The sequence below is a fragment of the Nannobrachium achirus genome, assembly GCF_963921795.1.
Source record: "Nannobrachium achirus genome assembly, chromosome: 20".
Taxonomy (NCBI): Eukaryota; Metazoa; Chordata; class Actinopteri; order Myctophiformes; family Myctophidae; genus Nannobrachium; species Nannobrachium achirus.
This window is the reverse complement of record NC_137827.1, coordinates 26,522,219-26,666,397: the sequence shown is the minus strand read 5'-3', so window position 1 is coordinate 26,666,397 and position 144,179 is coordinate 26,522,219. Positions and strand designations below refer to the sequence as shown.

General features: G+C 41.1%; 10 protein-coding genes, 1 long non-coding RNA gene and 1 pseudogene across 14 annotated transcripts; 5 read left to right on the top strand and 7 right to left on the bottom strand.

Moving 5' to 3' along the window:
* Positions 1 to 32,349: 32,349 nt before the first annotated feature.
* On the bottom strand, positions 32,350 to 36,109 carry rpl13a (ribosomal protein L13a). The gene is made up of 7 exons (XM_080750493.1): positions 36,043 to 36,109; positions 35,278 to 35,350; positions 34,936 to 35,001; positions 34,606 to 34,707; positions 33,608 to 33,693; positions 33,356 to 33,415; positions 32,350 to 32,715 (listed from the first exon to the last, which is right to left on the bottom strand). Exons 1-7 carry the CDS (start codon positions 36,061 to 36,063, stop codon positions 32,506 to 32,508), a joined length of 618 nt encoding a protein of 205 aa, XP_080606619.1. The 5' UTR covers positions 36,064 to 36,109; the 3' UTR covers positions 32,350 to 32,505.
* Positions 36,110 to 37,668: 1,559 nt separating this feature from the next.
* On the bottom strand, positions 37,669 to 38,673 carry LOC308305427. The gene is made up of 3 exons (XR_013963115.1): positions 38,624 to 38,673; positions 38,369 to 38,428; positions 37,669 to 37,902 (listed from the first exon to the last, which is right to left on the bottom strand). It is a non-coding gene; the product is annotated as an uncharacterized lncRNA (long non-coding RNA).
* Positions 38,674 to 45,860: 7,187 nt separating this feature from the next.
* Positions 45,861 to 49,791, bottom strand: LOC308305320 (ATPase inhibitor, mitochondrial-like; the record flags this gene model as incomplete). Its single annotated transcript, XM_080750096.1, has 3 exons — positions 45,861 to 46,002; positions 48,686 to 48,798; positions 49,720 to 49,791. The coding sequence occupies 3 exons, from the start codon at positions 49,789 to 49,791 to the stop codon at positions 45,861 to 45,863; spliced, it is 327 nt and encodes a 108-aa protein (XP_080606222.1).
* Positions 49,792 to 52,614: 2,823 nt separating this feature from the next.
* Positions 52,615 to 54,260, bottom strand: LOC308306412 (ATPase inhibitor B, mitochondrial-like). Its single transcript, XM_080751391.1, has 3 exons — positions 54,123 to 54,260; positions 53,407 to 53,498; positions 52,615 to 53,304 (listed from the first exon to the last, which is right to left on the bottom strand). The coding sequence occupies exons 1-3, from the start codon at positions 54,192 to 54,194 to the stop codon at positions 53,163 to 53,165; spliced, it is 306 nt and encodes a 101-aa protein (XP_080607517.1). The 5' UTR covers positions 54,195 to 54,260; the 3' UTR covers positions 52,615 to 53,162.
* Positions 54,261 to 55,811: 1,551 nt separating this feature from the next.
* On the bottom strand, positions 55,812 to 64,616 carry zmpste24 (zinc metallopeptidase, STE24 homolog). Of its 2 annotated transcripts, XM_080750567.1 has the most exons (9): positions 64,239 to 64,616; positions 63,497 to 63,643; positions 62,781 to 62,984; positions 60,307 to 60,459; positions 59,679 to 59,820; positions 59,144 to 59,319; positions 58,561 to 58,665; positions 58,196 to 58,339; positions 55,812 to 57,439 (listed from the first exon to the last, which is right to left on the bottom strand). In XM_080750567.1, exons 1-9 carry the CDS (start codon positions 64,344 to 64,346, stop codon positions 57,215 to 57,217), a joined length of 1,404 nt encoding a protein of 467 aa, XP_080606693.1. In that variant the 5' UTR covers positions 64,347 to 64,616; the 3' UTR covers positions 55,812 to 57,214. The 2 variants fall into 2 exon arrangements, with proteins under 2 accessions (XP_080606693.1, XP_080606694.1); XM_080750568.1 differs by lacking the exon at positions 60,307 to 60,459.
* A 2,379-nt stretch (positions 64,617 to 66,995) lies between these two features.
* On the top strand, positions 66,996 to 68,336 carry LOC308306041 (tryptophan--tRNA ligase, cytoplasmic-like; the record flags this gene model as incomplete). Its single annotated transcript, XM_080750942.1, has 1 exon — positions 66,996 to 68,336. The coding sequence occupies one exon, from the start codon at positions 66,996 to 66,998 to the stop codon at positions 68,334 to 68,336; it is 1,341 nt and encodes a 446-aa protein (XP_080607068.1).
* Positions 68,337 to 71,361: 3,025 nt separating this feature from the next.
* On the bottom strand, positions 71,362 to 88,125 carry rlf (RLF zinc finger; the record flags this gene model as incomplete). Its single annotated transcript, XM_080750116.1, has 8 exons — positions 71,362 to 76,645; positions 77,035 to 77,176; positions 77,595 to 77,731; positions 80,941 to 81,143; positions 81,756 to 81,891; positions 83,134 to 83,215; positions 83,599 to 83,753; positions 87,940 to 88,125. The coding sequence occupies 8 exons, from the start codon at positions 88,123 to 88,125 to the stop codon at positions 71,768 to 71,770; spliced, it is 5,919 nt and encodes a 1,972-aa protein (XP_080606242.1). The 3' UTR covers positions 71,362 to 71,767.
* A 1,550-nt stretch (positions 88,126 to 89,675) lies between these two features.
* On the top strand, positions 89,676 to 90,521 carry LOC308306040 (general transcription factor IIE subunit 2-like; annotated as a pseudogene). The gene has a single exon. The product of its transcript is annotated as a general transcription factor IIE subunit 2-like (transcript).
* A 290-nt stretch (positions 90,522 to 90,811) lies between these two features.
* znf593 (zinc finger protein 593) lies at positions 90,812 to 94,113 on the top strand. Of its 2 annotated transcripts, none has more exons than XM_080750219.1 (4): positions 90,812 to 90,846; positions 91,810 to 92,004; positions 93,002 to 93,064; positions 93,419 to 94,113. In XM_080750219.1, exons 2-4 carry the CDS (start codon positions 91,814 to 91,816, stop codon positions 93,546 to 93,548), a joined length of 384 nt encoding a protein of 127 aa, XP_080606345.1. In that variant the 5' UTR covers positions 90,812 to 90,846; positions 91,810 to 91,813; the 3' UTR covers positions 93,549 to 94,113. The 2 variants fall into 2 exon arrangements, with proteins under 2 accessions (XP_080606345.1, XP_080606346.1); XM_080750220.1 differs by having other exon boundaries at positions 90,842 to 90,913.
* A 494-nt stretch (positions 94,114 to 94,607) lies between these two features.
* On the top strand, positions 94,608 to 100,186 carry selenon (selenoprotein N). Its single transcript, XM_080750778.1, has 12 exons — positions 94,608 to 94,953; positions 95,995 to 96,112; positions 96,266 to 96,396; positions 96,728 to 96,940; positions 97,056 to 97,180; positions 97,622 to 97,759; positions 97,930 to 98,011; positions 98,575 to 98,763; positions 98,915 to 99,020; positions 99,252 to 99,364; positions 99,722 to 99,823; positions 100,018 to 100,186. Exons 1-12 carry the CDS (start codon positions 94,744 to 94,746, stop codon positions 100,183 to 100,185), a joined length of 1,695 nt encoding a protein of 564 aa, XP_080606904.1. The 5' UTR covers positions 94,608 to 94,743; the 3' UTR covers position 100,186.
* Positions 100,187 to 103,035: 2,849 nt separating this feature from the next.
* On the bottom strand, positions 103,036 to 114,984 carry LOC308306038 (nuclear receptor coactivator 7; the record flags this gene model as incomplete). The annotated part of the gene is made up of 16 exons (XM_080750938.1): positions 103,036 to 103,171; positions 103,392 to 103,465; positions 103,839 to 103,934; positions 104,057 to 104,209; positions 104,961 to 105,077; positions 106,453 to 106,633; positions 107,327 to 107,486; positions 107,993 to 108,130; positions 108,603 to 108,829; positions 109,140 to 109,324; positions 109,774 to 109,905; positions 111,529 to 111,696; positions 112,165 to 112,305; positions 113,444 to 113,523; positions 114,220 to 114,419; positions 114,884 to 114,984. The coding sequence occupies 16 exons, from the start codon at positions 114,982 to 114,984 to the stop codon at positions 103,036 to 103,038; spliced, it is 2,289 nt and encodes a 762-aa protein (XP_080607064.1).
* Positions 114,985 to 116,587: 1,603 nt separating this feature from the next.
* On the top strand, positions 116,588 to 126,179 carry mtfr1l (mitochondrial fission regulator 1-like). The gene is made up of 7 exons (XM_080750211.1): positions 116,588 to 116,713; positions 118,771 to 118,910; positions 119,071 to 119,178; positions 119,330 to 119,439; positions 119,575 to 119,786; positions 123,460 to 123,823; positions 124,046 to 126,179. The coding sequence occupies exons 2-7, from the start codon at positions 118,896 to 118,898 to the stop codon at positions 124,158 to 124,160; spliced, it is 924 nt and encodes a 307-aa protein (XP_080606337.1). The 5' UTR covers positions 116,588 to 116,713; positions 118,771 to 118,895; the 3' UTR covers positions 124,161 to 126,179.
* The last annotated feature ends 18,000 nt before the right edge of the window (positions 126,180 to 144,179 follow it).

Below are 144,179 nucleotides of genomic sequence, written 5' to 3'. Positions count from 1 at the left end.
AAAGGTGTGACTTGTGACGTGTGACCGACGGACGGACGGACGGACGGACGGACGGCCGGTGGAGGTTTTGATACCAGTAAGACTCCCTAATCGGGAGACCAGTAAGACTCCCTAATCGGGAGATAAGCGACCGTTGGTCGCTTATCTCCCGACCGTTGGTCGCTTATCTCCTGTCACACTGCTGACATCAGTATGACATCACACCGTACACAAATGACCCTTATATAAGACCGGCATTATCTACCGACAGATTAGTAACAAGATGTCAAAATCGTTGAAGGTTGAATCTCCAGATATGGAGATAACCAACACATCCCTCCATATATGGAGATAACCGACGAATCTCACTAAGTCTGACCTCACAAGCCCCATATTTGGACACGAACAACATATAACTCCATATATAGAGACATAGCTGCTGACATCAGTATGACATCACACTGCTGACATCAGTATGACATCACACTGTACACAAATGACCCTTATATAAGACCGGCATTATCTACCGACAGATTAGATGCAAGCAGGATCTCGACTCTGACACAACTCATCGGCTCATAAGCTGGTTCTCCCTCCATATATGGAGATAACCGACGAATCTCACTAAGTCTGACCTCACAAGCCCCATATTTGGACACGAACAACATATAACTCCATATATAGAGACATAGCTGCTGACATCAGTATGACATCACACTGCTGACATCAGTATGACATCACACCGTACACAAATGACCCTGACGGCACACACCAAGCAGTGTGATGTCATACTGATGCGGAGATATGAGCAGGGCAAAGGTGTGACTTGTGACGTGTGACCGACGGACGGACGGACGGACGGACGGCCGGTGGAGGTTTTGATACCAGTAAGACTCCCTAATCGGGAGACCAGTAAGACTCCCTAATCGGGAGATAAGCGACCGTTGGTCGCTTATCTCCCGACCGTTGGTCGCTTATCTCCTGTCACACTGCTGACATCAGTATGACATCACACCGTACACAAATGACCCTTATATAAGACCGGCATTATCTACCGACAGATTAGTAACAAGATGTCAAAATCGTTGAAGGTTGAATCTCCAGATATGGAGATAACCAACACATCCCTCCATATATGGAGATAACCGACAAATCTCACTAAGTCTGACCTCACAAGCCCCATATTTGGACACGAACAACATATAACTCCATATATAGAGACATAGCTGCTGTGCTGACATCAGTATGACATCACACTGCTGACATCAGTATGACATCACACCGTACACAAATGATCCTTATATAAGACCGGCATTATCTACCGACAGATTAGATGCAAGCAGGATCTCGACTCTGACACAACTCATCGGCTCATAAGCTGGTTCTCCCTCCATATATGGAGATAACCGACGAATCTCACTAAGTCTGACCTCACAAGCCCCATATTTGGACACGAACAACATATAACTCCATATATAGAGACATAGCTGCTGACATCAGTATGACATCACACTGCTGACATCAGTATGACATCACACCGTACACAAATGACCCTGACGGCACACACCAAGCAGTGTGATGTCATACTGATGCGGAGATATGAGCAGGGCAAAGGTGTGACGTGTGACGTGTGACCGACGGACGGACGGCCGGTGGAGGTTTTGATACTAAACTGCGACCTGACGGTCGCAATAATTGAAGTGAGCACTAGTGGTGTTTTTTAGCTATTTTTGAACCATGCAGCCGGTAAAGGACAGTTTTTTGATGAGTGCTCTCGTTTACTTTGCAGCCCATAATTATTTTTCGTCCAACTAAATACATTTAGTTTTATGTGAATTGCACTAGTTGTGTTTAGGTTGCCACCTTTTCGTTTAGCAAAAGCCTGAATGCCAAGAATGGCCTCTCAGGCATTGTTGATAGGCAATGATTACATATTACCATATATTTATGTTTGTCTGTTTGACATGGAGTTATAACCAATTTTGTTTTAGGATTATTCAGGCACTACACCTGTTTATTCAGAGCCAGGAGACAGATACATGACAGAAACAGAATGTTTAACACCTTATCCAAATGGAAAATGAAACCTGTACAGATGTACTGTACTGTAGGTGTCAGTGCTTTAAATTGTATTTCTCCGTCTACATGTAAGTTCCTGTAAATGCTACCTCCTGGGAGCAATTTCTTCTTTTCTTTTTTCTCATCAGGCCAGAATGGCCTCCGTCTGTCTGACAGACATGCAGACTTTGCACGCACACTCCAGTAGACCAAGGAAGAACCACCAGCCAAAACATTTAATTGGCCTTATGGTGGCGCTATAACAGGCCATTCATGTTTTGGCCTATAACCAGGCCTGCAAGCTTTCAATCATGAAAACGAAGCCAATGCGAAAGTAATGAAAATGCTGCAGTTCTCACTAACGGCCCAACAGCTGGCAGTGATTCCCCTCTCAATGTTCACACTTGGTTTTATTACCATAGTAAACCTTTTCATAAAGACTTTTATGTTTTCAATCGCTAGTTTCACACAGCATAATATGCGTTTTTGTAAATTATAGTCCTGTATATATATATCTTTTTTGATGATAAAGCAGGGTATATGCTTTCGGGGCTTGTGATTGGTTCTACTGAATGAAGACCCACCCCTCGCTCCCCTTCACACCAATAGTAGGCCTACATTGGTTACAGTTGCACTCACAGCCATTTTTCGTTGAATTAAAAAATGCTTCAAAACAGGTTTGTAAATAATGGGTCTTTAGAGTCTATGCCAATATTGTAGGTCTAGTATATGTACAGTTATAGGCCTACTGTAGGCCTAGCATATTTCTGCCTGACATTTTCCACCATAGCCGGTTTCTTCAAAACACAGTTTTTGCTACTAATCCTACATATTTTGTCCAAAAGATTCCGATTTTTCATATTTCCATTCTGATTGAATTGGCTTTCAAAGTTTGCAGGAGGTGCCCATTTTGCTCAAAATGTATCATAAACGTCCCAGGGGCTTCTAAACAAGACAAAGCCAAAAGCGATTGCAATTGCACCCATGGGGGCTGGGAATGACACTGGCTACATGATTTGTTTCCCACCAAATTAGGAACAAATGGTCTCGTGAAAGATGTGACAATATCCATCAAACAGGGTTTTGATACTCCATATACCCTTTTCCTGCATTTTCTGTCAGAGTGTATTTCTTTTTTGCAATATATCACACACTTCAATCATACCCAATTTTGAATCACATGGAGGGGCCTCTATAGAGCCCACCTCAAAAACAGCTTTCAATTCTGCCCATAGGGCCACCACAAATATGGTCATAAAAACTCTATTTCCTCTGCAGTTTATCTTCATGTCCTGACGGCTGCACCCCATGACTGAGATAGCCCTGGGTAGGCAACCCAGCCTGGCTGGGATCTGCACTCAGGGGAGCGCACTTTTCTAGCTTACTTTTATGTATGTATTTATTTTGTGTGAGTGGTGAGATGGCATTTTTGATTCCATATAATAGACTGGTATTATTTTCAGCCCTTCCTTGTTGCTTTATTATAATACAAATATAAATATACATATAAACATACTTAAGATATATATAAGGTATGCAAGAGTGGAAGCAAAATCATTCAAAGTGGTGGTCATAAATCTCAGGCTTGCTGAGTGCAAAATGTACCATACTGTAGGTCATTTGTATCATTACAAAATATGCCATAGTGGAAAGAATTCCCTGATGACATTTCATATACTTGATAGCTCTTCTTCCTAACGACTACATTTCCATTTCACAAGACTCTAGCTTTTTGATGTGTTTTTAGTTGTTTTTTTTTTACTAGACAACCGTGGCTTGTATGAACTGCCATTCAATTCACATGTCCATTTTCTACAATATAAAAAATGTCAGTTTTCCTGATTTTGCATGCTGTTTCACACATTAACATTCTTTGCCCAAGCATGCTTTTTTTGGCTGTGGTCATGACAATGTGGTAGGCATTTATCTCAATGCTTATGACAGGTGCCATTGCTGAGAGTATGTGATTACAGTGAACTGCTGCTGCTTAATGACACTAATTATTAGTATTCTGGGCGAGTAGTTTCTCTCTACTGGAAGAAACAGATATGTAGCTCATTTGTCACCCCCAATTTGCCAAACAAGTCACATACTGTTTGGCTTCATTTATACTGGCACGCAACACCGTCATATGATGGAGTATACATTATGCATAAGGGAAATATGGAAAGGAAGAATTTGGGAAGCATACAGACAAACAGCGACAATGAGAGAATGAGAAAATCTAAAATCAGTTAATTAATGGTTTGAATGTATTTCTATTGCATCATCTCTTTCTACAAGTATATTCTCTGTCTCTCTCTGTCAAAACAAGAACACCGGTCTATGGTAGAGTAGACAGAGTACTTGCTGCTCTGTTCGTTTTGGGCTGTGAAGTCCTATTCTGTTGGCAGTCTACTCTGCTGACAGTCAAGTGTCACTGGACACATTGTTTTGAATTTATCATTAAGTTTATCAGTAAGTGCTCAGCGCTTTTCAGATCAACACTTGATATACAAGTCAGAATATGTACCGCAAAAACCCTGTAGTCATGAATAACAAATAATTTAATTCTGCAAACAATTTGGCCATCATAGATTTGCTTGCGTTAATCCCAGTGCGACCCAGTGATAAATATTTAGATAGATATTTTCCATGAATCTCATTTGGTCGCCCTTTATTCCCCCACTTTCTCAATCAGACTCATGAAACTCTTATCGATTTTACTCCTCCAGATAAATAGCAAATTATTTCCCTTGAAATACGTTTTCACACAAGGGGCTAAGATATCTGTGATGGTGCATGATTACATACAAAGTCAATGCAAAGACAGGAATTGTGTGACGCTGCATCAGGCAATGAATGTTAATGGGGCAAACAGGGCGACGCAAATTGGTGAACTTCCTCGTCTTCACTCAAGATCGCAACTTAACTTGAGCGAAGTTCACTTCATGAATTGACTGGAAATATTCCTCAAACCAGTTTTCAAACTTGGCAGATAGGTTGGAAAATAGTTTAGTAAACATCAACCTCACTGAGCTATAGCCTAAAAACACCCTAAATGTGACATAATATAGAATGCCCTAATCCACCCATCACATTCTGACCCTTAGTTTACACAGACAGCCCCCTCAGAGTCAAAAGGGATTATATGGAATGCCTCTTGTGAAGGAGACATTTGGATATAATCTCCTGAGGCACAAGGTGAATACTAATTATACTTAGGTTAGGTAACCTTGATGCAACCTAAAGGTTGATCTCATCACTGTCTCAGGTCTATGTTGTTGGTCCATTGCTACAATGTCTCTTTGTAAGGAGGGAATGATGGAGGCTGGGAGATTTTCTTCCCTCTTGTCTAAGCATTATGGCTTTGAATGAAGTTGGTTCTCAAAATGAGCCATGTACTCAAGTGCCAATATTGGTTGCCTTTCTTTCTTATGGAGTGAGATAATACAAAAGCCAAAGAGCAAAGAAAATACATTTTTGATTGTGTCAATCTTTCAATTGAGGACCGCTTTTAACCATTTTCACCTCGGCATTCACAAGAGCTTGTAAATAAATCAGTCAACTTCTTCAGTGCTGTGAAGGAAAACATAATTAAAACTCCCCTATAGTAAGGCTCATTTAAGAAGATTCAAAACTCCCTATTGTAAACATGGTCAAGTAGTCGGCCTGTCTATTTATACAGAAGAGGTGAGGGGACAGGAAGAGAGAAAATAAGATGAAAGGCTGCATGAGTAGCTGCACCTGTCGTCGTCATCGTCATCACCAGGTTTGTTTATACCCACGCACATCACAGGAGAGCAATACACCTATTCACAGTGGCGCTCTTTGCATTCCTCCTCATGTAGCTGATGATGAAAGTCTCTCCATGAGCCCAGAGCACTTTCTCTGCCTGCCCTCTCTCTATCACATGACATTAATCTACCCAGTCTTTCACCCCAACTGCCAGCTGCATACAACAGAAAAGAGAAAGGTGAACATCAATAATGCCGGCAGACAGTAGCGGGTGGGTGGGTGAGTGGGTGAGTAAGCGGGCAATGGGTCTTGAGTCTGACGTTAACATCCACAGAACAGACAGGCAGTCGATAGTCCTCCAGAGCTTCATCATGACTGACTGACATGACAATGTTTGGGATGAGGAGATTATGCTGCAACAAGTGTCACTACAGGTGATTCATGGAAAGTTTTCTCAAGTTGCTGGGCATTGCTGGGCACAGTATTTTATGCAACTCATATCAAAGGACCCACAGTGGTCGATTCTGGGCCTTGGTTTGCGCTGGTCAGCGGTTTCTTGCCTTGTAGAGAGCAGTCAGTGCTTGAGAAATGAATGGAAATGTAGTTGCTGTAAAGTTCCCACCCATCTGGCAAAAATGTTATCCATCCATTTACATGCTCACTTTGACTTGAGTTTGTATAAAGTGTACATAAAAAGTGTTAGAGATAAATTAACATTCAGAATTTTACTGTGTGAGGTTAAGACTGTTGGCCAGCTTGGACATTGTATCTCAGATATATTATTCAGTGACTCAGCCGGCTGTCTTTTCAAGCCTGCACTCCCCATTGTTTCCCTCGTTTCTGACCTCAGGCACGTCTGTTGGGAGCTTCATGCTGGCTTACAGTTCCTGCCTTTGTGCTTGTTAGGGTAGAACATGGGAGTCTCCAAGGACATATACCGTATAACAGATAGGCAGCACAGGAGAATCTCACTGATGTAAGACATAATTCTTGTGCAATGAGAGACAGAGAGAGGGTCATTTAAGAATGGTCATAAAAATGCTAATTAGTGCATGTATGTGCATGTGTGCGTGTGCGTGCGTGCGTGCGTGCGTGTGTGTGTGTGTGTGTGTGTGCGTGCGTGCGTGCGTGCTTGCATGCATGCGTGTCAGAGATGGGATGTGTTCAAATGTGGAACACAATGTGCATGTGGACCGATGAATACGTTACACCCATTCTCTTCCACAGTCCATCTTTCTGTCTAGTCTAACACTCTCTCTCTCTCTCTCTCTCTCTCTCTCTCTCTCTCTCTCTCTCTCTCTCTCTCTCTCTCTCTCTCCCTCTCCCTCTCCCTCTCTCTCTCTCTCTCTCTCTCTCTCTCCCTCCCTCCCATGGGTGTTACCAGATTAAATAAATACCAGACGAAAAGAAAGAAATACCATGTCATGTCTCATCGGAGTCTCTCAGACTCTCCCTTCTAGACGTAGCTGACATTCAAACTAGACTAAGTGCATGGAGTGGAGAGCCGGCATGCAAGCAGCCAACACACAGCATGTGATAAAAGAGGAATGGGGAAGCCCCAGGATATTTTAAATATCAAACAAGATGGCAAGTCACAGAAACAGTTTAACAACTGTTAGAGAGTTGCAGACTGAAGAACTGATGAATGCATGTGCTGCTGTGTTAACCCCTAACACCTAGTGTGGCACACCCACACTTTGCCCACAAGGATTTTTTTCTTGCACATTGCATGCGTGCTCCGATTGACATGCCTAGCGACCCTTCAACACTGGATGTGTGGACTTGGTTGTGCCACACAAGTCGCCTTGGTCAGCTAAACAGATGTTATATGCTGTTATAGGTTTTGCCCAGTCCCGGAAAAGATGTGCTGTGATTGGCCAGTACAGTCACTTTGATTGGCAGTTTTGCCGAACGATCAACCCAAAACATGAATTACGAGACCGTGGCGGCTCAGGTGGGACAACCAAGGCATGGATGCGTGTGTAATGACAACTAATAACAGATTCATAAAAAAAAAAAAAAAATAGCAATGATAATCAATCATCAATCGTTGATTCAATGATGATTATGAGCTCCACTCTATGCTATGAGGGCTGCTGGGGTCTGCTGGGGAAACTGGACGGCAGCGGCAATTCTGCAAAATATTTGGGATCAATATAAGTAGGAAAATGAGCCTATAATATGTTATTTAGTCTAGAGTTGTCTTTTAAGTGCAAATACACATACAAATGAACATAAGATCATGCAACAAAATGTAATTTGCACATGGAAGCACAGCAATGGAAATAAGCTGCTGGCTTTTTTGCATTTTATCCTTTTGATAATGGTGTGACAATGTATGTATTTTACATAATGTTATCATCAATAAAGAGGTAAAATTCAAATTGTATATGGTTTTCATGCGGTTGAATACATGTGAGTGCTTGGTTCATTCTTTCGTCTGTCTATATTTTCCTAGTCTTTCTACCATGCTGTCTATCTACCTGCCTGCTTGTATATGATTAAATACCCTTCTGTTCCCCAGTTCCTCAATAGGCCTTGAGTAATCTGATTCAGTTCAGTAAAAGACAAGATAAGTCACAGTCAGGGGGTCAGACAAACACGTTTTCAATTACTTAATAATGTTTCTGTTTCTTCTTAATTGGCTTCTATGTGTGCACTTACTGTGTAGGACACTGAAACCGCAGACCACCATCCCTATCCCTCAACCTCTTTAGTAGCATGGTTTACTGGGGGTCTGCTCATAATCCCCACGTCCCAGTAGTCTGACAAACCTTAGTGTGAGTTTAGGGTTAGGCTTAGGGTTAGAGGTAGGGATAGGTATTGTTATAATGGGGTCTGTCAGATCAACACGATGGCGGAATAATGGGCCGTTGGGCTGGTTTACTGTGACACAAAGCTCCAAAGGGTCCCGAGGTTCCCTATGGCCTTGAAGAGCTGAACCTCATAGATTCTAATGACAAGGATCTGTCACAGTCGCCAAGTGCACTAGTACCAAAGTAGTCCAGCCTGAAGACCAGAAGCCTATCTCCCTTAGACAAGGGGGTATTCCCCTTTGCCTGAGATCTAGATTTGTGATTTAAATCCTAGTGGTTCTTCAGGAATGGCTGCCTTTCTTGGATTCCAAATGCAGCTGTATCTGCTCTAATCTACCCCATCACTCTGTCTCCTTCTCTGAGTCTCATCCTTAATCCCTTTGTTTCTTTCCATCTTTCGTTCTATCTGTCTCTCAGTACAAGGCAAGCCCCCTTTTCTCTACTTCTCTATCTCTAGAGGGCTCCCCAAGTGGATTAATATATTATATGCTGTGCAGTTACCTGGCATCCAACTTATATGTGTCAGTGAGTTCCCACTGTCCAATTCTACCTCTGAGGTCTCTCTCTCTCTCTCTCTCTCTCTCTCTCTCTCTCTCTCTCTCTCTCTCTCTCTCTCTCTCTCTCTCTCTCTCTCTCTCTCTCTCTCTCTCTCTCTCTCTCTCTCTCTCTCTCTCTCTCTCTCAACTGAGGGAAGACCTCTAGAGGAAGAAGATAGCTAGGGGCCAAAGGAGAAAGTTGGGGTCATTCCAAAGATTCTTCAGCAAAGATCATGAATAAAATCCATTGCTAAGTAGACATCTATATATGTAGTATATACGGCTCTCCTCTACAATTTACTATGGTCCCTGTGGACGGGAGGGAAGGAGTAAAGGGTGAGCAGTGTTCATGCCAAAGCTACTCAAAATATCTTGCATGGTTGCAGATACAGTTTTCAAATATGCAATAGTATATACTATACTACCATAGCACAAAGAAAACAATGTCAGTAAAAATAATCATAATGGAAATTACTAAAATATTTGAAAAGAAGTATAAATGTTCTTTACTCTATGATTTATGTTGAACTGTTGATCTTTGATGAGGTGATGTCACAACAATGTGATGTCACAATGTCAACAAACAGGTCAGCAGCTATTATGGACTTAATATCGATGGGCATAAAGGGGATTCTATTAGTGTGGTTGCCCTAACAGGGCATCATCTGGGAATCAGTTGTAGAGGTCAGCTCCATATACGGAGATCTAGGTGATGATCAAGTCGTTTCCATGTATGGATAGTAGGGCTGTGAAAATGTGCCAAAAATAGCATTCGAATATTCGGCCGAAAATCCACCGTTGATTCGAATAAATTCGAATATTCGAAAATATCGAATAATTCGAAGCATTCGCAATTCGAAGCTGTTTATTCTAATCTTTTTTTTTTCTTTTTTTTTTAAGAAACCTTTTTCTTTAATTATTTATTTTATTTGCATTGTTATATTGCTGTTGGTGTACTGACATATTAACGTGTTTATTATTGTGATGTGTTATCTGCTTATTGTAAATTGCTTTGGATTAAAAGCATCTGCTAAAATGCCTAAACTGTAAACTGTAGAGACAGTCGCGGTTGTGCAGCCAGGTCCGCGTTGGTCAGGGACGTGCCGTGCAAACAATGTTAAGAGAGGCAGGGGCTGACATTTCTAAAAGGGCATTTTGGCGGACAATTCTCTCTTAAAAGGGCAGGGGCTCAAGCCCCGTTTGATGTCTGTGTGCACGCAGCTGCCAGCATAGCATCGTCGTTCCGAAGCGTCACACTCACAGCAGCAGCCTGTGATGGAGTTGGAACAGCCACGACATGAAACGAGCAATTATAATCACACCAATGGAGTATGTTTTGGTTTGAACCAAATTAGGTAGTCTACAACTTCTACAAGAGTGTGACGGAGGGAGTTTTACCGTGGCTGCGTGCGGGGAGAATAACTCGTGAGAGAAGAAATCCATGCTTTGTGTTTTTCGGTGGAGAAGTCTCGTTGTCCGGCTTCCCGTCACTACCAAATGCGTCGCCCGTTTCAGATAGACTCGTTAATCATTCTGAATCAAGTTTAAAAGCACTGCAAGGCGAGTGCATCTCTCCACCGTCGGAATGGAGAGAGCTCCCCTCCCCTGCGCGGAGCGGACGACGGCCATGCAGTGACAGTGTGAATGGAAAGTTAAGCAGCTGGAGGTTTATTCTTCGCCGTATGACGGTGTTGCTAAATAGGCACCCTTAATGTACAAGCCCACAGCGTATTGGATCAGCGACGCATTGTGGACTTGTAGATCAGCCCACTTTTGCAGCAGCTAATGGAGACTTCTGCCTTGCGAGACCAGGGACCTTTTAACGTTCCATGCGCCCAGAATCTCGCGAGAAGTGCGGTAGATTTTTTTTTATTAAATATAAATTAATTCGAAGCTCAAGATTTTACTTTCGAATATTCTTTTATTGTTAACATTCGAACGAATATTCGAATAAAGAATATTCTTTCACACCCCTAATGGATAGGGTCCAGGGTTTGAACTTTGATGAGGTGATGTCACAACAATGTGATGTCACAATGTCAACAAACAGGTCAGCAGCTATAGACATTGAGGTGTTACAAGATACAGACAAGATGTGCCAGTTTTCAGAGTTAACTGCGACCTACGGTTGCAAATATGGCCTCACAAATCAGAACACAAATTTACTGCTGTTCCTCCTCTCTTCCCTACAAAAATATGTGGTGCTGTAAGACAAATGTATACCTCAAATGACTTTGTTGTGGGAAAAGAAATGTCGACAATTAGCCTAAACACTACATTAGCCTTCAAGTTCAAATATACTCGCCTCACTAGGCCATGACTGTTGTACAATGTTGTCATTATATCAGTGTATTTCAATCGGGCTCCACATGTACTCTGACCTTTATGTGCACCCCAAAGATTTTTAAGGTGCTTGATTCAATATTTAGATATTTGATCAGACACGTCCCCTCCTACATAAGCCCTTTCAACTTCAAACTCCAAGTTATACTCATTGAAACCCCCCTGGTTCTGGTGATATTGTCCTTCATTTTTCAATTAATTATTTCATGCTTGGACTTCATGGATTTCATGCACGGTCAATCCTAGAGTCTGTGGGGGCCTTTTCATGGGAGGCCTCCTTGGCAAGATGTATCCATGTCTGTGGATGTCCAAGTATTTATAATATTTTTATTTTGTTCAAATGTAATTTTTACACACACACACACACACACACACACACACACACACACACACACACACACACACACACACACACACACACACACACACACACACACACACACACACACACACACACATTTTTATATTGTTTGTCATGCATGATTGTTGATTTGAACATGTTTCTATGCAGCGTGCTAATGTGTGGAGTGTGCTGCGTGGTAGATAGAATGAACACCCTTCAGTTACTGTTATAGTTAACTTCATCTTCATTACAGTATGCACAATCCCCGGGGTCATTAAACATAGTTAAATAACTAATTGAAAAATTAAGGTCATCCAATTTATTTGAAGGACAATATCAGTCGATTACATCGCTGAGAGACTAAGCATTGAGGCTTTAAAAAATAATTTATGAGCTGGGACAGTTTGTGTTCACATTTTCTGAAACGGATAGTCTCAATCCTTGATTCTGATTGGCTGATTGCTGTGATAAACTACTAGCCATATACTGTATTGCAATTGGAAGCAACAGTAGTTGTCACAAAATCCTTAGGTGTGTTATTCCTACCGGAGTAGGGGGAAGGAACTAGACAAACGCTCTTGCCTAAACATTATTAACTATACTGTAGATGCTGGAGGTTCTTTTTTCACCACCAAATGGTCCCCTAAAGCCTAGTTTATACTTTGTCGCATGACTGTATCATTCAGTCATGCGGCAAAGTATACAATAGTGATTTGGAGAGGAATAGACAGTGCTCATTTTCCTGTAAAGAGGACACAATCTTCACAGCTTTGCCCACTGATGAGGAAAGGGCTTGGCTCTGCTTTGAATGTCGATGGCTTTCCCCTGGGCCTGAACTCCCTCTGGCCCTATCCCAGGTTCACGGTTTAGAGTAGACCTAATTGATTGGATGGCTTCTCTGAAGTTTCACTATCTGTTTTATGGACCTGACTGTAAAAAAGAAAGTCTATGGCATATAGATAAATATACCATATCAGAGAACTCACGGCTGACTCGACTTGACAAAATAAGCAAGTATCATTTACAGTATGTTCAATATCTACAGCTTTGATTTAGCCTAATCATAATGCTGACTACACCAGATATCCGATAATGTAGTCCAGTCAACTATGCTCATGTTGTTTTGCTTCCAGTCAGTATCAGATCTACAGTATGCACCTACAGTACAGTACAGTACATACATACATACCGGTACACCTCCAGTTGGAGTTGCTGAGTCTAAATGCTGATGGCATGGAAAATGTGAAATGCACACATCTGTTTTTAAAGCTACAACCCAGGACTTATTTGAAAAAATACAAATGTATTTGAACCAATCTATAGAGTAGTTTATGTTAATACAATATTATATAACTAGCGCATCTGTAGTGATTGGAGATAGTATCCCTATACTCTTCCATGGAGAAACTTAGACCCTGGTGTTGGTATAGGAAACCTACTTGAATTATATTTTGTATAGTTTACTATACTTTATTGTGGTCAGTGGTCACCAAACTATTCCTGGCTATGTGACAACCAGGAATAGTTTGGTGACCACCGGAGACTCGGTTGACGGCCGGAATTTAGACGGCACCCGGGAGCAGGTTGGGTTAGCGCCCCAGCCTGTGTCTTCCGTGAGGAAGAAGCCCAACAAATCCACGGTGAGGCCTTTAGGAGGGCCATTCAACTGCAGCAGCTGAATGGAATGTTTGGATTGGGGTCTGGTGCAACGCACAGGTTCTGAACCTGGTGAGAGCAGGAGAGGACCTGGTGAGACGTAGGAGGAGCCCGGCCAGGAGTCAACCCATAGAGCCTAGTTCTTCCACGCGCCAGAATGGTACCCCCAATCCCGGCAGAGTAGTTCCGGTGCAGCACATTGAGTGACCCTGTCTTTCCCTAATAGGACTGATCGTGGATAGCTACTGGGACGTAAGTCGGGACTTGATCAACCCCGGCTGGGTCACCTGGGCGAGGGTGTATGATGTTGCGAGACCCGAAACACCCGTCGACCCCAGGCTACATCACTGATGATACGTCCCAGTTGCATCCTTGTGATGTTTTTTTTACACTATTATAATACATATATCATTCAATTACCTCTCTTTAAAACAGCTTGATAGAACATCAGCCAAAGGTTCTGCAACACGCCTATATATACTCTACTGGCCACCAAATGTCATTTTCAGTTATGTAATTAACAGTAATAAATATCTTCACTAATGGATTCATCTTTCTTTTACATAAAAAAAAAATTAGGGAGAGGACAAAATAAAGGGAAATGGTTGTGGTCCAGGACTGGAAAATGTAATAATGCAGCCGCAACATACTGTAACAGAGGATCCCCATGTGACTGCACCACAGGAGACAATGCGTCCACATTGCAATTAATGTGCTCTCTGTGGACCCAGTGTAACAGGACATAAATATAAGGAATCTATGTATGTACTACTGCAGGGCTCTTCAACGTTTTCACGCCAAGGAGAGAGATGAAGCACAGACCCCCACTACATATTGTATCAAATTATGTTGCAGATTAAAAATGTACATGGATTATTTCTTAATTAGTTTAGACCTGACAGCACTATCATCTGTGTATAGGTTGGATTATTGTGTATTCACTATTTTCATGTATTTAACCACTTGAACTGTCAATACCTACTAGTCTGGTCTTCTTTTCCCTCTACACCAAACCTCTGAGGCGTTGTGAGCTTGTAGATCGGCTATTTTTTGGCTATATAATGTTCCACTAAGAATAGGGATGCTAGGGTTCAAGATTTGGCGGACCACCTGTAGTAACTCTGTTGAAGACCTCTGTACTACTGTAGGCCTATATGTTCATCTGATTGACACTTGGTGGGTGCATTGTTGATGACCCAATGGAGTGCAGTGTCGAGTGTGAAGTCAATTGGGTGAGAAGTTCTCGAGAACTCTGCAAGCAGCCATGCCACGCCCCAAGCACTCTGTACAACCAGAACAAGTCACCATTTGTTGCAACTGAAAAACTTCAAAATACAGACAGAAATAGCAAGGCCTTTAGTTATTTAAGTTATGTTATCTTTAGGCAAAATCCTTTGAAAAAACATTTGAAGGAAATAAAGAAATCAAATGTGCATGGAATATCCACTTTAATGTGATCTCTCGATTAAATACTCTGGAAAACCCTTCCGGTGAAGAGAATACAGAATTATAGGTTGATTTGGAAACTCAAAATAAAGAAATATATTACCATATGTGTCTCTTTTCATGCAGTATAAGACTAAACCATGCTGCAGTGTAGCTCTGGTCCATAGCGTTAGTGGAGTTCTCCCTAACGCTATGTTCCTCTACCTCTGTATTCCTTGGCAAAACCGGAAAACCCCGCCGTCTAGTCCGAAAATAACAAAAACTCACCCAAAAAACTGATTCAACCCCCCTATAAATGTGACACATATAAATTATGTTTGCTTTATTTAATTACTTCACTTCAAGGCATAAGCATATACATTTAATTGATATAACTCAAATATTATTAATAGTGCCAGATGTGATACATTTACATTATGTTGGCTTTATTTAAATGTATTTAATTATAATATATGCAAATGTATTGAATTGATGTAACTGAACAAATATTAATCGTGCTTACCTTAAATATATACATTTACAATATATGCATTTTTATTAAATTGTTCCAACTCAAATGTAATTAATAGTGCTTATACAAAATCTATTCATTTAACATTATGCATTTATATTACATTCATGTAACTCAAATCTTAGTAATGGAATTTAAAAACACATTGAAAATGAGTTCCAATGAAAACTCCCAGAGTCCCATAAACCACGCCTCTCACCAATTTTATTGAGTAGTTTTTAAGGCTGAAATCATTCTGAGAATATTGTTTGAATCCAACTCAATTTTATTAAGTACATTTTACAGATCTGAGAAGTGACTCCAGCCCTTTCCCTTGATTGGTCAAATAAGTTGGTCACATGTTATGCAAAGCATGCTGGGAACAGCATTTTTCTAGGTTTTCAGGGAAATGTTTAAGCTTTCGGGAGCTAAAAATGCTAAATGTATCATATCAATGTGTCTGCCTTGGCAAGATGACTGTCATATGTCAGAATTTGATTTGTCAGTATTTGAGCCTAAACCCTAACCCTAACTGCTAGGCTGCTAGTTTAAGCTTGAGCTCCCTCCCCATGCTAGGCTAAAAGAGAAGAACTCATGGTAACTTTGAGGTTATTGCGTTGGTTTTCTCTTAAATGTTCTGATTATTCAATAATCACTGCTATTGCATATATCCATTATGCATCTGTATGTTGATATTGTAAAACTTGAAACAAATCATCCAGAAGAAAACCTGAAACCGAACTCTTCTTATGTAAATGTAAAAGTATTTTATTTATCTTAGCTTAATTCCATAAAAATGAGTTGAACCAACACATTTACGTTAACATTTGTTTGAGTTGGACAAACGTAAATTAATTAAGTTCATATAATTAACTTGGCTTAAGTTAATGAAAATGAGTTGGACTAATTGAACAACATGCATTGCATTGAATGTAGATTTGACTTGGGACTACATATATCCCATATATAAATTTACTCATATAAAATGGGTGGAAAAGTTTCACACATTTAAAATGTGTTCAACTGAGAGATTATTTTTTTGGGTGCTGTTTCGCCCCTCATCAAACCAAAGGTATCAGTGGACAGTTGAAAGCTTACTCTACTTAGTGGACGCGGTCTGAGCCCCCCACCACACGATTAAAATACATTTCTAGGGCAAAATGAAAAATATTCTACCGGATGGAGACTCCATTTCTTCTCGTTTTTCACTATTTGTCGTCGCCATCAAGGTGCCAACTCACTACTGCCGCGCAGGTCAGAGGACCGAATTACACTGAGCATTAGTCTCACTGGGTGTTATTCAACTCTGCGACGTTGGAAGCGCTGTTTCGTAAAAACCTGGAAGAGCGTCTCCATCCGGTGGAATATTTTTCATTTTGCCCTAGAAATGTATTTTAATCGTGTGGTGGGGGGCTCAGACCTCGTCCACTAAGTAGAGTAAGCTTTCAACTGTCCACTGATACCTTTGGTTTGATGAGGGGCGAAACAGTTTTTGTTATTTTTGGACCAGACGGCGGGGTGTTCCGGTTTTGCTAAGGAATACGGAGGTAGAGGAACATAGCGTTAGGGAGAACTCCACTAACGCTATGGACCAGAGCTAGCTGCAGTGCAAACCGTTTTGGATGCAAAAACACTCAAAGCTTAATAAAAGGTAGGTAGGCTCATAGACATGAGGATAGAACTGATTGCAATGCAGTGATTCCCCACCAGTGGTACAAGTCATGTGCACTAAAGGTCGGTCTATAATGCATTCAAATCACATGTATAATGTATTATAAGGCATTATAACACTCATTATAAATGTTTAAAGTAATGTATGACATTTATAACGTATTAGAAGTGCTGGTCATTATGCATTATAAGCTCAGTGGAACAGCACATTATAACTACCTTAATTTAGCTAGCTATAAAGTGTCTTTGTTATAAGTTTTCATGCATAATTGATTTATAATTACTGTAATGATGCATTATAATGCGTTATAAATGTGATTAAAATGCAGTATAGACCCGGCATTTAAATAGAGTATTACCTAGTTGGTGTTATACTGTGCTGTTCCACTGAATTTATAATGCATTATGACCATCACTTATTAATTATATTATTATAAGTTATAATACTTAATAAGCCTTGCTGTTGTTATGCATTAATTAAAAACATTATAACAATTGTTATATTGCCTTATACGTGCATTATAAATGTGAATAACACATTATAGACCCCACCGTATTATAAAGTCTTACCATAGGATTTTACATTTACAGAGACTAGAAGCTCAGCCGCCCTTCAAGAGTGATAATACGAGTTATAATGTCTTTCGCATGGATAAGAATGATGTTGTCTTGCCCTTATGCCTTGGGCACAAAAGGTTGCCCTAATGAATATGGAGCTTGTATCACTAAGTGACTTGAGAAAATGTAGGGTTAGGGTGTGTGTGTGTGTGTGTGTGTGTGTGTGTGTGTGTGTGTGTGTGTGTGTGTGTGTGTGTGTGTGTGTGTGTGTGTGTGTGTGTGTGCTCAGTCTCTGGAAGATATTTTATTTGAAACAGCAGATAACATCACTAATACATTCTCCTGTCTAACAAAACAACGTATGCCTATACTTTTACAAATTATAGAGGGGACTCAGGTGGTGCTGGTTCAGGGTTGGAGAAAACTCCATGTGAAATAAATTTTTTCACACCTCCATCCAGGGGGAAATGTATTTTCCTATTAAGTTCAACCCTTTTAAAGCAGAAACAATGGTAGCAATTTGATAGAAGCTAAAATAGGGCCACAAGCACAAAAAACGTTATTCAAAAAAGTTATTCAGTGCCATTCTTGTGCCTTTATTCCTATGCAAGTTTTTGTAACTCTTTGAATATTTTTTTATTTATTTAACATAGTAACTTCAGTCATAGTAAGCGTCCAGACATAAATGTCACCCTCTCCTTTATACTTGGACTTAAGATGTGACAAGTAAGCTGGGACTAAAGATCAAGGAGATTGAGGAGGCACTTGCTAGCCAGAGCTGAAAGCTCATCAATGACATATCCGGCAAAAACCTTTCTCTGTCTGCCCAGATCTGGAGATTTAAGTGCAGTGGAATGTGTCGAAACCTGGTACTCTCATTTCAAAAAGCTCCCGGAAAATCCTCCTGAAAACGAGGGGAGGATGACTCTAGCTACAGTACCTGATGGACCCTTCACGATGGATGAGAACCCGTAGAGCCATGTCTACCATCAAGTGTGGCAAGAGCTGTGGGGAGGATGGGGTGACACCCATGCGGTTCTAATGTAGCATGTAGCAATGTAGCAGGTGCCCATAGATGAGGAAGCATACACATTGGCGAGCTACCCGAGTTGTGCCGTACGATGATCATTGTTCTGGAAGAAAAGTAAGGTGACCTCACCAAGACGGACAACTACCGGGGCATCAGCTTAAGGCAACTGGTTGCCAAGACACCTACTATAAGATCTGTCTTAGAGAGATCAAAGACGGTATGTCAGTGCTTGGACTGCCTCTGCGGTTACAGGATATGAAGGTTCAGAAGGCACTTCCTGGAATGCATTTTATGGGATGAGGGGAGTGTGGAAATCTGAGATGGGAGATGACCTCAAGGGATGGCTGTTCGTGAAGGTAGAATCAGTGCTGCTGTATGGGCAGAGACATTACAGCAGGGACGCTCACAGTACAGCAGGAAAAGGTCCTGGATGGTGCGATTGGCGTCTAAACAAGAATGCTACGAATGGCATTTGATGTCACATGGGAGGACCAGATCAGAAACTTAGACAACACTGCAGAACCTGATGCTGGATAGGAAGGAGTGGAAGGCGGCGGTCCAGGAGTTATTTGTTGGTGTCGGCTAGTTCACACCCTCGCATTTCATTGAGTTGAATTTGAATGAACGTAGCTCTAAGCGTAAATTCAATAAGGAAGAGCTCTCTCTCACACTTTATCTTTATTGCTGGGAATGCTTCTCAAACATCCTGTCATTCACAGCTTAGCCAATCTGCAGTCAGCCAATTAGGCAATTGGACACCGTCTTTAAATATTGTAATTAACCTGCATATTGGAAATGACATTGACAATGACAATCACAGACTGATGGGACACACCTGACTTGAATGAGAGACGGAAGGCTGATCAGTCACAGCTGGACATGATTGCATTGGGTGAAGGAACAATACAAAATTGTTTGCTCAATACGATTGAGGTGTCTGGAGAGCAGAGCTCAGTCCACGTTAAAGGCTGTTAGCCTGCTGAGCTTTCTAAAGATTTGTTTTTTTGGGCTTTTTATGCCTTTATTTGATAGGATAGTAGACTGACAGGAAATGGGGAGAGAGTTGGGGAATGACGTGGCAAAGGTTGTCCGGACAGGGAATCGAACCGGCGACGCCAGCAGGCATCATAGCCTAGTATGTGGTATGCGCCTTGACCACCAGGCCAGCGGGCGCCCCCCTGCTGAGCTTTCTACCAAGTGAACGTGCACTCACTACTGGGGGTTGGTGCCACTCGCACGTTGTTTAAGGCTGACGGCGGTGAAGATAGCCAGGGGAGATAGGGCCAGGTTCCTACATTAGGAAGGGAGATATAGCGGGGACTCGATAGGAGTGCTTTATCCGCTCTGCAGTTTGTGCGAGCGGCCTCCTACGGACAGCGCAGATGGCTCACGACGTTGGACGGCACAGACGCTGACTCCCACAAACTGACTGTCTCAAAGTGTTTATCAATTGTTTAGACTCGTTAATTAAAGCTATACTGTGTAAGTTGCTCAACTAGTGGTCAGTAGCGTTATAGCAAACCGCGGTCGCGTCTGCTTTTTTCGGCCGTTTTTCGCCGCGGACCGGGCCTTCAGACCACCGCGTCCGCCTCGCCTCGCCGATACCTATCCATAGAGGTCTTTCGTGTCCCTCTACGAGCCTCGGTTGGGGAGATACATGCTAGACTCCTAGCCCATTGTAAACACTGCAGTGTATTTCCTGAAGAGCTCAGCAGTGTATGATCTGGGCTTTGATTGGCCGGTAGGGAGACACATGTACAGAATGATGCATATGACGTAATTTTGCCGGGGAAAAACAGCCCCGGTCACGGCCACCAGGGCTCAGTAGAACACATATAAAGAAAAGGCTTTGGGAGCTGAAATGAACAGAGTGGGTGTTCTAAAACTTTAGAGATTTAATAATTAGGACAATTTTAAGATTTGTTTTATTAAAAAAGTTACATAGTATAGCTTTAATTATGCTAGACTTTAATGGGATTCTATGTTTTTAGAATAGGACTATCTCCAGGCAGCTCTGGTAATGGGGCAGGAATGAACTGGGTTATTAAATGAAATTATGTATGTTGCTCTCTGGTCACCTTTAGTAGTTTTATTATTGTATTTTGCTTTGCACTCTGACTTAGATGTAATAAAGTATCCTGTTAATTGTGACACATGAAGTTCTGCCTCCACCATGTTCACAGTAGAAAATATTCTGTGGGTGGGCTCTTTACATCTCTTTACATATCACTGCCAATGACCCTGTAATTCTCTTTTCAGAAAGCTATAAGCAACCCACCTCCATCCCCAACTCCACCTGCTCTCAATCATCTAGAGCAGGGGTCTTCAACGTTTTCAGGCCAAGGACCCCTTTGTTGAGAAAGAGATGAAGCAGGTACACCCACAACCTTTTCATAGATTCCATAAATGTTTCATGGTTTGACAGCAACGATCATCAGTGTGTTTTGGATTCATGTCTATTTGTTTTCAGATATTTAACCACTTGAACCGATGTTAATAAACTTGACCTTTCACTCTGTATTTAGTCTGCTCTTTTTCCCCTCTACACCAAAGCTTTTTGCCGAGAATAGCCGATCTACAAGCTCACTCTGATATTTTCGGCTACAGTTCCCAGAATATGGATGCTAGGGTTCAAGTGGTTATTATAAAAAAGGAGAAAAAAAGTTTCTATCACACAAAGATTTGGAGGACCCCCTGTAGTAACTCTGGGGACCCCCTAGGGATCCCGGACCACCTGTTGTAGACCCCTGGTCTAGAGTTGAGAATGAAGGAGGTTCATGTGCACTACCGCCACCAGCGTCTAGACTCTGGTGGAGCCTGCACAGAAACGTATATATCACTTTTCACCCCATTGAGTACAGTCAGGTTGAATAATCAGTAGAGTTGCAGACTAAATTGGAAACATCAAGAAATCAATGAGGCCACTCTAATTAAACTAATGAAGAGTTATTTCAGACCTCTTCCTATCACAGGGTCTCTTTTTTAAAGTGATCCCTGACTAATACGACAAATATGCCTTAATACATTATAATTGTCCTCTATAACTACAATGTAAAATTAAAAACACCTCAATTATTTTATTTCTTCTAGAAATAGCTAATCTTTCACTCAATAGGGGAAATGCCCGTCGCAAGTTGATGATGTCATAAATGTCAAGTGTGATCTATCCCTATGGAATTTATGGCATGCATGTGAAAATAAAAACAAACTTAATACTTCCTATGGTTAATATGAGCATCAAATCAATATTTCAAATGTGTTTGTGTTTTTTTTTTTTTGCACATGCATGCCATAAAAATGACACATGACATTTATGACATCATCAACTTGCGACAGGCATTTCCCCTACTGAGTGAAAGATTAGCTATTTCTAGGAGAAAAGAATATTTAAGGTGTTTTTAATTTTACATTGTAGTTATAGAGGACAATTATAATGTATTAAGACATATTTGTCGTATTAGTCAGGGATCACTTTAACCACTTTCAACATAATAGAGATTGGGAATTGTGATGACGCAGTTAAGATTCTGGGGGTCCGCCCACTTTCGGCGTCATCTTGAAGCATCAAGATCAGAGCAGAAGCCAGCTACTGGCTAAACTAGCACTTTGCATGGGAAGTTTGCGTTAGTAGATACATCTGTCTAGTCTAATACAAGCTTGTAGATTGTCTATTTTCACATTTTCTGTTGCCTAAGATGTTCACCTATATTAAAAGCCAGTCTTGGGAGTTGATCCTACTACCTGTCTTGTTGTCCTGCATTTGTGTTCTCTTCTCACTACACATAATAAGCGACACGCATTTAACTCATCCTAACAACTAGGAGCAGTGGGCAGCTCTTGAACAGTGCCCGCCGGCTAGCAGTTCAGTATCTTGGTCAAATGTACTTTGACGAGCTGCAGGGAAGAGCCGAGATAAAACGAAAAAAAGTTTTATTAATAAGAAATAAGAAATAATCACGTCAATCTATGAAGCAGTTCTTAGATTATGATATTTCTAATTCTGACTGCTAGTAATGCTTTTTTTTCCAGTGACAGTGTTAAAGTATAAATAAAGATAGGCTTTCTAAATGGTGAGGGATTGTCTATTTCTTTCATCCCCTCTCTATATGACCTTGATTTGCCATAATGATGATTTGCCAAGGAATTAGTGGAAAAAAACATTTGGCAAAGGTTTTTCTTTCAAAAATGCTCTAAGCAATAGGCTCTTTGCTGAAAAGTGGAAAGTATTTGTTTTTTTAGATGCGAGTCATTATTTGGTTCACACGAGTGAGCATTTGATCCTCTTTGATGTGTTGACTTGAATGTTTCATATCGTTTGGAATATATTTACTTGATTTTGGGTTTAGCACTCCACTGAGAATCCCACTTTTGAAGCGCCAATTATTTTTTCTACTGTCCATATTAATCCTTAAAGCAGATTCCTAATAAAAGTAAGTTATACAGTGTGTGTGTGTGTGTGTGTGTGTGTGCGTGCGTGTGCGTGTGTGCGTGCGTGCGTGCGTGTGTGTGCATGCATGCGTGCTGGAGGGTCTATATATGATATACACACACCATATGGGGGTCCTTCTCCATTCCTAAACCTGCCATTCCTAACCACTGCCATTCCTACTGAGGTTAGGGTTAGGGTTAGGGTTTGGGTTAGGTGGTCACTGCCTCCGTAGGAATGGCAATGTGTAGGAATATAATATTAATATATATTAACCAACCAAAACCTCCAATTTTGTGACAGAGGGTAAGAGCAGTGTAACAGCCTGGAACAGGACCACAGAAGAGTGATAGAACACTATTATAGCAGAATAGCGTTGAGATGTTGCGCAACACAGTGACATAAGCTGTTACTGAATGAGTCATGAGCATGGCTGCTGCAGTCCCGTTACATTTCTTACACACCTCGTACGGCACATCAAGTAGCCTACACTTATAGTGCATTAGCACACCAAGTAACAGTTTAAAACAAGCATGGTTATTTATAGGATAAATATGTTGCGGGCACTGAACCACAGCACTAATAGTATTTAACTGTTGCACAGCTTTGACTTTTGACCTCAAAAGGGTCTTTGGCACAGTATGTGCACATTCTATTATCAGACTTATTTGGCAAATTACATTGTGCTATGCTATAGTGTACAGAAAATGTCTATTGGAGCAGCTGGAAATTATTGTTAAGTACAGAGGTAAAGGATAATTTGGCTACATTTTCACAGCTGTTCCAAGAAGATTAACAGCTGCAACCTTCAGACGTTCTTGCTCAAGCAACACCTTTTTGATTCACAATATTGTGGAGGGTTCTCAATTATATCTGACAGACAGAGAGTCAGTGTAAAGATCAGAGAAATTGAGTGATATCCACTTCCATGGTACTAACGACTCCAGCAGCAGTGTTCTGAATCAACTGCAGCTGTCTAGTGATGGGACAATATGAAAATGTCATATCACGATTGTGACAAAAGAAATCGCGATTTACGATATTATCACGATAATCACAGTCACAATATCTTTTGGCTAAGACATTTAATAGAGAGTGAAAAAAAGACTGTATCAAGTACGTATATTATAAGTACCTTTTACCAGGGGGTTAAAGTGGTACCGGATATGCAGCTCCACAAATAAAAGCTGAATTGATCCCAGTGAATGACAGAAGACGTCATCTCGATAAATTGAATCTCCACAATACGATTATCGTGTTTTTTATAGCTGAATGGTTAGTGTCCATGCCTAGGACTCCGGAGGTCCCAGAGGTCCCAGGTACGATTCCAGCTCCAGCTATGTGTCGAAGTGTCCATGAGCAAGACACCTAACCCCTAACTGCTCCCCTCCCCTGCGCTCCTTGTGGGCAGCACTCAGCTGGGTTAAGCTGAAACTGAATTTCTCCCATGGGATAATATAGATAGGTACTAATTATTATTATTATTATTATCACGATAAACGATAATATCGCTTATCCCATCCCTGCAGCTGTCTAAAGCCCCATGTACAGTATGCTTCGAGTTTGGAGCGGAGAGAATGAAGGGGGGGGGGTGAACTACTAGCTTTATTTTATGCGTTCACACACTTAATTTCACCATCCAGTGAGTTGCAAGCTGAGGTTATACACTCACAATCCAGTGTGTGATGCTCCAATGCATTATTTTTCAATCTTGTAGCGTGTGCGTGTTAAAGAGAATCTTATAAAAGAATCATATAGATGATCATGTAATCATGTGTAATGCTACCAGATTTCCAAATCGTTCTGTCATCTGAGCTGAGCTTTTTTATTGTAATTAATGATTTATGGTTCACCAGAGAGCGCTATAATAACACAGGTTCAGTCATTTGTACTGTATGTGTCCTCAAAGTTTACTTGTCTTGCTCAAGGACACTGTGATATGGATCTCTACATGTGATGTCAGATGGAAGCAACCTGTCATGTCACCTTCAACCAAGCAAGGTCAATGCATGTGTTGTGCTTTTGTACATGTGTGTACGTACGTGCATGGGTGCGTTCATGAGTGTGTGCTTATGTGTGTGTGTGTGAGTGTGAGTGTGAGTGTGAGTGTGTGAGAGAGAGAGAGAGAGAGAGAGAGAGAGAGAGAGAGAGAGAGAGAGAGAGAGAGAGAGAGAAAGAGAGAGATAGAGAGAGAGAGTACTATGTCCAAGGTATTTCATTACAGTCTGGTTGATAAGGGTTTCTGTGATTGCTTTTGCTCTTCTCTGGGAGCTCATTTTCAGAACACAATTTGTGGCCCTGCTTGCCAAATGGCAATCTATTACGAATCCTTTCTCCCCTCTAAATCCTACTGGTCCATTAATGAACGTACATGATGGCATCAGGATTGAATAAGCTGAGATATATTTCTGTCATTCCAGTTAATTCAAGTGTTGTGTGCACTGTGCAGCATATACACACGGTAGGGACATGGTGGCCACTTAATCTATCACATTCACCACACGTTCACAAGAACTCACAGCCACAGCCACACATGCCTCAGCGGTATACATACATACATCATTGAATCAGATTTTATTAAAGGCACCTATGCTGTGAGTGGGGTGTGTGTGTGTGTGTGTGTGTGTGTGTGCGTGCGTGCGTGCGTGCGTGCGTGTGTGTACGAGCATGGGATTGAGGTTTGCTGTGGAGGTAGACCTGTTACAAACATTATTAATTCTGATCACTTGAGCACAATTATTTTTGCACAATCGTCACAATCATTGCATCATTCATCCATTGAAAACAGATGGATGAAATGAACAGAAATGTCATATTCTTATGTCCATGCTCTTTTAACCAGTTTCAACCTGCTGTCCATAGGCATTTATGGCAACAACTAAAAGGTTTGTACTGTACATTATCTGTTTAATTTATGTTCCAATGTTCAAAGCCAAAAACTAAATAAAATCATTGGTCACTATTACTTGCATGTTAATCAATTGTCAGCAAAAATGTCATGAGAGACCTAGATCGAGGAGCGTGGGTCTTTGAGCTGCGGACATATTATCTGTATGTTTGAACATGACTGTGTGCATGTCTGTGTGGGTGTGAGTCCAAGACACAGGATTTTAATGAGGAATGGAAGTCAGTGGAATATATACAGTACATAGCTTATAAGTAAATGCAAGAAATACACCCACTCAGTATTGTATGCTTGTAGGTCAGCAACATCTTAGTCAAGCGATAACAGGCTCTCTATCTATAGCCCGTGAGGACAAGTCAAGATAACAAAAAGATTTGTTCTGGATGTCCTGCATTTCCACAGAAGATATCTTTCCTCTTTGGTCCTCCAAAAAACACAAAACCTTTTAAAAAGGTTTGCCCTTTGGGGCTTCTGGGCTCTATTTTGATTGTCTTAAGTACCAGCTATAATGCCTTAACTTAAAGGCCTTTCCATACTTTCTCCGACCACCAAACCTTTCGTCGGAAAGGTCCGGTTCAACTACAAAATGACATCACTTGCATCTTCTGAAGAGCATTAACCCGAATTAGAGTTCAGAAAGTTGCACGTCGTAAAATTGGAACTCTCCGACGAAAGGTTTGGTGGTCGGAGACAGTATGGACAGGCCTTTAACTTAAGGCATAAGAGCTGGTACTTAAGACAATCAAAATACAGCCCTCTGACTAACACCAGTCCTGGCTACTCTTCACTGACTGCAGTTGTTTTTTAGAATTGATTTTTTTTAAATGTATTTTATTAACTTTTAAGGCTTGAATATTGTGGTACAAGATACCCCAATATCTTGTTGAGCTCCTTTCCCCCTACAACCCTTCCTGTGCTTATCTTAAAAACCAACCATTTTGTATTGCTAGGAGGAGTAGCTTATATAATTTAAGGAATCTTTCAATGGGTAAACAAAAAGTAACAAAAAGTAACTTTCGATCCTGGAAAGTGTGAGTAAGGCCAACTTATCGATTTATGGATGCTATTTTGTTCAGTGCATCCTTCTCAGTCTTGCTCCATATGGCCTCAAGATTGTATACACTCCACCAAAAAAATACAAGCAGCCTCAAACTATTGAGTTTTCTCTTGTACAAGGATAACACATCACAGGGAGGAAAAAAGTTCACCATACAAACTTGGTATCTCCCCGGTCATTTCAACTACAGAACTTGAACATATCAAAATTTCAGAACTTTTTTGTTGAGAATGATTTATCATCACTGAGTGGGGATTGAAGACGTCTGCTGTTATTGGCAACTATAACTGTCTGGGTGTTAAGGAGACGTTTCACATCGTGATGTATTGGCCTTCTTCCTGTTCACTAAATAGTGCCCACTCTTAGAGCCGGATTTATTCTTAAATGCACTCCAGTGTGGTACAATGAAAACAGCAGATCTACAAGCTCTGCTATTTTCAGAGCATGACATGGCACGCAATCAAGAATAAATCATTAAGTAGATAATCCTCCACACACGCGCATATGCCTTAATTAAGCAGATAAGCAATGCATCGCCTTCTAATACTTTCTTTTCTTTTCAAATCTTTTTTATTCGTTTTTAAAGAGAAATGAGCCCAGAGGCGGGTAGTGTGAAAGAGCGGTGCAGGCTACGGTAACTGTAGTATATGGTTGCTTTCTCTGACATCCACCTGCAAGCAAATGCCCATTGCCATAATAAAGAACTAATTGTCCAGGTGATTAGAATGTAATCGTGCCCCCTAAGGTCCACTGAGGCCACCATTGGGATCCCAAGGACTGCTAGTTGACACTGCCAATGCCTAGTAATACCCCTTTCTCGCACGCGCACACACACACACACACACACACACACACACACACACACACACACACACACACACACACACACACACACACACACACACACACACACACACACACACACACACACACACACACACACACACACACACACACACACACACACAAGGTGAAAATTGACAAACCACAAGAAATTAAGTACAATACTACCCTCTTCTGGTAAAATGGAGAAACTGTATTTGAGTAATAATCTTTAGAAAATAAATAATCTGTTCTGTTAGCTTGTACTTGAATTTATACAGTGTTTTCTACTAATACATATAGTCGTTTTATTACAAACGACAATGAATATGAAATCACATTAACTACTCTAAGATACATACAATTGATTAAAAAAAATGCCAACATACATTTCTGAACTTGTGCAAGATCATGAACCATCCATTTGGGACAGGTCTGCTGTCCTTTTAAATCACAGGAAAAGACAATTCTGTGCTGCCTTAATTAAATTGCCTTAACCTCGCCAAAAACCCCAGGACAATGATCCACGATGGTGAATGCTAACCTGGTGAAATGCTAACCTGCTGACGATGGTGAATGTTGAAACAAGGGGAGGTCGAACCAGTCCCCCGGCAGACTCACTCCCTAGCATCCGCAGTGGTCTGAAGACTCACCTCTTCATGACTCCACCTTGGCCCATAGCACTTACCATAGCACATGCCTACCCTCAATGACCATTATGTAATTTAGATACCTTTTGTTAACGTTTTCTTTTACTGAATATAGGTGCGTGGTCTACCTAGGTTTTTTCTTAGATTACTATTTCTATGCATTCAATGTATTCGTGTTGATGTATTTATTGCCTTGCTTATTGTAAATCGCTCTGGATTAAGAACATCTGCCAAATGCTTAAATTGTAAACTGTCTCTTTAAGTCTACTACCCAAATAAGAGCAATCTGCATGAAACAGAAAGAAAGAAGGAAAGAAGGAAAGAAAGAAAGAAAGAAAGAAAGAAAGAAAGAAAGAAAGATGGCCATGAGGGAATGGCTACATAGACATAGGTTTTGCCACCAAGCCAGTCATAAACCAATAACAACCTTTATTTCAACACAACAGCCACAAAAAAACACAACACGCACATATGCACACACTGTACATCCACATACATCTTCAATCAGGTTGTTTTGTCAAAGCCTAAAAACCTCTTGCTTGAACTTTTAATGAAATAGGATAATTGAAGTGACCAAGAGCCCACTGCACCCTGTCACAACTCAACGCCTTCAACATCAGAAACAACACAACGTACACTTTGTAGATTCACATCAGCATCCAATTCCAGAGCCATAAACAGTCACTGAACAATTAACTTGTTCCATTGCCACCCAGTCATTGGGTCCCAAAATGACAGCAAATAGTACAACAGCTTGAATCACATATGGGCTGTAGCCGCTAAAACACACAGCAAACAACACAAGCAGCAGCAGCAGCAAAGAAAAATAAAATATTCCTACCTTGTGCAGTATTCTACTTGACTCCATCAGGTGAGTAGGCTAAGTGATGGCCTGGGTCAAACTTTAAACTTTAGAACTCCTTATAGAGAGATGGAGCCCCCCTCTCTCTAGCTCGTCCTCAGACAGGTCCTCCGGCGGCGTCTCCAGTCATCTCCTTTCATCTGACTAGCTAGCTTTGCCAGTACTTTCCTCCTCTGCTGGGAGCTCCCAGGGTCAGTGGCATCCCAGTGTCAATGCCATCTTCTCACACAACCTATATGGGCACCGGGGCACCCATCCCATCCCATACAGATGCAAGTTAGTAACATGTTCATGGTGGTTGAAGTTTAGTATTGCTCATAACATTCTGATGCAGTACAGTGGCCAGGGTAGGGCAGGCTTAAGGGTCCAGCACTCACAAGCCTAAAACAATACTCTATAGTTGCTGAGAATTAAGCTGAACTTGATATGGTGGCTGAACTTGATATGGTGTGTAGTGTACTGTGTAGCCTACTTACACAGTAGTGCAAGTTGTTCTTGCAGATATTTTATAGCCTGGATGCAGACCATAGACCCTGCCCACTCTCACGCTTCAGTCTGATAATCAGGCCTGGCTAGTTTCTTTCCACTTTGTACTTAAAAGCACCCAACACATAGCCTATTTATGAGTGCTTATAACAATAATTTAACTAATAGGAGAGTATAATGCATTATAAGTAGGCATATGTTTATGATGCATTATAGACATGCCATGGGATTTAGTGTTACCAAAAATCCATTGTTCATCAGACAGGCACTTTATCCAACAATGAGCTAAACCAGTATGTTGACTTTGACTCTTGACTGTTGAGATGGATGCTGGCTGCTATGCCATGTTCTTCTCTGTCGCTCTATCTTTGAATGGTGTGCTCCTTCTATATAGAAAAGTAAACAATTTCTTACCTCTCTTTCTCTTTGCCAATTTCAGCTGCTAGACAAGGTCTGAAGCCTATTATGTGAAGTTGGTAGCTTGAACTGATCTTTTTGGCAAGGTAGTAACCTAAGCCTATTATAGCCTAAATTAACCAGCAGGTTTAGGCATTTTTGCGGCATCCATTTATCCATCCAGTGGCTTTTGAAGAGGAAAAAAAATTGTATGAAAGGAACTTTTTTCGTTACAAATGTGTTTAAATCACCTCCATGTTGCTTTCTTGAAAGCACCTATAGCAAACTATAGGTCCAAATTGTCTCTATGTGCGGTAACTCTCGATGGTCAACTAGAACATGACCGAAAAACTGACAGCTGTTGAGCATTAATTAATTTGAAAGTTCCCGCTACAAATGTAGTGTTATGGTGTTTTGAGTGTGACTGATGAGTGATGAATGCAGCACCGCCGCCTACTGGGCTGAATGTTAATACCACCTGGCTGATATACTGATTGATTGATTGAAGACTTTATTAGAAGTTTGCATAGGAAAAGGTACAGTTTCATGACGGTACAGTTCACTGGTACAAGGTCTACTAAAAGGAGATCCATGAAAAGACTAAGCTTATTTCCACTGGAAACCATTGAAGTATCTCATATAACATTGAATGACAGACAAATAGAACACAGTACTATGCAGTAGATAAAGAAAAACAGAAAAGAAAACAGTAAGTCTAAACAAACAGTATAAGGGGCAGGGGAGGGTAGGGTTGGGCTAGGTTCATTCTTTTTACCAGTTGCGAACGGCTGCTGCCTGTAAGTGGTTTTTCAGGGCAATTTTAAAGGATGCTTAGTGATCCACACTCCTTTATGGCCTTCGGTAAGACTTTCCACATTTTGGTGGTATAGCAGAAAAACGAGTTTGACCCTTTGTTGGTTTTTACTCTGGGTTGGAAGTGATCCGATACCTGACTGTATCAGTGAGTTGAAATGTGAAAAGCAGTTTATTGTTATTGTATGCACGTCGTAGTCCAGACACTTTTTTTTAAATATATATATAAAGCCAGTACAGACTAGTACAACAAAACACCTGCCACCCTGATTGTAACCTTGAAGACAGCAGTCCTCAGACAGATTTCAGCTGGCCTATGACCATGTAACTGATTATAAACATTTTGGGATCTGATCTCAACATTTTTAATTTAAATAAAGCTGACGTTTTGATCTTGCCAAATTCCTCAGTCATAGAAAAAAGGCAATAACTCCAGTATCTTGTGTGTTCTGCAACTAGCCCCAATCAATGGCCAGGTCCACTCACGTTTCAATGATAAAAGTTCAATAGTTTTTTTTTTTTCCTGAAAGGTCACTGAAGTTCAATACTGCATGTGTATGCGGTCTGTTCTTCACTCTCAAGCCCGTGCTTTAGCGGTTCAATGAAAATTCCTGTTGCACATGCATTCTGGAATTTAGCATCACAGATTCACATTATATTAACACAATGTGGGGAAAGTAAAGCCAATACCTGCACAATAGACAAATTTGACCTCATACCAAGGTGCAATTAAAGACAGAAGCTGTAAGATAAGATGCAATATCACATATTAGGTGAGATCACTTCTTATTTGAACTCTGGATAAGACTCGTATAAAGTTAAAGGTTTAGTCATAGGTTTTAAAAAGACTTCATTTAGGTTAGTTTAGGCCAGCTATTGACCACTGTACTGCAGGTGTGTAATGCATTCAATTACATTTACTTCAATGTTTCAATACATTTTCAATACATACCCTTCATGTGCAGGGACTTACGAGTTACGGTTTTACTTTAAAACAGGAGACCAACAAGTGCAATCAAGTTGTATATCTTAATTACATATCTGATATCCACAGCTTGGTCTTAAAACTAGCTCTCATCAAACCTAATGATGCTGAGAAATGATTCTTTCACCATATATACAATCTTTAGTCAAAACGTAATGTTACTCATGGTGAACCATCCTCAAGCCTACCTTCCTCAAGCCTACAGTACCGTATCCACCCGTTTAGACATGTGACGAGCAGTGCACATTGCACAGAATTCCCTTTTATTCCACAATGAAGTTTAACTCAGGAATGAATCAAAACATGCTCTATAAACATCTTTTATTGGCCAACTGACAGAACTCAAAATTCAGAGAACCGCTGTGTGTGGTGCAAGCTTGCGCTCTCTGTGATCTTCTCCACCAAGGAATAAGTCAAAAACATGTTCTATAAACCTTTAGAACCTTTATTGGCCACCAAATCAGACAAGGACTCCAAATTCTTTGAGAACAGCGGTGTAGGGTGCAAGCTTGGCCTCGCAGATCTTCTCCGCTTTCTTTCTCATGGTGATCACAGCCTTTTTCTTTTTGTAGGTGATCTTAGACTTCGCTTTTCTCTTCGCCTCCAGGGTTTCTGTGATCTCCTGGTACTTCCAGCCAACCTCATGGGCCAGGCGCCCAAGAAGGGCATACTATGAGGGCAAGAAAGGTAAAATCAGAATGTATAGAAAACACATCTACCGGTAAAATCCACATTTTAAATCAGAGCAGGTTTTTCTGGGAGGATTTGGAAGTACCATCAATACTATAATATTCACTTCATCTACTCCTTAAAGATCACATTATTGAATAGTCATTAGCCCCACATGCACATGATCATCGGCCAAGGTCTTTCCAGTGAACCAACACTAAAACTTCCATTCACTGGATTTGTGTCACTCAAGCAGAAATGTAGCACCATAGTACCTTTCAATAGCTTTTGCCATGATTTGATCAAGTGCACTGTAGACAATTTTTCACAAAAGTTGTGACAAAAAAAAAAAACATACCACCAGTTGTAATGCCACCAGTACAGACACCGTTAGGCTTTATACAGATAATTTAATTAGTACAGTACAAAACTATTTGTAAAACTGACACCAGCTCTATAATATGGCTTTGGAATCAGACAGACAGATCTGTAAATTTTGTGTCATCAAGTGATCAGCAATGGGATAAACAGCTCAGTCAACAAGAACATTGTGGCACAATAAGTAAAGCTAGATCTAGGCATCATTAGTGTGCATTCAGGTATTCAATATCAACTTGAACTCAAAGGTTATAGTATCTCACCTTGCGAGTGGGCTTCAGGCGCACAATCTTAAGGGCAGCTGGGACGACCATACGCTTCCTCTGTGAAAGACATGAACATTAGATACAGTATCCAACAACAGATACGCTTATGAGAAAATGGCATGTCTCAGAAAAGTGTATTGTTTCAGAGTCAAGACTCAAACAAGGCATGGTAAGGATAAAAGTTACATCACAGACAGCACAGGTTTAATAGAACACCCTTGGTTTTTCTTGTGAGGAAGACTAAGTCACCTTGTCGTATGGAGGGGGGACACCATCAAACACCTTCAGTCTGTCCAGTGCAGCCTGTCCTCGCTTTGTTTTGTGAGGAAGCATACCTGGTTTCAAGACAAAATAGGTTAACATTAGAATTTAGAACATAGTCAGAAATTAATGCTGTCAAACTTCACACAGATCCAATAACATGTTGCCAATTTCCAATGGTCAAGATTGTATCTGTGCCTCAACTCAGTAGTCAGATCCGTTAGTTTTTCTCATCAATAGATGATCAGTTTCGGGATAAAGACTCATCAATGTCAAGCAAAGTACAATCACCATGACACCCTTATGTCTGCTAATGTTGGGCATATGAGCACAGTCTTATTTTAAACAGAAAGAATTGCCTAAGGTTGTCCAACAAAGGCTAATCATGACACCTTGTGTTATGGAACACATTTTGCCATAATATCCAAAATAATCTGAAACAGCACAGGTAACCTTGACTACGCCATTCTCGGCAGCCAATAAAATCAAATCTACAACAAGCTCAGTCACAACATAATGCATTTATGCTTATACTTCATCCATTTCTGACAGGAAAAAAGTAGGTGGCTGAGCATAATCCTTTTAGCCTGGCTCTCTTACTTTGTCGTTTACATTTCTGACTTAAGTATTCAATAAATAAAAACTAGGCGGTTTGAAGTTGTGTTTGTAATAGCACATTTGTGTTATACAGTCAACTAAGCCTATAGGGTTAAGTGGTTAATATCAACCAAGAAACTACAACCATTTAAATAATTCCAAGCTAATGGAAGGGGTAATAATTCAAACATTTTTCCACCACCAAAAAGACAAGCAGTCAAGGTACCACATGCAAGCAAAAAGATGTTTCATATTCATTCTGGGTCCAGTGTGATATGCAGTCATGGGCCCGGTCACCCTGCTTTGAGCAGGTAATTGGTATCATTTCAGTAAAAAAAAAAAAAAAGTGATGAGAAAAATCCAGGTTGCCGCATCATCTACAGTCTCACCTCTGACAGTCCTCCAGAAGATCTTGCTGGGAGCTCTGAAGTGGTATGGTCCACGGGAGGGATTGGTGTTCATCCTCTTACGCAGGAAAGACAGGTACTTCACTGTTCATAAAAAGCACATGAACACAAATACCATTTGTTATCCTTACACATTAATGATAGCGGATCAAGACAACCACATTGACATTGGTTAAGAATGCAACGCTTATGCCTCAGATGGTAGTGCATGTAAGTATTCTCATGGTTAATTCAAATTAGTAAAACATCATTGACAGTAAGCAGCTTAGACAGGATTCATCCTACAGTATTTTAATGTCTAATAATACTTACGTTTATTGCGGTAGAAGTTTCCAGAGATGTTGATGCCCTCACATCTCACCACTACCACCTTGTGACCTGTAGGGAGGGAAGAATAAAACATCTTACAATTTCGATAGACAAAAACAACATTGACACTTATTGATGACAGTCAGTCTCAGATGGTAGTGCATGTGAGTTTTTTCATGGTCGTTAAACTCAACCAAGGCGAGTAGTGTAATCATTGACAGACAATACAGTGCAAAATACTTATTTTAGAAATGGGCAAGAGTGTTTATAGGAAATAGTCATGACCATAGTAAAAATTGTATTAGCATGGCTAATATCATTTTCCAAAATAACCTCTTTACATACCCAGCAGGACCTGTTTAGCCACAATGGCTGCAAGACGTCCAAGTAGATGGCCTCTGCCATCAAGCAGCAGAACCTACAGGAATTAAGGACACCGGTTAGTTAGTCGAGGCAATCATGTGTTCCCAGATAGACAACAACTGATAGACATGATAGCCAGCAAATCAGTTGAATAAACAGGCACTACTACTGGCAGCAGCATGTACACAAGAACAGTGTGATAATTAAAACTACAACAATACGCGCACATGTCAAGCTGTGTGGTCCACCTTGCATTGTTGGCATTTTAAAAGAGCTGAGCTTTATGACAGGCGGCACATGGACACAACTGACAAGTATCCCGGCACAATAATGATGCGAGAACGAAGCATTCAGACACCGTGTAACACGTCTGTTCTGAAATAAACACCCAAACGTAGTCAATTGAAACCAATACGAGGTCTCTGGTTGTGTCTTGTACACAATTTAACGTAAATTAAAGTCACTGTACAGACTTAAAATCCACACGGGGCCTTAAGCTAACGTTAGCCAGCTAACAACGTTGGCTTGCTAGGGGGCTGCCATGATACAGGCAGTACTCGGTTAACGCAACGCTGTCCAACACAGAACATCCTCGGCTTGAAAATGCTCGAAAGGAACCACGTTGAGCAAAACTGCGCCTACAGTGAGACGTATTATAGTACTCGTTTTGAGTTTAGCCATAAAGGAGAGATGTATGTCCAGCTGCGGCACAAATATATGAATTATAGTTGCTCCGCAGTCACACACCTTATTGAACCGGTCCGCCATGATGTCCGAAAAGAAAGATGCACGGGGTCGCCCGCAGTATAATGCAGGGGTTCGGCGGACATGACGACATCGAGTACTTCTTCGAGTATGTCGATAGAGCATACATTGATCGTACAACGCCTCCCTCTGGATAGACAGAGAGGGTTTTTATTATTAGTTGTATTTTGGATCCATCTCTTTTTAAAGCTTTTTATATGAAATGTGCTGTATGGGCATGTGTGCTATGAGTAGATTTTTCTTTTTCGTGCAGTGTGTGAATAAGCAAATGGTGTGTCTTTGTAAATTAACTATAGTCAGTCAGATGTGATTTATGTTTAAATGAATCATTTATCGTCAAATCCTGGCCAGTCTGCACTGCAGTGTGCCAAGTTCTAATAAATGATACTTTAAAAAAAAATACACATTTACTTTTGTGATTGAGCCAAAATGTTGTCATGTATGTGCATTTACATATATTGTATTTGTGATTTGTCTTTACAAAAATGTGTCTGCCTCGTGTATTTAGTCAGGATCAAGAGGGTGGGCGGGTGAGAGATGCAAAGGTCAAAGGAAGGAATTTTTGAACATGCATATAGTACTAGTACAGAAAATAAACATGGAATTAACAGCTAAAGCATGTAATAAAATTAAAGTTTGACCAAATTACAGTACGCCTACAGTTACAGAACAGCAATCTAAGAGGGAAACAAGTTCCTCAGTTTCTTCCCCATATTTCTAATAGTGGGTCAACTGGATTCCAGGATTATAACATGACAGTTTATTTATATTGCTGCAAGACTCAGTCAGCAAGAGTACGAAATGGGCCCTTATCAAACTAAAATATTTATTGTCAACTTGGGCTCAAACCAGGTTCCAAAATAAATTAATCCGTCTGCGGCATGCCATTTATGAAAATGACAGGTCAGCTTGATGGGCTTGAATAAAGTTAAACTCAGTGCAAGGACTCCATTATTAAGACTATGCAGAAGCATTCCTCAGCCCAGGAAAGCCACTTATAGAAATGTAGTCACTCCAAAAGTCATTGTACATCATAAGCAATTGTCCATCTGCAAGATGTATTTTTGATTAAGCTGCAACTGGAACCCAGTTTAATTTTAAACGAGAGCACAGTTCAAATCAATTAACCAGTCAGATTTCATCGGTTATTTTGTGCAAAGTAGACTGTAGGATGCTGATGCTTGATAGTTGGAAATCACATCTATATAATTACAATAACAGGGGAACACATAAAACATAAACTCTGGTGAAGTTAAAGCTTTTATTATTAGATATATTATATAAATGCACAACAGCACATGGTAAAAGGGATACAACCCACGTGTCAGCCCTAGGCCTTTATCAGGTGTTTACTTATTCATCCCCAAAACATCATAAGGCGTTGTAGACTTCTGTATCTGCCATTCAATCAGAATATTCAGTCATTTTCACTTTATGTTTGCCCATTTGAAGTCGTGTTGCAAGTTAATACATTCCCAAGTAAAATAAACCATAATTATGGAAGGCTCATCACAGGGCAGCCCTTGCGGGGAGGCTAGTGTCAGTGAAGGAGGAATGGAAGGCCTGGAAGCTGTGACACAGGATGTAGTCCACAGTCATGCAGGCCAAACGACTGCTCAGATGCTTTCCATCACCGTAGGTGATGTCATAACTGCTGATAGGAGTTGGCCACCGTGAGCGGCACAATATCCGGGCTGGACACTCTCCCTCTACAGCGATATGCACCAGTTGCAGGAGAGGAGAAGGGATTAGTGCCAGATGGTGAAACCAATAGACAGCTCAGATGTTGTTCAGGCAGCAGGCAAACAAATCTTGAAGGCAGCTGGGATGGCCATGTGTTTCCTATGTGGAAGACAAACATTAGATACATGGCAAATATTAAACTCTACTCAAATAAATATTGCCTTCAAACCTCTATACAAAAATATCAAATGTGTCCATGACTCAACTCGGTAGTCAGATCCGTAAGTTTTTATCATCAATAGATTTATCAGTTCCGGGATAAAGGACTCATCACTGTTAAGCAAGGACAATCGTCATGACCATAGGTCCACACACCCATTTTAGGCGTATCGTTAGAACAAAAGGTCTCGGCAGCAACAACATTTACACCAATGAAAAGTATCCAAATCGAAACATTTTTAGTTACCACACGAAAGGAGTCGTTTCTAAACTTTTCTGGCAGAGTGATATGCAGTAAAGCGCTCACTCATGTGATACATGAAGTTGTATTTTGTTATCAGTACCTAGCCTGGTAAACCATCCCAGAATTATCATACGGCTAATCAATACGCACCCTTAAACTCACCTTGCAAGTGGGCTTCAGGTGCACAATCGGCAGTAGGGATATCCACACAGCACGTTTTCTCTGTGAAAGAGGAAAATATTAGATACAGTGGCCAACAGCAGATACTCTTGACAGCAAATAGCATGTCTCAGATAAGTGTATCGTTTCAGAGTCAAAACTCAAACAAGGCATGGTAAGGATAAAAAGTTGCATCACAGACAGCACAGGTTTAAATAGAACACCCTTGGTCCTTCCTGGTTGGAAAATTTAAGTCACCTGTCATATGGAGGGTGGCCTGCAGACCTTCAGTCTGTCCAGTGCAGCCTGTGGATTGAATGTGAAGATGGTAAATATCAAAAACTCGGGTCACAAATAAATATTACCTTCAAACGCAATAGGATAAGTGCTGAAAAGAATATGAAAATATCATATTTGTCCATGACTCAACTCAGTAGTCAGATCCGTAATTTTTTTTCATCAATAGATTTATCAGTTTTGGGATAAAGGACTCATCACTGTTAAGCAAGGACAATAGTCACAATGACCTTTCGGCAATAACCATGGGGGTACACTGCAAAGAAGCATTGCTTCATTACCAAATTAACATTCCATACATCACAGCCATGCATGCAACCAATTTTATTTTATTTCTATTTCTTAGGTCAAATAGTCTCAGCTTTAACAAAACATTTACACTACTTAAAAGTATCCCAAACTAATGAGATCTAAATGTAAAAAAAAAAAACTCACAAAAAACAAGTGAAAGGATTTGTTTAAACCTTTCTGGCTACAGAAGTGATATGCTGTGACAAGAGCTCACTCATCTGACATGAATTGGAAGTTGCATTTTGTTTTGGCTCACCTTGCAAGTGAGGCTTGAAGAGCACAATTTGCAGCTGGGATGACCATACCTCTGTGAAAGAGGAAAACATTAGATACAGTGGCCAACAGCAGATACTCTTGAGAGCAAATCGCATGTCTCAGAGTAGTGTATCGTTTCAGAGTCAAGACTCAAACAAGGCATGGTAAGGATAAGAAAATTTACATCACAGACAGCACAGGTTTAAATAAAGCACTCTTGGTTGATTAAAATTACCTTGTATGGAGGGGCGACACCATCAACACCGTCAGTCTGTCCAGTGCAGCCTGTCAGCATACCTGGATTTAAGGCGAAGAAATGAAACATTAAAATATTTCCTTAAACATCATAGATGCAATAGGTTAAGTGTTGCAAAGATTATGAAAATATCTATTGGCCAAGATTGTGTCCATGACTCAACTCAGTAGTCAGATCCGTAAGTTTTTCTCATCAATGGGTTCAGTTTCGGGATAAAGGACTCATCACTGTTAAGCAAAGGAACAATCGTCGTGGCCATAATACCCATAATGGTCAAGTCTTAAAAAATAATATAAAGGGTAGTCTACTAAAAGAGGTTCATACCTCCTTATGTTATTTAACACATTCAACCTTATGCCTCAGATGGTAGCGCATGCAAGTATTCTCATGGTTAACTTAAGTAAGCAGGTCACACAAGATTCATCCTATAGTATTTGAATGCAATAATACTGACATTTATTGCAGTAGAAGTTTCCAGAGATGTTAATTCCCTCACAGCTCACCACTACCACCTTGTGGCCTGTAGGGAGGGAACAAAAATGCCTTAAAATCATGATAAGAAAAACATTTGACACTTATTGATGACAGTCAGTCTCAGATGGTAGTGCATGAGAGTTTTTTCATGGTCGTTAAACTCAACCAAGGCGAGTAGTGTAATCATTGACAAACGATACAGCAGACAATTTGAAGATAAAGTCACCTTGTCATACAGAGGAGGAACACCATAGAGGACATTCATTCTGTCCAGTCCAGCCTACCCTCACTTCCTTTTGTGAGGGAGCATACAGTACCTGGTTTGAAGGCAAGAAAGGAAACATTAGCTTAGTCAAAACTTCACAAGGAAAGAAAACCAAAAGGATAAATGTTGTGATGATTATTATTAAAATGTATGGCCAAGATTGTGTCTGACTCAACTCAGTAGTCAGATCCGATAGTAATTTTTCATCAATAGATGATCAGTTTCGGGATAAACTCATCATTGTCAAGCAAGCGACAATCCCCATGATTGCGATACCCATTTGAGTATAAGATAAATTATAAGGGTTAAGACCAGAATATTGGCATTTGTTAAGAATGCAACGCTTATGGCTTAGATTGTAGTGCATGTAAAATATTCTCATGGTTAATAGTATAATACTGACCTTGATTGTGGTAGAAGTTTACAGAGAGGTTAATGCCCTCATATCTCACCACTACCACCCTGTGGCCTATAGGGAGGGAAGAAACGCATAAAATAAAGATCTATAGACAAAAAGACCATTGACACTTATGATGACAGCCAGTCTCAGATGGTAGTGCATGTGGTTTTTTCATGGTCGTTAAACTCAACCAAGGCGAGTAGTGTAATCATTGACAAACGATACAGCAGACAATTTGAAGATAAAGTCACCTTGTCATACAGAGGAGGAACACCATGGAGGACATTCATTCTGTCCAGTCCAGCCTGCCCTCACTTCCTTTTGTGAGGGAGCATACAAGTACCTGGTTTGAAGGCAAGAAAGGAAACATTAGCTTAGTCAAAACCTCACAAGGAAAGAAAATCCAAAAGGATAAATGTTGTGATGATTATTATGAAAATGTATGGCCAAGATTGTGTCTGACTCGACTCAGTAGTCAGATCCGATAGTAATTTATCATCAATAGATGATCAGTTTCGGGATAGACTCATCATTGTCAAGCAAGCGACAATCGCCATGATTGCGATACCCATTTGGGTATGTTAGATAAATTATAAGGGTTAAGACCAGAACATTGACATTTGTTAATAATGCAACCAACGCTTATGCCCCAGATGGTAGTGCATGTAAAATATTCTCATGGTTAATAATAGTATAATACTGACCTTGATTGTGGTAGAAGTTTACAAAGAGGTTAATGCCCTCATATCTCACCACTACCACCCTGTGGCCTATAGAGGGAAGAAACGCATAAAATAAAGATCTATAGACAAAAAGACGATTGACACTTATTGATCACAGTTAGTCTCAGATGGTAGTGCATGTGGTTTTTTCATGGTCGTTAAACTCAACCAAGGCGAGTAGTGTAATCATTGACAAACGATACAGCAGACAATTTGAAGATAAAGTCACCTTGTCATACAGAGGAGGAACACCATGGATGACCTTCATTCTGTCTAGTCCAGCCTGTCCTCACTTCATTTTCTGAGGGAGCATAAAGTACCTGGTCTGAAGGCAAGAAAGGAAACATTAGCCAAGTCAAAACCTCACAAGGAAAGAAAATCCACTTAAAGACAAATCCAAAAGGATAAATGTTGATGATTATTATGAAAATGTATGGCCAAGATTGTGTCCGACTCAACTCAGTAGTCAGATCCGATAGTAATTTTTCATCAATAGATGATCAGTTTCGGGATAGACTCATCATTGTCAAGCAAGCGACAATCGTCATGATTGCGATACCCATTTGGGTATGATAAGATAATTTATAAGGGTTAAGACCAGAACATTGGCATTTGTTAAGAATGCAACGCTTATGCCCAAGATGGTAGTGCATGTAAAATATTCTCATGGTTAATAATAGTATAATACTGACCTTGATTGTGGTAGAAGTTTACAAAGAGGTTAATGCCCTCATATCTCACCACTTCCACCCTGTGGCCTATAGAGAGGGAAGAAACGCATAACATAAAGATCTATAGACAAAAAGACCATTGACATTTATTGATGACAGTCAGTCTCAGATGGTAGTGCATGTGGTTTTTTCATGGTCGTTAAACTCAACCAAGGCGAGTAGTGTAATCACTGACAGACAATTTTAGATACGGCAAGTGTGTTTAGGAAATGTATCAGGTGGTTAGTCAGGTTAGATATCTACAAGCTCACCTCTGGCAGATTTCACTATGAAGTGTTATGGTCCACACCAGGGATTGGTGTTCATCCTCTTTTGGACAGGTACTTGTAGCAAACCCCACTGTACCCCGATTAGCCACAGCCCACAGGAGCAAGATGCCCAAATAGTCTGCCATCAAGCAGCAGAACCTACATGGAATAAGGACACATTTGTCAGACTTAAAGACATACCACTCATTGATGAACATGGTTGCCAGCAAAGCATTTACCAACATAAAAATCTGAATGTTCCTTAAATTACAATACACTTTAATACACTTAATTTTTAGCTTTGAATGCACATCTACAGAATCTTTAGCCCATCTAGCCATGGCATTAGTTCTTTCTAATTATGGACCAGAGCCATCTTTAACACAACCCGACAGCATTATGCACAAAACAAGACACCCGTCACTATGTGCTGAAAAGTAAGACATGCCAAAGATACATTAAAGTCAGTGTACACTGCGGTCTGTACACACAATACATGGTCGACCTAAGGACATGTTACCACAGTACACATTACATAAAATCCACACTGGGCCAGAGGATAGCCCTGATACAGGACTCATAATGAGATGACCGTCTTGTGATCTATGGCTAGGCAATTAACCCCCCATGGCAGTTGCAAGGAGTTGCATTGGTGCATGGACTGGCCAGTGGTGCAAAGTAACCAAGTACATTTACTTAAGTACTAGGACAATTGTGAGGTATTTGTACTTAAATTGAGTATTTCCAATTCAATACTTTCTCTACTACATCTCAAGAGGCAAATATTGTACCTCCACTGTATGACAACTTTAGGTACTATAGTTGCCCTATACACATTTCAGCCACTTGAAAATAGCAGAATATTTTATGGATTTTCAGTTTTTCATAAATTGCATTAATTGGAAATCTTGTGAAATGGCACATTCTGCATAACGAGTACCTTCTACTTTTGGTACATTTTGAATGATACTTTTACTCAAGTACATTTTGAATTTCGAACTTATACTTGTAGCACTGTAGCAGAGTATTTCTACATTGCAGTAATATTACTTTTTCCACCATTTGCGACTATATTTGCATTGGTGCGGTCAGGCCTTATGGATAACGTTAGCCAGCTAACAAGCAGTTCTAGTCATGGAGTTGGTTCTACTCAGTTAACACTACAGTAGCTGTCTAAACTACACATAACATCCAAGTCTTAAATATTCTTGCAGGGAGACATGTCAAGCAAAACTGCGATGAGAAAGTAAATTAGTAGTAGTATATCGATAATGGCTTTCAGTTCAGCCACGAAAGGACCCACCTTATTGTCGTGGCTTGCCATGATGTGAATAGAGGAAGATTCACGCGGGGTTCGCCCTTATTATAGCAGGGGTTCAGCGGACATGACGACGTCTTTACTTCCTAAAATCATACGTCTTAGAAAATTACCCTCCAACGCCACCCTGTGGATAGGCAGGGAGTTACAGGGATAGGCACGCATAGCCTGGGGAAATTATTTGTGCCCTAATACCACTTATATTGGTCTGCCTAAACAATTTATTATGTTTATTTAGACTAATTTGCTCAAAAGTTATCTAGGCCTAATTAAATATGCACAGTACAAACAATTAGAAATTGATTCTACAGGACAAATTACCTTGGGATCAACAGTGAAAAGTTTGGTATGTGACCATATTGTTTCCCAAACATCTTAGTCATAATACAGAAACATTTTTTCATGGACATACTAACTTATTATTATTACATGAACAAAGAGCACTTTCTTTTAATATTAACTGCTTCAGCAGTAGTGGTCAGTCAGATGTAGGCTACAGGAATATTTGTAAAAATAAGTAGGCCTACTTGGAATAACACAGAACCGAAAATGACCACGTGTTTGCTTTGAGTTACATACGCATAATATATGCTAATTAAACATTGCACTATGTCTATTAAACGAGGTCTTATGATTACAATGGTTGACTTGAATGAAAAAGTGTCTTCATACATGATTCTAGGTTGATTCTGGATCAAAAGTACATTTTTAGAGATGGCGCCGGTCGCCATTTAGAATTTGGCCCCTAGCAAAAAATGCTGGGATTTTAGTAAATAGTAAATTTACCCACAGTGACTCTGGATGGGGACCCAAATGCATGGCCCTGAATGGGGATCCAAATAAGGCCCTGTATGGGGACCCAAATGCATTTGGGTCAGAAACAATGGGGGTAATTTAGGGTCATGTAAATTTACCCCTATTGATTCTCACCAAAATGCATTTGGGTCCCCATCTAGGGCCTTGCATTTGGGTCCCCATTCAGAATCAATGGGGTAAATACATTTACTATAATATATATATATATATATATATATATATAATTATTTTTTTTGTCTTGCAACATATACAAAAAATATTGCGTTTCCATGGCGTGACTAATCAATTAGAAAAAATCATTTTGTCTACCCTGAGCCATCCCAGACTGGCAAAATGTGTTGGAACTAGGTGAGTCATGGCCAGGCCCAGAAGTAGTCAAAATCTAACCTCTAACCTTTCTTGGGGGAAAGCCTGGTTTTCGTTTACAACGGGCCGTTGATACATTCTAGGCGGAAACCACAAGCGGCGTAGCTTTGTTTTGTTTCCCCCTGTTTGTTTCCCCAATCCCTATTAAAATGCTCGAGTAGCCTAGTGTAGTCTTGCCAGTCGCTGGACTCAAAGATGCAAACACATTTTCCAAAAGCAAAACTACGCTGCATCAAGGTGTTTATTAGGTGGGCCCTAAAAGTACAGTATGTCCTTGAGTGCAGGGTAATATTTTAGGTTAAAACTGAATCCAGTTTGATAGTTCCGGCCAAAGTGTAGTCCGTCTAGGACTACAACATGATGTAAAGTGGTTTCCGCTCCCGACGGATCAAACGCCGAAAAGTGAAGTTGCCCTGGGCCTAGGCTAATCAAAATCAGTTTGCTTTGGGAGATCACCTTTGATGCCATACTTTCACCTCATCACCTGTCAGTTTGTTGTCAAGAATACAGCCCAAATAGGTAACCTCTTCTTTGTTTGAGACCTTGAAATCATTTGCATTACTGAGGGAATGTTTGGAACCAAAAATAATGGATTCTGATGCAGATTTTTATAATATTTTAGGTAATGTATTTGATGCCTTACATTTCCATTTCAATGTACAGTATTGTGTCTGTTCAAGGTGTTTAACATGTAAAATAAAATAGCTCTGCAGTTTGTTTTTATACATTATGAATTCCAATATAAAAGTTGATTGTCGATGGTGCAGTATTGAACAATTCAGAGAACGTCTTTAATTGTAGTCAGTAAAGTATGTACTGTCCTCTCAAAATGTGCAGGCCTCCTAGGGCCTAGGCCAATGTCTGAACATGTGTTCAATGGCAGCAATTATAACAAGCACTTCCTTTATTAACTTTCAAGCATTTACAGAACATGAATCAACCACATATCAACATTGGGCCTGGCTAGGCAGTGCATGCAGCAAAAGTATTGAGTAGTAGGGGTTTTCTTTGGCACTGAATCACTGAGACTCTGGGATGGGCTGTGTGGTTTTGATCTCAGTCATCTTGCTTCAGTTCCCTGATCTTTCCTTTGTGGCGGTCAATCTCACGCTGCAGACGTTCAATCTCCTTCTTCTGGTGGTCAATTTCCTCTTGGTGGTGCTGCTTCAGCGCGTCGAGTTGCTCCCGCTCCTTACGCCTGTGCAGGACAGATGAAAGGGTAGACATGAAAGAAGAAAAAAAAGAATGTGGAAGAAGGGATGAGGTTGGATGAGGAAGTTAACAGCTAAATAGTCTAGTGGAATTTCTGAAAAATGTGATTGTTATAGGCATATTGGGGTAAAAGTTGGGAACCAGTCTATTTTACACAATTCAAGGGTGCCGAATCTGAAAAAAATGGTTCCCAAGCAAAATTTTGAGTTTTTGACCTTCTAATTTGGATAACAAAATAGCTGCCGAATTGTCAATTTTAAACTATTTCTTCAAGGGATATTTCACTTTCAAAAAACCTTTAGTAATTTTATCAAGCTTTTGGGAACACCCAGGACAGTTTTTGAGTTGTTTGATTCAGTTTCGATTTAGATATTTGATATTAATTTTATCAGACACGCCCCCTTCCTATACAAACCCATTGTAACTTCAAACTCCATTTTAACCATGATAGATTTAATGACAACATCCGTCCTTTTTTCTGGTGACTCCTGACATCCTCCTAATACGTGAGCAGATTGTGTTTTGTCAATAACATTTCTCGTTTATTTTTAATCATTTCTTAATTGTATTTATTTTTTTTCATTTTCCAAAATAATTATAGAAAATAAACTAAAAAGTTTATCGAAAGAACACTGCCTATTCGTCTATTAGAAGGGCATCAGGAGTCACCAGAAAAAAGGATGGGTGTTTTCATTGAATCTATCATGGTTAAAATGTTTTCTTTTTATTTAAAAGGGATATTTCACTTAAATACAAAAACATTTAACCATGATAGCTTCAATGAAAACACCCATCCTTTTTTCTGGTGACTCCTGACGCCCTCCTAATACACAAACAGGCAGTGTTTTTTCGATAACTTTTTTAGTTTATTTTTAATAATTATTTGGGAAAATGAAAATAAATAAATACAAACAATAAATTATAAAAAATAAATGAAAGGAGTTATCGAAAGAACACAACCTGCTCACGTATTAGGAGGGCGTCAGGAGTCACCAGAAAAAAGGACGGGTGTTTTCATTAAATCTATCATCTATCTATAAATGCGAGAAGTCTCTGTGTGTCTGTAATCCGCGTATCTCGAGAACCGTTCGTCCCACCGGCTTCATATTCGGCACGCGCGTTCCCCGCCGCGGCACGGAGTGCAGTGCCGGGTCTCGACCCGACCCGACGCGCGGTTTTCCCGAACCGGCGCGAAACGTTCGGAATCTCCTTATGCGGGGTTGATTGTTGACATCAGGCTGTTCCGGAGGAAATCGGCGAAAGCTCTGACTCATTGTGACATCACTTCATAAAAGGCTCTGACATCACGTACGCCACATGAGTCAACAAAAAATCTCTGTGAGTGTGTATGTATGTATGTAATCCGCATATCTCGAGAACCGTTCGTCCCACGGGCACGCGCGTTCTCCATATATGGGCATAAAATGAATGCCCCCATATATGGGCATAAAATGGATTGCAGACAGACAGATACAGATATCTCCATATATGGACATAAATGGACAGAGGCAAACAGATGGTCAAAGATCTCCATTAAAGGGGGACCGGCACTGTGTCTGCAACACAGTTGGAGGCACAGACAGATACTCCATATATGGGCATAAAATGGACGCAGATAGACAGATATCTCCATATATGGGCATAAAATGGACCCAGAACTATAACTGCAGTGATCTCCATATATGGACATAAAATGGACGCCGACAGACAGACAGACAGATACAGATATCTCCATATATGGGCATAAATGCACACAGGCAGACAGATGGTCAAAACGGGTCCTATGAAAACAGGTATAATGGGGTTTGCATTAAAGGGCGGGGCATTCATTCCCTATTTACATTGTTCCGAGTTGGCCAGGTCGCCGACTAGACGCTGGGCCGCCCGAGCTTCTAGTGTTTAAAATGGAGTTTGAAGTTACAATGGGTTTGTATAGGAAGGGGGCGTGTCTGATAAAATGAATATCAAATATCTAAATCTAAACTGAATCAAGCAACTCAAAAACTGTCCTGGGTGTTAGCAAAACCCTGATTATATGATAAAATGATGAAAAGTTTTTTGAAAGAGAAATATTGCTTGAATAAATAGTTGAAAATGTACAATTCGGCAGCCACTTTGTTATGCAAATTAGAAGGTCAAAAACTCAACATTTTGATTGGGAACCAGGTTTTTCAGATTCTGCACCCTTGAATTATGTTAAATGACCTGGTTCCCCACTTTTACCCCCAAATGCCTCTAACCTATAGAAGGCCTTTTTTCAGAATTACCGCCTGACTAAAAAGCATTTATACCAGTAGTACAATCCTAGTCACCAAATGAGGTAGGCCATGGGTCTTCAGGGTCTGGGACCCCTAGGGGGTCCTCAGAGTTACTACAAGGGGCCCTCCAAATCTTTGAGTGATAGAAAGTTTTTTTTGAACCCTAGTGTCCATTTTCTGTGAACTTTAGCCATTTTCGGCAAAGAGCTTTGGTGTAGAGTAGAAAATGAGCAGACTAAGTACCTAGTGAAAGGTTAAGTTTATTAAGTATTAATGGTTCAAGTGGTTAAATATGGAATCTATGAAAAGCTTGTGGGGGTCCCTGCTTCATCTCTCTCTCCCAACTAGGGGGTCCTTGGCCTGAAAACGTTGAAGACCCCTGAGTTAGTGGTCAAAAAGGGAAACACATACTTGAAGTACATCTCCTCCTCAGCAGCCTGTTTCTTCCCCATGGCTCCACCTGCTTCTCTGACAGACCCACCACCTCCTCCACCTTTTCCTGCACCTCCCCCCAGATCACCCATCTATGACATGAGGGAAGAAATAGGCCTGTATAATTATTATTATATCTTGATTTGCTTGAAGTGATTATTAGCTTATCTGCCACCTGTAGAACACCAATGTCTCCCAGTAATATAATAGTGGATCCTGAAAGTGACACCATTCTGAAAGTAATTTTTCATTTGAAAGAAAAAAGGAGAGGAATTCTACTTTGTTGTCATCCATGAGGTCACAGAGGTCTGTGGAATAATCCAGAATGTTCAGTGAAACAATACACACTGAACTGAGAACAACACGTATCCATGGACAGGCCTGAAGAACTCTTGTTTCAAACAAATTAGCCCCAAAGTTCAAATGTCCACTTGAAATAAATGAGAATCAATTCAACATTTGTCTTAGGCCTATCATAGACAAATGTTGTTCAACCATACTGGCTCCAATATGAGTACGAAAAACAGTCCATATTTTAAAATGTTGAATATAGATATTTTTTTTATTTACCAGACTGTAAACCACAAACTAGACGTTTTTAATCTTTTAAATTCTTAATGCACTCTCCAACAGTTCGTGGAACAACAGTATAAGTCTGTACAAGCAATATTCAGCAGACAAAGGGAGCAGATAACATTAAAACAGACAATTGAACAAAATGAGGGGGGAGTGCATTAACAATTTAACATATTAAAAATGACTAGTTTGTGGCATACAGTCTGGTAAATAAAAATATCTATAGGCTATTGAAAAAAATAGACAGTTATTAGTCTCAGGTAGGCAACTCATTGTCAAGTTCATTGCGTTCCCCATTCCCAATCAAGAACATGACATTATGCCTACGCCACCACAAGCGGACCATGTCAACAACACACAACCATTCATTGAAATTAACTGTATTTTGGTAGCTAAAGCGAACATTCTTAATGTCTGGTCCAAGCAGTTAATTTTACCTGATGATCGGATGCCATTCTTAACTGTGAGCTGATAAAGTTCTTAACGTTGGGTCTCAAAAGTCTTGCCATTATTTCTCTCTAAATGAACATTGACTGCCTCAGTGGCAGGCAGCTGACTTATGAAGGTTACCGTTGAAGGAGCGTGCCTATTCTGGTAGAGGGGAGCAGCAAATTAACGAAAACAAACAATCTATTCCATTCACCCAAATCTAATTTTTAAGAAATTCGAGCAGCGTGATATTTATTTTTGCATTCCTAAACGCTCTGGGAATTGTGGGGAAAGCAGCAACAACGTGAAACGTTAACTAACTGATACAAGTCAGTAGGACTACCCCCTCTCTGTAATGGTATGGTCTCAGCGCGCACGCTCTGCGTAGCTACTGGCTAAAACGTGGAGTGAGACAGTGAGCGTGGCTTGGCTTAATAATAATAATAATAATAATAACTTTATTTATATAGCACCTTTCTAGACATGAGCCACAAAGTCCTGCACAACATTAAACAGGATAATAAAAACAAAATTCTCAAAGAAAAAGGAAAATAAGATGATCTATCATAATTACAACAAGAAATAACCATGCATTCAAGCAAAAGAAATAAAACAATTAAACAACATAGGCAAAAAGGGCAGGAAGCCCAGGCTTGCCCTTTAGTTACTTGTTAGTACAGTAGTAGATCTCTTCTCTCTTAGTAAGGGAAAGTTAGCCAAGTGCTGGACCAATCTGGGAACTAAATCATTAGCTTTCTTCACAAATGTGTTCTTCTTTGTGGGAGCCAATCAAAGTTGGGGGTATCCCGAGGGCCTGGGATTAAAGGGGGGGAAATAAAAAATGGCTAATATGAGCATATGAGGTGTGAAATGAGGGTATTTTGGGGCTGCTGAATCCATTCCAACCATTAGTTATCAGTAAAAATGACTCCTTGGCCATAAAATAGGCCTAATTGGCTAAGGCTTAGCCAATCATGTCATTCGAGTTCACATGTCCTGTTATTCCCTATGTTTTAAACCCTGTGTTTGAGTGTTCCTTAGATTGTATCATGTTATCCTGTGTGTCATGATGTGTGCTTTACCCACCTGATCGGGTCTCATGGACACATAAGTAGGTGTGGCCTAGTGTATGGCCAAGGAGTCATTTTAACTGAAAATTAACTGTTGGAATGGACTCAGCAGCCCAAACATAGCCTAATTACACACCTCATACACTCATATTGGCCATTCTTGAATTTTCCCCTTTTAATGCCAGGCCCATGGGATACCCCCAACTTTGATTGGCTCCCACAAAGTTTCTCAAGGGAGTTGTGATTGTAAAAGTTCCGAGGTGATAGTAGATACCTGTACAAGATACACTACACCACCATGATACCCAAGTACCTGTCAAAATACTTTATAAACATTAAGGATGTCCATAATTACAACACCAGAGGCAGCGCCACAGATCACTTTCAACCCAGAGTCAAAACCAACAAAGGGTCAAACTCTTTTTTCTGCTATACCACCAACATGTGGAAAGCCTTACCGAAGGCCATAAAGGAGTGTGCATCCTTTAAAATTCCCCTGAAAAACCACTTACAGGCAGCAGCCGTTCGCAACTGGTAAAAAAACTAACCTAGCCCAACCCTACCCTCCCCTGCCCCTTCTTTGTATATACTTACTTACTTACTAGACTCTTTTTTTTGTTCTCTCATTTTTCTTTTCTTTACATATCTACTGCATAGTACTGTGTTCTATTCGTATGTCATTCAATGTTATATGAGATACTTAAATGGTTTCCTGTGGAAATAAGCTTAGTCTTTTCATGGATCTCCTTTTAGTAGACCTTGTACCAGTGAACTGTACCGTCATGAAACTGTACCTTTTCCTTTGCAAACTTCTAATAGTCTTCAATCAATCAATCAATCAAACCTTTATGAACACATTTGTGAAGAAAGCTATTGGTAATGATTTAGTTCCCAGAATAGTATCTTTACTATACCTATTATAATTTAGTTGCAGCCAATTAAACACTGTTTAATTAAACAGCTGTTGATAAACATTTTCATCTTTAGAGAGAGAAAACTGGTGCTTTGAGGGGTTTTAACCAAGTTTTTTTTATTCACACTGCTGCAGGTATGGGCTATCTAGTCAACTTTGTGCTCACAAATAGGCACTAAAACAAAGAGAAGAAATTAATGTGGGAACTTCAGATTTCAAACCACATTCAACATTCACTGTTCATTCTCTAACCAGTACATGGAATTATGTTCTTCATCAAAATTACACACTGGTTAGCCTATAAAGTGCATTAAAAAAGAACATATTGTAAAAGTTAAGTTAAAAATATGCATTTCCGTGATTATTGCTTTAGAGAAACTGGTGGCTAAGTCATATAAATAGCCATGTTTCCCTAGCCCAGAAAAGCTAACCATTGCAAAAATGTATAATTACTCCAAATTAATTCACTACAGCAGTGGCAGTGGCAGCATCGGCCAGCTTGTCTGGAGAAGCACCACCAAACATGGGATGTTCTGGGATAATTTCCATTTACACTGACTATAATCCAAAACCTAATAACAGGTATAAGTGAGAAGAGCACTGCACACTTTTCATTTTTAGTTTTCACACAATAAACCAATTAAACCTACAGTCAAAGATTTGATTGGTTAGTTTGTGCATTGCACACTGTAGAATGAACTTGTTTGTTCTCCACTAAAAACTCTGATGCTTAATAATTGGAAACAGCATCAACTTAAGCAAGACAGCTGTAAAAGGCTAACAGCTACACGATACGAATAACATTTCTGGTATTAGGTTAAACTATTTCTTTTCAGAATCTTAATAAAAAAAAGAATTCAGTCAATGTACTTCAGTCTGAATGTAAAATAAACCCCTTTAAGAAATACATTTTAAATTGCAATATAAAAGTTTATTATTGTTGATTGATGGTGTACACATGGGTAATTGTAGACCTCCCTAGGCCAGTCTGAACATGTGAAAATGGTAAATGTAGACTATATAGGACCTTTATCCAAGACGCTTTACAATGATTGTGCATTAGCCTACATTCATCCATTCACACACACACACACACACAATGATACTCCAATGGTGGAGGAAACCATGCAAGGCACCAACCTGCTCTTCGCGGGAGCAATTAGGGGTACAGCATCTTGCTCAAGGATACTTCGACAAACTCTGGGGGATCCTGGGATCGAACTGGGAAACTTCCGGTTTTCAAGCAGCCGCTCTACCTCCTGAACCACTGCCGCTCCATGTGTTCGATGGCAACAATTATAACAATTACTCCCTTTATTAAGCATTATCAAGCATTTACAGAACATGAATCAACCACATATCAACAATGGGCCTTGCTAGGCAGTGCATGCAGCAACATTATTGAGTAGTAAGGGTTCTTTGGCACTGTGAATCACTGAGACTCTGGGATGGGCTGTGTGGTTTCTTCTCAGTCATCGTGCTTTAGTTTCCTGATCTTTCCCTTATGGCGGTCAATCTCACGCTGCAGACGTTCAATCTCCTTCTTGTGGTGGTCAATTTCCTCTTGGTGGTGATGCTTCAGCTTCTTAAGTTGCTCCTGCTCCTTACGCCTGTGCAGGAGAGATGACAATGGGATGAGTAGTACAAGATAGAGGAAAAGAAAACTTGGATGAAGTAGTTAACAGCGAGTGGTCTAAAAGATGGAAACATACCTGAAATACATCTCCTCCTCGGTATACTGTTTCTGAACTTTCTTCACCATGGATCCACCTGCTTTTCCTGCACCTTCACCCAGATCACCCTTCTAAGACAAGAGGGAAGATAGACCTTTATAGCTTTCTTGATTTGCTCACGTGACATTTAGCTATCTGCCACCTGTAGAACAGCAAGGTTTCCCAGTAACATTAGGCTAGTAGATCCTGAAAGTGCAACAGCATCCTGAAAGTCAAATTTGAAAATATTTGATGAAAAAAAAGGTACCCAGATACCAATTTGGAGTATTCCAAAATGTTTGTCAACAATAGCCCTATAATGCATGATAGACTGAACTGAGAACAAGTTCAACACGTATGCATTCACATTCCCACAGATATTGAAATAAATGAAAACCAATTCAATGTATTTGTCAGAGATCAATAATATCTAAGATTAGACTAGCCTAAAGACTATATTTGATCGAGACTGACTGACAAGATAAAATAAATCTACGATAATCTTGATCTATTATAGACAATGTTGTTCAAAGATACTGCATATGGTTCCAATTGTCAAGTTCATTACCTTCACCAATCAAGAACATGACATTGTTATTGTCGCCACCACCACCAAGTGGACCAGTGTCAACAACACACAACCATTCATTGAAATTAACAGTATTTTGGTAGCCAAAACGAGCATTCATAAAGTCTGGTTTAGCAGTTAATTGTACCTGATGGTCGGATGCCATTCTTAACTGTGTGCTGATAAAGTTCCTAACGTTGGGCCTCAATAGTCTTGCCATTATTGCTTTCGTAAATAAACAACACTGCTGTCTCGGACGGCTGACTTGCTATGAAGGTTACCGTTGATACACCAGAAGGAGCTGCCTATTTTTCTTTTATAGAGGGGAGCATATTAACGAAAACAAATAATCCAATAAAAGAATGAATCAAATAACATTCAATATCTAATCTTGAAAAGTAATTTGATATTTATTTAGCATTTCTAAACGCTTAGGGAACAGCCAGACCAATGTGAAACGTGTCTGATAAGTCAGTAGACCTACCTACCCCTCTCTGTAATGGTATGGTCTCAGACTGTCTTAAAGGGCAAGTAGTTCAGTGGTTTTCACTTTTGCCTTTTCATATCAAGGTATTTTGGATTCATGTCAATTTGTGTTTTCAGATATTTAACCACTTGAACCATCAATACTTATTAAACTTGACCTTTCACACTGTACTTGGTCTGCTCTTTTTCCCCTCTATGCCAAATCTCTTTGCCGAAAATAGCAGATCTACAAGCTCTTCGGCTTGCGTTCTACCTGCTGTGTGACTTTTATGGCTATTTATGATGTTGTATGTCCCACAAGCTGAAGGGTCAGATTGTGGTATGTTAGTTCTTATTGGTAAACACATATTATATTTGTTTGTACTTGACTGGGTTTTAGATTAGTATTATTGTTTTTGTACTTGATTGTGTTTTAGATTAGTATTAAAGTTTATTGTACTTGATTGGGTGTTAGATTTGACTATTGTAAAATAGAAAAGCCTCCTGTGGACAGGTGATGAGAATTAGTACTTGTGCTAAAATCACTTATATCAATGCATCTGCTTCGTCCAATGTGATGTCCATATCAAATAAATAAAACATAACATAACATAGCGTGAGGCGTTGTGAGCTTGTAAACCTGTCTTCTACCACACAAAGATTTGGAGGACCCCCTGTTGAAGACCCTTGCACAAGACAATTAATATTTATTGGGCATTTGAACCACAGACCACCATTTGATGACATTTAGCCTCTCAGACCCCAAAACTTATATATTCTGTTATTGTTGGATAGGATTTTGTCCACAATTCCAAAATCTGTTGATGTGGTACCATAGGATGACAGGCAAATGTTGATCTAAACAATTATTCTACATGCTGTAGTGTAATTGTGTAAATTAAGTAATGCAGGTGTTTAACAATAATTTAACTGTTGAGAGCGTAAAGGTTAGAGATAAGGGTCCATTTGGTTAGATCAACTCTCCATCATTTAGCTGGGGACCACCTAGAACCTCCTCAAGGACCACTGGTGGAACCCGGACCACTGGCTGAGAACCACTGGTGTAGTTACTTTGGTGGGCAAGGGCAAGAAACAAAAACATGTCCCTCATTGATTACATTGTAGCTGCTGCATCATCCAGCTGATTCAGACTATATATATAGGCTATATCACCAAACCCAGTAATTTTTTTTTATTATAAAAATTGAATTAGTTATTTTTATTAGGAAGAAACCCTGGATCATTAAAGTTCACTGTATCTTTACTATGCCTGCTATAATTTAGTTGCAGCCAATTAATCATAGCTGTAGATCCAATTTTTAATTATTTCTACCTTTAGAGAGAAAACAACAGAGGTGCTTTGAGGGTTTTTATTCACATTGCTGCAAGTATGGGCTCCACTCTACTATCAAACCAAACAATGACTGTACTAAATCTTTTGATTCTTAAGTCAACTTTGGGCTCACAAATAGGCACCGAAACAAAGAGAAGAAACTAAACAATAATAAACAGGAACTTAAGATTTCACACCACATTCAATATTTCCACGGTTCATTCTCCAACCTCAGTTACATGGAATTATGCTCTTAATCAAAATTACACATGTACAGGTTGACTGGGCCCTTGGTAATAATTAAGTGCATTAAAAAAGAAATAATGTAAAAACCAAAGGAAAAAAACAAAGTTTCAATAATTATTCCTTTTGAGAAACACAGTGCAAAGTCATATACTTGGCCATGTTTCCCTAGCCCAGAAAAGCTAACAATTGTAGAAATGTACACTCACTCAAAATTAATTCACTACAACATTGGCAGTGGTCTATCTGCCAGATGTGGATTTGGTGTGAACATACTAGGAAATCAGTATGCTAATTAATTTGAGCTTGAGCTTGTCTGGAGAAGCACCACCAAACATGGGATGTTCTGGGATAATTTCCCTTTACGCTGGACTGTATAATCCAAAACCTAGTAACAAGTAGGTGAGAAGCGCACAGGACACTTTTCATTTTTAGTTTTCACAAAACAACCCAATCAACTCTACAGTCAAAGATTTGATTGGTTTGTTTGTGCACAGTACAATGAATGAACTTGTCCATTTGTTCCCGATCAAAAACACTGATGCTTAATTGGAAAAGGCGTCAACTTAAGCAAGACGGCTGTATAGGCTAATGGCTACACCATGCAAGTAACATTTCTGGTATTAGGTTAAATTATTCTTTTTCAGTATCTAATAAAAAAAAAGGGGAAAAAAATGATTCAAATAAAACTGAATGAGAAATAAACCCCTTTGAGAAATAAAACAATCAATTACCCCCTTGAACAAATAAAACAATCAATAAACCACTTGAACAAATATTAATATAATATTATATTAATATAAATCAAATGAGCTCTTTGTAAAATCTGACGTGCTCTGACAAAAGCATTCCTTTACACATAGTCTGATACATGTCCAAATGTATGTACAAATGAACTCCATTTTTGCCTTAAGGAAAAGCAGAGACTTTGATCCCAGGTTTGGTAAGCTTCTGTGGGCTGCCTTGTGCCGATTACGTTTTTGGTTTTCTTCGAAACAAATAAAATTGTAAAGGGAACCGTATGAAAACTATGGTCAAGTGTGAAAATCAAATAAAAACAAGACAAAAAAGAAGAGGGAAATTATATTTAAAAAAAGAAAAAAAAAAAAGAAAGAAAAGAGCAGAGCACATCACAGGGCCAGGAGTGGTCTACGGCGGCTCTTGGGTGGAGGCCACAAAGACGCCCCCTTCTGGGCCCGTCAGTCCTGCTTGACATTGCCCAGTGCTCTGAGGCGTTCCAGGAGAGGAGGGTGGGAATAGTGCCACATGGAAAACAACCAGTCAGCCACAGGGAACCCCAAGTTGTCCTTGTTGAGCTTGATGAGGGCAGAATAGAGCTCAGAAGCTTTGCCCATAGCTCGTGCAAAAGCATCTGCCTGGAACTCAAATCTGCGGCTTAGGACTGTCAGACAAAATGACAACAGCTGCAAAGGAAAATGATGACAATTAACTACGAGCAACAATATGTATACAGTATGTATACATAAATATATATATACGGATACGGTTGTGCTCAAAATGATTCAACCCCCCTCTGCAAATCTGGTTTATTGGCTAAATTCACAAACTGACAACTGAATGAAGTAAATAAATCATACAAGAACAATGTAAATAGCTCAACAAAAGTAACATTTGTTGTGCCCCCCCCCCCCCCCAAATTCATTGCTAAATGCCACTTTCAACGCCACTTTCACTTTCAATTATTCAACTCTTAATTACACCTGAAAACATCTGTAAATCAACTGCAATCGACTAATCAAGGGCTTAAATAGTTGCATCAGATGTGCAATTTGGCCTGACTAGACGTTTGTTGACTGTGTTTAGAGCAGTTAGAAACATGGTCAACAAGTCTAAGGAATGGTCAGAAAAGTTCAGAGAAGAGATTATTGTTTTGTACAAAAAAGGAAAAGGATATAAAACAATTGCAAAGACACTGAATGTTCCAAAAAGTACAGCTTTGAGCATAGTTCACAAGTTCTAAGTCAAAGGAACAGTGGCTACACTAATGAACACATTTTTCAGAGGGGGTTGAATCATTTCGAGCACAACTGTATATCAATAGTGGTATCAAATATATATTTCAATAGTGGTGACAGAAGCCAAAAGCAAAATAACACTGCTTCTTTTCTTTAAAATTATTTTAGGAAACAAATTACAAGGATTGGAAGAACAAAAGTTACCTCATTGTAAGGGGAGAAAATGAACTGGAAGATGATCATCAAACCGATTAAGGTGGGTTGAATGTCATGGAAACCAAAGGCTAGGAACAGCTCCTTCCGTCCAATCAGCGCAGCGAAGAGGAAGAAGCACAAAAAGGAATTCATCTGTGCAAGCGGATAAGAAAAAGAAACAACTGTTATTGTTACAGCAGGACAGTAAAACGCTGAGAAAGAGTGACATGCAGCAAAATGGTCCAACCGGCTGGGAATCTAACAGGAGACAGCACATTTTCAACAGAAAATGTGTTGACAACGATACAAGTCAAGATACGTTCCATTTTATTTCAAGTGACAAATATTAAGGACCCTTTATTCTGAAAACCCACCTGACTGATGACAATATTCTTGACAGTATGGCCAAGCTTCCAGTGGCCCAGCTCATGACCCAGAACGGCAAGGATCTCAGCGTTGTTGCAGCCTTGCTTTTTGTTCTTATAGACAGAAAAGCAAATCAAAATTTACATTCAACTCAAGTAGTAAATACTTCATACATCAAATAAGATTACCCTTTATTTTCAGGCCATTGGTTAATTCAAGCAGAATAATAAGGTATACTAATAATAAAACGTATCACTAAAATATCAATCAAAACAAATATAAATATAAACAGAAACATGATCAAATTGGTTTTAACTTTTTGTGTACTGTTTTGTTGTAGGGCTGGCTATGTTCTCCGGCTATGATCCCATTCAGTTTCAGCCAGGTAATAAGAAATACTGTTTACATGGCAACAGGACAGGTTTGTAAGGTTCACCCAAAAAAGGAATTGTGTATCCTCTGCATGACAATGAAATAAGTTATATTACCATCGCTGATTGTGTGTGTTTACTGTAGTTACTGGTGCAGTATGTCTTGCAGTAAGAAGTTTTATGATGACTAATATGACAATATATTATTTGGCATTGTAACCTTAGGCTTGGCTTTGGGCTCGCTGGGTGCGTCATCAGCCTCTGTCTGGTCTGGCTGTTGTTCTCCAGTCTTATTCAGAGGAGAGTAATCCTCCAGCAGGGTGTCAAACAGCACAATGCGCTTGTTCTTGAAGAATCCATAAAAGTAGGCGTTGCTGTGTGATGAACGCTTGGAACCTGGAAGGAAAATAGTGGTTTAGTTTTAGTCTACATTGAGTAGGTCTACCTACTTTAGGATGTTAGATGATCAAACAGACATTTACACACATTTTAGAATTTGGAATGTGTTCAACAAAGTTGAAACCTGATGTAAGACTTTTTCACATCTATATATAGGTGCGTACTAATGGTGCTCTGATCACTATTTTGCGAGCAGGAGAGTGAAGCGCAAACTGTGAAAGAGAAGCCTTTATACTAGATAAGTGCTTCATACTAGACATTATTATCCCGATCACATATTTACATGAACTATCTGCTGATCAATCGGAGCACCTTGTGTGTGTACTGGTGTAAAGGGGGTTTTGTGGGTTGTATACCTTCTACTACATAAACCTTTGTGAGGGGGAAGTCGATAGATTTGGCCATGGTTTCGATATCCGTTTTCAGCTCCCCGTCTGGCAATGGAGTGAATTTATCAAACAGAGGAGCTATGTAGTCGGCATAGATGGTTACAAGTACCTGGGAGAAAAAGAAAAAAAAAAAAAACAGACAGACAAGATCAAATCAATTGTGTTGATAATTTGCCTTTACCACTGATATTAAACAAAGTTGCAAATATAATGGATCCACTGCAAATCTGATGCATGTTCTTGTGATTTCTATAGCTAGTCTTGTCAACAAAGGAAAAATATCACAACAAAGCCAGAATGTATTGATTGACAGAAAAGGTTAGTGTTGTTGCCTTCTAAATTCTCCCCTAGCACATCACCTTGCATAATTGAGAAGCTTCTAAACTATATCCAAATGATAGCATCTATACATCATGAAAGCCATACTTTCTTTGCTTTGTTCTATTAGAATTCTGATCAAACCCGCAAACATACAGATAACATACATTTTCTCCAAAAGAGCTTCAGGAACATCTGATTGATTTTGGTAGAATATTGTACATAATAATATGTCCATTTCAAAGATCAAGGCTGGTGAGGTGAAAGTATCACTAACCAGAGAAACACACAAGGTAAAGAGCCAGGCATAGATGAAAAAGTAGTCTCCACCAATCTTGATGATGTAGAGGAGCAGAGATGTTACAGGCAGCAGGATACACTGGGTGACAACAAACTTCTTTACAGCATCCTTCAGGAAGAACCCCATTGTCTAAGATACAGCAATGTGAAAAATGAAAATAAGCAAAGGACAAAAAAAGAGCGATGCTTTAAGTATGCAGTCCAACCGGTGCAAAAATAATAATTTGAATGAGGACGACAATCCGGCTGAAGGTGGACCTGCAAAATGACGTCAGTAAATAAATGCTAAACCAAAAGCAGAGAGTAGGAAGGATTTTTCATTCTAACAAAGATTATCATACCTTCCAAGGAAAGTTTCTCCACCTGCTTATTTCAAACAACCAACAACGGTCTGATGATCAGAACATAATTTAATCCTTAGCATTAATAAAATAAGTGATTTCGTTGACTCATCTGACTTTGGAGGCGCTAATGCACATAATTGTATTTTTGAGCGGTGCTAACCGCTCCTACGACAGGCTTAGTGTATGTATGAGTGTCCATATGAGCACAGTATGTCCGTATGAGCGTGGAACTCCATGTATGGAGATAACTAACATCACGGCCCATACAAGGAAATATGCACAAATTGCACATGTGCCGTGTTTGATACCATTTTGTGCAGGTGCCATTTTTTAATATTCTAATCTATACATCCGGCTACTAAATAATTCTCTCGCGATTCTAGCCACGCGATTCTAGCCACCCACGATCTCGGGGGGGGGGGGGGGGGGGGGGGGGGGGGGGTGCCATGAGAGACGCGACTACATACATATATTCTAAGGAAATGGGTTGTGGATTTTATAATATTAAAATGACGAAATTAAACAAAATATTCGCTATCTAACGTCAGTTTAATTGCCATTTGTTTAATGTTTTGACAATGAGGGTGTTCCAGGTGATCCCCAGCTTAATGATGGAGACCAAATGGTAACCAAATGGACTATTATTTATACTAAGGGAATCTTTCTCCAAAATAATCAATTACCGCATGCCAGCAAAGACGCATCTAGGTCTGTAGTCAACGAGCCAACTAGCCAATTAGCCCAATTAGCGCAGAAGTCCTGCAGCTGCGGTGTTCTGACTCGCTGACATGACCACTGAACAGCTCCACTATCCTGACATTAAACCATTATGGTATTGAGCCTTCTACATTCCCCTTGCACCTCAAAATAATGGATTACTTCTTCAAAATGCGGACTGGATAAAAAGAGGCAGCAACAGGTAATTCGTTATTCTGATCCAGCAGTGCGCAGAGAGCAGCAGACTCCTTTTTTCCTCTCTCTTTTTTTGGAGTCCTTTGGCAATCTGTTCCCCGACGCACAGTGCGTCCTGCGCGTCATAGTAGCGTAGCACTGGGCTGACTGGGCTGGGCTGGGCAGCATATACATTTTTAGAAGTGTCTGTCCACAGGGCTGTGAGCTTGTAGATTTGCTGTTTTCAGCGCACTACCGTCATGCATGCAACATATGACCCTAGCGACGCACAGTGAGTGCGGTGCGTTGCACTTGCAACGTGCTGTCACAGCACTGCTGTGAGCTTGTAGATTTGCTGTTTTCAGCGCACCACTGCCATGCAACATAAATGACCAGTTAAGTTGAATAAATAGCAAATAATACCAAACAACCAAACAAATAATAGCCCGGGCTCTTATATAAAACATAATAAGGATAATCTTAATTGCAAATAAGAAATAACGCCCCAGGCGCTTACACGAACCGTGCGCTTATTTGAAACAGGCGTTTCAAATGGTGATTTACGGTATTATCTTTTATAAATATAAAAAATATATTATATATATATATGGGGAAAGGCTTTCGTGAGGTGATAGAATACACTGCCTTGTCGCCAAATGACTGCGCAGAATAAAAAAAGAGAAAAAAAAGAACGCTATAGGCTATAACGTTTTTGAACAAGTGATTACAACATTTTAGGGAGAAAGTAGGCTAAAGTAAAAAGTAAGTAGGCTAATAATAATAATAAAAGTGTAGGCTATTCTATTGTGAGGTGACAGAATAGCCTACACTCTGCGCAGCCTAAAAAAAAGGGAGGAGCAGGCTTCATATAATCTGAAGCAATCCCGTGTGCTCATTCAGACGACAATAATTGTAAAGGATTCCTACGCGATGACCCGAGAATATCAAGCTTTTTTGATATTATCGGGAGCGCTCCCGACGAGTCCCGAGGTCATAAAAAGCTAATTAACATAATCCGATCGTGTCGGGGTACCGTTCAAACCCAAGACCGAGTCCGGGGCCGACCGAACGATTTTCCCGGGGGATCATCCCGACAATCGGCCCCGGGGAATCGGCCCTGGGCTCGGCCCAGTCTGCACGGGCCCTTAGTCAATGAATGTGGCAGCAACAGCCAGCCCAGGATGAGGTCAAATGTACATGTTTAAGGACAGTTTACCTGCTGATTGAAGCCATGCTTCTCCTCGATGACGAATGTGCTGTAAATGCTCCACGGGAGGCCAGTGAAGGCACTGAAGAGGGTGGCCAAGGTCAGAAACACAAGGGACTGGGTAATCTCATACTCTGGACCAAATCCAAGCTGAGCTGTCACAGAACCAGCCACACTCCACAGGAGGGGGATTCCTCCAAGGAGCAGAATCAACTGCAGGACAGAACAGGAGAGTTAAAAAACTAAAGAGGGCAAACGATTGTAAACTTGAATTGATAGGATCATTGTAGATTAGGGCTGTCACAATTATTACATAATCGTCTAATCGTGATTATTTGACATAATCGCAATTATTTTTCATAATCGTTTCCATGTTGAAAAATGTTTATATGTTTAAAAAAAAAAGGCAAAAATAGTGGAAATAGCAGATCTACAAGCTCACAACGTGTGAGCTTGTAGATTGGCTATTTCCACTATCAATGTTCTTTTTTAAGCACAAAGTTGTCAAATATGTCAGTAATTTATTTGTATATTTAGGTTATGTGTCGCATCTGCCATGTGCAACTTCAAAGCCTAAAAGCCAAACAGAAATGTAATTGTCAACGACAAAAACACAATTAAATCGTTAATCGCAATTATTTGAGTGACAATTAATCGTATGTAAAGTGTCATAATTGTGACAGCCCTACTGTAGATCTACAAGCTGAAAACGTGTCAAACCTTACCGTTCCTTCAGTCTCAGAGTAGAGTCCTGACCAAAAACTGAAGTTGCTCTTGTCCAGCTGGTAAAGCCGTGACTTCTCAAATGTCTCATTGTCCACTATTTTCCCCAGCTCCTGGGGGACATGTGTGACTGTTCTATATATCTTCCTCTGTGATGTTTACAAATGGTAGATAGAGAATAAATTAGGGATGCAACAGTTAATCGAACTAATCGATTGAATTTCTTTAAAAAATAACATATATAATAATAATGTAATAGTGAATAAAGGATCCCTATTTTGGGCATGTCATGAAAGTTTCCAAAAATGAATAGGTGAAAATAGCAGAAGTACAAGCTTGTGTGTCACGGGTTGTGACTTGTGAGCTTCTAGACAGCATTATTATTTTTATTTCTTTGCATGCTGTTGTGTCTCCAAGTATAAAATAACATTAGTGGTTAAATGATTTGTTGATATTTCATTCATTTTCAATATGTATAAGTGCTTCAATGTTTACAATTTTAGGCTAACAGAAACAAAATAAACGGCATTCTGATAAACGTATAAGATGACCATAACATATGGAACAACATGCACACAATGTATGCCCCTTGTTGATTTGTCGAGATCAAAGCTTGGTCAGCATTTAGTTATTTGATTCTAAGTGTGTTTTTGTTGTTGTGGTTTATAATTGCTATCACATCATGAACTGTCAAAGATCAAACAGCAGTAGCATACTATGTTTTGACAGTGAACTTCAACTTACCTGTCTGTACGAAAGGTATCCCTCCCATAGGTATACCGTCCACGAGAATCCCAAAACAGCATAAAATATTTGTTTCTCCACTGGTAGGTCATATAAAGTTTCAATCATCTTTGTATCTGTTCTGAGCCTATGTTAATCAAGCTGTGTTGGCTAGCTTTCCAAGCTAACACTAGCTAGCTTGAATGTTTATTAGCCAGCAGCTAATAAGCGCCTGCTTGGCTGCTTCCCCACTTGACTTGTACACAAACGCAAAGTTCACACAGATTTGAGTTGAAGTAAAGTACTGTTGACTTCACTTTACTTCTAGACTTTAGCAAAAAGTGTGAACTTGGTCACTGTTGCGTCCAGTTCCCATTCCAGAGAGCCTCGCCTTCAGCCCATTCATGTGGACTCCACCGAAAAGTGCAACAAAAACTCTGTCGTTATTGAAACAAGGATCTATGACTTTGGTTCCGCTGCAAATTTGTGAGGATATTAAGTTAAAAGGGCTACTCAACTTAAGATGGTTGATGGTTCAGGGGCCACTCAGCAAAATACCAAAAGTCCAATGGCCGCAAGCTAAAAAGTATGGTCCTATTTTGGACGTTCAGTTCAGAGAATGATTTTGTAACACACTACATGACTAGTCTAAAAATTAAGGAAATGCAAAAAGTATGGGTATTTTGGACGTTTAGAGAATGATTTTGTAACACACTACATGACTAGTCTAAAAATTAAGGAAATGCAAAAAGTATGGTCGTATTTTGGACGTTTAGAGAATGATTTTGTAACACACTACATGACTAGTCTAAAAATTAAGGAAACACACAGATAACAGCCAAGGCCAAACCTCATTTAACAAATGATGAAATGATGAAGTTTCTTCTTTTGGAACAAACAAAATAGCAAAAAAGTCAAAAAGGTCTTGGATAAATGTTTTGGAGAGAAACTGAAAAATTACATCAGAAATGATTTGTCCACACTGAAACAAAAATGATGACCATGACGGGCCGCATAGACATGCCACAGGGGCCACGTGCGGCCAAGTTAAATCGTCTTGTTTAGGGTGAAATATATAGATGATTTTAAGAAAAAAGGAAAGAAAGAAAAAAGAACTTTGGACCTATATAATATAGGCTAGATTTATATAATTACCCTAAATAAAATAGATTGATAAATGTCTTTCTATCCATTGCCATTAGTGGTATACATTGCCATTAGTGGTTTCCAACCACTGTGGTCTGGGGACCACCACCAGTGGGTGTTCCAGGTGGTCACCAGCTAAATGATGGAGAGTTAACCAAATATTCTATTGAGAAGGTTATGGGTTCATCCTCTGCATTTGCATAGTGCAAATACAGTTACTCATCATATAGCCGTCATTTTGGAAAAAACTTCCAGAAGTTTGACTCAGTGAAAACGGGGCTTCAATTGTGCTTTTGAATAAATGTGATTTACATTTATGCATTATGTAAAACACAGGAAAGAAAATGTGATCAACTAAATCAGTAGGGTTCATAAATGTGCATATCAAATTCCAGTGTGTGTGTGTGTGTGTGTGTGTGTGTGTGTGTGTGTGTGTGTGTGTGTGTGTGTGTGTGTGTGTGTGTGTGTGTGTGTGTGTGTGTGTGCGTGCGTGCGTGCGTGCGTGCGTGCGTGCGTGCGTGCGTGCGTGCGTGCACCGTGCACCATAGCAGCAGGCCCCCTCTGGGTGTGTGAGATTTCAGGTCCTCCTTCTGGGCATTACTCCATTTTCTCTCACTACTACCTTCTCAATGGTCTATCCGTATCCCCCCCTTCTCTCATGACTCACATATTCCTATATTGGGTGTGAAGATTCTGGAAACCTCATCAATAAGAGGTGGCTGCGCTGACAGGCCCTACTGGAAAATCAGCACCTGAGCCTGAGGATATATACGGTAGCCATATGTTCCATGGCCTGGAGGTACAGAGGGATAAGGTCCCATAGGGAAAGCAGGAGAATATACGTAAATTGCTACTGGTTGTGGTTATACCCTGGGGGAGAAAGACATACATACAATGGGAACAATTACTAATGGAAGCCTTACTTGTGGATCTGAAGCGCAGCTGATATCCAAATTTTGGAAGCTGCACTGCCACCACTCAGTAAAATAAAATGGCCTGAATTGCAAGGTTGTTTTTGATCGGTGCTAACAGCTCCTACATATGGCTTTGTCTGTTTGTCCCACGTCTGTTTGTATGTATGGCCAGTGTCACATTGGCCAAGCTTTGCAGGGCGCTTAATGAAACTACTAGAAATGTGGGCTCGCTGAAAACACGCACAAAGTATATTATATGAGATACTTAAAGTGTGGTTCCTGTGGAAATAAGCCTCGGCTTTCTAGGATCTCCTTTTAGTTGACCTTGTACCAGTGATTTGTACTGTCATGAAACTGTACTTTTTTCTATTGCAAACTTCTAATAAATTCTTCAATCAAATTATTCAATCAATCAATGGGCACTGGGCAGTACAAAAAGTACACTTCCAAATTCTGTGGCAACGTGCACAGGTGTAGAATATATAGCATTATACAATTTGACCATGGTGGTAATGGTAATCTGAGAAAACAAATCTAAATTTAAACTGCAGGTATAAAAGCAGTCCGCATTCCCATGGTAGATTCAGAGAATCGCCAACTCACTAGCAAGTCTTCAGGAATATCGCGGATCTTCAAGGACTCTCCAACCTCAAGCAAATTACATTCAGTTCCCAAGATATTTGGCCTTACGACCCAGATATCTTTGCAAGAAGCAAAGATGGAAGACATCAAGGATGAGAGTAAGAAATCAAAGGAGGAGAGAATTCAACTGAAAGCAAAAGACACTTTGTCAAAAACGTCTCTCGACTTTGTCAAAAACTTTGTCAAAAACGTCTCTAGACACATTCCATGGGTCAACTGTATCTTCTGTTGTAAGTTGAATACAACAGAAGATACAGTTGACCCATGGAATGTGTCTACCACCAGCGCCAAGGGGGTTGACTATGACAAACTCATAGTGAAGTTCGGTAGTAAAAGAATCGACAAGGAGCTATTGGACCGTTTTGAGAAGATCTGCAAGGTCAAAGGGCAGAGGCCACACCGCTTTCTAAGAAGAGGAGTCTTTTTCTCCCACAGAGATATGCATCAACTGCTGGATGCATATGAGAAAGACAAGTGCTTCTACATTTACACTGGCAGAGGACCCTCATCAGAGGCCATGCATGTTGGACATCTCATCCCATTCATCTTCACCAAATGGCTACAGGATATCTTTGAAGTCCCCCTGGTCATCCAGATGACGGACGATGAGAAATACCTGTGGAAGGATGATCTGACACTGGAGAAATGTCAGCACTACACTGTAGAGAACGCCAAGGACATCATCGCCTGTGGCTTTGACGTCAACAAGACATTCATCTTCTCTAACCTCAACAATATGACACCGGAGTTATATACAAACGTGGTGAAGATCCAAAAGGTGGTAACATGCAACCAAGTCAGAGGCATCTTTGGCTTTAAATTTGAGAGCGAGTGCATAGGAAAGATTGGCTTCCCAGCCATTCAGGCAGCTCCATCCTTCAGTAGCTCTTTCCCACAGATCTTCAGAGGCAGAAAGAACGTCCCATGTCTCATCCCTTGTGCCATAGATCAGGACCCGTATTTCAGAATGACCCGTGATGCAGCCCCAAAGTACGGCTATACAAAGCCAGCCTTGCTGCACTCCACCTTCTTTCCGGCCCTGCAGGGGGCTCAGACAAAGATGAGCGCCAGTCACCCCAACTCTTCTATTTTCCTCACTGACACACCCGAGGAGATCAAGAAGAAGATAAAGGAGCATGCGTTCTCTGGAGGGAAGAAAAAGTTGGAGGAACACAAGAAGCTTGGTGGTAACCCAGATGTTGATGTGTCCTTCATGTACCTGACCTTCTTCCTAGAAGACGATGAACAGCTGGAGAAGTACAGACAGGACTATACCCGTGGAGCCCTGCTCACAGGAGAGTTGAAGAAGATTCTCTTTGAAACCCTGCAGCCAATTATCAATAAACACAAACAGAAAAGAAGTCTAGTGACTGATGACATGGTCAAGCAGTTCATGACTCTCAGGCCTTTAACCTAAAGAATAAAATATACAGCATATAGGCTACTTATGTCAGCCAGACGCAGACACATATACTTTGCATCAGCGCCAAGCGGTGCACTGGTTGCACGCACAGTTAAGAACCGAAGCTCTGAAACCTTTCCAGTTTCACCCTGGCAACCCAATTTTTTGTTTTATAATAAAAAAAAAGAAAAAAAAAATGTTCATCTGAGATTATCAATGTGAGTAGCCTAATATGGCCAAAGTATGCACATGTAATCTGAGTGAAAAATATTTGAGGATTATTTAGCCTACTTCTCCCACTTGAAGCATGCCACTGCTCAGTCCAGCAGGCACGTGCACAAATAGACATCAAAGGGGGCTTGAGCCCCTGCCCTTTTATCCGTCTGTAAAAAGTACCCTCTCCAGAGTTCAGACCATGAACGCAGTTTTCACTATTGTGAAAGAAATGCAAATGAGTTTGATCTCTTGCCATACCATACCTGAAGGCAGCATTCAAGAGAATTGGCTTGTCCAAACTCTTCTGAAACTCACTCAAAAAATGAAAATAGCCGACCGTTGGAGGCCTGGAGCTTGGAGGTCTGCTATTTTCGATGTCTCCACCAAAAGGCCCTTTTAGAAATTTCAGCCCCTGCCTCTCTAAAATTCTCTGCACGTCCCTGCAGTCCAGTAGTTTGCGAAGGTAACACTTTCTTTCTCCCTCTTTCCTGTCTTCACTTAAAAACTATATCAGTAAAGGCAGAAAAGCCATCCTAGTAGAAGCTGTAACATCAATCAGTCCATGGTTGTATCCATTAAGCATCATTCTCATCTCCTTTGATCGCAAGGATCACAATAATATGCATCTGTGGGATGGTCTGGGACCCCAATTTACAGTGAAACCTTGAAAACTCTAGGTACAGCTCCAGCCTCCAGGTGTATTTTGAGGGGGTTTAAAAAAACAATGGGACAAGCAATGAACAGCAGTGCTAGGTGTCCCTGAACTGGCCACCAGATGTCACCCATGTGCCACTTCAGTTTCCCCATTATTTTTAGGTCACCTGGGTCTTCTTCTCATAACACTGTATTTACATTTTCTTCCTTTGTTTAGTCTCTGACCTGTGAGGGCCAATATTTTCCTGCATATAAATGCACCATTTATCTCCTGCTGCCTGATATTGATTCTCTCTTGACTCTACATAACACCTTTCAATATTTTTTATGGGACTGATGACATTTTTGTGAGTTCATGTGCCAAACTATAAATCAGAATATCAGTCATACAAATCTCATACTACTCAATACATAAGTGATTCAAGTGTCTCCGTTTAATGTCTGAAACACCACTGCCATATATGTCACACTAACTGAATAGTTTCACACAAACCTTTCCTTTTAGCTCCAATGAAAACATTCACTCATTGAAGGAACATTTGTTTAAAACTGAACTCTTAATACAAAAGGTTAAATAATATACCAATAACTTCAATCAGTGTAATAACACCCTGAACCTCTGGAAATGTTATCTGTCAGAGGATGCAAGTCTGCACATGATTCATATATATACTCTAGTGGGAAGGAAAAAAACATTTAAATAAAGAAGTTTCACAATCATTAAGAGACCACTTTCATGCCAATGGACTATTTGGAAGGGTAGTATGCAAAATCCCTGCAATAACTGGAATAAAGGCCAGATATAATGGGAATTATCAGGACCTGAGTGCACTGAGGATAAAAATGTGTTGTCTATAGTGGATGAAAACATTAAAATATATAATTATAACGTGTTACTGTATGTAGCTTGATGTGTAAGATATCACCACTGCCAGAGCTAAGGGTATTTTCTTCTTTATAGAACCACCTATATTAAAAAAAATCGAACCTCTGTTCGAAGTGGAGCTGTGTGTGTGTGTGTGTGTGTGTGTATTGCAGTTGATGCTCAGGGCAGGCTAGACTCAACAGCACCTCTCTGGTCACCCAGGGTTACTACATACAGGCTACATACAGACCCACCCACCCACCCACATACCCACCCACATACCTACACACACGGCCACGTATAGGGGAGCTTGTGTTCCACACAGCTCCAATAAAGACCATCATGGTACTATAGGCTGTTTGGATGAAACTTTGTGAGCACTGGACAGTTTTTAAGTTGCTTGATTCAGTATTTGGATATTTGATGTTCCGTTTATCAGACATGCCCTTTCCTATAGAAACCCATTGAATCTTCAAACACCATTTTAACCATGATTCATCGAAAACATCGTCCTGTTCTGGACTCTTCTGTCCTCCTAATACGTGAGGGGGCCAAGTTTTTTTCAATTACATTTTTCTTTCCCAATAAAAAAGAATGAAAAAGGTAATCAAAAGAACACTGCCCAAAGGGTGTTTGATGAATTTAACATGGTTAAAATGGAGTTTAATTACAATGGGTAGATATAAGGGATGTGTCTGAAAAATGAATATCAAATAGCTAATCTAAATATTGCATTAAGCAACTTAAAAACTGTCTTGGGTGTTCATAAAAGATTAGCTGTTAAAATTACTCAACGTTTCTTAGAAAGTGAAATATCAATTTAAGGCAAATAATTAAATTCAATTAACACCTCTGCTAAAAGGGCCCTTGAAGGAGCAGATGACAGTCTGAAATGGATTCAATCTGAATACTTTGGCTGCGTTTACATGGACAATATTTATTCATTCAGAAATGAACTCATTACGAACATACCCAACTACATGGAACCTGAATAAATGTTTTCCGATTCAAACGGCATATACTACCCCTTCAACCCCAATGACAATTCATAAAGGCGTTTACATGAACATTTTTATTGTGAATGAGAAGTGGAATATACCGGTCCATGTAAACGCAGCCATTGAGAAATAACTTTGCATAATGCGGTTTACTTTATTATAATGTCGACCTAACAAATATGAGTATTAACCATACAAAGAAAATTAAATAAATTCAGGAAGGATATGTTCAAACCTTTTTTTATTTTTATTTTTTATAAAGAGTTACATACAATACATTTCAGGCAATATTTGCCAACTGCACCCAAACACTGTCTTGATACAAAGTTAAATGGAAATTCAACATATTCCCCAAGTACAGTGAGAATAACATTTTCAAACAAGTCATTGCCAATAGGCTAGGCTACTGACCTGCTTTTCTCTAAGTAATCTGAACTTTTGTACAACATGTAAGCCTATTTATTTTGATAACTAGGAGCCAACTGAAATGTGAAAAGGTTTGTCACTTTCTTTTGAAAAATACAACAGTGCCATGATATTTTAAAAATATACATGTTACTTGCTTGTGTGAGTTTGTATTCAGTTTGGCAACTTAAAAGTAGAATAATACGATAATTTCTCTAATATTTTTGAAAGGGGGAGGGAAAAATAATGGGACAGGATATTAAAGTAGGATAAAATAAGCTGCTTTTCTTCAGTAATGTTAAAAGGTGCTAATGTAAATCATTTCCATAAAGTAGTTTGCTACCGTTAGTATCTGAAGGGAAGAGATCGGGCAAGGAGCACACAGGTCTTTCAAGGACCACCACAGATCTCTCCAGGACCACCACAGGTCTCTCCAGGACCACCACGGGTCTCTCCAGGACCACCACGGGTCTCTCCAAGACCACGATGGGTCTCTCCAAGACCACGACGGGTCTCACCATGGGTCTGTCCATGACAACCACGGGTCTCTCCACGGGTCTGTCCTCCTGTGGTGGTGGTCTCTCGAGGACCACCACAGGCCTGAGGTACTGAAGCTGCTTAATGGCCAGGTCCCCACACCCGGCCAGGGCTTTGTCCAAAATGGATTTCAGATTTTGAACTGATGTGAAATCCCCAGTCATGGCAAGGGCCTTCAATGGAGGGGGCCGAGTGTGTTTGCTGCGGTTGAGAGAGATTCTCAGCTGGTTCTCCTTGACAGAACTGCGTCTGAAAGAGTCTCGCATTTTAAGCGGTGTAATTTCTTTATCCTTAGGACCTTGTATGAACTCAAGAAAAGAGGACTCAAAGCCAATAGGCTTGTAGGTGGCAAGGACGTCAAAAGGACGAGGTGGGGGGCAGTGAGGCTGGGCATCCTTCTGATTAGAGGGTTGCTCAGGCATGTCATTTTTACGTTTCAGCGGTTGGCGCACCGGTGGGTTGGGCACATTGCTGCCATCTTTGCTGACCGATGTTCCTTGGAAGCACTCATCAATAGTGATGCGTAGTGAGGATGGTGGCGAGAGATCAACAGTGACAGCAGGAAGAGGCATTCTAGATTTCCGCCGTCTTGGTCGCTCTGCACGGATCAAACCATTTTGTGTGGTGGCAGCAGGTTCTTCAGTGTGCCCACCAGTGCTTGGTTCACCATATAACACGTCATCAGCACCAACCAGGACATTATTTCTCTCTACAGGAGGTGGCTCCTCCTCTGGGAAGCCCAATGGCTCATGGTTATTCTTATCCAGTGTGTCTGTGTTGATGGAATGTAGGCTCATGGGTTTGGGTAGTCCCCCTGGTTTGTCTGGTTCTGCCTGATATTCCATTTTGCGAACCCCATTGGGTGTGCATGCTGCAGTGGAGGTTGACCGTGCTGATTTCCTCTGTATCAGTTCCTCTAACTGTTCTGCAGTGAAAACAAGCTTGTCCTCATGGCGGGAAATGTCACCCCTATGCATAAGGTGAATACTTTCGTAGTGACGTTGAATGCTTCTTAAGTACTTCACAACCGATTCACAATCCTGAACCATGCATGGGTATTTATAACTTCGATCTTGGCACATCTGTAATGCCTCCTCGTGTGATCGGTAGATAAAACTGTCGTAGGGTTTCCCTTTAGATTTCTTTTTTATACGTGGGACAATTTCTTTTTCCTCAACATCCGATTCACAGGTCACCTCTGAATGGGTATCCTTTTCAGACTCGAGACCATTTAACGGAGGTTCTTCTTTCTGGGCACTAGCAGGTTCAACGATAAGCTTCTTTTGGCATCCACTGATTGACTTCTTGTGAGTGCTCTGCAGACGCAACACAAGTGAGTCATATCCATATCCACAATGGGTAAACCGATGATGTTTCTTAAGTGCACTGGCATTACGGAACATTCGCATACAACCTTCATACTTGCATCGTAACGACTGTGGTGGCTGGCAATTTAAGTTACGAGTGTGACTGTCACGAGTGTGGCGCACCAAGCTGCTTTTCAGGTGGTAAGACGCATTGCAGTTGGCAAAGCGACATTTGTATTGGGGCTGAGGTTCGTCTGAGAGTAAGACAGACCTCTTTTTTGCAGGGTCCTTCCTTTCTTCAGAGGGGGGATTTACATCCAAGTCATTTTCCAGCAAGAGCTGTGAGCGATTGTAGTGATGCACACTCTGTAGGTGTCGGACAAGCCCACCCTGGTTTGAGAAAGCAGCGACACAGTCCTTAACTACACAATGGAAAGGCTTGTTGAATTTGGATAATATATAACACAAATTGCCTTTAGATACCAACCGTCTTGTTGCTCTGCCCTGGTGGTATGAAGTTCCATCCTCATTTTCCCCTTTTTGCTCACTGCTGTCACCACTACCCTGCTCTTCATCCCCCATCTCTGCTTCATCCTCTTCTTCCTCAACAGAGGGACTGTCACCACTACCCTGCTCTTCATCCCCCATCTCTGCTTCATCCTCTTCTTCCTCAACAGAGGGACTGTCTGAGTTTTCCCCATTTTTTCTCTTCAAACTTGGCCTTCTTATTTTGTAGCTCTGCTGCCGGCTTGGAACCTCTCTTTTCTTCACTTTATGTCTATCTTTTGCTAAAGATGGAGATTTGTGCATTGAAGGCTCTGTGGTTTTACTTCCCTCAATCTTTACAGACACATTGTTTACCATGCGCACAGTATCTTTGTTAAGTTTATGGACTTTAATATAGTGATCCTTCAACCAACGCAATGTTGTGTGAGCCCTAGTGCAGATTTGACACACAAATGGTGCAAAGGAAGTTTTTTTAAAAGAAGTCATCTCCTTGGCCTGTTCCTTGGTGCGGCTATGTTTTTTGGTATAATGACGTGCTAAGTTGCATTTATCATTGTAACTCAAGCCACAGCCTGGAAACTCACAGACAAATGGCTTAATATGGGGCAATTCAACATGGTTTATTTTGCCAAGTTCTGATGCTTGCTCTGATTTTATGTTCACCCTCTCCTCACCGACATGTGGAGGCTTCTTTGGAAGCAATACAACTGGGGAATTGGCCATGATTGCCTGGTGGAGGGAGTCTTGTAACACATTATTCTCTGAGGTAGAGTGCTCACATGGGCCATTGTGACCGGTAGAACAGTTCAGGTCCAATTTGCTGAGTCCAGTTAGTATCTCCCTTAGAGTATCAGTGTGTGCAATGTTTGAAGTGTTGGTCTCATTGAGGCTGAGATGAGGGATTACTTTTCTTTCTTTCCTGGCCTCAGTGGATGGAAATGGATTTGCAAGCTCATATTTGACCTTTTCCTCACTTTTCAGCTCAGTTTCCGCCTTTATCTTTTTGGATTTTGAGCCTCGCTCTTTGTCATGTTTGTGTTCTTTGTTCTCCAACTTGAGGTGCTCTGGGTGGGCACATTTCAGGTGTCTCTGGACATCTCTGGCTCTGGAGAAGGTCATGCCACACTTCTCAAAGCCACAGGTGAACTTGCTTCCATCAAAACACACAGCCACTGAGGTTATCATACTCTTGGGCTCATTGCTGCTAGGTGAATGCGACGAGGAGGCACAACTGGTTGAGTAAGAGGTTAGGTTGACACCATTGACCAACTCCTCTGTCTTAGATTCCGCACACTTCTTGGAGCTAGGCATCTCAGTGACTGACTGAAGAAGTTTCTGTTTAGCTCTTTGTTTCTCAAAGTCATCTTCAGAGAAAACAATGCTGTGTGTGGCTAAATGGTGGATGAATTCTTTTTTGGATAAGTAGAACCGGTTGCATCCTGGACTAGTGCAGCTAAATGCTGCATCTCGGAAATGCTGCGCTTCGTGGTGATACATCTGTCCCAAATCAGAAAAAGTAACATAACAGCCTTTGAGCTCACACTGGTAGTTCAGCTGATAGCCATGTTCCTGTTTATGTGTTACAAGTTCAGTAGAAGTGTGAAACTGACCACCACAACCTATAACCACACACGTGTAAGGTTTATCACTATCGTGCTCTCTGCGATGTTTGCGGTGGTGGTAAGCGGAGATGAAATGGCGTCTACAAAATGCACACTTCTCCCGTTTATCTTTCATTTCAAGAAAATGTTTCACATTCTCATCCTCCTTGTGCTCCGACTTCAAGTGGATAGATAGGTACTTGGAATGTTTAAAGATCTTTGTGCAGTGAGTGCCTGGGCATGGATATTCATCCCGGTTCTGCAAGGTAAAGTGACTGTAAATGTAATCAAAAGTTACATGCTCATCATCATCCACCTGTTTCAAATGGACATTTTTCGTTTGTTGAACAAGGTGTTGCAGCACATCGGGATCATGCGTGGACTTATAATAAAGCATAAGAGAGGGATCAATGTTGATCTCGCCTGGCTCAATGTCATCCTCATCCAAATGTTTACGCAAATCTCTCTTTTGCTTTCCATTCCTTTTAGAAGTCTTGTCTGGATGCTGCATGTGTTGTTTCAAGTGAGGAACGAGCTCCCTTCTGCTGACAAACCTGTCCAGGCAGACAGGGCATGTGTGGCTGTATTTTTCTTCATGCCTTCTGGAATGGGAAATGATTTGCTTATCAGAAACTAACTTCTTGCAAAGCTTACAGTATAACTTCATTTTCTTGGTCTGATGTGATACACCTAAACGGTCTGCCTTATCAGACGATTCATTTTTGACATCCATGTTGTCATCATAACATAACTCCTTCTGATGCACAGGTTCTACGATCTCCTGTTTTTGTTGCAGCAGCTCATGTTTAACGCCTGTCAAGCGTTCCACACCACCCTCCTCCTCCTCCTCTCCCTCTGACTCAGGCACCAGCCCTAGGAGGGAGATGCAATGATATTTCAACGTCTTCCAGTCCCAGAATTCAGGGTCAAAAGGCCAGTAAGCTTTGAGAGCAAGAAGAAGCTCACAGCGCAGCGAGTTTGGGATAATCCCATTTTCCTGGTCATACTTCTGGTCGGGGCGCAGGTACAGTTCTTCAAGGCTGCCAAAGACCTCTTGACAAGGGCTAAGGAGGAATACTGTGAGTTGACAGGCACGCAACACCTCAAGGTCATCTGGAAGAAGGCCGCAAACTGTCTTGCAGACAGAGATCCTCGTATCAGAGTCATTCTGCTTTGGCAGCTGGAGAGCTTTAACACAAAGCTCCACTGATGATGCTAGTCCCAGGTATTCAGCCTGAAAAGAGAGTGACACCATATTAATAGGCAGCAACAGTTCGGACATCAAAGACATCAACTATTACGACTGAAATATATGGTCATACCGTTATCACGGTCATTACACTCAGGACACTAAATACCAAGTCCTATTCATTTCATTACACTAGAATAGTGTTTCTTAGTTAATAGATAACATCAAGCGTAAAGTTTGGACCAGGGTTGTAGAAACACACTTAATTGTGGATGCACCACATATTGTTTAATAAAAAGAAAAATAAAGTGAAAAAAAAAAAAAAGAAAAAAAGAATTGTGGATGCACCCGAAATTGCAACATAACCCAGGAGTCGGTGGTGCTTCATAATTTAACCAAAATATAAAAATGGAATAACAGTTTCATATTCTTACCTCTGTTCGTATAACTCGGACCAGGTACAACAGATGGTCAACCGTTTTGGCAATGGCACCTAGCTGAAGGCACCGCTCCAAAAGAGATTCCAAGGAAGGGTCAATACTTCTCTGAAGCTTACTCCACAACAGTATCAACTCCCTTTTGACAAGATGAAAACACAGACATGCTTAAGCTCGATTTACACATTGTTGTATGATGGTATTTTGGACTGAAAATAAGCTCACAACATGTTGCGTGTGTTGAGATCACTTGAAGTGCAACAAAGTATCACTCAGGCTTTCATTTATATTTTGCACTAGGACTGTTATCATTAAACAAATGGAAATCACATTAGTGGTACGATAAAGAATGAATTAATGAGAAAGTCATAAAACAAAATAAATACCCTAGGCACACACACGACACAGCACATGCAACTAGTGTTGTATAGCTCCGCATCATAATACAACAAATTAGGGCTTTTTAAACATGGAGGAAACATAGAAACTGTATGTATTGACTTGCTTTCACAGACCACAAACCCATTATGACTATTATGACTGAGTATTATACACACCAGGAGCAGTAAAGGCTTTGCTGCTGAAGCTGTTGTGTCAGGAAAGTGGTACACAAAATGAAGGCTGTATGCTCCTCCCCTTCTGTCTCCAAGGTGCATGTGATCTCCAGCACATCCTTACAGTCAAGTCTAGATATCTGTTATGAGACAAGAGACAGACATAGGAAGCAGTTGTGAGCATTTGTCTGTGTGTTTGTTTTTGACCTGCTGGTCTGGAGCCCCCTAAACACTAGAAAGTAAAACATTCGCGAAAGCTGCGTTCATGATTTGAGGCATTTTGTTCAAAACTGACCAATCCTGCAAACATTGGAAGCCAAACTTGGCCCATCAGGCTGGAATATGGAAAATCGGACAGATCAATCTTGATCACATGACTGGAGAGGTGTTGTCTAACGATTTACGTGATCAAAGTTAGTTAAAATAATCTGGTGATGACAGATCTTCCAAAGACATAAATGACAAGATGTTGAGCAAAATAGATTGTTTGAAATGTAACTAGAAGCAGTGCTCTTCCAAGCACAGGTCAGATATTGTAGCCTCTTGGTGGCGCTATAATAGGCCAATATAGGCCAGGGGACTACCTCTGCCTTTAACGGGGATCGGATGCTGCATTTATGATTTGAAGCATTTTGTTCCAGGTCTGTCTTAATCAGTTGACTATAGAGATACTGTGTACCGATTTGCGTGATTTCTAGATAAAATCTGAAAGATTAAAAAATATATATACACTATATTGGTGGTTCTATAAAAGGTAGATGTGAATAATGCAGGCAAAGGTTTTTCCTTGGCCTCTAGGGAGTGCGCATACCAAGTTTTACAATGATTGGTGGAGTTATAGGTAAAAACACAAATCGGGCTGTTATAGCACCACCATCAGGCTGATTTGAACACAATTAAGTGGGATTTCTTTCTCGGCCAAGTGGGAATGTGTGTATAAAATGTCACCAAAATTGCATACTGCGTTCAAGATTTGAGGCATTTTGTTCAAAACGGACCAATCCTGCCAACTTCGGAAGCCAATCTTAGCCAATCAGAATGGAATATGGAAAATCAAAAATGTTGATGACATGACTGTAGAGATAGTGTCTACCGATTTGTGTGGTTTTTGGACAAAATCCGTAGGAGTACTCTAAAAAAAATGGCCAATGTGAGGGCTAAAAATAGTCCATGACAAAAGATTTTTTAAATCTTGAAAATATACCAGTGAAAGTTTAATTGAAAAGGTCACACAGTATGACTTAACATTAACAAGCCTTTTACTGAACTGCAAATCTACCAGGAATAGTATTTGTATAATATTCTACTCCTATGTGTAATGTGTATATAGATATCTTGATATTGTTTATGTTCTCTTTGACATGCTTTTTTAATGTCCTGCATATTCTATGCGCAACTCAAGGCAACACAAGACACCTCTTTAACCACTTCAAAACAAACCACAGTAGTGAGTGGGGTTCGCAGTACGAGTGCGCAGCCAGCTGTCACAAAGCCAAAACAAACTAATGTATGCATTAGAGCAGTTATTATCTACCTTTGCACCCCCGGTTTGCCATGCATATTAGGCCAAAGACACCCGTTCATTTCTTTTTTGGTTTATCTCTGGGACCCCAATCTACAGTCTACGCAGTAAATGCATTGTTAGTTTAAGACTTTCTAACGCTCAAACATTTTGCTTGGGACTGCATGGAAGCAGTTTATTAAATATGGATATTAGTTTTGTACTGTTATTCCAATTGATTCCTCCCCACCCACATTTCTGTGTTGTCACTGCTGTTCGCATTGACTCACCTGCCAGCGAGGAGCCTTCATCAGGAGTACGTAGAGCCTTCGCCCTACTCCTCCCACCCAACACTCATTGCTGACAGGTGCCGCCCCAGCCCGAAGGATTACTAGCCTATTCTAACATCCTTCCTATTTCGCAGGACTGCACAACACGATGGGGAATAAAGATGATAGGCACAATACTGGAGGAAGAGGCTACTTGCATCTTGGGTGTTTGATTGTAAAAACCCACATCTACATAACTGGCAGGACATCTAACTCCTTAAAACAATGCAGTCAGTGCTGATTTGATACATTCTCTCAGGTGAGTCATGTCACCATCTCTTCAGTAATCCTGTTCTCCAAATGCTAGTGGTAATTTGATCAAGCCAGACCAAGATGAAAATAAGAGAGAAGCTACGTGATGTTCTGTGTGTAGAAAAGGTCTATAAAAGAACTGTTGGCCAAGAATTACAGACCCCCTGATACAGGGGTAATTGGATGAACAGTTGAAGAACACTAAATATTCACTCCTGTCTTGAGATACTGGCAGCCAACGACAAAACTAAGTCAATCCGACAGCTGCTGCAGGCATAGATGGAGATAGTGTGCCCCCTCCTGGAATAAACTAAATCTTCTTCAAATGATGAGTCAAAGTACATCATCAGCTGCAGCTGTCCTGCCGTGAATGCATTGACTTAAGAGTTAGTTGACGCATCACATATTTTTTTGCTACATCACATATCCAAGGGCATAATACACTGGAGTAGAAGGCTCATTGTGATCAGCGTAATATTGCAATGCAATGAAACGCCAAACATTTTCCCCAAAATGTTATTAATTCTAAACCTTTTCCGGGCCTGGATACGTTTTATTTATTTATTATTGTTTCCACGAATTTCATGACCGTGGGAACCTTGACTGGTGTTACGGAGATAGATAACCAGAATCGACTTGATACCCTTTGATGGCCAAGGTAGCCATAAATATGTGCATCTGCAGAACCAGCACTGCTGTTTAGTACAGTGGGTAACTTAGTCATTCCTCTCCACTCATGCCTTCAAAGTGATATATTTTTATTAAAACAAAAAGGGTTATTTACGCTAAAGCTCCATATTCTGATAGTAATCACTGTCCAAGTGTCTTTGTTCAGTGACAGCTCTTTAAACACTTCTATAAGGAAAAACGAATTTACCAGACTGCAAATACATACGATTGAATATGAAAACTAGAGTTGAAAGGAAACAAACTGGATAACGGCCAAATCTACAATTGCAGGAACCTCCGTCTTCCACCCTACCTTGTTTTACTTGGGGACGGTACTTTTTTCTCTAAAGTAACACTTGGTGTTACAATGCTGCAAAGTTCATGATTACTGCCTAACCCAACATCTGTTAGGCAGTAATCATGCAGTATGTCATTAACAGATGTTAGTCAGTGAAACAAGGAACCTTGTCAACTTAAGGAAGACAAAGGAGGCCCGGCAATTGTTAATTGATAAAATAAAAGAGTGTTTTGCAAACATTTTCAAAAGGTTGGTTATTTGTTACAGCCTTACATGATTCCCATTCTAAATGATCAATACCTCTGTGATGGCCTCCTCACTGGGCAGCAGACCGCATAGCAGGGAAACGTAGGTCTGGCGGAAAGTGGCTTGGTTGGAGATGAGGCAACAGTCAGTACACGCTTTAGCAAGCACTACTGCCTTGGTCACCTCGCCGATCTTTTCCAGGTGCTTCACTCGCATTTCCATGAATCCCTCACCCTCTAAGCTGATGTATGCATCAACTAGGGAAAGAGAAAAAAAAGGCAATGATAAATATGGGATAGAACAGGGGTCGTCAACGTTTTCAGGCCAAGGACCCCTTAGCTGAGAGACAGATGAAGGACCCCCTCTACATGTTGTATAAAACTGTTTTGCAGATTTTCATCGATTTCATAGGTAGATTTATAGACTTGTTGACGGCACTGTCATCCGTCGCTGTTGGAGTCGTGTTAATGTGTTTTTTCAGACATTTAATCACTTAAATTGTCGATACTTTGTAAACTTGACCCATCACTCGGTACTTGGTCTGCTCTTTTTTTTTACCTCCACACCCAACCTATTTGCCGAAAATAGACGATCTGCAAGCTCTCAACGCCTTGCGCTACGAGGCGTTGAAAGCTTGTAGATCTGCTATTTTAGGCCAAAGTTCTCCTCAGAATAGGGATGCGAGTGTTCAAGATGTTAATCTAAAAGAATTATCCTATCACACAAAGATTTGGCGGCCCCCCCTGTAGTTACTCTGAGGACCCCCTGTTGAAGACCCCTGGGATAGAATGAAATAACGCAACAGCCCCTACAAACACCTCCCCCACACACACCATCTCAGAATCTTGGCATTCAAGTGAGATACCAACCTTCTTCTGGACTGATATGCTGACCGGTGAACAGGGCAGTAAGGACTTGGTTACACCATGCTCCACCCTCTCCTGTGATTTGGAGCAGGGCTTGGAGGTCTGTGCTCCCATACTGCAGCAAGTTGTCATGTGCAAGCTGCAACACACAGGAGGCAAAGATCATGCTGAGTGTTAAAAATTAAACTTGATATGGTATCAGGTCAAACAAATGTGAATTCATCTGTTGTGAACTGGATGAGATAGATATGTGATATTTACCTATTAGGCTATGTATTATATTTTTTATCAAGTTACAAATAACAAAAGTCATATCTCACTGCAGCTACTATCACAATGCCATTATATACTGAAATGATTAAGGATTAAGTGCATCATAAAGTGGCAGTAGCAATCGATGGACTGACAATCACATGCAGGATTTGGTCCCTAAAGAATTTGACATAGGTATTTTGGAACTAGTATGGATAAAAACCAGCACGGTGCAATCGAAGTGTGTTTGGAAGGTTTGCAACAAAAATGTTCCAATGTCACCCAATGTTACCGGTTAGTTAAACAACAGCGAGGGGTCCGTACCCAAATAAAGAGTGCACAGCTGTAGCTCATATCTAATATAGATCTAATCTATATCTACTGTTCTTCTGACTGATCGCCTCAATCTAGGATGTGAGTGGCACCTTGCCCTGAACATTTTGCAGATCAATGGCCACAGTTGATTCTCAGTTTCTGACCAGGGTGTTGGCTGGGGAGTTCCTGTCTAACCTGGGCGGCGACAGCCAGGGACCCGTTTCACGAAACCTAGATAGCAGATTAACCCTGGAATTATCAGCAATCCTGGATGCATTTCTTGGCTTAGCAGTTAGCAGATAACTGAGTTATCTCACCTGATTAATTTAGCCAGTTTGGATTGACTTATGAACGTGTGGAGACACAAATGGATGCGTGGTTTACTACAGTACAATATTGAGCATCGTGGAGATGCCACTTGAATTTAATTACCAAATTAGTTGGGACTGCATCGTAGTGATCTATTCAAATAGATTTATACAAATCTAGGATTTATCTTTAGCTTGAAGTGTCCTCTCATTTTATTTATCAAAGAATGTAATGCTTAGGTTAAGAGCAGGAGTTTGAAAAAATAGCCTATATTTTGGAGGTATACACATTCAGTTTTATTACAGCAGCAGGATTACATTTACCGTACTTCTCATAAGCGCTTCTTCATTTCAGGATCAGTAAATCTGCCGGTATGCATTCAGTATTTCGGTATTCGGCCAAGTGTTTATTTGGGGTTTTGACCAAGAATTTTCATTTCGGTGCAACATCATCACTAATATTTTCTTCACGATTTCTTCAAATCTACCATTCTGAAGAACATTACCTGAACAGCATGGTGAAACTGTTCCCAAGCTTCATATGGGATGTCATTTTCAGGCACTGACAGCAGCAATTCAAAACAGCTCCTGTAAGCACAAAAGTGAAAATGTGTTCCCTCAGGCATATATAATTAGGTCCCCAGTCAATGGCCCCTGCAATTTTACCACTCTACAGGGGCATAGTTCACTTATAATTCACATAAGTTTATACATCCTGAAAACACACGGTCTATGTATGACTGCAGTCAGTGTCTGGGACATACTTCAACTTTTAGCAATGTATTCACTCACGTACAGACATGAGACACTGACCACAGCAGTGTTTTACTGTGGTGGCCCGCCACTCCTTGATATTGATAATGTGTGCAGGGTTGCTGTGGTGCAACCTCTGTGTATTCTCTCAGAAATCAATAAAGTACATTTCATCACATGACGATACCGTGTTTAATGTAGTATTCATTAGTACTCACAAAGCAAGTCTCTTCAACACAAGGGCCACGCTGTCTGACTCTGGGGTGAGGTGGTTCCTGGCGGCAGCAAAGCAGTTTATGGACAGGCAGTAGACCTCCAGCAGAGGCAGACCATGTTCTACTGAGTTTCTGCTCCCAGCATAGTGCATTAGTGCCTGTAAACAAACACAGCCATTAGAGTTGGGTCATAATCCAACAGCCAACTTGTCACATATTAAGTATATCGTTGCTGTCAGGCAAAAACCTTGTATTTCCATATTTTAACTTATTGTGTGTGTGACTGTGCGCGCGCGTGCGCGCGTGCGTGCGTGCGTGCGTGCGTGCGTGCGTGCGTGCGTGCGTGTGTGTGTGTGTAAATTAATGCCCTACTTTGTCATAATACAGTCACACAAAAGCAGCAAAATAGAAGATCTACAAGCTCCTAAGACAAATTGTAAGTGAAAGTGAATGTACCTCACTTTGTGGGTTTTATAAATATTTAACCAATGAAAAGCATTAACAAGAGCTTGTAGAGCAACTACTTTGGATCCATGGGGGAACAGGAACCATTTTTGACATACGAGGTAACAACAGCAACGTCATTGATATCTAGCCCTCAAAATGATCTTAAAACAGTTACTCATGAAAATCTCACTTATAATTGGGCTTTAAGTTTCCCTGGTTCAGTTCAGTTAGTGTGTTGTGGCTACAAGACGTATGATCACTAGATGAAGGTCACAATAACACGATATGCTCTGCACCTTCATCCACAGGACAGGATGTGAAAATCTAAAGGGCCATTGAACTTCCTGAGCAAAAGGCAGTGCACCCCCCCCCCCCCCAAAAAAAAACACTCACCACCCTTTCTTTTCTACTCTGTACATACTATTTTATATGTGTTGATGATATTGTATTTGTGTTATGGTTATGCTATGTAGATTAATTGAATACATTCCACCCACAATGGAAACAAGTCCACAAGACTTTTTTGTGTTATCCTTTTAGATCAAAAGTCTGACTGCACCTTGTGCTATTTACAGGGCGGATTCAGACTATGGTCCCGGTGCGCACCCTGGACCACTTGGCAGATGTTGTGATAGTGTTAACACTGCGTACCCGTTCCCTGGAACGGATCACCGTACCCGTGACCACCTCGGGAGGTAGTCTGGGATCAGTTTGACATGACATTATCTATCTCTAGCACATAAATACCATTACAGTGCATGAAGTGTACTTGGATATGGAAGAATCTTGACCAATGTGAATGCTGACCAGCGGGGACCAGGCAACAGTATTCGGGAACAGTTTGAATCAATCGGACCCAGTCTGAATCCCACATAAGTATACAAATCTTAACCTCCACCAGCCGTCAATGTGTTTTGCTGCACTAGTGAGAGCATGGAGTTCTTCTAACGATGACAATGTTGGTTCATTCAAAACACTTTGGCCCAGTTTAATGTAGCTAGCAGGGCTTTTACACGCTTAACCTTGTTAGTGAACTTTGCATTTGTTCATCTATGACTGATGAAGAGTCACAAAGATGATATGATTAGATGAGAGGGGTTGGACACCCATGAGAGATGCCAGTCTAGACCCAACTGCTCCCAGCTGACGTTGTCTTGTGTGAGGTTCTCCTGATTGGGCTTGAGGGTATTCAAATGTAAGGCATCTACCAAAACACCTGACACAGGCAGGCTTGAGTGTTATTAGAAGCTTAAAAAAGGCTTTTGTCCTTAAACAACTCTTAGTTTAAATATTTAAAACAAAATATTTTCAGTTTGCAGAATGCATTTTCCAGATTTGCCTGATAAAAGGTATTACATTAATTTGATGATTTCAGTCCAAACAAAAAACACCAAACCTATAAAAACGTTACTTGGCTACGCCAACATATTTCTTGTGAAATACTTTTGTTCTTATTTGTGAAGAAGATCACGTCTATTTAGAGATACTAGCTTAAGATATAATATTGGGTATGAAAAATACGGTTTAGAGTTGCAAGTTTGGCTTGGGCCACAGGGTAGTGGTCCAGGCACCTAGGCTGGTAATCCAGACTGGCAGCCTGTCGCGGGTTAGAGTCCCGATCCCGGCGACCTTTGCTGCGTGTCACCCGCCCCCCTCTCCCCCCATTTCCTGTCAACCTACTGTGTACCTATCAATAAAGCACAAAAAGCCCCCAAAATAGGGTGACAAACGTTCTACTACTGAGTGTTAGAGATTCTTCCAATCCATTTTAAACACATCTCAACCTCATGCATATCAATGCACTGAGGTCTTATCTCTAACAAAAAAGAAAGTGAAAGTCATTGAGAGAATGTTGAGAGAATGTGTACTTAGGACTTGTTGACCTATAACACAAAAAGGCATATCTGAACAAGGTAAAAAGGTTAGAGAGGACAGAGTGTGTGTGTGTGTGTGTGTGTGTGTGTGTGTGTGTGTGTGTGTGTGTGTGTGTGTGTGTGTGTATGTGTAATTTTTCATTTTGTATTTATTTATTCTTGTCTAAGAGCCTTTTGCTTCCAAGGACAACAACAACAACAACAACAACAACCACCGCAGACTGTCAGTCCCACAGAGCAGACAAAACATCTGAATATTGAAAAAGTTATGTTTGAATCGCAACCTGTCAGACAAGTCTTGGTGGAGAACTTAAAACTCAACTTCACTTTATTGTGTCATCAATTCAAATCAACTTCACTTTGTCATATCACAAGTTAACAAGTGTAAAAGGAGTGGGTTATTAATAACTTTTTAAGTGCCATTTACAAATAATACATATTTTTAAGTCATAGTATGTAACTTTTCCATGTGTTTACATAACAAAACAATATAAAACATTTTCTTATCATTTCCCTGCAGTCAACACAGCCAATGGAGTAGTGTGTGACTACAGCGTGTGAAACACTGTGCCCCTCTCAGTGTATTTTGGTGTTTTCACCGTTTAGCCCCAAATGTCCCTGTCTATCAAAAGGAACAGTGAAAACATTCCTGTCTACCAAAACTAACTGTGAAAACACCAAATACACAGCAACAGGGCAGTGTGTTTCAGCACCACCTGAGTGACCACATGACTCCAGTGGCTGATAACTGCTAGTATAGAGGGAAATGACTGGCAAAATAAAGATATTTATTATAGTATTGTATTTATTATACAATGGTACTAAAAGGATAACACAAAAGCCCTGAGGGCTTATTTGCATTGTGGTGCTGTGTATTCAATTCATAGAGACATTTAAATACATACATAAACTTTTATCTGATGTATATATCCAATTACACAGAGAGGAAAAGATAAACAATCCTATGAGACAATGTAAGCATCATGGCTCCATCAGCATCCCAAGAGTCTCATTTGGCAGGTGGCAGACACCTCTGTCTGTGCCCAGGGTTAGCTTGGAGTCTATATAACAGCTACTATTTTAATTCCCCTCAGTCTAAATATACAAGCCTTCCTCCAGGGGACCTGACGAACGTGGTTTAATTCTGGAGTGGAGAGACCCTCCAGAGGTATGACATCACACAGGAATGCTTCCGATTTTAACTAGTTCAACTAACATGTTTTACTGCATACACTATAATATCTTATTCATGATAATGGGTTATACTGCAGGGGAAAACACATATAGGCCTAATCAAGTAAACTGACCACTGTAATAATGATAACAATACAACTACAACTATTTCTAACGTGTTTTGGAGGGATAACTAGCTTCTTGTGCATGTGTGTGCGACTGTGCGCCCCGCCCCACACACATGCACATCTCTTCCAGTACACTGCACAACACACATTTTGATTTGCATGCACGGTTTAAAATAATAGAAGAACAGAAGATGTCTATAATTAAACCAATTAAGTTTAACTTAAGTTAAACTTTAAAAAATGTAAATATATATATTTTTGGCACATTTAGCAGTTTTGCAAACGAGCAAAAATAAAGGGCTTCGAAAAGAATTGTCAACATTGCGTTGCGTAAGCTTAACTGCTAATGCATGAGCCATGAACGTTCTTTATTTGCCCAACAAACATGGCAAAACATGATTTATTTGATGTGCATTGCAAACCATAAAATAAAAACAAGTGTTGTTATTGTTGATCGCAGCCAGCTAGCGGGCCAAAGTGCTCGGACAGGCCGTCGACGTGTAGCAGCTTCCAGGCTAGAAAGCGAAACAACCCCGCTCGGTTAATGTTATGCCCGAGTTATGCAGAAAACAGCCGATCTACCAAATCACTCCGCGTAGCGCTGCGACGCGTTCGTGAGCTTGCAGATCGGCTGCGCGACACGACACAGCCGTGCAACTAAAGCCCAGGCTCTAGCAGGCAGTGTTAGCATCTGTTCGGGCTTTCTGAGCATGCACACATACCTGACAGAAGTTGTCGCAGTATTCGGTGGAAGACAAGGCTGATATTTCTTGTTGTCTGAGGACGTCTTCGAACGTTTTCAGTGTGGCCAGCAAGGTCTCCATCGCCACCAGAGTGTCCTCGGCGGTGTCCAGGGCCCGGTCGCCCCACTCGGGCTCATCCGAGGGTTCGACACTGTTCTCCGCCATCTTCGCACTCCGCCACAGCGCGTATGCAGCTCAGCTTTCTGTTTCCGTCATGTGATGATGTGAAGCCCCGCGCGGGCGTCAAAACAGCTTCAATAAAAGACCAACTTCCCGTAGACGGACTTCAAAATAAATACCAACGGACAAAACATAGGTTTACATTGCCAAAGCAATAATTGTCAAAAACACAATGAAACAAACAGCATTGTGTGCTGTAAACAGAGCTATAGCCTATGTCATATGACAACTTAGGGAAAATGTACTGTTTATAGTTTTATTAAGCTATCTGATATACAGCTTTTTGAAACAGATAGCTGGAATCTGGGGTTTGCTGTCTCTTTTTGGTACAAATAGCATAAATCAGAACAACATAATTGTATACATTGTATACAGTGATACTCCAACGTCAGTCATTCACCTTTATTTTGTCATATCATGACTTGTGTAAAAGAGGGAGAAATATTGTTTTGTAACTGGGCGTGTGATGGAAGGATTTTTATCATTTGTTTGTGTTTAATGTCAAGGTAATTTCAAGTGATTATTAACTCAAACTACTCAAGTACTTTGATTTAATCAAGTACTGTTCTATCGTCCTGAATGCAGACAGTTGCTCTGAGGCAGCCATGAGCATGTCATTTTGTCACCTACAGTAGCCTAAATGTTTACTGTTCCCCTTGAGTCAGTGGTGTGAGATGGTTGGTTCCCAGGGCAGGATCCTATTGTTGTCTGTCATATTGCTGTAACCTTTGCAATCATCATGCCGGGGTCTTCTCCTCTGCTTGGAGAGGAGGGACTTAATTCAAGTATGTAAATGTCCTGACTGTGTTTAGGCAGAACTTCTTTGAATAAACCATGCAAGTGTAGTGATGCGCAGGAGCGGGAATCGAACACCACTCTCCCACTCGCCAGTCCGACACCCAAACCACTGTGCCAATAGAGCTGAGCTCGATTGGCAGGGCGTTTGCGGGTCGGTTTATTGGCTGGGGCTACAATCACCCCCTCGGTCTTTTGAAGCACGTCCTCGCGCTTCACACTTCACGCCGCGGACCACCGCACACGACGTCCCTCATGTCCCTCACGCAAGGATATCACGCTCCTCATCCTGCCGACAACGCCAGATTGTAGTGATGCGCAGGAGCGGGAATCGAACACCACTCTCCCACTCGCCAGTCCGACACCCAAACCACTGTGCCAATAGAGCTGAGCTCGATTGGCAGGGCGTTTGCGGGTCGGTTTATTGGCTGGGGCTACACAAGGAACACTTTTTACCCTCCTGAGATCTGGCCTGGCGTCTTTTCCTTTTCAAACAATGTTTCAGAGTTAAAGGTTTAATTTCCTAGCTATCAGCGTGACCAACGAATTTGAGTTTATCTTTCATAAAACATTATCATATAAATATATAAATACAAACATTGACATCATCATCCATCATCATCACATCGACTTGACACCATCGTTTCACTGCAGCTGTTCTGTTCTTCCAAACAACTTGTTCCAGAGACTTTGGGCAGCAGTTTGAACCGTTAACCGTCGACCAGTGTCCAAGAGAAAGGATGGATCCTGCTCTACTGAAGGAGAGGGAGCTCTTCAAGAAGAGAGCTCTGTCCACTCCAGCTGTAGAGAAGAGACCTACAGGCTCCGACTCACACAAGAAGAAGGCCAAAGTTGACAAGGAAGGGTCCTCAGGGTCCAAACACAATGCTGACTCAAGTAATGGCAACATCAGTCTGAAGGCTCTCTCTGGTAGCTCTGGCTACAAGTTTGGTTGCCTGGCCAAGATCGTCAACTACATGAAGACCAGGCATCAGAGAGGGGACACACACTTCCTGACCCTTGAGGAAATGCTGGATGAGACCAAACTGTTGGACATCGGGATGAAGCAGAAACAGTGGCTTATTTCTGAGGCCTTGGTCAACAATCCAAAGATTGATGTGCAGGATGGGAAGTATGCCTTTAAGCCTAAATACAAGCTGAAGGACAAGAAGTCCCTGCTGAGGCTGCTGGACAAACACGACCAGTTGGGCCTGGGAGGAATCCTGCTGGATGATGTGGAGGAGGGTCTGCCCAATTCAGCCAAGGCCATTAAGGCTTTAGCGGATCAGATCATCTTTGTGACCAGACCAGACCAGACAAGAAGAAAGTCCTATTCTACAATGACAAACACTGCCAGTTTGTGGTGGATGAAACTGTGGAGGAGTGTTCCAGTTGATGCCATTGACGAAGAGAAGATTGAGGAGTATCTCAAGAGACAGGGCATCTCCTCCATGCAAGAGACAGGACCAAAGAAAGTGTTACCAGTGCAGAAAAGGAAGAAGCCAGGTGGCCAGGTTGTCTGGCCCTGTTACAGATTTTGTCCAAAAATCATGCAGATCGGTACACAGTATCTCTGTAGCCATTAAACGAAACGGGTATTTCTTACATTGATGCTCCTACATATTATCATGCAAGCACCAGTTAAAGTTACTTTCCATCCCTCATATACTGTGTGCACAGTGCACATCCCATAACCCACACACTGCACATTATTTCGGAGCTCATATCTTTGAACGGGTAAGGGCTAGTTAAATTAACGTGTGAGAAAGACTTGTAATTTAGTGCTGTATTCTGCCGTTTTCATATTCCAAATAGTGTGTGTGCTGCCCCCTACAGGCGTGAAACGTACTTGTTTTTGTTTTTCCTCCTCTTGACCCGGAAATAAATCCTTCTCATAAACACGTGTGGAAGGTAAGCAATTCCAAAACACATTTCAGAGCAGACCTCTGTTACATTTTGAAATAAAGAGTTAACAACGGTATGTTTTTGGCGTCTCACAGTTCTGTAAATATAGTGTGAATTATAACATTTTAAAATCCCGTTTATAGACGTGTTGTGTTGTTTGATCTGGTGTAACGTTCTTCATGCAAATTCGTTGTTTATCATTTTACTAGCTTAGCAATTTGTATATTACAAAGCTTAACAAACTAGTTAGCCAAGAAATTGATCGGTGGCTGACTTCGATCAAAACAAAAGTCCCCTGATCAATTGTATTAAAAGTATGGTTTTGCAGTCTTATTTTAGTAGACATTGCCCTAGAATAGCTATGGAAAGATTAGGGCGAGCATTCCCCCGGGTTACCGATAACACAGTCAGCCATTCTAGGGCTAAAGTAGGCGTTTACTGTAACTATAACACATTCTATGTTATTCCTGTTTCATTATTCGTTCTTTCATTGAGCTATATCCTAACTTAGTTCTGCATGACTGTTGTCTGAATCTGTTCACTATTAGTGCTATGATATGATTAGCATTAGTACAGTGTTGTGATTATGTCTGGAAAGAGTGAATGTCAGTTGCACGATTTTTACTGGGGAAGAAGACCAAAATACTGTATCAGGGTGATTGACTTTGCATCCTCCTGGAACTCTATCTAGTTATTACAACTTTCAGATCAGTGTCAGACCCCTCCCCTGAACCTTCGCAGGTGACAGCATCCTTCCTTAACGCTTCACCAGTTCCCATTTAGTAGCAACTAGCAGTTCTTCCTTCTCACAAACAAATATTTAATTTCCATACAGGTACAGGGAAATCAGTCATTTGACAAACACACAACATAAGAACAATAATCAATAATTATATTGGAATAAGAGTATATGGTCTTCTTGTGCCACAATAATCAGTCTTTTGCCTCATACTTCATTTTCTCACCTAGAATCATGGGTAAGTCCAAGCAAACCGGAAACCACAAGACCAAGACCAATGCTAAGAAATGGAAGACAAAGCGCAGGACCAAGGACTTGGATCAGATCCACACTGATATGAAGCCTGAGATGGCAAAGAAGCTGCTCAACCAGGAGGAAGACTTTGATGTGACAGGATGTGCCCAGCACTACTGTTTACATTGCGCGTAAGTGTTTTCCTTATTGAAACACGTTAACCCTGGCATCCTTATTTTGGGCATATCTCTGGAATCCTTTCGACTGTTAAATATAAAATTACTTTGATATATCTTAGCCGCAACTTGCAACTCTAGATCTTTTTTAATATGATGAATCTAGAGTTGCAACACCAACCATTGACAGCCCATACATCCAAACAGAAGAATCAGATTGTATTAAACAACATTAAAGGGTAACATGTCCTTAGGTTAAACTCCCTTTGGTCTGACCACCTAAACCTAACCTTAGCCCTAACCTCATTAAAACTATGCCTAAATCTAACCCTAATCCTAACCTCAGTCGACCCAACGGGAGTTCGACCTATGGGGCAGTCCCCCATTATAGTCACCAACATTGCAGCTGTACGGAAATCTTGAATTATCCTCTTTCTTTCTACAAAGTGTTTGTTTCATAAAAATCCACCATAGACATCTTATGAGCTACTTTCTGACAATAAATTCCATGCAGGGGATTATTTTTCTAAGTGTTGTAGTTTGGAATCACTCGTATTCAATAATAGCACAACGTCCTTTCGAAACAGGTGGTACACAGGACCGTTGAGTAATTTCCAAAAATCTAGAGTTGCAAGTTGTGGCTAGATATAACTCAGAGCTTCCTGAATATTGGTATACTATCTGCACCTAAGTGCACCTCTAGTCCAGCCATTTCTTGACATCAAGTTTATATTGGGTTCAAATATTTTGTGGCATAAAAACAAGCAGATGTTGGCAAATAAACAAGCAGGAAATGTGCAGTCTGCACACCATAGTGCAGAGGTGCTGACTATGGTGCAAAAGCATAAAAATGAAAGAAGTCTGACACGACTCATAGCCACGATATGCAGAGATTACATTTATTCATAAGAAAACAGTGTTTTCGACCTGATAGGACACGAGATCTTCTTCAGGGAGTCCACATATATGTGGCATACATAAATGTTAACAAAATGTTTTTTATGCCCTGCAGGAGATATTTTGCTGACATGAAAACCTTGAAAGAGCACTTTAAAACTAAAGCGCACAAAAGACGGTAATATCCCCTATTTATTTACTATATAGTATATTCTATTAAATTACAACTCTTGTTTGAAGTCATAGTAATAATAATTATTATATACTATGGGCCGATGCATACTCCACTTTTAGAGCCAAGTTTAATTTGGTTCGGGCTGTCACAAGTTAACATCTCGGCAGCACAGAGCAGCCGTCATGATGACGGTACCCGCCCCCCCCAGAACCTCTGAATGGCGTCATATTGTAGTTTGGAACTTTGCACAGAGCCAAACCGAATTAAACTGCTTTAAAAGTGGAGTATGCATCAGCCCTTATTCTAAGAAGAATAACTGAGGAGTCAAAAGATTTTTTCACTCTTTGCACCATGCAGGCTAAAAGACCTCAGAGAGGAACCTTATACCCAGGCAGAAGCAGAGCGAGCAGCAGGTATGGGTTCCTACGTCGCCCCCAAAGTTGGGCCCAAAGTGAAGACACAGTCTGTCGAAGAGGAAATGGAATGAGAACAAACAACATCAATGAATGGACTGATTTACTCAATCACAGATACATTAATAAATTGGAATAAGCCACCAGTGGAGATGTGCATGCATGGGTGACTTTCATTTGATGGTTTCTGTGATAGATATGTCTTCTCAGTTATGTTGTGCCTTGACCTTGGGCTCCCATCCAGAACGAAGAAAACCTTGCCTTGTTTTGGTTATTTGGTTATTTTGCAACATTGTACATGTAGGTGTAAATATGACCTGTATGTAGAGAATGTGAATTCTACATGATAATAAACTAAAATGAGATATTGAGTGTAAGTTGCCACCATTATTATTATTGTTTTTGAATGTTAATCATTAAACCATTGAAATATTCTATCCGAAGCAAATAGCTAAATTCTACGTATACAGCAGGGGTTTTCTTAGTTGAGAAAGAGATGAAACGTGCACCCCCACAACCTTCAAACGATCATAGATTCCAGCACAAACATCAGATTATTTTGGATTCATGTCAATTTGTGTTTTCAGATATTTAACCACTTGAACCGTCAATACTTAATAAACTTGACCTTTCACACTGTACTTAGTCTGCTCTTTTCTCCCTCTACACCAAAGGTATTTGCCGAAAATAGCCGATCTACAAGCTCACAACGCCTCAGGTGAGCTTGAAGATCTGCCATTTTTGGCTAAAGCGCTCAGAATTTGGACGCTAGGGTTCAAGTGGTTAAAATTAAAATATAAAAAAGGAGAAAAACTTTCTATCACTCAAAGATTTGGAGGACCCCCGGTCCCCCTGTAGTAACTCTGAGGACCCCCAGGGGTCCCGGACCACCTGTTGAAGACCCATGGTATACATTATTCGCTAAAGTTGAGGTATGGTTTTTTGTGGGGGAAATATTTCGGGAATAACATAATTATATGGTTGGGTCCGATGACTAACCAAACTCACATTCCTACTACCGGTATGTATGCACTGGCCCTTTAAGAGAGGTTACATGTCCTCTCCCGGGTTGCTGTTGGGTTTGGTTTGGATGTGTGGTAACATCTACAGCTGTTGCCAGAGACAAGCGGCTGGGGAAAGGCGCCTGTTTGAGTTCAGAGTCAGACGACGTGCAAAAAGGATGAGAGTTTAGCCTTTTACGCGAGGAAGAAACGTTACGGTTTTTAGCGTTATTCGACTACCATGTCTTCCTCTAAATAGCTGGGTAGGATGGCCGCGGACGTGGATAAGAGTATCCCCCAGGACCAGAATGTGATTCCAGCAGAGAACCAGCAGCACTGTGCTGGGATACCTCCAGACAGGAGCACTAGAGGATCTTGGATCAACAGACTCTTTTGGACTCTGATGCTGGTCGCCTTTGTCCCCGTCCTTGCATTTGGGATCAAGTATTACCAAGACACGCTGCTCCTTAAACGCCATGTGAGAGCGCATCTCTTTATTTATTTCAGTGAAGGTCAAGAGGGATCCTTTTGTGACAGTGTGTATTAAACTGTTGTTGTTGTTTGTTTGTTTTTTTGTCCAAGGCAACTTAAAATGTGGATCGTGTTAATTTGTAGAGAGATATGTATCATTTTCTGCTTACAAGATACGCCACACGCGATAGATAATACTGCATACGTCGGCACTTTGCCACGTATAATTGTCAGGGGAACAAACTCCGTCCCCCTGCGTTTTATATTTTATTAGGGGGCTGGATGTCTGCCACAGCAGGAGTCGTCAGTCACTAGCCTTCAAAAGTTACCCTGAAGTTTTAGCTGTACCTCCCCCTTCCCTCCATTGTACAAGCTACAACAGGCACGCAGTCACTGTGTTCTGGGACCAGGCTGGGACATGGCGGTCTCTCAATAAAACAGCTCGTCTTTCTTGGCCTACTGGGGTACTTGGTACAGTAGTAGGCCAGTGGTTCTCAAATCTTCTAATTTCATTGACCCCCAGTTTGAAATTAGAGGGGTGGGTTGCGGGCAACTTTGATGTAGAGGGCCCATCCAATAGTTACAAACAATATAGGCCTATAGCCTATATTAAGGGATGTTAACAATAATTATTCAGTGTAAAATTTGTATTTAATTTCAAAGGCATTTAGTAATTATCTGAACTTATACAAATGCATTGGACAAAAATACCATGATGGAACAGACGAAAACCTCTCATGTGACCTGAGAAAATATATTTTTTGAGGAGGATTGGTACCACATTTCTCATTTGGTCACATCCTCTCAGTGCCATAGCTATAGCTTTGTCAGTCAACACTGACCATTTTTCAATAAGCCCTCCAGTTATTTGGCACATTGTTTGTTACCTCTTATTTATAGTTTTTCGTCAGGCACAAAAACATTGCGTAGATTATTTAACAATAATATGGCCATTTTGCTCTAGTTTTGACATGACACATGCCATTGAAATTCTGTGGAGCATGTGTAATGAGTAAGGACAATCCTTTTCTGTGTCTGCCTCCAATAGGAAGACGGTGTCAAGGCCCTGGGTGCAGAGGGGCTCTTTCTGTTCTCGTCCTTGGACACAGACCATGACCTGTTTCTCAGCCCCGAGGAGTTTAAACCCATTGCTGAGAAACTCACAGGTTTGCCATAGTCATCACGTCTCTCTATCTCTCTATGTCTCCATTTGTGTGTGTGAGTGTCATCAATTCCATATTTCTCTTTCTAAAGTATACTCAGAGTAGCCATGTACTCTGATCATTGATTTGTGGTCCTTAATATCTGGCTGTCTGCAGGGCTCGCAGCTCCAGTGGAGTTTGAAGAGGAAGAAAGCCATGACCCTAATGGAGAGAGTCTGACACTGGAGGCCAAAATGGAACCTCTGCTTCTAGACACCATGACCAAAAGCAAAGATGGGTTCCTTGGGGTAAGACAATAAACAAACCTTACTAACCAGACTGGCTTATGCATATCGGCTCCCATCATGTATCCTACTGTACATGACTCTGAGAGTGTAAAAATAGACCACTCTCAGAAATTAATACTGAGACAACAAACTTTGAGCTGTTTGTGCCAGGATGTTGGCCATAAATTGAAAGCAGTGCTTCAATTTAAATTTTTTGAGTGTGTTTTCCCATTGGGCTCTGACCGGACAAAGCCTAGGTAAGCTTTAGCTCCTGTTCCAGGAGCACCGCTCAAAAATCTTTGTTTTAAACTATTGATTATAGTAAGTGATTCCTGGCTTCTGTCTCAACCAGGTTGCTCATAGCTCTCTGAGTGGACTGCGGTCATGGAAGACCCCAGCAGTGCCTTCCTCTACTTTCTCTGCCAGCCAATTTAGGGCCTTCTTGCCCCCAAAGAACAAGGTCAATGTGGGAGACACCTGGTGGGTGATTCCTAGTGAGCTCAATATCTTCACCGGGTACTTGCCTAACAACCGTTACCACCCTCCAACACCGAAGGGCAAAGAGGTATTTTTTTTAAAGCATAGTTCTATTTAATACTTGGCCAGAACATGGTTATACAATACATATCTAAATATCTACATACAAGTGAACTTTTTCTACCCCTACCTGACCTGTCCAGGTTCTCATCCACACCTTGCTGAGTATGTTCCACCCTCGGCCTTTCATCAAGTCACGCTTTGCTCCTCAGGGCACAGTGGCCTGCATTCGTGCCAGCAATGACTTTTACTATGACATTGTCTTCAGGTGAGGAGCTATCCCTTATCTATTACAATAGGTAGTTGCTAGAACAGCTGCTAACAAACCTACAGCCACTGCTTTGGAAACAAATCCTTTCACCAATAAAGACAGCCTTAAAGTCTTTGGATTGGTTCTACCAGTGTATTTCTTTCTTTCTCCAACTCCAATTGTTTCCACCCTGAGAGCAATGCATTGACTTGTGTGTCTACTGATCTTCAAGTCTTCAGCTTGTTAGCCTGAAGGTCGGTTCTTGTCGGCAAGCAACACTGTTGTGCGCTGGAGTATAAATTGACAGTATTGATTTATTCACAGACTTGACTTGACATTGGAATGAGAAGTGCATTTATTGTATCACACCTCAATATTACAGATGAATTTCTTCATGTGATAGTCTTGTTACTGGACATTGGAGGCCTATTTAGTAACAACACATTTTACATCCCTCAGGATTCATGCAGAATTCCAACTGAACGACGTTCCTGATTTTCCGTTCTGGTTTACCCCTGGCCAGTTCACTGGAAACATTGTCCTGTCCAGAGATGCTTCCCATATCCGGCACTTCCACCTCTATGTCCCCAGTGACAGGTTAGTCTTGTCAGTAGCCTCTTAGGTACTGGCACAAAATCTGTTCAAATGGGGTCTGTAACCCAATACATATCAATTTGGGGGTCCTTGACTTGAAAACCTTTGAGAACCACTGACATAGAAGCAGACACCCCACTAATTGAAGTGTAACATGTCCTCTGGTCTCCCAGGTCTTTGAATGTGGATATGGAGTGGCTCTATGGGGCCAGTGAGAGTAGCAACATGGAGGTGGACATCGGTTACCTACCACAGGTAAAAGCTGCAATGGCCACACATTTCTGCTTTCTGATGAATGGCTGTATATATATATAATGGCGTTATATCCTGTGGTATGACATCTGCCTTGCTTTAACCACTTTAAACCTGGTGTCTTTATTTTGGGTATCATTATATGCATCATCCAAGCTCACGGTGCATTGCATTCATTGCAACATGGTGTGAGCTTGTAGATCTAGCTATTTTCGTGTGACACTGTCATACAATGCAGTATAAAATAGAACTGCACTCTGCCAACTTGCGCCTTGCACAAGTACACTTGCACTTGCGCACTGCCAGCAGAGCACACCATGAGGTGCGCTCATCACTGGCATCACCAGGAATGCTGGTCTCTCACTGGCTGTTAATGATGACGTTGCCAGAAATGCTGGTCCCTGATTGGGCTACGGGCGTAGAGGCAGACACCGGCATACATACGTACATACGCAGCCGGACGCTGTACTGTTCTGCTGGCGCAAGTAAAGGCGATTAAGTGGAGAATGAATGCTATGGAGAGATTGTGTTGTGTTGCATTCAGTGCTATCTGTGTGTATTCATAGTTGGAGCTGCAGTCCACTGGTCCATCCACTCCTGCTTTTATCCAGGATGAGCAGGGTAACATCATCGACAGCCGGGGCGAAGGGAGTGAGCCCATCCAATTTGTCTTTGAGGACATCCACTGGACCTCAGAGATCAGCCACCAGGAGGCTGTTAGACATCTGGAGGTCACCTTCTACCCCTTTAAGAAGGTACATTTCTGGTCCACATCTGTGGTCTGGTTTGAATTGTTTGTCCCAAGCCCTATCTACAACCACTCTGTTTCACTGTTGTTGTACTGTATCCTGTTTTGTGTACACTTGCAGTGCAAAACTGTGTCATTGTGTTTGCCTTTTACTGTAGGTGCCGTACCTACCATTTTATGAAGTCTTTAATCAAGCACAAGCAGAAAGTAAGCTAGTGCACTCCATTCTCCTTTGGGGTGCATTAGATGACCAGTCCTGCTGAGGTGAGTTCATTACAGAAATATTTTTAAATGTGTGTGTGTGTGTACGCCAACCATGGGAATGTGTTTGCCGTTATTGTAATTGTGTCTTGCACACACATTTTAAAAGGAGCATAAATCTCATATGCTGACAACACTACAGTTTGCTGTGATTTGCTGTGTAACTTTGTTTGCTCCTGTCAACTTTTTGTACCTGACCTTTTCATCTCTATTCTCCCTCCTTATTCCGTGTAGGTTCGGGGCGAACTCTCCGGGAGACAGTCCTGGAAAGTTCGCCCGTTCTGGCCTTGCTCAACCAGAGCTTCGTCAGCAGCTGGTCCCTGGTCAAAGAGCTAGAGGACATGCAGGTGAACAAACATGACAGTAACCCTTAAAGTTAACAACAAAATGACAAATGCTAGAGGGGTTTAAACGCACCATATCCCTATTCTGGGCTAAAATTGCAGATCTACAATCTCACAACGTGTCACATTTGTGTGAGTTGTAAGCTTGCCTATTTTTGCAGAGGATATTTAGTGTAGAGGGGGAGGGAACAAGGAACAGACAAAGTATGGAGCCCTGGGGGACCTCTACGATTACAGTATATCGTTTCAAGTTGTTAAACATCAGAAGGTTGGACTTCGTACCCTCCATATACTCAAATCATCACTCTAAAACAAACAAACTCACATTCTCAAATTCCTATTACTGTTCTGATTTATCAGGCTGATGAGAAAAATCCTCTGCTGAGTGAAAAGGCCCGTCTACATCTGGAGAAGTACAACTTCCCAGTAGAAATGATGGTGGCACTGCCCAATGGCACTGTTGTAAGTATTATTGTTCAATCCTCTATTTTCCAGAAATATCCAAAGAATAGCGTTAGAAATGTTATACATCTACTAACTAAGCCATGAAAAATGTCCTCCTTGATTAATCAAAAAAAGTAATCGATAGAATAATCTTTTATACAGTTGCAGTCCAACTTTGATGTAATTTCTATCTGTGATTCTAATGATTTTAGGTCCACCACATCAATGCAAATTATTTCCTCGACCAGACGTCCATGAAGCCAGAAGAGGAAGGAGCCACATTTAGTTTCTCAGCGGGTTTCGAGGACCCCTCCACTTCAACATACATCACCTTCCTCAAGGAAGGCTTGGAGAAGGCTAAGGAGTACCTAGGACATTAATGTGTGTTTGTGACTGTGTGTACGTTTGTTTATAGAAGAAACAACATGACTGAGAGTAAATTGGAGGAAATGGGAGTAGTTAGTTACTGCAGGGACATATTTCCTAAGAAAAACCTCTTCTTCCAACCTCAAACTTCCCATCCTGTTCTATTTCTTCATATTTATTCAGGCCTTTTCATCTGCTCATTATTCAGTTTATATAACAGTGCAAGAAAGACATCAGTTAAAGTAAGATTTACTGTTGTCACTTGTCACTACTGTATATTTTAAGTCCATGCACGCTAAATAGTAACAAAGCGTGACATATTTCATCTATGGTGTCTCTTTGTACTGTAGCACTGCACCCAGTTATAGTTAGTTAAACATTATATTTAAACGTATGTTTTCCAAGTAATTCTTGAACCTGTGTTTTTCCTAACCTGACTTGCGTCAGATGTGGCAGTAGTGCGTAGGCTACCGCTCTACTTTACCATCTGAGATCTCTCGGTGGGAGTTGATAACGCTCGTAAAGCCCCGGGCCGGACCAATCAGCGGCAGCTACGGGCGGGCTCTGAGCGGCTCTGAGCCAATAGAGTCTGATTGCAGACCACGTGGATGCAGACAGGCCAATATGAGTGGTTGGAGTTGGCACTCCCAGACTGTGACAGAGAGACGGCCACATCCAATCACCTGCTAAAGAATTTCAAAAAATGGCCCGCACCTTACATCGAGTCTGCCCGAGAGATCTCAGATGGTAAAGTAGAGCGGTAGCCTACGCACTACTGCCACCATCTGACTTAAGTCAGGTTATGTTTTTCCCATATCATGTAAACTTACAACATAACATTCCATATTTATTTTTGTACATCACAATGTTGTGTGCGTGCGTGCGTGCAATATTTAGAGACTGAACTACTTCAGCTGCTAGTCATGTAATCCAAGGGAAAGGGAGTGTCCATTTGTTGCCTGCCATTGAGCTGAAGTAGTTTGTGAAGGCCTTGCCTGAAAGCTTTCTGTGGGCTGGGCAAGGCCTGATGTCATTGCTGAGGCTTCTGGAGGGAACATCTCTGTGCCAGGACAGCAGAAACCGAATGGAAGACAAGACTGGATAGTGCTGGGCACATAAAATGTGTATTACAGTTGTTGTTTTTTTTATACTTTTGTAGGTTTTCCAATGTGGGATAATAGCCCACATGTCATACATGTTGTGAGTCACACCAAAGACGATGTATGTATATGTCTAACCCTGAATACAGGACGGTCGTATATGACCGTCCTGTATTCAGGGCTAGTATATATACAGTGAGATAGCTCAGATAGCTGCTGAGCAAAAGAATATTCAGTAGAAATACTTAAACATTAAGTTACTGGAAAGTTGTACACAAGGATATTTTCATGTACCACAACAGATTTGAATTGAAACATCTCTGACATTTTCTAGGCCAAAAGAGGCCACTGATGGTCACTAATTCTTTACTATCAGTGAAGGTGTTTATTCCTATACATTTCTCATTTCTAACAAATTCTTATTACGGAGAAAAAAAGCAGTAGAAATCAGTGATGGACACTTATTGAAATTCACTCAGTAAAGATGGACTTGATGGGAACTTAACAGCTTTAATGTTACCTCTGAAATGCCGTAAGACCGTTCATGGTCTTGTCCATTGGAATTAGTGATTAGATTCTTTTTTTGCAGCTTTTGTGGGAAGTAACTTCTGAACAAGATGAAATAAAACTATTTGTCACAACAAATGGCAACATTATTCATATATGTATGGAAACATACCGGACATCTCACAACTTAAAATGACAATATTTCAATGGTCATTGTTTGTCTTATTGTGCTAATTTGTTATGTCATCTGCAGTATTATACAATATGAGAAAGTCAGAGGATCAATAAGTGCATCTCACAACAGAGTATTGGTGAATGACTGGATTGCATTAATTATGTTACAGACTACAGATGAGCTCTCCATAGATTTATAGGGTGTCTGTTCCCCAATGTTTTTACAAGCATGGGATTGATGTGAGAGCCCATGCTTTTTATCAACATTACATTTTAAATCCAATGGATAAAGTGTTCAGTACACGCTTCAAACAAATAAAAGTGCAGTACAGATTATGGTAATAAATGCCTCAAAGTACATGTCCTTAAGTGGGCTTCAATGGGGAATTCCAGGTTATTTTATATGGCAACTGACATCCTAGTGTATAAGACACCAAGAGAAGAGTTGGTGCAAAACGGCTTATGAAGAAGAGGTGCTTGTGGGCTTCTCGACCGTGTACATGCACATAGGCTTTCAGCATGGAAAATTCCTTGTAGGAATAAAGCAAGTAATGTGATCTTGTACCTTGCAGATATACTGTAGTAGTATGATGTAGTTGATATACACTACCAATAAAGAGATAGGTGTAAGTTTACATACTACATTAAGGAATAAGTGACATGGGTCGAATTGCTTTCAAAAGTAGCATTCCTGTGCAAATTACAAAGACTTATTGAGCCCCATACCCCTCTCCGTTCAAAAATGAGCATTTCAAAGTATTGGTTTCAGATTAGTTCAGCACTCCTCAGTTCGGTTGCCATACCCACAGGAATGAGTCTACCATGTAATTCTTCATAACTAGAACCCATTCAGGCAGACCCAAGTTCAGTTCAGTTCAGTTCATATGGTTAAAAGCCATAATGACTGGATCAAAGAGGCAAATCCAACAATTGCAGTTGATATTTTTAAGTTGCTGTGACCATCTAATGGTCCTTGGTACGTGGGTGCACACATGCATATGCATGTTCACTGATGAATGCTGTCTCGCTAAAGTCTATCAGAAGACATGAGGTGAAGTGAAGGTCAAAGCTCAAGTGGTCTCCTCAGCGGAATGTCCAAACCTCCAACTCCATGACTCGGAAGTCGTCGGTTTCAGAGAGGCAGCAGTTATTGAAAGTATAACAGGGGCTACTCCGTCCCAAATATAGAGTCTCATCTAGCCACAGACCAAAATGACCACTGGGGAGAAACAGCCAGAGAAAGGGAAATAGAGTAAGACACGGGGAGACAAAGGAAAGTATATTTTTATCTAGGTTGGTTTGATATTGATTTTTCATTTTGTATCAATCCATACTCAACTACTGAATACAAGGTGTTGAATCAGACTTTTCCATAAGAATTGTTCAATCAGCATAGACATTTAGGATGGAGAATAAGCATCGATCAGAAAATCCATTACCTGCCACCACCAACAGCAAAGGAGTCTACATCTCCCTTGATGAAAAAGGAGTTCTCCCCAGTCCATCTGAAGCACTGTAAATAGGGACAGCAGAGATAGTCAATATAGTTTATAAGTCCTGTAAATGTACAAGAAAGCTCAGTTTTACCATCTATTCTAACCATAATAACCATTAATTATTCATTTTACAATTTGTTGGAAATATGGACGCCTGTACTAGTAAATCGTTTCTCAATGTATGCAATTTACTTCATCCAATGAAGTAGTGTTTTTTTTTTAAACAGTTACGCAACACTGCAGCCATCTGGTGTCGCGTCATCGTCAACACAGGGAATGTTCAATGAAGGGTGCTTCCCGCCCCAGTTAATTTTTTGACGTCCAACGCCGGCATGACTCTCGATGGCTGCAGTGGAGCCCTGGCATTAGCAATGAAGACGGTGTCTTGACCTTGAAGCGAGGATGCAACATGAAGAGGAAGGTCTCTCCTGTGCCATAGAACGTCTCACTAATTCTCAGGGGATGGGAGAGGAAACTTCCAAACACCTGCAACAGTGAAAAATAAATCATAAATAAAACATAGCCTCCAATCTCCAAAAATAGATTTGCAATTTGACAATAAGAATATAATAGTGGTAAATTAAGACAGTTAACACTTTTGTTTTTACCTGATCAAGCGCATCCCTGATAACAATTAGTGCAGGGGAGTCAGTGTGGCTGAGATTTCTGTAGAGGGTCTTGAGGCTGGAACCGTGGCAGGACGTGCTGTACGACAGATGCCAGGTGTGGCCTATTGTCCTGGGGGGCAGTTCTGCACATATCTGGGTGGATAGAGGACAGGGGGTGAGGCAGAGAATACAAATGATGCAACTACAGCAAACAAGAAGTGGATCGGAGAGGTTTATATTTCTAGCCTAGAACTATCCCTGTTACAATACACTAGACCCCTGGGAGATGGAATGCTGAGGCAGAACGCCACACATTTACAATGTAGGCATTTAGCAGACACTCTTAATCCAGACTGACTCACATAAAGCTAGGACAACACATGGTATACACATGCTTGAAAATCAAATAACAAGCAATGGTGTGGTTCAGCATCCTAATTTATAAGATGTTGTATTCATTCTGCAAGAGTGTGTGTGTGTGTGTGTGTTTGTGCGCGTACGTGTCCTTTTGTAAAAAGAGTTGTTGTTTGAAGAATGCAACTTTCTTTGGTGGGCAACAGTTCATTACTAAGTTATGCTATGAAGCTATGCCTGTACTGTGTATGTGTACCGGTATATGTGCATGTGTCTAAATTGTAGAAACTTAATTATTACTATTTGGGCAAGAATAGCAATATCTGTGTGTGAAGATGATCCATATGTAACAGACCCCCATTTGATACCCCATTTGATTACCCTGATTGCAAAATCCTGTTAATTTAACTCTTAGGGTGTACAGTACACAGTTAACCAAAAAGACCCTTATGGATCCATTTGGTTCCATGTACAAACCGTAAGGGTCCATTTGGTTCCACAGACCCCCACTTTGAGAACCACTGTACAGTACAGTATTGCTGTGACTCACCTCTCTGATAAGTGATGCTTCTAAAATACGGCTCTGAGCAACAATTTCACCCAGTCCCTCAGGATCTCTGTCAATGACCACTGTTGGTTTGGCCAAGCTCTCCTCCACTGACACCATCTGAAACAGATGTTCAAATGTAAAAAAATAACAACATATTACTAATTTACTCAAATACTACTGCCACTGCAAGTTTTATCAACACAATCAATCGTCAAAATGTGGTCAAACAAATAGGAAACTAGACTTTTATAAGCAGGAAACTAGATGGACCATCAGGATTCTACAGTACATTTTGAAGGTGATCAAAGGCTGTGACTGCTTAGTTGAGCTTATTTTGTTTCATAGACAGATACAATCTGTACAACTACCATCTTGTGGACAACTGATTCCTCAAACTTCTAAATCCTCTGCCATAACTTACCAAAGACTTTGTTAAAGTGAGGCCCATGCAGACACTGGACCAACATTAGCTCTGGTCCATAGCGTTAGAGGAGTTCTCCTGAAAAAGAGCTTCTCTAACACTATGGACCAGAGCTAGACCAACATATGATAACCCCAGCACCACAGGGACCACAGGGAATTACTATATTAGTAATATACAGTATGTGGAAATATGATTAAAACATTCCCTGATGCAAAGGTGACATCAGACATCAGTGAAAACATAAAATACTGCCTGTGCAACCAAAATGTAATCACATCATTGTGCATGTGGGAGAAAATGGTATTCACAAAGTGCAATCATAACTGCAACAACAAGGACTTAAAAGATGCTCAGTAATTCATCAGTGGACCACAACCAACATGGCATATCTACAACCTGCAACCAAAGAGTGCTGGACAATCTCAGGCGCAGCAACAACCTTTACCCCAGGAATACAACATCCATGAAGACACAACAAAGACCCACTCGCAACCTCTGAAAAGCATTACCCCGAATTAGAGATTTCGGAAAGCTGCACGTCGGAAAGTCAGAACTCTCAGACGAAAAGTTTATGGTCGGAGACAGTATGGACAGCCCTTTATTGGGAACTCTGCTGCTAGAATAAATAGAAAAGAGAGAACACATCACTCCAGTCTTAACTAGACTATACTGTCTCCCTGCATCTTCCAGTCAAATTTCAAGTCCTTATACTGTATATAGCTCTCAACAGGTAGGTTAGGGCCGAAACTAAATCACATACTCCCCTTACTGTACACCAGACATTTTAATTCCCCTTTAAATTTGATATTGATTGAGTATGTCCTTTACTTAAGAACAGCTCCTGCTTATTTTCTTGTTTGTATCCTTTTTCTAATCCATCTTTCCTACTTAAGCACTCTGAGCTTAAGCAGAGATGCTAAGCTCAGAGTTGAAGATGCTATACAAATAAAGTGTTTTTAAAGACAAATATGACACACAAGCTGACATACTTCTGGTGTTCTAGCAGTAGACTAGTATCACTCATTAAGTTAGTCCGAAATCACACAAGACCAGAATTAATGCACTCACCTCCCACTCGTCCCCTGAACACCAGTGGTTCTGGAAAACCTCTTCCTCCTTGTCTGCCTCTTCTTCTCTGTCTTCAATCACTACAAACTCCTCTTCGTCACCATCACCACCTGTCTCCCCTCCCTCCAGGATACATACGTCGGGCCGCCAGTGGGCTAGGTAGGCATAGAGCTCGTCTGAGCTAAAGAGTGAAGGGAACAAACAGTGCATACTTTTAGGATAAGAATCACAAGATCTGGAATTTGTGAAGGAACTCCGCCCCCCGGTGTTTTCCCTGATATAGTTATGGGCTGAGAATCTTTGGCACAGAGAAATTGTTGAAATGACAAACATGTCCTATAGTTATGTCAACATGACGAGACATTGTGCAATACACAAGACGACACTGCCTGGCTGAGGCTATGGCAATACTAGCACTTTCATGTTCTGTGACATCTGTCCATGACGTTAATTGTAAGAACAATAATTGAGTTAATCCAGTTCCTACACTTAACTTTTTAAAGACGCAACAGATCCAGGCGTAGAGGACTCAACAATTCAGTCAAGAGTAAATTTGTGTAGGATAAACATACAAAGTCTTAGGTGCAAGCAATATAGCGATTGTTATACAGTGATTCAAAAACAACAGGACCGGGCATGTTCCAAAACAAAGAACCAAGTAACACCAAATACACTTACGCATCAATCACTATAACCCTGAATCTGGATATCAATCTACTGACAAGAAAATAATAAAACTTGTGCACCTACCCTCTCTTACCTAATCTGCTTTACAACCAAATCATTCGGGTCCGGTTCTCCCATTAATAGACTTATATTAGCTCTTAAACAACCAAATGCTAGACAAACAACACAGAATGGTTTGTTACTATACCTTTCTTGTGAGAGGGCTACCCAGGAGTCCCTTCTGGGTAGGGTTTTGGCTGATCCCAACCGAAGGCCTGCAATCGTTTTTTTCTTCCCTGCAGCCTGGTGGACCCGCAACCGGATAAACATCAGATCCCCAGGACAACATGAAGGTAGTCTTTGCAGCACTGAAAGACAAGGAGTAAAGGTCAATGTCTTGCGACATGTCCCGCAACAGAAATGCTTTTTAAGTATACAAACGGAAAATGGGTCAACGCAACTAGCTGTTAATGTGTATGAGCATGTTTCCACGTCAGTTGAGCGAGACACCTACTGTATAACAAAAATGTGAAGTGCATAGCAGTACATGGAATAAAGAAAATATGGTTTTGATCTATTGTCAAACTGAAAGCCTTCTGATAGAATTCAAATATCTTATCCCAGTATTGATTTAGCTTCAGAATCAGGCATGACCACAGCAGGTGGTCAAGGTCTGCAGGAGACTGCTTACATCTATTACATAACACACATCGCTTATGTTGGGAGTAAAACTTTGCCTACCATGCATTCATGTAGCATGCTCTGTGGAGGACTTCGCATTGCATAAGTCCCTGCCTCACACATACGTGGCATTTTATTTTAAAATCGAAATACAGACAACACTGTTCAGTATAGATTCAACAATGATTCCCACCTGCAGTCTGATCTTTCACAGAAGAACACTTCTCTGTTTTGTCGGTGTGCATCAGCTCTATTTTGACTTTACTGCCCACATCTTGGCCTCCACAGCAGAAGGAGGCGGCACTGCTGAGAACAGCCACCCCCAGTGTTCCTGCACAGAAACGTGCAGAGAATGTTAGGGACTGGCAGGGCCTGAAATTACTAAAAGGGCCTTTTGGTGAAAAAAAATCGCAAATAGCGTACCTCCAAGCTCACAATGCTTTGCGCTGTGACGCGTTGTGAGCTTGGAGGTCGTCTATTTTCGGTGCTTGATACCACACTGAACTAAGCATAATCAAGTCAATAATGGAGATGTGACGTACAGCATGGATTTCTACACAGAGAGGGCAATTCTTTCATCATAAGATGCTGCATTCATGTTCAGGAGAGTTTGGACAAGGCAATTCTCAAGAATGCTGCCTTCAGGTATGGCATGGAAAGAGGGCATTTGCATTTCTTTCACCATAGTAAAAACTGTATTCATGGTTTAGAGAGGGCACTTTTTACAGACAGGTAAAATGGCAGGGGCTCAAGCCCTCTTTGATGTCTATGTGTGTACATGCCTGTTCCTGCAGACTGTGCACCTTCCTCCTCCGGCGGGCCACTGTCCAGCTGCCTCTCAGTCTCTGCCATGTCTCTGGTCTCTGTCCTCTCCTCAGAGACCTCTCTGCTCAGACTCAGAGCCGGGGTGGACTGCAATTCTGACCCAGCTGCAGACACCAGGGCTGGGACTGCCTCTGCTTCGTGTTTTGAAGTGCTACCCTGGAGGCACTCAGCTTTGGACTTCTGGACACTTTTTGGTCCTTTCCACCTGGAGATAGAGAAAAAAAGTGCACTTGACTTACAATGTCAATGTTATCGTGGTCTACCGAAACCACAATATTTACGATACATCCCATATTGACAGAGACAATTCTCCTTTCTGTGTATTTTGGTTTTCCTACGATTACCATGATGCATTTTGCAGGCAAGCAACATCCATCACACCTACAGTATTATGGTCACACATCTTACCCAGGTGACATCACTGGGTAGAACTTTTCTGCACAAATGGCTCTTCTTTGTGCGTGCGTGCGTGTGTGTTTATGTGTAGGCATGGGTATTTGCAATTGCATGCTAACCTGAGCTGGGAAGGGTTGAAGTGAACATGTGTTATATCTGAAAAGAAGGTGACCGATGCCAGACAGTCGATTGAACATGACAGGAGGTACTCCTCACAGCCATGCTCCATAACCAGAGGATGTGTCTTACACGGATCAAAGAAAATCTTATTAGATGTCACCAGCAAGACACCAGATACGACACCCTGAGAGAAAGAAAGAGAGAGGATGAGAATGACAGAACATTATGGGTTAGAGTAGTACAACTTTAGTTTGAGTTTCATTCTTTCATTTCCATCAGTGGCTTTATAAGACATTTCTCATACAGTACATTTTCTACCAAGAATCAATGAAGGTTTCTATTCCCCCATGTGAAATTAGTTGCTTATCGTTGCTGTCTGGAAACCTCGTATCTCAAAGTTTCAAATTTGTACCTATTTTTCATAAAGTCCTGCTTCACCATACAAGTCTCACAACACTTGTGAAAATAGCAGATCTAAAAGCACACAACGCCTTGTGGTGCGAGGTGATGTGTGCTTGTAGATCGGCTTGAATGATAAATACAAAACGAACGGTTTTGGACATACAAGGTGTCCACCTGACAACAACGTTATGCTACTATAATAGAGGGGGGAAAGGTGGTCATCAAACTCACCTTGCGGTCAGTGATATAGCGACAGAACAGTTTGAGGTACGGCATGACCGTTGGACCCTCCCCTTCGGTGCACTCTGGTGGAAGAGCCAATAGGCATGTCTGTCCATCAGGCATTGGTACTGCCTCCACATCCTGTCAGAAACAAAATGTAATGATATTATTGTAGCATACAAAGTAAAAGAAAGTGCTTGGTTTGACATACTATAGATCCAAAAGTGATCTTTCATTTGAGTCACAATATTGTCCATACTTTATTTATAGCAATGCTGTTGGCAACATTTCTGATCGTGCATGTCTTGGTTCAACAGATATTAGTAATCCTAAACTGTAAACTAGAAAGGCACAGGCCTAGCTCTTTAAATTGCATTTCTGATTCCTTTTAAAACATTTACAATGCGTGAGTCATAATAGCTGTTTTGCAATGATTTTCCATCCCTAAATTGTTAATATCAACCTGTTCCACATCAATTGGAGGGTGTTTTTTTTATTCAAACATTCCACTCCTATTGCTCTAACAGTATACAGAGTTCTAGTCTTTTCTTAGTCTTGAACCCTGGCACCGTATTCTGGGCAATATCATAATAGGTGAACAATGAACATGTATGGTAGTAAGAAATAGGCAAACATTTGGCGAAAATAGCAGATCTAAAAGCTAATGCAGTGTGAGCTTGCAGATCTGCTTCAGTTAAAGATGCAGTACCACGAAAGATGCAGTACCTACAAAGAGTAGCACCTTGGAAATTAAATCAATGAAAGCCATTAACCACTTAAAGAAGTAGTTCACCCCCAAAATGACTTCTTTTCTATTGATTATTAACGCCATGGAGTTCAATAATATTTTTGGGTATTTGTCGGTTGCATTCCTAAGACCAAAAATTTGATTCTAGGAAATGTACCCACATTGATTCCAAAACGTCATTTTGGGAGTGAACTACTCCTTTAAGAGTTGTTTTTACCAGACCTACATTGATCCTAAATGTATTGAGCAATGCCACTTTGTTTTGTTATTGAAAACTTCTTTGGGGTAATCTTTGTCACTGTACTTTTGCACGTCGTTGAAATATGTCTGATGATTACTGTGCTTAATCCTGTGTTCAAGGACCATTTACAGTAAATGTCTTACTCAGGGACACTTCGACACTGAGGGACCTTCTGGTTTCCAGACAGCCTCTTAACTCATTCAGCTATATGGTCACCAAATATTCCATTCAATATAGCCCCCTGCCCCAAAAATAAAACAATCCATGAACTGGTTAGGCAGTTTGCTACAACTTAAACTTTACAGTTTCTAGTGACCTTGAGATGCAGAACAGCCTGACTCATTCCAAACTAAGGCAAGGCAAGGCATGGCTAGTTTATTTGAATAGCACATCACACAAAGGGCTCTTTGAATGTGCTTTACACAAGGAAAAGAAAGGCATTTAAAGGCCTTCTGATAAACATTGTCTGTCTTCAATAGACACAAAACAACTGTCTCATTCACACACACACACACACACACACACACACACACACACACACACACACACACACACACACACACACACACACACACACACACACACACACACACGCACACACACACACATGACAACGTGAGTCATAAACCAAGAGTGATTTAAAACCAACTCATCGGAAACCAATGCAGACTAAGCATACATTTTACCAAAGATTTACATGTTTGCATAACATAACACTCTTAAGTGAGAGCTTCTACATTCATGTACATATGTTGGAAAATACATTGCTTCTTACCAGTAGTTTGTCATATTCCGCATCTGGTGAGGGGGAGTGTGAACAGCCAGGATCAGCCGATGCTAACTGTGGTTGTAGCCTCAGCTCAGGATCAGGGTCTGGATTGAGTTCTGATAGAGAAGAGCCTTGGCTGCTGAAGGTCTTGTTTTCTCTTGGGACACGTAGTTGCTTCAAAAAGGCAGCCATAACAAGAGATCAATATAACACAATCTCATGACTTGAGTAGTAGTTCCTCTTTCCACTGACCTTCCTGCATGCCTCATCTGTTTGTTTCTGGTCTTGACGACACATAGGGGCGGGGAGGAGGCGGGGGATGCATAACTTCTTAAGCATGTGTCTACTTAATAAATAGTTATCTCTGCTCTGACGGCAGAGGGCAGACTTGTCGAGGCAAAGGTCTTGTGTTGCATTTCAAATCCATTTTAGAAGCATAAAAAACTAACAAGAGAAATTCAATGGAGAAATAGCACCAGTCAGCCATCTAAATGGCTAGAAATAAAGAAATAAACTAAAATGAACAATTTGACAAGACTATTTCCACATATAATATTATATGCGTTTTAAGAGTATGCGCACCTCATGTAAAGTGTGTAGTAGCCTATGTAGTTACAAAGCATTATTACAGTTGACCCATACCTGCCTAGGGATGAGGGTAGATGATAATGTGGACACATGTGAAGACGAACTGGGTTCTTGGTTCACTTGGGTCTTATCTGCTGATGTGCTGCTGTTCTTCAAGTGAGAGCTGATGCTGAACACTGTGTCCGCAGGAAGCCCCTTGGAGGAAAGCACAAATTAATACAAAACCAAACTTCCCAATCTTCTCAAGAAGCATATCATCAATCATCAAATCTTGCAGATTTTTCTTTTTTCTTTATTCTTTTGTTCTTATACAGCATATACTGTATATAATATTGTACTTAAGAGTAGCTGTGGGAACATCGTGTGGGTAGGTGTGAATATGTGTGTAATTACAATACGTGTGATTTCCTAAGACACTGTTTAAGACCCTTCTAAGACAATTTCCCTTGGTAAACTAACCCAAGAAGTTAAATAATTACATCTATAGATGCCTAACTATAGTGATTTAACAGTGTTCTTTAAAACAGATGCACATCATTATTAACCTCATTGTTTAACAGACACGCATGAACTTCTGCTCTGTAGTTTTCTGTGAAAATCATTTAATTCTCACACAGTACACAGATGCTCAGATTTAAACTATTGACAAATCTGTCAAAACAAATAAAACAAAAATCTAAAAACCTAATATCTAAAATCTGACCAAAGAAGAACTTTGCAATATGAGCTTCCAATATCACTGACAGCATTCAGATTATCGATAAAGACAGGACACAAATCAATGCGCTTCCTGATTCTGTTTTATCAATGCTGAAAACAACAGCATCAATTTTAGTAATATAGGCCTACTTGACAATACCTTAGGCTTAGAATATACATTCCTCCAGGTGTACTTGTGGTATAGATTCTGAAATAGACCTGCTTTACCCATGGCGAGAGAACTGCTGTGGCCACTCAGACTCTCCTGAGACACCCAGCGATTCCATGAACCTTGTACATTTTTTATCAGACTCTCCATAAATTACCTCATACAACATAGTGGGTGTATCAGCTATTATCTGATCAGTGTTATGAGGCTGTTTGCTGCGCATGCCTGCAGATTGTTATGTATTCATTGCACATACACACTCTATCTATGACACAAGAGATGCAGTGATAATCTCAAGTAGCTGCACCTGCTCCTCTCCGGGATCAAAGATCCAGGATTACAGAATTACAGTTTAAACATTTAACAGATGAGGCTTCCAAAGGCATCCAAATGAACACAGATTCAAACGATACCAAGCAAGGTTTTGTCCTTTGTTTACAAGAAAACGTTTTAGTTTTTACTAACCTCTCTGCTTGGTTTGTCATTTTGCTGTCCATTCTCGTACCCTGGCTTCGCTGTGACATTATTCTGCTCCAGGGAAATTCCTGAGAAGGCAAAGAATAGTGTATCCTTTTCTCTCTCTAAACTCTCTCTCCAACTTGCCAATATTAAATGAATGCTTGTTTCCCCTGCAGTGCATCTACAGTACCTATCCATTTACCTACAGCATAGGACATTTAGTATCCAGTAATAAACATAACATAACATAACTATGCACACACTTAGCCAGTTGACTTCTTATGACTGTCAACAGCAGTACCACATGTCATTCATGATAAGCATGAAGCTGTGACAGTCATGTGCTCTGAGTGTCATCATAGTGGGAATATGTGGGGTGTGTGTGTGTGTGTGTGTGTGTGTGTGTGTGTGTGTGTGTGTGTGTGTGTGTGCGTGTGCGCGTGTGTGCGCGTGTGTGCGTGTGTGTGTGTGTGTGTGTGTGTGTGTGTGTGTGTGTGTGTTTCCCCTGTTTGTGTCATGTCAAACAAATGTTTTCCTATTAGTCGTTGGTGCATTGTAGTGTACATCATTGTCAGTGTATGTGAAGTAATGCACAGCAATAAGTCAATACCTGCCTTTGTCTGCATATGCCTGTATGAAAATGAATACAAGATAAGCAAATGCAAACTGTCCTGCTATAAATCAACTATGATGTTCTTCCCACCAGCTACTTTATTGCTCTTCCTGATGCAAATAATCCAGGTCCTGGCCTAGTTAGAAACTTCAACACATTGCCTGAGTACCTTGCAGGTAGTACTGCCGCAGTTTAGGGTTTCTGATATGGGGGACCCGGTTGACGGTGCAACCTGCATTTGGGTGGTGGTGAATGGCGCAGTTGTCTGTGGCATCGTTGACAGCGTGAACCTGCTGCTGTGTAGACCTGTATGGGTCTTTGGTGAACTCTGGTGGTTGTCGGACACCTGCAGGCAACTTGGAACCCAACCTAAGCAAAAGAGCAGAAGCAACTATGTAAAGGCCATTGCTCTTTTGTACATGCACACACACACAAATATGCTCAATATCATCCCTTCGTTTCCATTTAAGAAGTATTTGCAGATTTGGTAGGCTTATTGTGGCATATTATAGGAATGATTATAGCTCAGAGCTGTGTTTATGAGCTATTTATAGGAGAGTAGGAGTTGCTAGAGTCGTGACTGGCAAAGCAATCGTGTAGTTATCGCCTACGTAATGCATTTGTTGGCGTGTCAGGGTCATCGCTGGAAGGAGGTGTGGCTGCCGAAAGGGATTTTTTTGGCCTTCTTTTTTCTAACACAAGACTCCTACTTTCACCATTTCAATGTTAAGAGAGTGAGAGAGAATTACTCAAATATGTAGTCAAACAAAGCCAGCCAATCCTATAACAAACTGTGTTTTGTTATGACAATATAATCCGCCTAACAGCCTGACCTGGTCTTGACGTTGCCAAAGTAGCTGGTTCTGTTCTTGTCCCTCTGGAGTTTATGTTCCAAGGCTCCAAGCACCTCCGGCCTCCTTACAGACTGAGCCATTGTCTTGGTCCTATAGGCAGAGGTGAGCAGCAGTGATGAGGGGCTCAGCTAGTGTCATCCTTCCACCTCATCTTGATCTCCATGCCCGACATGCCGCAGCTAAAGCACCTGATGCAACCGAGAGACATCGCAAAAGCGAAAGGAGTTGAAAACATGGATTTGTTACGGGAGACAAAATATCTTCCAATGGCTGCCCAGCTCTTTAAATAACATCTATTCACTTAACAAAGCAATGGGCCTAATATGGACCTATGTGTTTCCATTTAATAGAATTGTCAATCAGTGCATATACAATCAGAATAGCTGAGCAATGAAGAAGCAGAAAAGGATCACCTACATTTAATACATATAATTCATACAAAAATGTGTCCTCCTTTTGTTGTAAATCAAGATTGAACATCAAACTAGGCTATGTAACGTTATGTGCAGTGCACATCTGCACATGTAGCCACAGCTGCAGCATAGCAGCAGTAGACAATTCAACCGGAATCTGTGCTGCTGTGAGATCCTGCAACAGCATAGCAACAACATGCATGCAACTTTAATTTCCGCCAGAGTACGATCTCTGAAAGGACTGAGTGACTTGACCTACCTGTACAGCCCTATATCTTTCTTGATCGTAGGCCTACAATGAAGATATTGTTATCGAGTCAAGCTGCGATGTACGATCCACATATCGTGGAGTATATAACGTTCGCATTTTTGATAACATGAAAAGGATGGCATGCAACGCCTACCTGCACATTGCAGAAAGAACACAGTAGCAAGCTAGCAGCTTCATTCAGAGCATTAAGAGATTATAGACATGGTGAGCTTTTAACTGGTAAAGAACAACGTTGCGTTAGACAACATCGCAGAATAATAATAATAGAAACTGACCTCTCTCAGGGTTTGTTTGTGGATGATGGAGAGACTTGCTGCAGCCTGCAGCCATATAAACGCCTCATATTGCAGTGATATCACTGCAGACCAGACCACTGTCATGCAGTGACCAGTTCAGCATCATGCTCCCTCCGCCCATTAAAGGACCAGTGGCGCTGTGGAGGCCTGGAGCACTGTTTCCCAAACAGTGGGTCGGGACCCATTTGTGGGTCGCGGACAGATGAGATTTGTAAATGTCTCTTTGTTTGACATGGCACGAAAATCCAAGTTTATTTAAGCTGTTAAAAACAACATAGTCTATCTTTTAGACCGGTGGTTTGCAAACGTTTTAGCTCAAGACCCAAAAGAGAGATTTGAAAATGTTTTGAAATAATAATTAGCCTAATATTAAAATCAAAGTGTAGGATACCAAAAATTATAAGCAACCCCGAGTCCCGACCCAGTGTTTGGGAACCACTGTGCTTTAGACAGCAGACCGGGTATGTTTGGATTAAGAAAAGGGAACGCCCTCTCTGTCTGTTTCTCATTCAGAGTCTGTATTGAGCACTGGACTGGACAGGCTATTAATTCATCTCCTTTATCTGAACGGTTTATCAAGATTCACGACCGGTTGGTGGCGACATGTACCATTGGCAATTCGAACATTCCACTAAAGTTCCACAAGAAGAAGAATCTGACCAATCAGAGGACACACAGGGAAGAGCCCCAGCTTCCGGTAACTTCCGGCCTAAAATACGACAACATTAACACATTAACACACACACAGAGCTGAAAGACGAAGAGGAGAAGCTGTTTAATGTCTGATATAACCTGCTGCTCTGCATCTTCCACAATACTGTATCATATGGTGAGTAATGTGCAAGTAATGCTCCTCGCGTTTTGTGGAAGAGGTACGGAATGCTGTGCAAAAAAACAAAAAAACATAGTGTAAAGGCAGAGGGTCAACGGCAGGGCCACGGTCTCGGTCTCGGATGCTACTGTTGCTTGCTTAGCTAGCTAGGTTAACATAACGGGGGTGTTTTGTTTATCGTAGTGTTTATCAAACTTTCAAACGTCAAGGTCTTCCCTTAACTCTGTACCGGTTCATTTGCTTCTATTTGTACACTGTCAGGGTTATAGACTTGTACGTATGAGTACATTTTTAGACCCCTCTAGTCTAAAGGAACCCACAGAGTCCCTGAAATCCTAGGTTAACATAACAGGGGGGGATGGTGTTTGGTTTAACGCAGTGGTTCTCAAACTTTTTCATGTCAAGCCCCCCCCCCCCCCCCCCCCATATTGACACGTATTAGCCCGTGGACCCCCCTTTTAATGCCATTTCTATCTCTGAGACCCACTTTATAGTGTAATATCAATGTTACTTTAACTCTGAGAGTGGACCAAATTGACCTGGGTCAGGGTCCATTTGGTTCCATTGGTACACTCTGAGTTACAGTCCATTTGGTTCCTAATTATCATTTAGTCGAGGACCCCCTGGAACTCCCTCAATGACGCCTAGGGGCCCCCTGGACCCCACTTTGAGAACCAATGGTTTAACGAGTGACCCTGTTAAAACATGGCGACTTAACCCAATGCATCTGTGGTAGTTGTCGTAGTTACCATGGTATGTGTTGTTTTATACTACGTCTACAGAGTAACAACCCGTAAAACCCCCAAAAGTGTTATGTGACACGTTTTAACAAACAAGACTCCAATGATGAATCAGAGATGTGTATGTTTTTTATATTGAAATAGAAAAAAACAAGCAAAGGGGCATTTAGGAGGACAGTAGTCTTGTGTAGCCAGACAACTATTCCACAACCACAATCTCCGAATGCTATATAGAGTCTGGAACGGCAGCTCCTGAACGGCAAGTATCGGAAGTAGCCAGTGCTGCACTGAACTGTAGTCCCAACATAAACACACTCGCACAGACAGAGTCATTCGAGCCGGAGCGGCATATTCTTCTTATGGGTATCCAAGAAAACATTTGAAAACATCATGGAAGTAACACAAACAACACCAGAGAAGGACGAAATAACATCCCAATTTTTTTTTGAAAGGAGACATAACGCTTCCAGTAGGACATGTTATTGCTACTGCACCAAGGGAGCGGTTGCGTCACATCCGCTCTATCTCACACTCATCGTATCTATTTCCGTGCCCCAGACTGTATGCCGGAAGCATTTGCAAAAAAAAAAAAAACAGTCTGGCCACGCGAGAGTAGGAGGACAGTTGTAGCATACTCGACATCCAAGTGGTCCCCAGCTAAAAGATTGCATGCACAAACAGGCTGTGTGATCTGGTCTAGCCGTGGCAACAGGCAGATGAAGCGGCGTGGCTTTGTTTTGGTCACCTCTGTTTGTTTCCCAAATCCCTATTTAAATTCTCGATAAGTGTAGTCTTGCCAGTCGCTTGTTGGGCTATGGATATACCAAACAAACCTTTCAAAAAATAAGTTAAACTATGCCACATCATTCCAGTTTGGGTTTTTTTCCGACCAAAGCATAGTATGTCTATGGCAGGTTACAACCGGAAGGTTCGTTCCCAGTTCAATCCCGGGCTCCCCCAGAGTTTGTGTTGAAGTGTCCTTGAGCAAGACACTGAACCTTTGCTCCCGATGAGCAGGTTGGTGCCTTGCATGGTTTCCTCTGCCATCAGTGTGTGTGTGTGTGTGTGTGTGTATAAAAAAATGAAATTAAAAAGATTGAGAATCTTTGCTCTAAGCTGTTTTCAACAGAATATCAACTAGACAACCACAGAATTAGTCTGAAAGTCGCCAATCACTCGTTCAATTGAAACACTGGTCGCTTAACACAATTTATTCTAGTCAATATTTGATGATGTGAACAAGGGTTTTAACATTAACATTACCGTACATTAGCTTTCTTTTGTGTAATGGATAAATGCTATTACTCAAAACAGATGTTCTGAGACTTCGCTGTCCCATACTGAAGACATAGCAGAGGGTTGACGTGGTGTTTAATGAGTTGCTCCATCCATCTTCAACAACTTTAAGCACCAGCAAAGGTGGACCCAGATTCTTAATCATGGAAGCAGAAACGGTAAGTTTAACTCTCATGTCCTTCATTTATGGGTTTATTTATTTATTTATAAAGCCTCTTGGATTGAAATGTCCTGCCTTTAAACTGACATGAGATTGTAGCTTGGTTGCTGTCTGACACTATCAGGGCAAGCTAACTGGTATTTCACTCACCTGTTCAGGAAGTTATTCCCATCTGGCAAAACAAGCCACACGGATCCACCCGTAGTGTGGTGAGGAGAATAGGCTCCACTCTTCCCCTTAAACCTCCACAAAGGGCATGCTTTCAGGTATGTTTGATTTTTCATTTTAGTACATGTAGGCCTATGGTGAATCACATATGAAGACAATAATCTCCTATTTCTCCTGAGACAATTACAAATTTACGAACTTTGAGCTATATTATGACGTCGTCCCTCAACATCTAACCTTGGATATTAGGAACTGCCAGGCCTGCCCCCCTTGCGACCTATGGATGGCCCCATGGTTCCTACCCTGGCTGACATAGCTTGGATTGCTGCAGATGAAGAGGAAACATATGCCAGAGTACGGTACGTTTAGTCTAGACCCAGTCTAGTCCCAGCCGATACAGAGGTGATTATTGGGTGTGATTCCAATGTCATCTTTCTATGATAATTAGCTTAGTGTGTTATTTCATGGTTTGCATTCTTTGCTTTTGTTTCCAGGAGTGACTCGCGTCCTCTGAGACATGAATGGAGACCCACACCACTCCTGGTACTCCATAGGAACTCATCTGTACCCAACTTCCGCCGTGAGGGAAAGAAGGTGGAGGGGCTAAGAAAACCTGGTGTGACGGCAATGAACCGCACCACAGCGCTTCAGGATGAGTTAAGCAGACTACGTTCACAGATTGCCAAGATCGTTGCAACTGAATCCGGTAAGAAGCCCAACTAGATAATTGTGGTTAATCATTCTGTGAATTGTATGCTTGTCCACCATGTAACCTGAATTTGAAATCCATATTTGACCATGAAGCTGCATTGTTACTATGTTACTAGGCGTGTAATAGGATCAGCCTTGCTTGATCGACCTTCAGATTATCTAATGACATACGCAGGCTTTGGTGCCGCTTAAGTCTGCCTCCGAGCAGACGTGAGAGTGTACGTCCGTCACAACCAACAGTCACGTTTTATCTGATGAATCAGACTCTTAATGTGGAAATGTGGAAATGTGCGTAAATGCAGATAAGTACAAAATATTTGCAGAAACAAGCTTAGTGTATTTTCTTTTTCTCCACTGTTTTGAAACACATTGTCTGAGAGGTAAGCATGTGTAATTTAGACTTAAATTAACCGTTACATCTCAAACCACTATGCCCAAGCTGCCACAGGCAGGATGGTGTGACTGTTTTGGGTTTAGGGTAGGGATGTTAATCGACGCATTATTGGCGAATCGACGCGTCGCGGCCGAAAATCGACGCGTCGATCGACTTTTTTCACTTTTTTTTTTTCGCTAAGCAGCAGCTGAGAGGAGAGCAGCACAACGGCGCATTACTTTTAACAACACAACGTATGCTGCACCCATCAGAACTTGCATCAAAGCCCTAATAATAATGCTCTTCCTTGTTAGCATGGAGTCTGTTCTCTAGAGACTAGAAGCGGAGTGACAATAAGTCCATGGAACGTGCGGGAGCGCTGACCGCTCGCTCTCATATATCCCCGGTGTGTCGCATTAACGTTAACGACGAGTAGTGTGGTTTGTGATCATCGCACACAACGGCGACGCTGCCATTAACAAGCGAGCTTTCGTGTCAAGCGTGCATGCAGAGGCAGGAGGTAAACAAAAGCATCCAGTCCATAGAGATACAGTCAGGCAAGTCAGCGCGCACTGCTATGACGCGCACATCAGCACGGTCCAGCAGTGTTTCTCAACCAGTAGTCCGCGGACCTGACTAGCGCCGCATGCATGCGAATGCACAACACATGCAGGCGGCATGCACTCGTCTCCGACACAGACACACACACACACACACACACACACACACACACACACACACACACACACACACACACGGTCCTCTCACATATATGGAAAACATTAACGCTTATAACGTTTTTGAACGATTAAAACCTTTTTTGGGGGAAAAACTTTTGAAAAATAAAAAAATATATATATTCTTCGACTTTTCGACTCGTACTTTTTGAGTCGCGGTGAGCGTGAGTCGATCGACGCGTCGATTTCCGATTTTTTTTCACATCCCTAGTTTAGGGTTTAACTCATTCGTAGTTTACGGCCGTAAAGCCCGTTAATTTCTCTATGTCTTTCACTGCCGGCTTCTCCTACCTGTTAACGTGGGCGCTCGTCCAGTTCCCATCGTGCGTGATCGGACACTGCTATGCATCGTGTGTTCGCGTATTCCATCAGCTTCTCAAATCCGTTGAAACTTTTTCAATTGATCAATAAGTTCTCCATCTGTAAGCCGCGGAGTTCAGACAGAAAGTTAACGGGCCAAAATAGAGGACGGACTTCCGCTTCCGGTTCAGGGACTCCAATGTTAAAGTTGTCCGCTCAATAATGTGTCCGTGTAGAAACCGATCACGGAGCATTAGTTCCGGCCTATTTTAGTTGCGCTTCGATACAAAAATGTTTTTTAATTAATTTTTATTACATTTACGGGTTCTACGGGCATGGCAGAGAAGGGGTACAAAGGGGTATTTTGATGGCAGAGTTTGTGTTAATATGATCAGTCTTCCATGATCAACTATCTGTGTTGTTAAGAAAGTTATTTGTTAAATAATTGGGGTCATTGTTATGTTAAGTACTGTTTAACGAAAATAACTCACTAATACGTAGCAGGCTATACAGTTGACTTTGGCACGTGACGTGTTAGTAGTGACTCCAGGGAAGTTACTGATTGCTCACCACCTTTCCCAGGCTTCAGCCTCTTATCGCAGACATCTTAACACATCGGACGCCCACGTGGTTTTGACGCCTTAATTTGCTGGTGCCCATGGCAACGCGTCATTTTACCTACCGGCGAGAGTACTGGCGAGAAAAGTAATCCGAGTAAATGTAATCCAAGTATGTCCTGTTTATTTCGCGAAAATCTTTTCTTTCAGTCAGGACCGTTTTTTATCATTTCTAAGCCACAGTGTTTGTGTTACGGCATGTAGAAGAGGCTGCCGTTTTGAGAAAAAAATGAAAAAAGGAAGAGAATCCGGAGAAAACAGCATTTTTGTGCAGCCGCTAAACAGGAAGTCAACGAGACACACAGCACGTCCGGGTGACGTAATTGCGCGCTGCATGTTGGGAAATGGAGTTTGTTTCATCACCGCGGTAGCCAAGTGCAGTAGCTACAGTAGTGTTGTCACGATACTGGATTTTCAACTTCGATACGATATTTTAAAAAATTTCGATACTCGATACCATTTTCGATACCACGCAACCACGGAGAATTTAGTGCAAAAATTTAAAGAAAAATACACAAATAAAAAAATAAACTATCAACTGTCTGGAAGAAATAATTACACTTTCTTTCACAGTAATATTTTTCTTTCACAGTAACAGTGAGTGCATGGCATGCATTGCAATTGTAAAGTACCGTATTAGCCCGAACTTAGTACGACTCTGATTATAAGACAACCCCTATTTTTCAATTATCATTTTGGGAAAAAATATGTTGAAGACAAAATATTATATATTATATTATATTAAGTTATTTATAAAGAAAAACTTTATTATTGTAAAATTATTATAGAAAAGCTAAAACAGATAACATTCTGCTGTATTGTATTGCATTAACCATCAAAGTCAACTTCTATTCAAAAACAACATTCACAATTCAGACTGTGCAAAGCACAATAACAAACACTACATTTCCCATCAAGCTTTGCGGCCCGTTTCATCATTCAGATGCGACGGTCCATTGTAAACAACCATTGCAGCCAGCGTTATAGCCTAGGGCTAGGCTATTCAGTTGCTGTTGGGATTAAACTTCCACGCTAAAGATCACATGTGCGCCCGTCATCCATGCCGATGTTCGCGAGAACAACGCACACGCACGCGGCCCGGTAAGTCCAATGTCAAAGCCATCCGACTTTGCCAAACGGGAGGTGAAATGAGCCGAGGTCCAAAGTTCGCTGCGCATCAATCATGTAGTGTACGGTAGTGCCGCGCTGCGAGCTTGTAGGTCTGCTAGGTCTGCTACTGCAGGAGCTCGCGGGGGCTGAGAGAGCCGCCACAGGTCGGGAACACTCCAGCTTGCATGGCCGTACCGAACTGTAAAACGTAGTATCGATACTACCGATACTACGGAAAAGTCGTATTGTACCGAATGGATTTTTTCAGTATCAATATTTATCGATATACCGATATTTTTGACAACACTAAGCTACAGTACAGTATAGTTTACTGTACAACGCGTCAAACGCGTCGTGGGCCTCCAGCGACATCAAAGAAATTGACTTGTAGACACCACGTGGGCATCCGATGTGTTAAATGCCATGTTGTCTAAGTGACTGGATTTCTCACCATTAATTATCCAATTCAAGTCTGTGAAGTTTGTGTGAATTACTACCAATTCCTCTCCCCTCTCTGCTCTTCCCGTTCAGGCTCCAACCCACTGACCCCTGACCTGCTTTCACCTGATGATACCAGCATGAGCTTTTCCCTGGCTCCTTTCGAAACGGCACCCTACCAACCAGCAGCCGCCGCCTCCTTCGTCATCAGCGATGTCACAGAGGAGGACGAGGAGGAGGAAGATGAGGAAGACGTCGTCTCTGTGGTGTCGGAGCTGGTCCCCGACCCCCTGCCTCCTGTCTCAATGACGGCCTCTGCAACCTTTGACCTGGATAGGCCCAGCATGGACTTCCGGGAGGCAGAGGAGGACACTGTGTCGCTTTCCAAGTCCACCAGCTTTGCCGATGTCATGGATATCCTAAAAGATATGAACCGCATGAAAATGAGCAAGGACAGGTAAGCAATACCAGTGGTTCAAGTGCCTCATAGCTCATTTGTTTATGACTGCTTGATACAATGTCTTGAGTGGTGCCCTGGTGGTCCCAACTCTAGCCCATCAGTACAGAACAATCTTCTATATTGATGAGCAGCATTTGAAGGTGAAATGGCTTCTGAATAAATGTTAACACCATCAGTCCTAGTATAACAACCTGTTATGGCTGGTATGTGTCAATGCAGGTACAACTACAACAGAGGCTGTACCTCCTTGAGAGAGGAGGACTCCGCCTCTCTGATTTCAGAGGCCCTGCGGAAAAAGTTTACCCTGAAGGAAGAAGACATGAAACGGAAGTAGCTGATTTTTTTTCTGTCTCTCAGCGCTACAGCATGTAAGTTGGAACAGGACAATAGCTTTGAGATGATGCTTGAAAAAATACCTCAACAAGCTGTTTATTCAAGGGTTATTGTTTAAGGTTATTTGTTTTAAAGCTTTGCAAGTGTAATATATACATTGTTTCCACTCATTCTATGAAATGTCTCTGCTGTGCTTGTTACAAGGCCTTTGCCTGTGTAAATGTGTACCCATGAAGACCCATCTTGGCCTCACTGACCCATGGCAATGTGAGAAGAATTCACAAGGTCAAAACCTAAACTAACCTAAATAAATAATTCAAATCCACTCTCCTGGTACAAGAGGAAAGTGGAAAAGGGAAATTACCTACTCTTGATCCAGTCAACACATAAACAAATTAAATCTCCCTGAAATATACGATACCTTATCACAGTGGTACAGGAAGTTATTCACATAAAACTTACTTTGTTACCATACCATAACTGCTGCCAATAACTTGCCCTTTGTGCAGTCTATATTCTATAGAGAGCATAGTAATTGTACTGCTATTGCAAGAGTCAAGTTGTATTCTGGGATTCTTTTCTTACACATGTAAACTTTCTATAGAAGAGAAGATGCAAGTTAACTTAATTCATGTAAAAAGTCCTCCAACATACTTGAAAACATTTTATGCAGAGAGATCTAGCCATAAAACAGTGATTTGTAGCTTATTACACCTTGTATGGAAGAGACTTTGGAGCCTGTTAATGTCTTTCATTGAATTATTGAATCTGTTCATAGCATCATATCTTACTCACTGCCCCCTGTTTCTAAACCACTCCACCACACCCATGAAACCGATAATTTAAGTCCTGTCTTTGGTTTTCCTTTAACCTTTAGTTTAAGAGCCACTGGGTAAAATGACAGTTTCCCACAACTCGGAAGCCTATATGTGTGTGACATTGTTTGAGCTGGAGTGACTTGTGTGATGCATAAAAACAAGCAAGACCTTGCTGAATGACTGTTCTACTGTTGTGACAGAAATATGTGTGCTGCTGTTGATGTCTGTTGAAGACTACACCAGAAACAAACTGTACATTCTTTTTTTAATACAGTGACTTCCCTGTGGCTAAGAAAGGTTGTCTCCTCTAAATTTTAAAAAGAAACCATTTACTTACCATGTCACTGACATACAGACTCCTAAACATTGCATGAGAACACTCTATTCAGGGTTATGTCAAAGCGAGTATGAAGCCTGTGTGACTCATGATGACAAGGTTTCCTGTTGATGCCTTACTACGACCTATTGCCGGTTTTTTATTCCCCATTATTGTTCAGTTAAAATACATTTTTTAATCAGCCCACCCCCCACAATTTCACCCACATTTATTTTTCTCAGAATATGCTCTTACTGCTGAAGAGCGTTCATTGCACAATGACTTATACGCCCCAGTAGCTTTTGTTCGCATATCGTTTGTAGGTCCAACCATATCAAGTTAGAATGATTGATATTACCATAACTCCTCTTTGAATTACTATATGTGTAATTACGTATGGAACACCGGTGACTCTTAATGTGGTTTTGCCGTGTGAGAGAATATTCCCATCTGTTGGGATTAAAAATACCCTTTAGCCTTCTCAGTAACATCATTCTTGTACTGTAGATGGAGTTGATCAAATATTCAACAACCTGGCATTGCATAATGTCTATTTCTGAGCACTATGTTATTGTGATGATGTTAGACATAGTTCACTCAACTTAAACTGTATGTAGTCTTTAAATTGAGCTGTTGAACCTATAAACCATGTGAAAGAGAGCGAGAAAACAGTCTGCTAGTGCTACCTTGTAATTCACAAATTTAACTTTTTTTTTCCTTTCTTTTTTACTTCAGCCTATGCCACCTCATGTCTATTTACCGGTAGGCTAAATTATACTTCATTGTTAGTGAGGATTACCACCACCATGTGTATGTGTGTTTCCTGCTGTAATGTGGATGTCTTGTTTGTCTTGTTTTGAATTGTAAATAAATATGGGCTGGTATTTTGAAATCATGACGAATTACTTGAAATATGCTATACATGAAAGAAGAATGAAGCAGCCTACCTTTTCATTTTCATGCAGTTTCACTGAATCCCCATGAGGTGGCAATATAGGGACACCAAATAATGAGAAACTTAAACTGTAGTTTTTAACCCTTGTTCTTAGGGCTGTCACAATTATTACATAATCGTCTAATCGTGATTGACATAATCGTGATTATTTTTCATAATCGTCATAATCGTTTCCATGTCAAAAATAGTGGAAATAGCAGATCTACAAGCTCACAACGCATCACATCGCGTTGTGAGCTTGTAGATCGGCTATTTCCACTATCAATGTTATTTTTTAAGTATAAAGTTATCAAATATGTCAGTAATTTCTTTGTATATTTAGGTTATGTGTCATATCTACCATATACAACTTCAAAGCCTAAAGGCCAAACAGAAATGTAATTATCAACGACAAAAACACAATTAAATCGCTAATCGCCAATTATTTGAGTGACAATTAATCGTCATGTAAAATGTCATATCGTGACAGCCCTACTTGTTCTTGAATTAATTACGTGTAAAGTCGTTTGTTTACATACATACTATAAAGACACAATAGGGTGTGTTAGGTGCAGGTTCCTTTTTATCTGAAGCATCCAAATATGATGAACAAGCTGTATTAAAGAAAGGGTTGTATGCCTTAAAAATATATATTTTTGATGCTATTCAAATCTGATCTTTAAGTCAAGGGTTCATGCATGATTAATTGAGACTATAGTATCTCCTATTCTATTCACACATTGGTGAGCATACTGTACAGTACACGCTGCAGGCAGTTTCACAACCCAGAACAAAATAACCATATTAAGCTAAAGCTCCAAAGGTGTGGAGTTTAGTGGTCAAAACTCCGAAAGTCAAAACTAGAAGACAATAACAAAGTTGTCTATCGATCTCTATTTCACCTATAAAGTACAACAAAAATATTTTAAAGAGGTGGTGCCATAGTTTTGTACTTTTCTGTTTTGTATGGAGTTAACGTTACTTTTAATAGACCCCCAGGTGTGGTTATAATATGCGAATGTGTCTTCCCTATGTATTTTTAGTTACTTCCTGAAAGCTGAAAGCCTCTGAATCAAAAGGCCCAACTGAAATACACTGATATAATGACATCTTAGTATCATCCCCTCACCCTTTTTACCACACTTTGTGTGTGTGTGTGTGTGTGACTAACTTCAGTTGGGTCACCACCTAGCCTCGTAAAACAGGGTCCTCCTGCCTTCTGATTCGAATACAGAAGGTAAGAGGGTGTCTAGTTTACTAGGCTAGTCACCACCCACCTGACAACCAGGCATACAGCTGCGTGTGGCCACATAAAAACATAATTTTAACACTTTCTGTACACTTTTTTTAAAAAGAGTCTTCCAAGTATAATCATAATAGCTGATGATTATGTTGTAGGGAGGGAAAAAAAGCATGGCACAATGTCTATAATGAAAACGTTTTTATTCTGATGTCATTTTACATCACTTGAAAACAAGGCAGATGCGTCAACAGAAGTGAACCTGAGTGTCTTGGGGGCATGCCAGAGTAAGACGGGAGCAGAGTGAGTGCCAGCACTGAGTGTTGCAATGGCACTGTTGTCCAAGATGCATGCCAGGGTGGGAATTGCAATTGGTTAATCTATTTTGAAATTGCATGTGGTACTTGAAAATGAAAGTAAATGAGAGTACTTCTATAAATGTTGACATGAAATGCATTTCTGCTCCCAAATGTTGTTAACAAACTAAATGTGAAATGAATCAATATTGAGCAACTGCATGGGCTATTTCTCACCTAAAATGTTATCAGAAAATAGTTTCCGATAACATTTTAGGTGAGAAATAGGCCATGCAGTTGCTCAATATGGATTCATTTCCTGATAACATTTTACCTAAAATGTTATCAGAAAATAGTTTCCGATAACATTTTAGGTGAGAAATAGGCCATGCAGTTGCTCAATATGGATTCATTTCCTGATAACATTTTAGGCGAGAAATGGGCCATGCAGTTGCTCAATATTGATTGATTTCACACTTACAGAAACTATTTTCTGATAACGCAGAGGTCTGGGGTGTGAAAGTGCCTGGTAGTAAAACTGCCTGGGCCCGATATCTGACTGTGCTCCAGGTCTGCAGGCTCCCCCTTGTTTTCTCCCGCACCAAAAGACACACAGATTAGGATTTAGGAATATATTATACTCCTAAAATGCACCAACCGTAAGAGCTGTTCCCGGGGGCTGCTCACAGTGGCAGACCACTAGGCTGGGTTAAATGCAGTGGACAAATCAATTTCCCCATGGGGTTCAATAAAGTAAACTATAACGTTTGTTGTTAACCCACATTGTTCAGTTTCTCAGTGAGTCAGCGGCTCAGCGCCTATTTTCTGTGTTTCCGAGTCCTTGGCCTACTTTGTCCCTTGTCACCTCCACTATGGACTTCCTACTGTACCTATTTTAGATGCAGGGATATGTCTGTGGAGAGTTCAATTAATAGGGCTCGGCATCAAAATGTGTCAGAATGTGTTCAATCTATAAATATAGTACTTGAGAATGACATTGACATTTTTTCATCATTAGAAGATGTTCATTAAAGGTATTCAAAACAGATGATTGTTTTGACGGTTACAAAATAATCTACAGCTTCAAACCATAGTAGGCTACAAGTAAAACACCTTAAGGGTGAGAAGTGACCGCAGGGGGAAACAACAGAATTGAAAAAATAGTCAGTGTAAATCTGGCAATGTACACACATATACACAGAGACTAGGGCTGTATTGACTCAGGACCCAGGCAGGGGTCGCAGCTGAGTGCAATCAGTGTAGTGGAGCACCACAAATAAGACAGAGTGTGTGTGTGTGTGTGTGTGTGTGTGTGTGTGTGTGTGTGTGTGTGTGTGTGTGTGTGTGTGTGTGTGTGTGTGTGTGTGTGTGTGTGTGTGTGTGTGTGTGTGTGTGGTGTTACAGGCAAGCATTACAGGCAGTGTGACAGGCAAGAGTAACAGCGTGACACAATTGCTGCAGGTTTTCACAATAACTGTGACCTGCGGTCACAATTACCCTCTCAAAGGTTATGTAACAAACAATGCTTATAACTGTTTACCCTATAGATCAGAGTGTCTGGTTGAAAGGGTTAGGAAAGGAAAAACTATTTTCAGTGTCTTTCAAAGTCACTAGCAGTGCCTTTCGTCATCTACTACATTACCACCAAGAGAGTCTTTGGCCTTCGCAACCGTGCTACGCTGTTATGATTAGTGGCCGTGAGGCAACAAACAGGCCAGCAAGTAGAATGGTCCTATCTGTCATATTGACTGGTCAACAGAACGGTTCTTCTCCCTCAAGCTCACTTTTCATCACTGTCTCCTTGGCTTGCTGGCAGATCTTTATAAGTAAACCTGTTATTGAGAACGAATGCATCCCCAATGCCCTAGTAGTCGTTATCTCTCTCTTGTCAGATGCTGTTAACTTTTTCCATTTGTAACTTTTTTTTATTCCTCTCCCTAACAGAAATATTGATTCTGTTTAGTTGTCAGCTAGAAATGTTTCCCTTCAGGGAACAAGAATTTCCTAGTGCTGTTGAAGTGATAAAGTTTCACTTAGGGCAGGAACAATGTTACAGGCTTTGGCTTTGATTAATCTTTCTGACAAAAATGTTTCAAGCACTGAAGCATTGCACTGCAGTGGCAGGGTAATTTTCAGCAGCAGCTGAGCTGAAGTGAAGCGAAGGAACTAGAGATTGGCCCAGAAGCTATCATTCTCATAAAACCAAAGAGCAGCATAAGGAGGAAACATATCTGCACCATACACTGGCAGAGTCACACACCCCTGTAGACCTGATGGGACAGCTTATCCACTTTCAACCTGGATAACACCAGTAACACTTCCTAATCGGGAGATAAGCGACCGTAGGTCACTGATCTCCACAAATAGGGCAAAAATGTGTTTTGCCAAAATCTTCCTGATCCATGTTGATGACATGAGTGTAGACATACTGTGTAGTGACTTTCGTGATTTTAGGACAAAATCTGTAGGAGCAGTGTCCAAAAATGTGTTTTTAAAAATCGGCCTGGAGGTGGCGCTATATGGGAGAGATTCATGTTGATGGGATGAGTGTAGACATACTGTGTACCGATTTGCGTGATTTTAGGGCAAGAATTGTAGGAGCAGTGTCCAAAAATGTGTTTTGCAAGAATCGGCCTCATGGTGGCGCTAGAAGAGGGCCATGTGAGAAATGAGGGGTGGGGTCTCCGCGCCGGCAAGGCGGACGAATAGGTACCGGCCCCGGCTGTCCCGGTCGCTCCTAGCCGGAGTTACGGCATTTTATGTGAGCTGCAGTGTAGGGGGTCCTCCACTGGGGGCGCCACCACTTTTGCATCCGTTCTGGAGCACCAGGAGTGGGTGGTCCCCGGGAATTCCCCGTGAGCTGCCCCGTGGGGGTGGTCATTTGGTCAGTTTAGCACATTTGGTCATTTTTTACATCTGGGGGTCCCCCAGGGTCCCTGGAGCTCCGGGGGTCCTTGGAGGTTGTAGTTTGGCAGGTAAGGAAGGTGTGTGCAAAATCTGGCATGGATCGGGGCAACGGTTGCGGAGATATGAGCAGGGCAAGAGTGTGACGTGTGAGGTGTGACAGACAGACTGACTGACGGACGGACGGACTTACACTTTGTGCAGGGTTTGATAGTAAATGCGACCTACGGTCGCAATGACATGAGCATGTCATATAGACGAAAACGTTCCAGAATATTAGAAAATATTGAACATAGCAGATCTACAAGCTGGAATGTCGGAATACACCTCAGAATGTGAGCTTTTATCTGTTTGTCTCCGCCAGGCAGAGACTATGTTTTCGCCCCCCTGTTCGCTATTATTCCAAACGTAGGAGACGGTGTTTGGAGGAGCGCTTCTTTTCTTCGCCAGCGTCCACGACATTGCAAGCGGCGCGAAGGCCAGCGGACCTTGCGGCGCGAGTGCCCGCGAAGAGCGGGCCAGGGCCGGCCGCGCGAGTTACGAAGCTGTGGTGAATGCAATCGTTCTATTTAGCGCACGATAAACGCAATGATAATTGGGTTTTGGTGCACCTCGCGCAGTCCAAGTGACCACAGCCGAGCGCTCCAGACCTCCGCTCCAGCCAATCACAAGCCGCGCCTTCTAATTTATGTAACCCCGTCTCCTACGGTAGGAATACTCGCCCCCTGTTCGTGTGTTTCTCTGTCAGTCTGTTAACAGCTAATCTCTGGCACCGTTGGACCGATCAGTGTGAAACTGTGCACGCACGCTCCCTGGAGGCCAGAGTAGAACCAGTTGTTCACATTGGCTTCATATGTCGCCACCAGCTGGCCGATTTTTACAAAACTAATTTTTCGCTATTACTCCTTTTTGGCTATTCTATCGTCATATGATCAACATGGACTGATTTCATATTCCGTTCCTTTTTGTCTAAGTTTGCCAACAAGTTTGACATTCAAATGTCACCACCAGATTTATCAGTATAGCGGAAATCTCTGTCTCTGATTGTTTGGCTACGCATCCCGATGCCCTTAGTCATGGTTCTGATTGTGGGTAGCTTAAATGAGTTGCTAGTAAGTGTGCGACTGGATCTATATGTGCAAGAATCTCAGTGCTGTAGTTGCATTATCAGTGACAGGGAACCATAGAAATTGCCATTTGTGACCTTGAGAATGCTTGATCTGTGCAAGCACTCGCCTCCCATAGTCATATTACCTTTTTCTCCATGGTAATGACACAATTGTCTCGACAGAATGGCCTGCCAATGTGAAAGTACCAGAGGAAATACCAGAGGCAAAGTGCAGGCAGGATTCTAATGGGCATGGCAGCCCTCGAACTCTGCCTCACCCCAGCCCATAGCAACAGATGAGCAGAGGGAACATAACCACAATATTGTATTAATCTGAACCTGTCAATTGCAAATGGTGTAGAATCAAAATAGAAACCTGGATATGTCTTGCATGGAGGTACATAATAATAATAATAATAATAATACATCAATGTATACAGTGACGTTCTAGATCAGTGGTTCTCAAAGTGGATTCCAGGGACTCTGTGGGTTTCTTTAGGGGGGTCTAAATTGACCCATGCGAGTCTGTAACTCTGACAGTGTACAAATGGAACCAAATGAACCTGTTAGGGTTTATTTGGTTCCATTTGTACACTGTCAGAGTTAAAGGGAGACCTTAAAATTTGAAAGTTTCAGAAACACTGTTCAAGATATTTAGAGAGTTTACAAAACAAACAGATAACTTTATTAAAGCTAAAGAAGCTTGAACCAGAAAAGTGTGCTCCTTGGAGCATATAGGTCTCCGCCAGGCCGGATTGCCTGCCCAGGCCCAGCAGAATTATTAGATTTACTTACATCTTGATCACATGACTCCAGTGATTATCTGTACTGGTTTGTGTGAGTTGTGAACACAATAGTGTGTTCTGAAGAAAACGCAAAATGTCAGAAAATGTAATCTGTATGCCTATATGGAGAATTGGGAGGCTCTCTCCATTCCGACATGTCGCCACTCCGAAATTGACTTCTTATTGTTCGAGTGGCGACACTCCCATAGGGGTTAGGTTTAGGTTTAGAGTAGGGTTAGTGTCGGAATGGAGACATCGGAAAGGAGACATGTCGGAGAGGAGTACTGTATTCTGTGTTTGAACTCAATGCGCGTGGAGCTGACTCCAGGTAGGCTACAACAAGCCTGCGTGTATTCCCGACTTCTAGCTTTCCCGACTTGCATGGACCCCAAATCTAGTATATTCTAGTAAGACGCCTCAGGGCCTCAGTACCAAATCAAATGAGTTTTTTTTTTTAATATCATTTTTATTATTATTACTTGTAAGACGCCTCCTGAAGCGTTTTACGGGTAATAATAATAAAAATTATAATAATAATAAAAACCCATAGACCGTATAAATGTGTACACGTCTACACGGACACGGACAATCTGTGACGTTTCTCATAGTAAACTGCGACCTTCGGTCACAATAAATATGTAAGAACTGGTACCCACATGACATTGAAAATGGTCAGCAAGGTTGTCTGTTAAATTATAGAGTAGCCTATTCCTTTATAATTTTTGTATATAATATTCAGAAGGTCATCTCATTTGTCCCAGCAAATTACATTAAAGCCTAATTCGGCGAGCGATACGGTCGTACAACAAAGTACAATCTGGCTTTAATGAAGCTGTAGCAAGCAACAGCCAACTGAGCGCAGCTTAAAATAAATGATGACAAGGGTATGGGGATCACCAGCCATGCCTCTACAGTTTCCTTCGCCTCAGCCCTCCTTCCGTTATTCCAAATTATACTCCAAAAAATAAATCTAATCTCAGAACATGTCGCATCGTTGTGACCTTATAGATCTACTATTTTTGGCATGCAATTATCATATGGCGGAGAATAGATTAAGCATTCCCCACCCACACATCCACCCACGTCATAAAACCTAACACTTATGAGTCACAACAAGGACAGCACAGCAAAGTGCCTGCCTCCTTTCTAAATCCATTCAATTTGTCACTATTATTAGGTCTCTATAGCATTTATTCTTGCATAGGTCTCTATAGTATTTATTCTTGCATTCATTAGTATGCTTGTCTTCTAAACATGATTATTTCACAACTCAAACTTGCATTGTGAATAATAATGTACAGTAATGTACACAAAATTGTATTGTAGCAGTGTTCAGCTATGTGCTTTTTTCCCCATTATTTTATTCAGTCAATCAAAATGCCACATCAGATTGGGTTCCCCCAAAAGCATCTTTGTAACTCTCTAAATATGTTAATTGAGTGAGTGGGTTGCTCTTTTCCCGATGTGGGTGAGGTGGGCAAGAAGCAACAGGAACGTTTTAACTAACCCTAACCTTAACCCTAACCTCAGTAAAGCTATGCCTAAACTTAACCTTAACCCTAACCTCAGTAAAGCTATGCCTAAACTTAACCTTAACCATAACCTCAGTAAAACTATGCCTAAACCTAAACCTATTCCTAACCCTAAACCTAAATGTGGTTGGGGACAGGGGCGAAAACATAGTCTCCCCATGCCTTTGGCCTGGAGGAGACAATGTACAAAAGGAGGAAATAATGATAAGGGTCTGTGCCACTACCTTTAGCAGATGACATGTCTATGATTTGTTTTCTGTTAGAAAGTAGTTATTATAATTGGATTGCAATTCATAATACAAATGTAATCAAATGACTCTCAATAGAAGATGCCACATTTGGCATTCAGGCTATGGCCTGTTCTCTGTAAAAGGTTATGGTTTATCTTCATGAACATAAACTGACAAGTGAGCTGAATTCCTGAATAGGAAAACAGCCCACAGCATTGCATGGCAAAGTTAATGTTTGATTTGAAAGTCAAGTAGCTTATCATATCATACTATTCAGCTTGATTGGTTGATTTTTATTTTGGTCAAAAACAGACAAAAAGTTGTCCGTCTGGACAGTGGATCTCCAGGAAGAGCGTGGTGACTCGAAACGTTACTTCCTTAAATATTTGCAAATGGGAGTACATGCATATTTTTATTACATGTCGAAGCTTTTATCCAGCACCCAATCTAGTTGGGTTGTGTGCGTCTTCTGCCTTCTGATCCCAAAAACTCTCCAGTTGATTCTATTTCACCCGCGCAATGACGTCATAGAAGTCATTCATTCTATACACACACACACAAACTATTCTTCTACGATTGCACATTGATTGTTATAGAATTTGCTAAAGGCTCATATAGGCAAATTACTAAATAAAGCCACTTAACCCCTATTGTATATTTAAAAAAAGTTTAAGTATATTTAAAAAAAAATAGGAGAGCCAGGTTGAACGTGATTAATACTAGGCCAAATGTGTGGGTTTACTGATATATAAAGGTTAAGATCTGCAGCTGGGATGCTTACTTGCGCAATGCTTCCATCCTGTGTACCACAAGGTCAGTTTAGTGTTTTAACATTTAGAGGTCATGAAACTCTAATTTGTCTTTGTTGTTAGGATGCACTTTAAACCGATATGTACTGTACAGACTGTAATCATCAAAGGCATAGCAGGGATAGTTATGAGAGCATTGGCTTCACTTGTTCTCAGTTTAAAATACAGTGCTCCAGGGAGCTGAGGGACAGCTAGCAGGCCTATACTGTGCTACTTAAACGCATAATATCCTAATAATACCTATTCCTTGGCTCCAGGAATAGGTCTCAGAGTTGGCACCGTCACCGTCACGATCATGAAACTTTACTTGACTATTAGTTAAAGAAGGGGTGCTGTGATTCCCCCCTTACAACATGATCATCAGGTGTTATGATTATACTTGGAGGAAGATTTCTTTAAAGAAAAAGTGTACAGAAAGTGTTAAAATTATGTTTTTATGTGGCCACTCCCGCAGTGTTGCTGTATGATAAAAAGGGGAGGGATGCTTTTACGATGTCATTAAAGCTGTGTTTTTCAAATGGGCCTTTTGACACATAGGCAGATATGACAAATAAATCATATAAAGGAATGACCAACATATTTAATTCTATTTTATTCTAAAAGCATTGTAAGCTACCACCTATTTTCACAAGTGCTTTTAAAAGAATAATAAAAGAGGAACCGTTTTGGAGAAGATTTCCACCCAACATCAACTTTTAGGTTATGCAGGTGTCCGGTGCATGGTGGAAAGCAAGTAAGTGTACTCAAGTACTGTACTTAAGTACCATTTTGAGGTATTTGTACTTTACTTGAATACTTCCAATTTCCAATACTTTCACTTTTACCCCACTACATCTCAGTGGCAAATATTATGGGCTATTTTTACTCCACTACATTTATTTGAAAACTTACTAGTTACTTTGTAGGTTTAGATTATTATTACAAAACATACATTAATCACCTCAGCCCCACCATTAGGTCATTTACAGCCGATCTACAAGCTCACAATGCGTTGGGATGTGATGCATTGTTCGCTTGTAGATCTGCTATTTTCTAGAAATGGTACATTCTGCTAAATGAGTATTTTGGTAGGCTACTTTAAGTAAATTTTGTCCCAATACTTTTGTACTTTTACTCAAGTACATTTTGAATTCCGGACATTTACTTGTAACAGTATTTCAACATTGCAGTATTAATACTTTTAGTAAAAAAAAAAAAAAATGTGAGTAGTTTTTTCCACCATTGCAGGTGTCTTGCTCTGCAGGAGCTTGCTTGGCATCCAGAACCACTGCTGAAAGCTGCAGTGTCATTCAGGCAAGAGGTAGGCCTATGTCAGTTTTCTTTGGGATGGGATTTATACCAGAACTAAGACTCATATCAATTCATGCGTCAGCAGATTAACAGGGTTTATAAAAAATAGAATCACATCAAACTGTGAAGCTGCAAATTCCACCTGATGATGATTACCGACCCACCAGTGACAAGGTTAAACTGGACCAGTAAACTCTATTTTGCTGCGTTGTGTATGGTTAGTATTAGGTGTGTAACAATACATTTAATAGCGATGTACACAGAAATTACACACACTTTTTTTTTCCTGTGTTCTAGCTGTTGATGTTTTTGTGTTTGATATTTTTATCAGGCTTGCTTTACTAGCATGGGTTGCATAATTTTGCATGCATTGCCCACAGCCCCACACCCCCCCCAAGCGGACATAGTAGATGTATTTCCTGTGTTCTGGTGAATTTTGGAAGTTTGATACCAAATCTAGGAGATATTCAGGAGAAATAACAATTCAGGAGCACTGCAGGAGATGGGGTCAAAATTCAGGAGACTCCTGCTGGATTCAGGAGGGTTGGCAACCCTGATTAGTATCCATACAATCTATTATTTGCACAGCAAAACGATTCATAGAGTTATTAGTTGTGAATGGTTTGTTGGTGATCTTAGAAAGAAATTAATCCAGATGTAGGTGTCAAGAGAGATTTGTTAAAAGGTAATTTGGTTCAAAAGTAATTTGATATTAATAACCACAATCTATCATTGAAAAGGCATCCAACAGCTCTCTCTCTCTCTCTCTCGCACACATGCATGCACGCACACACACACACACACACACACACACACACACACACACACACACACACACACACACACACACACACACACACACACACTAATTTCTCTCACAATTTTGTCCCCTTCCCTGCAGAGACCATTCCTCGGATCTCTTCTAATAAGGTGGCTTAATTAGCCATGGCTCTTAGGGAATCCATTTGCCCAACACACACCAGTAAGAGGCTGTGTGTGTGTGTGTGTGTGTGTGTGTGTGTGTGTGTGTGTGTGTGTGTGTGTGTGTGTGTGTGTGTGTGTGTGTGTGTGTGTGTGTGAGTGTGAGTGTGAGTGTGAGTGAGTGATTGAGTGAGTGTGCGTGTACACACTAAGCACATGTGAGTGTGGTTGGTCAGGGTCGGTAATTGGTAACATTTTTAGTCTCAGTTGGAGCTGAAGATACAGAAAAGGAATTAATGAGGTGCATATACCTGTGGACCATACACTTCAAAGGGATATCTACACCAAACACCATCAGATAAAATGTCAGATTCTTGTTTTTTTCTAGCATGAAATGACACCACTTCAAAACAAGTAGTATGTGTGTACGAATGGATTGCTTTGATTAAACAATTTTAATATTATATCACATTATATGTTTAGTGCTGGGTGCAAATCTATTGATTGATGGTCTTTTATATAGAAAAGCTATTATCCATATAATTTCTAGAGCTATAAGCCTACTGGAGTTTTCAAATGAGAATGGTTTTGTGGTACAGAGAGTCAATTAAAAGATTGATTATAATCATAATCATAGCTGAATGGAATGTTTGGATTGGGGTCTGGTGCAACGCACAGGTTCTGAACCTGGTGAGAGCAGGAGAGGACCTGGTAAGACGTAGGAGGAGCCCGGCCAGGAGTCAACCCATAGAGCCTAGTTCTTCCACGCGCCAGAATGGCTCCCCAATCCTGGCAGAGTAGTTCCGGTGCTGCACATTGAGTGACCCTGTCTTTCCCTAATAGGACTGATCGTGGATAGCTACTGGGACGTAAGTCGGGACTTGATCAACCCCGGCTGGGTCACCTGGGCGAGGGTGTATGATGTTGCGAGACCCGAAACACCCGTCGACCCCAGGCTACATCACTGATGATACGTCCCAGCTGCATCCTTGTGATGTTTTTTACACTATTAGTTCTATTTATAGTGGCTCATAGGAATAGACTATGTGACAACCAGGAATAGTTTGGTGACCACCGGAGACTCGGTTGACGGCCGGAATTTAGACGGCACCCGGGAGCAGGTTGGGTTAGCGCCCCAGCCTGTGTCTTCCGTGAGGAAGAAGCCCAACAAATCCACGGTGAGGCCTTTAGGAGGGCCATTCAACTGCAGCAGCTGAATGGAATGTTTGGATTGGGGTCTGGTGCAACGCACAGGTTCTGAACCTGGTGAGAGCAGGAGAGGACCTGGTAAGACGTAGGAGGAGCCCGGCCAGGAGTCAACCCATAGAGCCTAGTTCTTCCACGCGCCAGAATGGCTCCCCAATCCTGGCAGAGTAGTTCCGGTGCTGCACATTGAGTGACCCTGTCTTTCCCTAATAGGACTGATCGTGGATAGCTACTGGGACGTAAGTCGGGACTTGATCAACCCCGGCTGGGTCACCTGGGCGAGGGTGTATGATGTTGCGAGACCCGAAACACCCGTCGACCCCAGGCTACATCACTGATGATACGTCCCAGCTGCATCCTTGTGATGTTTTTTACACTATTAGTTCTATTTATAGTGGCTCATAGGAATAGACTATGTGACAACCAGGAATAGTTTGGTGACCACCGGAGACTCGGTTGACGGCCGGAATTTAGACGGCACCCGGGAGCAGGTTGGGTTAGCGCCCCAGCCTGTGTCTTCCGTGAGGAAGAAGCCCAACAAATCCACGGTGAGGCCTTTAGGAGGGCCATTCAACTGCAGCAGCTGAATGGAATGTTTGGATTGGGGTCTGGTGCAACGCACAGGTTCTGAACCTGGTGAGAGCAGGAGAGGACCTGGTAAGACGTAGGAGGAGCCCGGCCAGGAGTCAACCCATAGAGCCTAGTTCTTCCACGCGCCAGAATGGCTCCCCAATCCTGGCAGAGTAGTTCCGGTGCTGCACATTGAGTGACCCTGTCTTTCCCTAATAGGACTGATCGTGGATAGCTACTGGGACGTAAGTCGGGACTTGATCAACCCCGGCTGGGTCACCTGGGCGAGGGTGTATGATGTTGCGAGACCCGAAACACCCGTCGACCCCAGGCTACATCACTGATGATACGTCCCAGCTGCATCCTTGTGATGTTTTTTACACTATTAGTTCTATTTATAGTGGCTCATAGGAATAGACTATGTGACAACCAGGAATAGTTTGGTGACCACCGGAGACTCGGTTGACGGCCGGAATTTAGACGGCACCCGGGAGCAGGTTGGGTTAGCGCCCCAGCCTGTGTCTTCCGTGAGGAAGAAGCCCAACAAATCCACGGTGAGGCCTTTAGGAGGGCCATTCAACTGCAGCAGCTGAATGGAATGTTTGGATTGGGGTCTGGTGCAACGCACAGGTTCTGAACCTGGTGAGAGCAGGAGAGGACCTGGTAAGACGTAGGAGGAGCCCGGCCAGGAGTCAACCCATAGAGCCTAGTTCTTCCACACGCCAGAATGGCTCCCCAATCCTGGCAGAGTAGTTCCGGTGCTGCACATTGAGTGACCCTGTCTTTCCCTAATAGGACTGATCGTGGATAGCTACTGGGACGTAAGTCGGGACTTGATCAACCCCGGCTGGGTCACCTGGGCGAGGGTGTATGATGTTGCGAGACCCGAAACACCCGTCGACCCCAGGCTACATCACTGATGATACGTCCCAGCTGCATCCTTGTGATGTTTTTTTTACACTATAATCCATAATGTTTTTCAATTATAATACATTTTTCACACTGATTAAAAAGTATTGTGGAAATACATCAGGACTATTAATGAGGTGAAAGGATGAATAGATCATCATTTATCATCAATAAAGCTGAATAGAGGCTTTGTGAACGTGGATGCTGTGTTGCAGGTGATAAGACTCTTGTCTCTTGTTGCCACCGCATCATGCTGCAACACGTGTATTTGGGAATCTGCTTTCTAAGAATAACTGTCTGACATGTTTAGTCTCTCAGAGGACACAAGAACCAACCAGAAAGAGGTACATGTGGAGCTTGACGCACATCCCTTTGTAAGTGTCAGAAGGGATATAGTAACATCCTATTATTGTGGACAAGATCAGCGGAAATGGCTGATCTTGGCATTGATCCATATGCCATTTAAATTGAATTGCAAACTTTTCCACTTTTTCTCAAATGGTTTTGTTAATATTGAGTCCTAATCGTTTACATGGACAGGTTAAGAACAGGTTGCTGCTACTACATCAAAGCTACCTCTTAGAGTGGGCCTACATATTCTATTGTGATGATTAGATCTAGATTCTAGATCCTGCTTGTGAAAGAGCAATATCACAAACATAGAGGTCACAGTGCATCCATTTTAAGAGGAATTTAACTTTTTTTTCCTTTGCTCTTCCTCATAGACCTACAGTATATTGTGCTGGATTATACCAGTGTCTGTCTACTTTGTGCGGTCATCATGCACTGACTTCTTTTTTTAGCCTTTCTTTTTATTTCTAGCACCTTAACTAACGTCCACAAGTATATCATGCATAGTATACATCTGCTGCTATGCCATAAGCATATAATTATATCATGTGTATACATATATCTGCTGCTATGGTCACGGACACGCACCTTTACATTTTATCTCAGGTGTATGTAGATATATTTGTTTTTTTGTTTGTTTTTTCTTGCTCGATCTCCCCCCTCTCTTCTTGCCTTTCTTTCATCAATGGAAATAACAATACAATGGGAACTATGCACAAACAAAAAATCACCCTCTTTACTTCTGTAAACCTGTGATGTGACAATAAAGATGCTTCTGATCCTGATTCTGAACTATCAATAAATCAAATCGGTATCATTCAGCTGATTCAGGTACGTATATATTAGAAGCCAATTTAATATAAATGGTACCATACTACACCAGAAAGGTGTTTTTGTTAAATGTAGCATGTTCATGTGTGAAGTCATTAGACATGCCCTGAGACTACTATTCCTAGCTCTGTGAGAGCAACCTGCAAACAGCTCGAACATGAGCACAATGACGCACAATTGCTTCAGCAATCAGCATGTCCCAAAATATAGGGCCACATCAACTGATGTACCACTCATTTGAATCCCCTTATTCCCTTGGGTGGATGTGGAGTGAAGAAAGTTAAAAATTAGGTGTTTGAACAGGACTACGCAATTGAGGAATCCTGCACAAGGTCTCATAAATGACCTCATGATTAATGTGGATCAGTGATTTATGTTTTTTAACATGTTTCATGTTAGTAATTAGATTTTAGTAGTTCTGTTGCAACATAAGTCGTTTATACAATCCCATTCTAGCAAGGTTGCTACTGTAACTGTACTCCAAGCTTTTTTGAATGCTTCAGAACTATATATATTGTTTTTTTTGTTTGTTTTTTAATAAGGTGGCTGAAATCTCTGACATTTTGACATCGCTCATGAAATATGTGATCACATTGCCTTAGAAAGGTAAAAGTATTGCAAATGGAACTGAGTGTATGAGTCAGTCCCATAAACAACTCAAGGTGGTGCTCAATCCTTCATCTGGCAATAGGTAAACAATGAAAGCCCCCTGGATTACTTTCACTCTGCAGTAAATACCTCAAGGTTAGAGCATATGGAGAGGGAGTCTCTTGCCTCTCCAACGGATCATGAATGCAAGGGACTGTCAATGCATATCGATAGTGAAAAATGACATTTTCTTTATGTTGTTTTGAAGATCCTCTTGATGAAGGTCCAGTGGAACCAAAACATCTGTCAATTTAGATAAAACGGGACAAGAGCAGTGTGCAGGGTTTTCACAAAATGTTTTTTGTTCGTGAAAAAAGTTTTTTTCATGTTTGCTTCAGTGATTTTTCTTTATCCCATCACATCAAATACAAGTGTCATGACACATTGAAGCAATCAAAATCAATGTAGCAGAGTCATTAACAGAAAACAGATTTTGGGGATTATGAAAACTGTAAGCAATGTTCCAGGCTACATGCCCAGAATTAGAAAGAAAGATCCAATGTGCAAGATCTGAGTAACCCTATAGTCAACTAGAATTGATCTGTGTTGAATCCAGATATTATTGTCTCCACCAGCCAAAAGGCATGGGGAGAGATTAAGTTTCCCCCTCCGTCCGTCCGTCCGTCCGTCCGTCCGTCCGTCCGTCCGTCCGTGTGTGCGTCCGTCCATCCAGTTTGTTACCAGCTAATCTCCGGCACCGTTGGCCCGGTCGCTGCTAAACTGTGCACACACACTCCCTGGAGGCCAATTCAGAACCTCTGCCACATTTTCCACATGGGCCTGTTCTAGCGCCACCAGGAGGCCAATTTGTGCAAAACTACCTTTTGGCCAGTACTCCTACAGATTTTGTCCAAAAATCACGCAAATTGGTATACAGTATCTCTACAGTCATGTGATCGACATGGATCTGTTCGATTTTCCATATTCCATCCTGATTGGCTGAGATTGACCTCCAAAGTTTGTAAGATTGGTCCGTTTTGAACAAAATGCCTCAAATCACGAAAACAGTGTGCATTTTTTGTGAAATTGTGCACGCACATTCCCACTAAGCAGAGGAAGAAATGCCACTTCAAACTTTTCAAATCAGCCTCATGGTGGCGCTATAACAGGCCAATTTGTGTTTTTACCTATAACTCCACCGATCAGTGTCAAACTTTGTACACACAATCCCTAGAGGTCAGGGAAAAACCCTTTCCCTTCATTTAGATATCATGCAAATCAGTACACAGTATTTCTATAGTCATGTGATCAAGACGGATCTGTCGGATATTTCACATTCCATCCTAATTGGCTAACATTGGCTTCCAAGTTTGCAGGATTGGTCCATTTTTGGTCCATTTTTACTTAAATCATGAACGCAGCTTGTGATTACAGAGAAATTCTGCACGCACATTCCCACTAGGTCAAGGAACAAATTACACTATTTTCATATTGGCCTGTTATAGCGCCACCAGCAGGTCGACTTTTGCCAAACATATTTTTGGATCAAAATGCCTCAAATCATGCATGCAGTGTCACCATTAAGGCCAAAGAAGACATCATGGCACCCTTTTCACATTTAGCGCCACCAGGAGGCCACAATAACTAATCCCTGACCTGGTGGAGACCTGTGCTCGGAAGAGCACTGCTTCTAGTTGTTATTATTTTATTATTATGACGATTGTTATTGTTTTTATGTCCACCCTCATCTCTCCAGGGCAGGCCTTCTATTTTTTCCATGCCTCTTCCTTTTCAGCTCTTCGTTCACCCCCAGCAGTCTTCCTCCATCAGGACCAGCAGACCAGAGAACGTAAATGCTCTCCTCTTTCTCTCTCTATCTCTCTCCATCATTCGCTCGATGTCTCAGGTGAGAGTGGTCACACAGGAAGTGTGGTCTACTTGTACATGCACATGCACATGCACATGCACATGCACATGCACATGCACAACACAACACAACACAACACAACACACACACACACACACACACACACACACGCACACACGCCTTGCTTTAGCAAAAGGTTTTATGGAATAACTATACCGAAAAACCCAATGATAAGCAGCCAAATATGCCAACATTTTCTGCATATAGCTTTTGACTTCTATGTGCTCTCTCAGCAGTTTATTTCACTCATCTATTTTCATCCTTCAAGCAAGACAGATAAAACTAGTAAAGACGCCTCAGGGCGACATGCAACCTCGCCCTTAATTCTTGGCCATCTGGCCAGTGATGTATATCGGACCAGTTACCCATAAATGGGGAACCCTGGTACCCATATATGGAGATCCATGTACTGTATATAGTACATCCCTTATATAAGTCCTGTTAGATATGGGCTT

Excerpts from the sequence above, each read along its gene's own strand:
- rpl13a (XM_080750493.1), bottom strand. The coding sequence starts at position 36,063 with ATGGCGGACCGGTTCAATAAG. Across the intron at positions 35,351-36,042 it reads TGGCGGACCGGTTCAATAAG|GTTCTGCTGCTTGATGGCAG; the intron begins GTGTGTGACTGC and ends TAATTCCTGTAG. Across the intron at positions 34,708-34,935 it reads AAACTTCTACCGCAATAAAC|TGAAGTACCTGTCTTTCCTG; the intron begins GTAAGTATTATT and ends TTTTATGAACAG.
- LOC308306412 (XM_080751391.1), bottom strand. The coding sequence starts at position 54,194 with ATGGCAAGACTATTGAGGCCCAACGTTAGGAACTTTATCAGCACACAG. Across the intron at positions 53,499-54,122 it reads GAATGGCATCCGACCATCAG|AAGGGTGATCTGGGTGAAGG; the intron begins GTACAATTAACT and ends CTCTTGTCTTAG. Across the intron at positions 53,305-53,406 it reads GAGGAGGAGATGTATTTCAG|GCGTAAGGAGCAGGAGCAAC; the intron begins GTATGTTTCCAT and ends TCTCCTGCACAG.
- zmpste24 (XM_080750567.1), bottom strand. The coding sequence starts at position 64,346 with ATGATTGAAACTTTATATGACCTACCAGTGGAGAAACAAATATTTTAT. Across the intron at positions 63,644-64,238 it reads GATACCTTTCGTACAGACAG|AGGAAGATATATAGAACAGT; the intron begins GTAAGTTGAAGT and ends TAAACATCACAG. Across the intron at positions 59,821-60,306 it reads TTACCTTGTGTGTTTCTCTG|GTACTTGTAACCATCTATGC; the intron begins GTTAGTGATACT and ends TTTTTCTCCCAG.
- znf593 (XM_080750219.1), top strand. The coding sequence starts at position 91,814 with ATGGGTAAGTCCAAGCAAACCGGAAACCACAAGACCAAGACCAATGCT. Across the intron at positions 92,005-93,001 it reads CACTACTGTTTACATTGCGC|GAGATATTTTGCTGACATGA; the intron begins GTAAGTGTTTTC and ends TATGCCCTGCAG. Across the intron at positions 93,065-93,418 it reads ACTAAAGCGCACAAAAGACG|GCTAAAAGACCTCAGAGAGG; the intron begins GTAATATCCCCT and ends TGCACCATGCAG.
- mtfr1l (XM_080750211.1), top strand. Across the intron at positions 119,787-123,459 it reads GATCGTTGCAACTGAATCCG|GCTCCAACCCACTGACCCCT; the intron begins GTAAGAAGCCCA and ends CTTCCCGTTCAG. Across the intron at positions 123,824-124,045 it reads ATGAAAATGAGCAAGGACAG|GTACAACTACAACAGAGGCT; the intron begins GTAAGCAATACC and ends GTGTCAATGCAG.